Source organism: Mobula hypostoma, chromosome 13 (assembly GCF_963921235.1).
Source record: "Mobula hypostoma chromosome 13, sMobHyp1.1, whole genome shotgun sequence".
NCBI lineage: Eukaryota > Metazoa > Chordata > Chondrichthyes > Myliobatiformes > Myliobatidae > Mobula > Mobula hypostoma.
This window is the reverse complement of record NC_086109.1, coordinates 91,991,409-92,135,587: the sequence shown is the minus strand read 5'-3', so window position 1 is coordinate 92,135,587 and position 144,179 is coordinate 91,991,409. Positions and strand designations below refer to the sequence as shown.

At 44.9% G+C, this 144,179-nt stretch overlaps 1 long non-coding RNA gene across 3 annotated transcripts; it reads left to right on the top strand.

The window, feature by feature from the left end:
* The first annotated feature begins 33,537 nt into the window (after positions 1-33,537).
* On the top strand, positions 33,538-139,549 carry LOC134355781 (uncharacterized). 3 transcript variants are annotated; one of them, XR_010020187.1, is made up of 4 exons: positions 33,538-33,706; positions 52,926-53,113; positions 135,816-135,921; positions 139,106-139,549. It is a non-coding gene; the product is annotated as an uncharacterized LOC134355781 (long non-coding RNA). The 3 variants fall into 3 exon arrangements; XR_010020188.1 differs by lacking the exons at positions 135,816-135,921; positions 139,106-139,549 and adding an exon at positions 110,378-111,458; XR_010020186.1 differs by lacking the exons at positions 135,816-135,921; positions 139,106-139,549 and adding an exon at positions 75,118-75,644.
* The last annotated feature ends 4,630 nt before the right edge of the window (positions 139,550-144,179 follow it).

Here is a 144,179-nt window from a genome sequence, read left to right as displayed (position 1 = left end):
GAAAAAAGTCTTCATAGACTGTTCAGAAATCTTGTGTGCACCATACAAAATACATTGGAATAGAAGCCACAGGTGTCGCAGACTTCACTGGAAAAGGCACACAGCTACTCTAATAAGTTCTAAATAAATTTATCATCAACTTACATCAACGTCACCATATACAACCCTGAGATTCATTTCTTTGTGGGCATATTCAATAAATCCAATAACCATAATAGAATCAATGAAAGACTCTACCAACTTGAGTGTTCAACCATTTAGCAAAAAGACAACAAACAGTGCAAATACAAGAAGAGAGAATAAATAATGATAAATAAATAATCAATAAATATCGAGAACATGTGACGAAGAGTCTTTGAAAGTGAGTTCATAAGAACATTCCAGTGATGGGACAAGTGATGTTGAGTGACGTTATCCCCTCTGGTTCAAGAGCCTGATGGTTGAGGGGTAGAAACTGTTCCTGAACCTGGTGGTGAGGGTCCTGAGGCTCCTGTACCTCCTTCCTGATAGCAGCAGCAAGAAGAGAGCATGGTACTGCGTTGGAACAGAAGATACAGGCACTGGAAACACTGTAAGTGAAGAGAATCCCCATGCACTGGACACTGCAATGAAGCTGAGCTCACAGCCCAGCACACAGTGCACTGCAGAAGATCGCACTGGCACTGGCACTGGCACTGGCCACACTTTCCCGGGGCAGAGGACACAGCACGAGAAAGGAGCACGCCGACACTGGCTGCAATGCACTGGGATGGAGCACACGAGCACTGGCCACATTGCATTGGGACAGAGAACACTAGCTATGGCCGTGTTAAAGATAAGATAAAGATTATATTTATTTTTCAGATGTACATCGAAACATCGAAACCTACAGTGAAATGCCTTGCTCTCCTCAACGACCAACACAGTCTGGGGAAGTACCTGCAAATATTGCCACACTACTGGCAGCAACACAGCACACTCATAATTTACTAATCCTGACACGTCCATCCTTGGAATGTGGGAGGAAACCAAGGCGGCCACAGGGAGAAGGTATAAGCCCCTTACAGGCAGCAGCGGGAAATGGACCTGGATCACGATCAAGTGTTAGGCTAATTGTTCTGCCCTGTTTAGCACAGAGAGGAAGCTCGGCCTGTTTATTCTGTTCTTTTATCTGTAAGACAGTAATATCCGACTTTCTTCCTTTGCAGGCAGGCCGGCAGAGCTCGACAATCCTTCCACACGACATCCCTGCACTGGAGTTCTGGAAGGACTGGGATGCAGTAGCAGCCGTTGGGAATATTGTTGCTGCTTACACGATGCTGTTTGTAATAATCAATCTGAACCTACGCTCGATGTTTAGAAACAGCTGCCTCCCAGCCTACACATTGCTAACTGCACCACTGTGAGCCCTGTCATCATCTGTTTCCTGCTCTGGGGCAGGCGTCTATTATTTACTGTCGTTCTCCAACATGATGCAGCTCCTTAACTCTGTTAGGAATCCGTGTAATCTCAGCTGTAAGCGGAGCCTCCCTCGCTATAATCACACATACTATATACACTCTGTGGCCACTTTATTAGCTACCTCCTGTATTTAGTACAGTGGCCACTGAGTGAATGTTCATGGTCTTCTGCTGCTGTAGCCCATCCACTTCAAGATTTGACGTGTTGTGCATTCAGAGATGCTTTTCTGCTGTAACGTGTGGCTATTTGAGTTACTGTCGCCTTCCTGTCAGCTTCAACCAGTCCGGCCATTCCCCTCTGACCTCTCTCATTAGCAACACGTTCTCACCCTCAGAACTGCAGCTCGCTAGATTTTTTTTTTTGCACCATTCTCTATAAACTCTTGAGACCATTGTGCATGAATATCCCAGGAGATCAGAAGTTTCTGAAATACTCACACCACCCCATCTGGCACCAGCAATCATTCCATGATCAAAGTCACTTAGATCATACCTCTTCCTCATTCTGGTGTTTGTTCTGAACAATAATTGAACCTCTTGACCATGTCTGCATATTTTTTATGCATTGAGTTGCTGTTACATGATCGTCTGATTAGATATTTGCATTAACAAGCCGGTGTACAGTTGTACCTAATAAAGAGGCCACTGAGTATATTCCTGATAAGGTGTGCTTGCCCCGACCCACTTGAAGGTTCCCTTCTTGGATTCTGTTCTCAGTCAAGACAAAGGTTGTTGAAATTGGAAAAACAATCTTACATTCAACGTCGTTAAGACCAAGGAATAGGTTGTGGACTTCAGGAAGGGGAAGTTAAGGGAACACTCACCAGTCCTTATCAAAGGGTCAGCACTGGAAAGGGTGAGCAGATTCCAGCTCCTGTGTGTTACCATCTCTGGGGATCTATCCTAGGCCCAACAAATTGATACAATTATGAAGAGGGCAGACAAGAGGCTACATTCATTCAGAGCTCGAAGAGGTTTGGTCTATCACCGAAGACTCTAGCGACTTTCTACAGATGTACAGTGGAGAGCATTATGACTGTTGCATTGCCATCTGGTATGGAGGAGCTACTACATGGAATTGGAAAAATCTGCAGAGAGTTGTCAACTCAGCCAGCTCCAGAGCACTAGCCTCCTCACCGTCGAGGACACTTTAAAAAGGCAGTTCCTCAAGAAGCTGCCATCCATCATGAAGGATTCTCAATGTCCACTTCCCACAGCTACCACCAGGGAGGAAATTTTTCCCCCTCTGCCATCAGGTTTTTGAATGGACAATGAGCCCATGGACACAACATTCGGTTCTAATTTTGCACTATTTATTTCTTATTGTAACTGATAATATATTTTCTGTATTGCTCTGTACTGCTGTCATGAAACAACAAATTTCATGACATACAGTTCTGTGCAAAAGTCTTGGGCACCCTAGATTCTTTATATGGTTTCAGATGGTGTGTCCTCCACAGAGCCCTGATCTCAACATCATCGAGGCTCTCTGGGATTTCCTGGAGCGACAGAGACAAGTGAGGCAGCCAAAGTCTGCAGAAGAACGGCGGCAAGTTCTCCAAGATGCTTGGAACAACTTACCAGCCGATTTTCTTATAAAACTGCACCACAGTGTATCGAAGAGAATCGATGTGGCTTTAAAAGGCAAAGGGTGGTCATACCAAAACTTGATTTGATTTAATTTTTTTTTACTGCTTACTGCTCTTTGTATTAATTTTTTGATCATTAGAAACTTTTAATTTCATTATTTTTGAAAGCGTCTTTGCTTTACAGATTTTTTTTAAAATGCCTAAGACTTTTGCACAGTTCCGTCTGTCAGTGAGAGTAAACCTGATTCTGATTCTGATGCAGTGAGTGTTCCTGTTCGGTCTGCACTCATGGGGGTGCTATGGCACCAGCAGACCTAGTGAACGGTCTAGTGTTCAACAACCAAGGAAAGGCTAAAGTTTTTCTCTCTCTCTCTCTCTCTCTGCGTGGATGGACAAATAGTTTGTCCTTTGCTGTTCATTTCATTTTTTTATTTAGAGATACAGTGGAGAGCAGGCCCTTCTGGTCCTCTGAGCTGCACTGCCCAGCAACTTATCTATTTAACACCAGCCCAATCCCAGGACAATTTATAATGACTTATTAACCTACTAACCCAGACCTCTTTGGTCTGTGGGAGGAAACTGGAGCACACAGAAGAAGCCCTCATGCACACGGGTAGAACGTAGGAACTTCCTTGCAGAGTACGTTGGAATTTGACTCTGAACTTTGACGCCCCTAGCTGTAAAAGGGCCGTGCTAACCGCTATGTTGGCCTGGCACCCCTCTCAAAGCTTAACTCAGCGACTGGCTGACTGGCAGCAAAACTGTCGATCAGCTGCCAGGACTTGGAAATAGTCAAATGCAGGCGGCACGGTGGCGTACTGGTTGGGGCGAACACTTTGCAACGTCTGCAATCACCAATCGGGGTTTGAATCCCACCAGTGTATGAAAGGAGATTGTATGTTGTCCCCAGTACTGTGTCGGTTCCTTCCAGGTGCTCCAGCATCCTTGCACATTGCAAGATCTTACAGGTTAGTGTTGGTAAGTTGAGAGCATGGGACTTCGGTGCCAGAAACGTGATGACACTTGCGGACTGCCGGCTCCCCAAACCCCACCCCCCCAGCACAATGCTTGCTGACTTATTTCACTGTATGTTTCAATAAAGTTAATCTTATAATCATTTTTATCTTATCTCACCAAAGTACAGTTTGTAGTGAGTCACAGGTGCCCACTGTTTTTTCTTGAGTAGAGGGCCTTTCAGGCTCTGGCATTTTACGTGTGTGTGCATGTGTGTGTGTGTGTGTGTCTGTGTGTCCACATATATTTGTGCATATGCTTTTGTGTATGCATATACGTGTGCATTGGAAGCTGTGCATCATGCGCATATGTAAAGGTGTGTGTGTTTACATGTCTGCATGAGTGTGCACACACATTTGTGTGTTTGTGTCTGCAAGAGTATGCACGTGTGTGTTTGTATCTACATGTGTGTGCACATACGTGTGTGTTTATGTGCCTGGAGGAGTGTGCGCAAGTGTGTGTGTTTATGAATCTGCACGAGCGTGCACATGTGTGTGTTTATGTGTTTGCATGAGTGTGCACATGTGTGTGTTTATGTGTTTGCATGAATGTGCAGACATGTGTGTGTGTGCTTATGTGGCTTCATGAGTGTGCACATGTGTGATTGTGCTTAGGTGTCTGCATGGTTGTGAAACGTGTGTGTGTTTATGTGTCTGCATGAGTGTGCACACATGTATGTATTTATATGTTTGCATGAATGTGTGCAGGTGTGTCTTTATGAGTCTGCACGAGTGTGCACACGTGCATGTGTTTTTGTGTCTACATCAGCGTGCACACATATGTGGCCCGGGCTCCACCTGAACTCTGCCTGGCTTCATTCCGCCACATTGAATTGCCTCCAAGTCCACTCCAGCAATGGCCTTACGTTGGCTCATGCCAATTTCCACTGCCTTCCCTCACTGTAACACTCCCTCTGGTTCAGAGTTCAATCCAGCATCCTCCGTAAGGAGAATCCCTGTGAAATGCGATGCAGACATACTGGGTAGGTTAATTGGTCATTGTACATTGTCCTGTGATTAGGTTAGGGTTAAATCAGGGCTGTGGTGAGGTGCTGGGCAGTGCAGCTCGAAGGGCCAGAAGGGCCTACTCCACACTGTATCTCCAAATAAATTAAACATCTGATACATCTTCTTTCAAAGAACAGGGTTTTCCTTCTGGCATCATCGATGCTGCGCTCAACCTCATCTCCTCCATTTCCTGCACGTCCTGCCCTTATACCAGTGTCATGACATCGAAACAGGGGTGGAGTTCCTCTTGGCCTTACCTACCACCCCACAAGCCTTCATATCCAGCATATCATTCTCCACAATATCCTCCATTTTCTACAGGACCCTAACGGTAAGCATATCTTTCCCGAGTCGGTAGGAGATTGCTTACTCCCTCGTTCGCTCATCCCTCCCCACTGATCTCCCACCCGATGCAGACTGGGGATTGCTTCTACAAGCACCTTTGCTCTGCCTGCTGCAGAAGACAGGATCTCCCGGATCTACCCATGTAAATTCGATTTCAAACTCTCATTCTGACATGTCCGTCCATGGCCTCCTCTACCAACGCAATGAGGCCAAACACAGATTGGAGGAGCAACACCTCATATTTTGCCTGAGTAGCCTCCAATGTGGTGGCATGAACATCAATTTCTCTAACTTTCACTAATGACCTCTTCACCTCCCTCCTCTCTCTTTCCATTCCCCATTCTGGTCACGCTCTCAGCCTTTCACTTCTCTTCACCAGCCCATTGCCTCCCTCCGGTTCCCCTCCTCCTTCCCTTTCTTCCATGGTCCACTGACCTCTCCTCTCAGATTCCTTCTTCAATGTTTTGCCTCCTCCACCTATCATCTCCCAGCTTCTTACTTCTTCCCTCACCAACCATCTACTTTCCCTCTCACCTGGTCTCACCTGTCACTTGCCATCTTGTACTCTTTCCCCCCTCCCTCCCCCCGCAACTTTCTTAGTCCGACTCCTTCCCCTTTCCTTTCCAGTCCTGCAGAAGGATCTCGGCCCGAAACGTCACCTGTTTTGTTTTCTCCATAGATGCTGCCTGACCTGCTGAGTTCCTCTGGCATTTTTTCTGTGGTGCTCCAGAGTTCCAGCACTTTAAGAATCTCTGGTGTTTATAATGAAATGATCTGTATGGATGTAAAACAACAAAAATAAGACAATTGCCGATTTAAATCATCAATCTCTACCTCATTAAGATCCTTTTAAACCTGCCCCTTTGACCTAGCCTTTTATCACCTGCCTTGAAATTTTAAAAGCTCGGTGCCAAATTTTTATTTGATGTACTGTACATTTTTTAGATAACACTGCTGTGAAAGATAAATAATTTAGTTACACAAATTACATGCAACATTATCTTGGCACAATTTTTTTATTCTGGGGGCGGGGAGATGTTTGAGATAGAGAGTAGAAGGCGACTGGAGCGAGCTGCCAGGGATGGCAGGGGAGACAGATATAAAAGTCAAAGTCATAGTAAAATTTATTATCAAACTTTGAGATTAATTTTCGTGTGGGCATTGACAGGAAAATAAAGAAATACAAAAGAATTTATGAAAAACTATACAAAACAGAGACTCACAAATAGCCATTGTGCAAAAGAGGACAAACTGAGCAAATAAAAAAAGTAATACTGAGTACATTAGTTGTAAGGGGCCCTCGAAAGTGAGTCTGTAGGTCATAGAAACACACATAAAAGTTGCTGGTGAATGCAGCAGGCCAGGCAGCATCTCTAGGAAGAGGTACAGTTGACATTTCGGGCCAGGACCCTTCGTCAGGACTACCTGAAAGAAGAGCTAGTAAGAGATTTGAAAGTGGGAGGGGGAGGGGGAGATCCAAAATGATAGGAGAAGACAGGAGCGGGAGGGATGGAGCCAAGAGCTGGACAGGTGACTGGAAAAAGGGATATGAGAGGATCATGGGACAGGAGGCCCAGGGAGAAGGAAAAGGGGGAGGGGGGAAAACCCAGAGGATGGGCAAGGGGTATAGTCAGAGGGACAGAGGGAGAAAAAGGAGAGAGAGAAAAAGAATGTGTTTATATAAATAAATAACGGATGGGGTACGAGGGGGAGGTGGGGCATTAGCGGAAGTTTGAGAAGTCAATATTCATGCCATTGGGTTGGAGGCTACCCAGACGGAATATAAGGTGTTGTTTCTCCAACCTGAGAATGCCTGCTGCGTTCACCAACAACTTTTATGTGTCCCATGATCCTCTCATATCCACTTTGCCAATCACCTGTCCAGCTCTTGGCTCCATCCCTCCCCCTCCTGTCTTCTCCTATCATTTCAGATCTCCCCCTCCCCCTCCCACTTTTAAATCTCTTACTAGCTCTTCTTTCAGTTAGTCCTGACGAAGGGTCTCGGCCTGAAACGTCGACTGTACCTCTTCCTAGAGATGCTGCCTGGCCTGCTGCGTTCACCAGCAACTTTGATGTGTGTTGCTTGAATTTCCAGCATCTGCAGAATTCCTGTTGTTTGCGTTTTTAAATTCACGACTGCGAAGCCTCTTCCGGTGATGCCTACACCGAAGAAGTTTAGATCCTCTCTTCGACGGGAGTTCAGTGAAACCATCTCTCACTGCTCCCCATCTGTAATTTCTTCGGCTCTTCAACTTTTCGACCACACTTGACTCAGACTCGCTATCACAGCCATGTATCCTTTCTTGGAACGTGCCTCCGTCGCCAACTTACTCCAGTTGGCTTTAGGATTCGTCTCCGAGCCTCTCATTTTGGACCTTCTGAGGATCCCAGGTACTCACATTTTATTGACTCTGCCTCTCGCCGCTTCTCCCGTCAAGCTCTGAAGGCGACTCTCTCTGCCATGAGGAGGTATTTGGTGTCCCTATCCCAGACCCTTCCACACCTTCGGGACACTTTCTTCGCCGTCTGTAATGGTCCTACCCGTTATTTCATCCTCCGTCGGATCCACGCCTGCAATCGCCATTTTTTTGACTTTGTCATGTTAGGCAAAGATCGCAAGATCCTACATCTACGGACTCCAGAGCCTGCTGGCCAGGAAACTAGCAGGCATGAACTTCAGATTGCCTCTGCCATTGATCTCGCCGGCTCCAACACCTCAGGACATATTCAAAACCCGGACTCCAGCAACGACCATGGACACATTCGAAATGATTACGCAACCACCAACTGCGACTCCAGCCTTGAACTCCAGGCCGGGTCTTTATGTGCTGCTGTTGCGACTCCCGTCTCCCCTTCCCCCACCACCACTCTGCAACCCCGTCTTCCTCAGATCCCACTGTCAACTCCTGGGTCCTCAGAGGCTCCATCTTCCTCTCACCCCAACCCTCCCCTCTCCATTGACACCCCCAGCCTCCCCCCTCCCCCCTCTGATCCCAGCTCTCATCCGTGCCGGGTCTTTACCATCCCCTCCGACCTTCAACTGTCGGAGGCAGAACGCTCTGTTCTCAGTAAGGGCCTCACCTTTGTCCCCCTTCGCCCACACCTCAGCGAGTTCCGTGTTCGCCATGATGCGGAACTTTTCTTCCACCGTCTCCATCTCCGAGCTTACTTCTTCGGCAAGGACTCTTCCACCCCCACCGATGACCCCTTCTCCCGTCTTCATCCCTCCTCTTCTTCATGGACACCCCGCTCTTGTCTTCTGCCTGCTCTGGATCTCTTTATTGCCAACTGCCGACGGGACATCAACCGTCTCGACTTCACCGCACCTTGTCCCCATTCCAACCTCACTCCTTCGGAACACTCTGCTCTCCACTCCCTCCGCACTAATCCTAACATTATTATTAAACCCACTGATAAGGGGGGTGCTGTTGTAGTCTGGCGTACTGACCTCTACCTTGCCGAGGCACAGCGACAACTCGCGGATGCCTCCTCTTATTTACCCCTCGATTGTGACCCCACTAAGGAGCACCAGGCCATTGTCTCCCACACCATCACCGACTTTATCCACTCAGGGGATCTCCCATCCACTGCTACCAACCTTATAGTTCCCACACCCTGGACTTCCCGTTTCTACCTCCTACCCAAGATCCACAAACCTGCCTGTCCTGGCAGACCTATTGTCTCAGCTTGCTCCTGCCCCACCGAACTCGTTTCTGCATACCTCAACACGGTTTTATCCCCCCTTGTTCAATCCCTTCCTACCTATGTTCGTGACACTTCTCACACTCTTAAACTTTTCGATGATTTTAAGTTCCCTGGCCCCCACCGCTTTATTTTCACCATGGAGGTCCAGTCCCTATATACTTCCATCCCCCATCAGGAAGGTCTCAAAGCTCTACGCTTCTTTTTGGATTCCAGACCTAATCAGTTCCCCTCTACCACCACTTTGCTCCGTCTAGCGGAATTAGTCCTTACTCTTAATAATTTCTCCTTTGGCTCCTCCCACTTCCTTCAAACTAAAGGTGTAGCTATGGGCACCCGTATGGGTCCTAGCTATGCCTGCCTTTTTGTTGGCTTTGTGGAACAATCTATGTTCCGTGCCTATTCTGGTATCTGTCCCCCACTTTTCCTTCGTTACAACGACAACTGCATTGGCGCTGCTTCCTACACGCATGCAGAACTCGTTGACTTTATTAACTTTGCCTCCAACTTTCACCCTGCCCTCAAGTTTACCTGGTCCATTTCCGACACCTCCCTCCCCTTTCTAGATCTTTCTGTCTCTGTCTCTGGAGACAGCTTATCCACTGATGTCTACTATAAGCCTACTGACTCTCATAGCTATCTGGACTATTCCTCTTCTCATCCTGTCTCTTGCAAAAACGCCATCCCCTTCTCGCAATTCCTCCGTCTCCGCCACATCTGCTCTCAGGATGAGGCTTTTCATTCTAGGACGAGGGAGATGTCTTCTTTTTTTAAAGAAAGGGGCTTCCCTTCCTCCACTATCAACTCTGCTCTCAAATGCATCTCCCCCATTTCACGTACATCTGCTCTCACTCCATCCTCCCGCCACCCCACTAGGAATAGGGTTCCCCTGGTCCTCACCTACCACCTCACCAGCCTCCGGGTCCAACATATTATTCTCCGTAACTTCCGCCACCTCCAACGGGATCCCGCCACTAAGCCCATCCTTCCCTCCCCCCCTCTCTCTGCATTCCGCAGGGATCGCTCCCTACGCAACTCCCTTGCCCATTCGTCCCCCCCATCCCTCCCCACTGATCTCCCTGCTGGCACTTATCCGTGTAAGCGGAACAAGTGCTACACATGCCCTTACACTTCCTTCCTTACCACCATTCAGGGCCCCAAACAGTCCTTCCAGGTGAGGCAACACTTCACCTGTGAGTCGGCTGGGGTGATATACTGCGTCCGGTGCTCCCGATGTGGCCTTTTATATATTGGCGAGACCCGACGCAGACTGGGAGACTGCTTTGCTGAACACCTACGCTCTGTCCACCAGAGAAAGCAGGATCTCCCAGTGGCCACACATTTTAATTCCACATCCCATTCCCATTCTGACATGTCTATCCACGGCGTCCTCTACTGTAAAGATGAAGTCACACTCAGGTTGGAGGAACAACACCTTATATTCCGTCTGGGTAGCCTCCAACCTGATGGCATGAACATCGACTTCTCTAACTTCCGCTAATGCCCCACCTCCCCCTCGTACCCCATCTATTACTTATTTTTATACACACATTCTTTCTCTCACTCTCCTTTTTCTCCCTCTGTCCCTCTGAATATACCCCTTGCCCATCCTCTGGGTCCCCCCCCGCTTGTCTTTCTTCCCGGACCTCCTGTCCCATGATCCTCTCGTATCCCTTTTGCCAATCACCTGTCCAGCTCTTGGCTCCATCTCTCCCCCTCCTGTCTTCTCCTATCATTTTGCATCTCCCCCTCCCCCTCCAACTTTCAAATCTCTTACTCACTCTTCCTTCAGTTAGTCCTGACGAAGGGTCTCGGCCTGAAACATCGACTGTACCTCTTCCTAGAGATGCTGCCTGGCCTGCTGTGTTCACCAGCAACTTTGATGTGTGTTGCTTGAAATCCCAGCATCTGCAGATTTCCTCGTGTTTGCTGTAGGTCATAGAATCAGCTCAGAGTTGAAGTGAGTGAAGTAAGCCTGTGAGTAGTTTGTACGTTCTCCCAATGACCGGGTGAATTTCCTCCCACAGTCCAAAGATGTACCGGTTGGTAGGTTAATTGGTCATTGTAAATTGTCCCGTGATGAGGCTGGGGTTAAATAGGTGGGATGCTGGGCAGCGTGACTCAAAGGGCTGGAAGGGTCTGTTCTACACTGAATCTCAATAAATAAATAAGTTATCCACCCTGGTTCAGGAGCCTGATTGTCGTAGGGTAATAACTGTTCCTGAAGCTGGTAGCACAGGACGTTTAAGATGCTGTTGGATAGACACATAAATATGCAGAGAAAAGAAAGCTATGGGCCATGTACAGAGAGAAAGGATTAGGTTAATTAGGCATCGTTAGCTTCTTTAGTTCAGCACAACATCGTACGCCTAAGGAATTGTTCCTCTGCTGTTCTGTTCTATGTTCCATGTCTCAGATTCAGATTCATTTATTTATGAAATGGATTGCTTGCTTTAACAGCCAACACACCCAAGGTTGTGCTGGGGGCAGTCTGTAAGTGTCGTCACACTTTCCGGCACCCACTACACAATACACAACACAGAACAACTCAAGACAAAAACAACAGAGTAAAACTAAATAACAACAGCAAAACGAGCCCCTTTCCCACTCTCCCACCCAGTCCGTCACACACACAGGCCTCCAACACCCCCCCAACCCGAGACAGGTCACCTTTGGGCCTCCAGTCCTTGGTCCCAGACACTCAGACTTGCAGACACTGGACCTCCAATTTCTAATTTCTGGCCCAGACTCCTGGACTTGCAAACATCGGGCTTCCAACCCCCAGTCTCTGGCCCAGACTCCTGGAGTCTCACACATCAGGCCTCCAACCCCCAGTCTCTGGCGCAGACTCCTGGACTCACACACATCAGGCCTCCAACCTCCTGTTTCTGGCCCAGACCACCCCCTACCTCCGGACTTGCTGAATTTGGTCTTCTACCTCTCGGGCTTTCTACATACAGACTCACGGAGCTCTGGGCTTCAAACTCTGGCTTTGCCCTCTTGACTTCTGGGTATCGACCGCAGGACACGCCAGTTATGGGTTTGACCTCTGCCCTCCTCAGGACTCGCCAATCACCGACATCGCAGCTTGGCGCCATCTTGACTGCAATTGAACCAGGCTGTTTACAAGCTTGGTTTCACAGTTAACCCTCAATAACCTTCAATATGTGGCATTTTCCGGAACTTCTATTTCTGACACTGCAACTTTCCCCTGCCTGGGCTCTGCCAGACCCACCTATTCTAACACACTCCCTTATTCTCTCTCTAAACCTGAGACTTCCAAGTGTCTGCTCCTTGCTCTGAGGCCAGTGCTGAATCTCCATCGTTGTCAGCGCTGCTGATATCCATGACAGTCCAGAACACACAACATCACCACAGGCAGCATCGTAAACACTTCAATTCAAAGCCAGACATTCCCCAGGGCAAACAGCAATAATAAAAACCATCACAATAACTCGTTCCTGATCAAAGCAAGCTGGATTCATTTCTTGAAAAAGAAATGGATTTAGTGCTTTGAATGAAATAATTGAGTGAAAGCCACACTAACTCACAGTTCCCTCCCCTTTCAAGTACCTCACACTCACCCGCCAATCGTTGTTGGAAGTCAGAAAGCTGATTTCAAAAATGCTCATCTTCCGGAGCCTTCTGCATTCTGCCTCTTTCCTGCTGGTAAAACCTTCTCAAGCCCCACAAGCTACTTGCCAGCTTCTCTTCTCTCTGGTTCCCCTCCTCTTTCCCTCTCTACCATGGTTCACTGTTCTCTCCTTTCAGATCCCTTCTTCTTCAGGCCTTTACCTCTTTCACCCAACACCTCCCAGCTTCTTACTTCATACACCCTCCCCCACATACCTTCACTCCCACCTGATCTCACCTAACACCAGCCAGCTTGTACTCCTCTCCCTCCCTCTTCCTTCTAATTCCGGCTCCTTCCTTTCCAATCCCGGTGTAAGGTCTCAGCTCAAAACATTGACTAGTTATTCCCCGACATAGATGCTGCCCGGCCTGCTGAATTCCTCCAGCATTTTGGGTGTGTTGCTCAAGATTTCCAGCATCTCCAGATTTTCTTGCCATAAAGCTTAGGTGGGCATCTTGGTTGGTATGGACTAGTTGGGTTTAAGACCCTGCTTTCATGCTGTATAACTCTGTGAGTCTATGGGATACTTGATTTCAGCAAGAACTCATTGGGCCGAATGGTTGCATGATGCTGTTCATAAGAGGGTGGCAGTCCAAATGTCTGAACAGACTTCAAGTGCTTAAATGAATCTGGTAGTGGTCAGTATATTGACTGGCTGTCTCGCAGCCTGGTATGGAAACACCAATAACCTTGAATGGAAAATCCTACAATAAGTAGTGGATACAGCCCAGTCTGTCATGACCAAAGCCCTCCCCACCATTGAGCATATCTACACAAAGCGTTGCCTCAGGAAGGCAACATCCATTATCGGGGACTCTCACCAGCCAGGTCATGCTCCCTTCTCACTGCTGCCATCAGGAAGAAGGTACAGGAGACTCAGGACTCACACCACCAGGTTCAGGATCAGTTATTACCCCTCAACCGTCAGAGTATTGCCCGAAAGTGGTAACTTCACTCGCCCCATCATTGAAATGTACCCACAACCAATGGATTCACTTTCAAGGACGCTTCATCTCACGTTCTCAATCTTTATGACATATTTATTTATAATAATATTATTATTATTATATCATTTACACAGCTTGTTGTCTTTGGACACTGGTTGAATACTGAGTTGGAGCAGTTTTTCATTGATGCTATAATGGCTATTTTTCTATGATGGATTTATTGAGTATGCCTGCAAGAAAATGAATCTCAGGATTGTATATAGTGACATGTATGTACTTTGATAATAAATTTACATTGCACTTTGAACTTTGATTAGATTCAGATTCATTTGACGCACGCACAAGAAAACGTACTGTGAAATGTGTCGTTTGTGTTAACAAGCAACACAACCCAAACGGGGGCAGCCTACAAGTGTCGCCACTCTGGTGCTAACACAGCGCGCCCACAATGTTCAGCAGAACAAGACAAGCACCAACAACAAGAGTAAAGATAAAAATATTATCATCAAGAATGGCATCCTGACTATCATCACAAATGAAACTACCGATGCTTTGCCAAGTATGAAAGTCTGCCATCCCAGACTTTGTGTGACTCCAGACTTGTCAGTTCCCGTTGAAATACACTCAGTGGCCACTTTATTAGCTGCAGGGGTACCTAATAAATTGGCCACGGAGTATACGTTCATGGTCTTCTGCTGCTGTAGCCCTTCCTCTTCAAGGTTTGACGTGTTGAACGTTCAGAGATAGTCTTCTGCACACCACTGTTGTAACGTGTGGTTATTTGAGTTACTGTCACTTCCTCGTCAGCTTGAATTAGTCTGGCCAACTCCTCTGACCTCTCTCATTAACAAAGCTTTTTCACCCACAGAACTGCTGCTCACTGGATTTTTTTGTTTTTTGCTTTTTTGCATCATTCTCTGTAAACTCTGGAGACTGCTGTGTGTGAAAATCCTAGGAGATGAATTTTTGAGGTACTCAAACCACCCTGTCTGGCACCAAAATCGTTCTGCAGTTAAAGTCACTTAGATCACATTTCCTCCTCATTTTGATGTTTAGTCTGCACAACAACCGAACCTCTTGACCATGTGTGCATGCTTTTATGCATTGAATTGCTGCCACATAATTAGTAGACAATTGCTTTTACGAGCAGGTAATAGTTGTGTCTAATAAAGTGGCACTGAGTGTTGATTAACAAGATAAGGGCTATTCGTGATGGGTAAGATAGGATGGCTTGTCCAGTGACATCTCATTGGAACAAATGGGACAAGTCAGCTCAGGGAGATTAGTTTGTGCTTTCAGCCCTCAATACTGTGGTTAAAATGTGACAAAGGACGAGGCAAGGAATCTGGACAACTGTGACTGCTCCCAGTTTTCATATGCCTAGCAAAGTCCTGTTGGTAACCAAGAAAAATCACAGTAACCAACACTGAACCAAGTAGAACGTCGCCAGGAATTCTTAGGGCTACCCTTGGCCAATTCACTGATTACAAGGATATTGTTAAGAATACTCCAAAGTCACGTCGCACACTCCTTGCATTGAAAACCCCTGGAAGTACGTGATATTTTTTTTGAATTGTTAAAAATGAAGATTAATTCATATTGTTCTCCATCCTTAAGGAGAATTTCCGTACATACTTCATGTTAGTGGCCTCGTATCCGTACTATTTCTGTCAGCTCCCACTGGTGTCCTCATGTTGAACCTGGGCATTTATAAACATTACTAGCCACAATAAATCACACAACCATGATTGAAAAACAATACACAAACAGGAAAATAACACTCCACAATATGCTACAGTACGAAATGAATGGAAGGAGACTAAATGTGTGCCAAATATATAAATATGGACACAATGGGTGAATTTAAGCATAAAAGTTTCAAGATACAGACTTCTGTGCCTAAGTTATTTTTCTTCTCATGAGGGTGAATCAGCGAGTTTACCACACTTATAACTGGATTAGTATTTGTGGTTTCTGTGGCACTGGGCTACCTTAATGAGTAACATTATTTCCCCTGAGAATGAACAGAATGGCTTCAGGTTTCCCCACAGATCCCAACAGAACAAACACAAAATGCTGGAGGAACTCAGCAGCTCAGGCAGCATCAATGGAAAGGAATAAAGAGTTAACGTTTTGGGTCAAGACCCTTCATCAGGACTCGGTCTTGGCCCAAAACGTTAACTCTTTATTCCTCTCCAGAGATGCTGTCTGACCTGCTGAGTTCCTCCAGGGTTTTGCGTATGTTACTCCGAATTTTCAGCATCTGCAGAATCCATAGTGTTTAAGATCTCAATGGAAACCAACAGAAACCTGGACTTTATCTAGGGTGTAAAACTGACACCTTGTCTGCTCTGTCAGGTGAAACATAGAACATAGAACACGGAGGAGTACAGCATAGGAACAGGCCATTCGGTCCAAAATGTTGTGCTGAACCAGCTAAAAAGCAAATCAAAAACACCCAACATCTACACAATGTCCATATCCCTCCATCTTCCTTACATTCATGTGCATATCTAAACATGTCTTTAAAAATCTCTGATGTATTTGTCTCTACCACCATACCAGGCAGCATATTGCAGGCATCCACCACTCTCTGAGTAAGAAACTTGCCCCTCACATCCCCCTTGAACCTACCCTCTCTCACCTTTAATGCATGCCCTCTGGTGTTAGACATTTCAACCCTGGGAAACAGATACTCCCTGTGTACTCTATTTCTGCTTTCAAATACTTGTAAACCTCTATCTGATCTTCCCCCAGCCTCCACCGCTCCAGAGAAAACAAACTGTTTACCCAACCTCTCGTGATATCACATGCCCTCTAAACCAGGCAGCATCATGGTAAACCTCCTCTGCACCCTCTCGGAAGCCTCAACATCCTTCCTATAGCGGGGCGAACAGAACTGTGTGCACTACTCCAGATGAAGCCTAATCAGAGTTCTATAAAGTAGTAACATAACTTCTTGACCCTCGTAAAGACAAGCATTCCGTAAGCCTTCTGAACCACCTCATCGACCTGTGTAGCGTCTTTCAAGGAGCTATGAACTTGGATCCCAAGATCTCTCTGCTCAGCAACATTGTTGAGGACCTTGCCCTTAACAATGTACTGTCTCCTTGCATTTGCCCTACCGAGGTGCAACACCTCTCGTTTATCTGGGTTAAACTCCATCTGCCATTTCTCTGCCCATATCAGCAACTGAACTATATCGTGCAGATCCAATTCACCATTTTAATGAAGTGCGGTTGAATTAGTGTTTTGGCTCATCCTTAAATCAACATTATTGAAGAGATTAAGCAGATAAGTTTTTTTTTGTCACATGTACATTGCAACAACCAGCGAAATGCCTCATTTGACACAACAGCCAACACAGTCTGAGGATGTGCCGGGGCAGCCCGTAAGTGTCGCTGCGCTTCTGGCGCCAACATACATGCACAGCTCACTATTCCTGGCCGGTATGTCCTTGGAATGTGGGAGAAAACCAGAGCACCTGGAGGAAAAGCACATGGTCATGGTGAGAACATACCGACTCCATGCAGACAGCGGCAGGAATTGAACATCAGTCGCTGGTGGTTGGAGCATTACACTAACCACTACGCTACCGTGCCATCCTAGTGGAAACTAAAGCTCCACAGGCAATATCTCAAAGCAAGATAGGAGAATTATTTTAGACATCCTTGTCAATATTTAACTTTTACTCTTCATAGAGTTACCCAGCATGGAAATGTCCCATCACACCTCTGATTTTTTAAAATTTTCTTCCTGTTTAGAAAATAGTCCTCACCTTTATACCTTCTGCCCAAAGTGCATAATCAGACACTTCCCTACACTGTGTTCCATCTGCCACTTCTTTGCCCATTCTCTGAACCTGTCCAAGTCCTTCTGGAGAGTCCAGGCTTCCTCAACACCACCTGCCCCTCCACCTATCTTTGTGTCATCTGCAAAACTGGCCACAAAGCCATCAACTCCTTCTTCCGAATCATCGACATAAAACGTGAAAAGAAGTGGTCCCAACACTGACCCCTGCGGAACACATCACCGGCAGCCAACCAGAAAAGGCCCCCTTTATTCCCACTATTGCCTCCAATCTTCTATCCATGCTAGTATATTTCCTGTAATTCCATGGGATCTATCTTGTTAAGCTGTCTTACATGCAGCACCTTGTGAAAGGCCTTCTGAAAATCCAATTAAAAAATCCATTGTTTATTGTTTACATCCTGCCTGTTATTTCCTCAAAGAATTCTAACAGATTTGTCAGGCCTTAAGTAAACCATGCTGGCTTTGGCCTATTTTGTCATGTGCTTCAAAGTACCCTGAAACCTCATCCTTAATAATGGTGCCACTGCAGGTAGGTTTTCCAGTAAATCTGTGCATATGTGAAACTGGCAGCATCCATCATTAAGGGCCCCCACCACTTGGGTTGCCAACTTTCTCACTCCCAAATAAGGGAGAAAAATAGCAGTCAAATACGGGACACTTGTGTTTACCCCGAGAAAGACTACCACGACCATGAAGCCTTGCGCGGGCACCTATGTGCGCACCTGTGTACGTGCCGATTTTTTTCTACAAATCGGTTTTGGCTTAATCTTCCCGATTCTGCTTTTACTATATGTTAGTGTTATTTTAGGTTTTATGTGCTATTTGGTATGATTTGGTAGGTTATTTTTTGGGTCTGGGAACGCCCAAAATTTTTTCCCATATAAATTAATGGTAATTGCTTTTTCACTTTACGCCATTTCGGCTTACGAACGGTTTCATAGGAATGCTCTACCTTAGCGGGGGAAATATGGGACAAGGGCGATCCCGTATGGGACAAACCAATTTAGCCCAATATACGGGATGTCCGGCTAATATGGGACAGTTGGCAACCCTACCCACCACCCAGATATGCCCTCTTCTCATTGCTAGAATCAGAGAGGAGATGCAGGAGCCTGAAGACACACACACTCAATGTTTTAGGAACCACTTCTTCCCCTCCACCATCAGACTTCTGAACAGAAAATGAACCCATGAACAATTTTGCTCTCTTTTTGCGCGATGTATTTAATTTTACAACTCCGCCATGGACTGTCCCAAGGAGGGTTGGGCATGGGGCCAGCATCCCCATCCTGTAAAAAAAAGCAGAGCTACAGAAACTACAAAAACCTGGGAGAGGAAGAATCTTCAAAGCTGGCTACACTTGGGGACGATTTGAAAGACTAGCCCAGGATAGAGGACTCTGGTGAGCTTCTGTCCCAATAGGGGTGATGTGCTTAAGAAGAAGAATTGAATTATATATATTATTCTTATTATAATTTATAACATATTTCATGTATTGCACTGATTCCTTGAAGTTGTTATACCGGGTGGGGGGATAAGTTGCCGCTCACTATTAAATGCTCCCAATGCTGTGCGTCTCAAAGTGTCTCTGGCAACCAAGTCCTACACATATGGCTTATCTATTAGTCTGGCCAATCTATTTCTACTGGCAGGAGAAGGAGGCAGAGGCGGGTTACTGGCCTCTTAAAACCAGTCACTTTGGGAAGATAGGGGCTCGTCATCCATGCTTGGTAGCTCATCTAGAAGAAGGAAGACTCTGATCTCAAACCTCCGCTGCCTTGCAGCTGTACCCACTCATGGGGAAGGCTCAGGGAGTAAACCCTGAGGGAAAATCTGGAGCTGGAGTCACTAAGGCAGCCCTTTGTTGAGGTCAACACTGACTGGCAACCCCTACGTCTCTGCTGGTGCCAGCTGTATTGGTCCCTGCCGTTCCTTTGTATTTATCAGCTGTGTGGAGAGGGGGAGCCTGCAACACGGGCAGCAACTTGCTCTCCATATCGCACTGTCTTGGCTTGCGTATCCTGTAGATAGCTAGGATGCAACGTCCATAGTTGACCCCGACCACCAGAAGGGCGATGTATTGCACAGTACTGCAGTCACAAAACAATAACTTACACGACATACAGTATGTCACTGATAATAAACCAAATATGAAAAGCAATATAAAAGATTATAACAACAAGGATGTAATGCTGAGGTCTTGGTGAGGCCTCACAGAGTACTGTGAGCAGTTTTGGGCCCCTTATCTAAGAAAGGATGTGCTGACATTGGAGAGAGTTCAAAAGATGTTCACGAGAATGATTTCGGGAAAGAAAGGCTTATTGTATGAGAAGCGATTGATGGCTCTGGGTCTGTACTTGTCACAATTTAGAAGAAAGGGAGGGGCAGAAACTCATTGAAGCCTATATAATGTTGAAAGGCCTCGACAGAGTGGATGTGGAGAGGATGCATACTATGGTGGGGGGATCTAGGGCCAGAGGGCACAGCCTCAGAATAGGGGGACATCCATTTAGAATGGAGAATAGGTGGAAGTTCTTTAGCCAGTGGATGGCAAATCCGTGGAATTTGTGGAAGCCAAGTCTTTGGGTATATTTAAGGCAGAAGCTGATAGTTTCCTGATTAGTCAGGACGTGAAAGATCATGGGGTGAAGGCAGGAGACTGTGGAAGAGAGGGAAATGGATCTGCCTGTATCTTATGGTCTAAAATGTAGGAGCTGATAATATTCCATGTGGCTCCTGTGAAGAACTCCACAGATTTAGTTTTAGTTGATAATTCTGCCAGTAAATTGCCCAGAGTGTGTAGGTGAGTGGTGGAACTGATGAGAGGTGAAATGGAATTAGTGTAGAGTTGGTGTACATTTGATGGGTGGTGTGCCAGCTGAATACAGAACCCCAAACTCCGGGCTAGACTTCTGAGTGCACCATCTGACCAGCCCTCGTGCCTCCTCATGCCTCCTGCTCGCATGGACATTTGCCGACTTGGGACAGGGGGACATCCACAGATGTCCTTTGTCCCCATGTCTACATCGCTAGCCTTTCGAGCATGAAGTGGAGATGTAGACTCCAAGTGTCCTTTGTCCCCATGTCTACATTGCTGCCCTTTGGGTACCAAGTGGATGTCTGGAATAGATAGATAGATAGATAGATAGATAGATAGATATGCTTTATTGATCCTGAGGGAAATTGGGTTTTGTTACAGCTGCACCAACCAAGAATAGAGCATAAATATAGCAATACAAAAACCATAAACAATCAAACAACAATATGCAAACTACGCCAGATGGAAATAAGTCCAGGACCAGCCTATTGGCTCAGGGTATCTGACCCTCTGTGGGAGGAGCTGCAAAGTTCGATGGCCACAGGCAGGCACAACCTCCCATTACGTTCAGTGTTGTATCTCGGTGGAATATGGCCGGAGTCCAACAGCAAAAAGTTCAATATCCGGTCTACAAACACGTTCCTCGATCTGTTGTTAACCAGAATGTCCTTCATCCCAATGTCTACTACGTTGGCCTTTCCAGTGTGGAGCATGAACCTCGAGTGTGGATACCCATTACCACAAATCTACACCACTGGCCTTTGAACACAGAGCTACAGAGGTATATAAACTGCGTCAAAGAGGAATGGCAAAGTGGTGTTCACGATTTTATGGAAATCTGATGATGGTGGGGAAGAAGCTGTTCCAAAAAAACTGGCAACTTTTTTCTAACTGCACCATCATTGTGGCTGGTCCATTTGAGTCTTTGGTCAATGGTGTTGCAGCAACGGTAAAGCCGTGAGTAAGTGGTTAGATTCTTCCTTGTTGGAGACTGGAATTGTTTACCACTTCAGTGGCATCAGCATTACCTGACATATTCTCTACATATGCAGACAAGGTCTGCCTCATATGCCAAGGAGCTACAAATGAGGTTGAATAGAGAAGATGGGGCAGCATGGTAGTGTATTAGTTAGCACAATGCTTTACAGTATCAGCGACCCAGGTTCATTTCCCACTGCAAGGAGCTTGTACATTCTCTCCGTGACCGCGTGTGTTTCCTCCGGGAGCTCCAGTTTCCTCCCACAGTCCAAAGACATACTGGTTTGTAGGTTAATTGGTCTTTGTTGAGGCAAGGGTTAAATTGGGGATTGCTGGCAGTGTAGCTCAAAGGACTGGAAGGGCCTATTCCACACTAAATCTCAATAAATAAATAAATAAACCTGGAGGTAATGTTGCAGCTCTATAAAACCTTGGTTGGACAATACTTCAACCCGGAAAAGTGTGAAATGATACACTTTAGAAGGTCAAACGCCAAGGCACGAGTACAGGATTAAGGGCAGGATTCTTCGCAGCGTGGAGAAACAGAGGGATCTTGGGGTTCATGTCCATTGATCCCTCAAAGTTGCCACACAAGTTAATAGAGTGGTTAAGGGCTATGGTGTTTTGGCCTTGATTAGTTGGGGATTGAGTTTGAGAACCACAAGGTAATATTGAAGTTCTACAAAATGCAGGTTAGACCACAGTTGGAGTATTGTGATCAGTTCTGGTTGCCTCATTATGGGAAAGATGTGGAAGCTTTAGAGAGAGTGCAAAGGAAATTTACCAGGATGCTGCCTCAAATAGGGAGTATGTCTTATCAAGAAGGTTAAGCGAGCTCGGACTTTTCTCTTTAGAGCAAAGGACGATCAAAGCTGACTTGATAGTGGTGAGCAAGATGATAGAGGCATGGATAGAGAAGTCAGTCAGAGACTTTTTTCCAGGACAGAAGCAGATAATATAATTTTAAAGTGATTGGAGGGATGAGGGTAGCTGGAGGCCTCATACTCTGGTGAGATAGAGACATGCCTGCCCCAGTAAGAGAAGGTAGCTCCGGTGGACTGGGTGGATGAGACCTGCAGTGAAATCCAATGACCAGGAAGATGGTACTGCAAGGCTCCGTGGAGAGGGAAGGGCATGACGAGGCACAGAAGATGTCGTGCTCATCCACTACAACCAAGGAAGACCCCAGTATACGACGCTTGTTTATGCCACTGGACCCAGATTTCTGAGGTCAAGAGAGTGGATCTGCTCCAGTGAAATGGTTTTTACACTTTAAAAGCTCACCCGCACAGATGCTCTATCTTCATCAGACATGATGGACAACCACCGTAGAGGGATGTCTCTTTTTATACAGAGAGATGTGTTCCTGGAAGGCTCTCCCAAGGTTGGTCGTAGAGGCAGGTACATTAGGGACATTTAAGATAGGCATGTGGATGCTAGAAAATTGGAGGGTTTGCGGGTGGGAAAGGCTAGATTGTTCTTAGAGGTGATCTTAATGTTGGCACAGCAACGTGGGCCAAAAGGCCTGTACTGTTCTGTAATTCTCTGTGTTCTGTGACTTTCTACTTCAAGACCAACAGGTGTCACAAGTGCGGAGCACGGGCGGATCCAAATGCAGGACACAAGCACGTTTTGTAGTGTTAACAAGAATAGAGTTTATTAATCGTTACTAGGAAAGCAGAGAAGCAAGGATTGTTCAGAGGGAGATCAAGGAGTGAGCAAAACTGAAGTGGAAATAAGCGTGGCTAGACTCGGACTTGGACTTGGAACTTGGAACTCGGAACTTGGGACCCAGGCTTGGAACGCGGGACCCAGACTTGGAAATCAGAACATCAGAGCCTGGACTTGGAACTTGGAGCATCAGAAATCTGGAATTGGAACTCAGATCATCAGAAACCTGGACTTGGAACTCGGAACATCGGAGCCTGGACTTGGAACTAGGAACATCAGAAATCTGGACTTGGAACTCGGAACATCAGAAATCTGGACTTGGAACTCAGAACATCAGAAACCTGGACTTGGAACTCGGAACATCAGAGCCTGGACTTGGAACTCAGAACATCAGAGCCTGGACTTGGAACTTGGAACATCAGAAATCTGGACTTGGAACTCGGAACATCAGAAACCTGGACTTGTAATTCAGAACATCAGAGCCTGGACTTGGAACTTGAAACATCGAAGCCTGGTCCTTTCTTAGACACAGGACATGGAACACTGAGCCGGGACTCCTCCTTGGACACAAGACATAGAGCCGGGACTCATCTTTTAGACACAGGATGCGGAACCCTGAGAGACAGGATTCTCCAACTCAGAGTAGCAGCAAACAGCCGGACCTACTCAGTGGAGACGAGAACACGAAGAGACAGTTCTCCACTCCGGGTAGTGGCAAATGGCTGGACCTACCCAGCGGAGACGAGGACACAAACAGAAGGTACTACACAACGATAGACAGTTCATACCTAGATGCGAAATGGCTCCAAGTAGTGGCAAGCCCTTGACGCGGCCCAGGAACTACAGACAGCGGTTCTAGTCTTACTCCAGTGGGTTAACTTGACGGACCCACTCCGGCGAGGTAGCGCAGTGGCTCGATCAGGCAAGGTAACTTAACAGGCTGGCTCTGGTGTGGAGAGACGACTTACCGGCACTCGCTTCGGGGAGAAGACTTGAGTAGCTCCGGCGATGTAACTTGGCTCGTTCCGGCAGGGTGATTTGCTCACACTTGCTTCGGTGACGTCCGATGACGATCTCGCGCCAAGTAGCAATAAGCCCGACACTAAATACTGCTCGTTCAGCAAAGACTCAAGTGCCTTTAATTACAGCGCCCAAAAAACACGGGGAAACAATGAATTAAGGAAAACAAGGAGTCAGCGGTCCTGATCGTGGCACAAAGTAAATTTAAAGGGACCCAGGGAATAACCTATCAGGACCGTGACAACAGGAGCTTTACAGTTCTAATATCCCTTGAAGAAGTTGAGCACGTGCTAAGGAATCACATTACGTTATTCAATGTAGAGCAGGAAGTTTTTCCATAGTTCAAGCAAATACATCTTTCTTCCTCAGCCAGTATGGCAGAAATGAGAAGCCCACGCCCCCAACCATTCACACCATTGTCATAGGGTTCAAAAGGAAGCCATGCATTTATACACCTTTCAGAACATCCCATACTGTTTTAGAGACAATGGAGTACAGGGACTTTAGCCTCATGATCTACTGATGTACTGTAGTTTGATGGAGTGGTACAGTATTGAAAAAGTTATGAAGCCTTCCACTGGATGGGGTTGGCCATAGATACTGCATGCTAGCTGTCTGCATGATACACAAGCCAGGGCAGTACAATATGGAGAGCAAGTTGTTGCCCACACAGCAGGCTGCCCCTCTCCACGCGGCTGGTGAATCCGAAGGGACGGCCAACGCCAATACAATTTGTCACCGGCAACGTCACAGGAATTGCCAGTCAACATAGGACTGCCTTAGGAACTCCATCTCCGGATTTTTCTTCGGGGTTTACTCCCAAAGCCTCTCCCATGAGTGGGCATAGCTGCAGGGCAGCGGAGTTTTGAGATCAGAGCTTTCCTTCTCCCAGATGAGCTGCCAACCATGGCTGACAAACCATATTTGCCCAAAGCAACTGGTTTTAACGTGCAAATCACCCGCCTTTGCCCCTTCCCTGTCTGTAGAAACGGTTCCATCAGGCTTAGCCGGCTAAGCCACAGGTGAAGGCCAGGAGTTGGACTTGGTTAACAGAGGCTACTTGAGACATACGTCATTAGGAGCATTTAATATGTAGTGGGAGCTTATCCTCACTACCTCCCCTGGCTATGATAACCTTAGGAAAAAGACACCATGAGAACTCTTTGAAATAATGTTACTCCAGTTTGACACCACTTGGATCTAACTCAGCTGACAACCCCATCGACACAGCTACCTAGTGGGAGGAGACACAGGCGACCTAGAGCCTGGATTTCCAGACTTAAGAAGAGAATAACCATTGTGATCAGACTTCTGAACTAATCACCTCTTTCCCAGTGCTGCTGCCATGTTCTCGGACTGTTTACTCTTCCTCTGCTCTTTGCTAGAAGGAATAAAGACATGGATTATTTTCTGAAAAGGGACTGAATTCAGAAATCAGAGGTGCAAAAAGGGACTAGCAGGTTGAATCGGTGCTAAGGAAGACAAATACAATGTTAGTATTCATTTCGAGAGGGCTAGTTGACCACTATAGCATAGTGGTCAGCACAACGTTAGAACAGCTCACGGCCTCAGAGCTCAATCCCGTTGTCCTCCGTAATGAGTTTACACATTCTCCCCATGGAATGCGTGGGTTTTCTCCGGGCTCTCTGGTTTGCTCTCACAGTATTGGTTAGTAAGTTAATTGGTCATCGTAAGTTGTCCCTCGATTAGGTTAGAGTTATACCAGGGGTTGTGAGGGATGCTGGGAGGCACAGCTCGAAGTGCTGGATGGACCTATTCTGTACTGTCTCTAAACAAAACAAAACAAAAGCAAGGATGCAGTGCTGATGCTCTGTAAGGCATTAGTCACACCACATTTGGAGTATTGGAATATATTGACCAGTTGCATAACAAAAAGCTTCTGGAATAACCAGATTCAGGAAGCATGGCACCTGCCTCAAAGAAAATTTAAAAGCTTCAAGAAGAATTCAGAATCAGCTATACCACAGTTGAGAAAATTCACTGAACAATGTCACGTACTTTGGGGATTATATTAAATGCCAGGTAGAAGCAAGCGTAGGAAACATTTCCATTAATGGAGCCTGATGTAGACGGCACCGGATTCTGGAACGACGCACATCCATGCATTTGTTTGTCAACAGTTTGCGTCAAGGTCGGAGAAGCAGCTGGCTTTCTCTGAAACACTCCCAGAGAAAAAAAACATCTCTAGCTTGGAAACATGAGAACAAATTAGTGTTTGTTTTGTTACAAATGAGTTGCCCGAGTCGAGTTTATTTCTTGTGTGCATAGGAGAGTGATACGCTGGGAGGGGAATGTTATTTCAGTGAGATAACCATTGACCACCCACAGTGCTGAGCAGTCATGGCCATCTTCAGCCTGATCAGTGGCACAGATTGTTTCTACTTTTTGTGTTTTTGAAAGATATGCCACCCTTCCCATTAGGCCTAGGCTTGTGGTTAAGCATACTTTAAGCCATCTACACAAAGTTCTTCCCTTCCCTTTCTTCTTGCTAGGCTGGTTAGTTATCTATCTATTTATTGACATACACTACGGAATAGGCCCCTCCAGTCCTTCGAGCCATGCTGCCCAGCAATACCCCGATTTAACCTTACCCTAATCAGGGGACAATTTACAATGACCAATTAACCTACCAACTGGTATGTCTTTGGACTGTGGGAGGAAACCAGAGCACTTGGAGGAAACCCACGTGATCACAAGGGGAACAAACTCCTTCCCGGTAGCAGTGAGAATGGTGCCACAATTGATGTGTATTTAATATTTCAATTATATTTGAGTAACCTTGTATATATATATTTTTGATTAAGTATCTGTATATACTTTGATTAAGTATTCTTGTTTGTTTAAATAATTAATTACAGATTATATGTAAAAATACATTAATTGCACTTCTCATCACGCTACCACTTAATCACTTAAAATGAACTAGAAATAAGACCCACGTTCCCAGATTCCCAAGTCTTCCTTTGAATTAATTTACTGTTTGAAGATACAAAATGTCTGTGCTGGTGGTGTAGTGACACCCACATTGTACTTCGGGCCGAGAGGTCCCGGATTCGAATCCAGCCAGCTCCTTTCACAAGTCCCACCGATGGTGGCTTGAGCATCGAGCTAGAAACTCGTCCCTGTAAAAGAGGCAACCGATAAGGAAGCGGCAAAGGTGCCGTCTGATGCACCAAGTGAGGTGCGGGAGGGATAAAATAAAAGATATAAAGCATTAGAACACGGGGAGGCTGAGAGATAGAAAGTTACTGAAGTCAGATAGTTTCTGTGAACCCAAACCGGACAGTTTTATTCACTGGTGATTTATGGCAGGTCCAACCGAGCCTTAACTTGGACGTTCTAATAATGGGACATTATTTCCAGGGAGATTACAAAATAAACAGACTCTCACATTGATTAATCATTCGATAGTTTCCCTTTGAACTGAGATGGAGTGAGACCTATTTCTTTACCAGCCATCCGTGATATTAAGCTGTATAGTTCCGGTCAAACCTACCCAAGAGGTCAAAGTTTGGGAAGATTCAAAGAAAGAAACTATAAAGACACTTAATTGTTGTACTCTTAACCTCGGTGTGAGAAGTGCTCACTTTTGCCTCCACAGCTGCCTGTGGTGAAGAATTCCACAGATCCACTACCCACTGGCTAAAGAAATTCCTCCTCAGTTTTGATGCAAAGAGGAAATTATGGCATTTACCACTTCCATTGTTCAGTACCACAAGTTCAACGGATCCTAGGATCAAAACTAGATTCATCCTAACTAACATGGTGAGGGAAAAAAGCATTGCAATTATTTTCAAGTCTTGACACAGTAGTGCAGTGGTTAGCTTAATGCATTGCAGTATCAGGTATCAGGGTTCAGTTCCTGCCTCTGTATGTAAGGAGTTTGTACGTTCTCCCTGTGACTGTGTGGCTTTCTTCCAGGTGCTCTGGTCTCCTCCCACATTCTAAATGTAAGGGTTAGGGTTAGTAAGCTGCAGGCATGCTATGCACCTGAGCTGATGAAACGTCTCAGCCTGAAACATCGACTGTTGACTCTTTTCCATAGCTGCTGCCTGGCCTGCTGTGTTCCATAAGACCATAAGATACAGGAGCAGAATTAGGCCATTTGGCCCATTGAGCCTGCTCCACCATTTCATCATGGCTGATCCAACTTTCCTCTCAGCCCCAATCTCCTGTCTTCTCCCCATATCCCCTCATGCCCTGACCAAACAAGAGTCTATCAACCTCTGCCTTAAATGTGTGGCACGTGGCCACTTGGTTAAGGCGTTGGACTAGCATATCTGAAGGTCGTGAGTTCGAGCCCCAGCCGAGGCAGCGTGTTGCGTCCTTGAGCAAGACACTTAACCACACACTGCTCCAGTCCACCCAGCTGAAAATGGGTACCGGCAAAACGCTGGGGGTTAATCTTACGATAGACTGGCCCCCTATCTGGGGGTGGGGGGGGAGTCTTGTACTCTCAGTCGCTTCACGCCACGGAAACCGGAATAAGCACCGGCCTGATGAGACTATAAGGCTCGGGACAGACTTTAATTTAAAATTTAATCTGCCTTAAATATACATAAAGACTTGGCCTCCACAGCTGCCTGTGGCAAAGAATTCCGCAGATCCACTACCCACTGGCTAAAGAAATTCCTCCTCAGTTCCTCCTGCATTTTGTGTGTATTACTTTGATTTCCGGCATCTGCAGATTTTCTCCTGTTTGTGTAGGCATGCTATGTTGGGCCAGAAGTGCGGCAATGCAAGTGACACTGATGTTATTTATTTATTATTATGTTTTTGTATTTGCGTTCGGATTCTTAAGGCAGTCAGGGGCGAGGTAGTAGGGACAAGCTTCCCCTAGCTATTGTGCAGAACGGGAGGCTAGGACTGCATGGGTAGCCTCCCATTGTGCAGGAGACCTTGTAGCATCCACCGGACTGAAAACGTTTACTTTCCCCAAGCAGTAAGGCATATCTATACCTCCACCCACTAACCCACCCCTCACCACCACTACTTTATCATTTCCTGTCAGAGTCACCTTACGTACAGACACTCCTGTATCGAGCGTCACTTCATGGACAAACAATCAGTCTATGTATATAAATACCTTATGTATGTATATTTATTGTGGTTTTTAAAATTATTGTGTTTTTTTGGTTCTGCATCAGATCCGGAGTAACAATTATTTTGTTCTCCTTTGCTCTTCTGTACTTGAAATTACATTAAACAATCCTGGATCTTGAATCTTGAATGAAGTGACTAAGAAAGTTTTCTTTTTCAAACCAATGAGACTTGATAAACTGAAAAAAGGTGGTTGGCGGGATATTGAATGACAAAGAGCTGTTTCTTCAACTGAAAGACCAAAGTTCAAAGTTGTATGTGTTATTATGAAAGTACATACCACCCTGAGATTCATTTTCTTGCAGGCGTTTACAGGAAAATAAAGGAATACAATAAAATTGAAAAACTATAAATAAAAGAAGACTGGCAAACAACGAATGCTTAGAGCAAGACAAATCATGCAAATAATAAAATTATAAATAATAGTGAGAACATGAGTTGTAGAGTCCCTGTGAATGAGTCTGAATATAGTGGAATCCGTTCAGAATAATGGTGAGTGAAGTTATCCACGTCGGTTCAGGAGCCTGATGTTTACGGATTAAAACTGCTGCTGAACCATGTGTTATGGGACCTGAGGCTCCTGTAAGTCCTGCCCAGTGGTAGCAGCGAGAAGAGAACATGGAATCGATGGGAGTCATGGATGATGGATTCCATCATCATGGTCCCCTACCACCCAGGGCAAGGTCTTTTCTCGCTGCTGCCATCAGGAAGAAGGTACAAGAGCCTCTGGTCTTGCATCACCAGCTTCAGGAATGGTTATTACCCCCTCAACCATCAGGCTCTTGAACAAAAGGGGATAGCTTCACTCAATTTCACTTGCCACATCTTTCAAATGTTCCCATAACCTATGGACTCACTTTCAAGGACTCTTCATCTCATGTTCTCAATATTTATTGTTTATTTATTTATTTATTTATTTATTTATTATTGCTTCTTTTTTTCTATTTGTTGTCTTTTGCACTCTGGTGACTACCCCAATTGGACAGTCTTTCACTGATTCTGTTATAGATATTTTTCTATAGATTTTATGCCCACTAGAAAATGAATCTCAGATTTGTATATGGTGACATACTATATATGTACTTTTGGTGCTTTCCTGCGACAGCACTCCTTGTAAATGTGCTCAGTGCTGGGGAGATACTTGGTGAGGTGGTAATCACACGTGAGGTACAAATAGTTGAAATAGCAAAAGCATGCATTAAAAACTCTTATAATTGGTAACTTTCACATAAGGAAGTTACAGTACATACATAAAACAGGTTTATTAGAGACCGATAGTCTGCCAAGAGGTAATTATAGGATAGTAAGGTATAAACACTCAGAGACTTCATGCACGGTTTGGAGACGAACATTACAAATGGATCAATTTGTAAACCGGCTGGCTTTTCATCAGATCTAGGGGTCTGAGCTGATAAAGTGGAGAATGTTACAAATAACACTGGCACCAACTTTAGATTTTCCATAAGCTACACTTTGTGGGAATGCTTAAGGTTGTTTTTAGATGCTTAACACGACTGCCGACATCTGTAAGGAGTTTGTACGTTCTCTCTGTGACTGCGTGGGTTTCCTCCGGGTGCTCTGGTTTCCTCCCACAGTCCAAACAACATTCGGGTTAGTAAGTTGTGGGCATTCTATGTCGGCCCCGGAGGCCTGGTGGCAATTTGTGCTGTCCCCAGCACGTCATCACACTGTGTTTAGTTATTTATTTAGAGATACGGTGCAGAATAGGCCACTCGGTCCTTCGAGTCACACCGCCCAGCTACCCCAGACAACCCCCGATTTAGGGGAGGGAACGTTGACTCAGACCATGAGAGGCCTGCGTCGGGCATTTTCATGCCTTACAAGGTGCAGATTGGAAGTCTGTGTGGGACGCCACTCCTCGCACAGACACTAGGGCAATGTGTGATTAAGTGCCTTGCTCAAGGGTACAAACACACTGCCACAGCTGAGGCTCGAACTAGTGACCTTGAGATTACTGGACGAATGCCTTAACCACTTGGCCACGTGCCCAACACAACTTGATTTAACTCTAGCCTAGTCACAGGACAAGTGAAAATGACCGATTAACCTACCCGATAGACATACCCAGTATGTCTTTGGATTGTGGGAGAAAACCCACATACTCCACGGGGAGGACATACAGACTCCTTACAGGGTTAAAAGGTTCATTTATTATCAACTCTGAAATTCTTCTTCTCCAGGTAGTCAGGAAACCAAAAAGAAAGAGTGGCAGAACAATCATGAACTACCCCCACCCCGACCAAATCCCTCCTCCCCGCAATAGGCACATCGACCCCAAAAATCCCTCTCTCCCGCACACAAAAAAAATGAGAAGGATTGGATGAAAACACAGAACATAAAAACCTATAAGAGTGAAAAAAGTCTATAGTCCAAGTCCATATCCAAAACACAGAAAACCTGAGTAACCGTCTCTGGGCACAACGGCAGGTATTTGCCTCTGCGGCAGCAGAGCGATCCCACCAGTGATCAAAAGGCAGCCTCCCCTCCCCGTAGCAGAGTGATCCCACCAGCGATCCAGAGCAGGCGGCCAGCGCTCACCTTCCACATTTGCCTCGAAGTTTCAGTTGAGGGGACGCCAGGCTCCACATTCCAACGCCCCAAGCTCCAATAGTGTTGCACTAGCCGCTGCACTACAGTGGTGTCAGTTGACGCAGCAACACACTTCACTGAATGCTTTGATGTTTCAACGTACATGTGACAACTAAAAGATTAAAGCTAATCTTTTCTTTACCTTTTTACCTCCAAATGGGAAGCCCACCTCGGCATTACAATGGAACACCTTCCAAGCCTTTTATGATTTATTCTCTGGAGTGGGACGTGAAGGCAAAGCTCCTGCCTCTGCCGAGGGGGCTGTCCATTAGTTTACAATTGATCAGCACTACTGAGCTCTAAGGCTAGACTCAGGCCCAGCCTTTGCAATTCCCATTTCCCTACACGATGCATATACTTTTTTCATTTTACAAACAGGACCCCTTGGTCAGCTACTCTGGGGGTTCAACAGCAAAGACTGAAGCACAAAGGTTGCTCTGAAGTCTAGACACTGGACACTGGATGCCTGTCCTGGAGTTGGAGATCTGGCCGCTTGTGTGTGGGTGGGAGGGAGCAAAGGGGCTCGTTCTGCTGTTGGCAATTTGTTGCTCATTGTGTTCTGTTTCATTGTATTCTCTGTGGCTCCGCCAAGCATTGTGGCCGAGCTATGTCGAGACCAGAGCGCGTGACAACACTTACGGGCTGCCCACAACACATCCCTGGGTGTGTGGGTTGTTAACGCAAGCGGCACATTTCGCTGCGTGTTTTGAAGTACACACGATAAATAACCCTGGATCTTCAATCTTAAATTTCTTAGCAGGCGCGGGGACATGATTTAATTCTAAATGTGAAAGTGAGCCAGGTTCAGATTTACTTATCACACGTAGATCGAAGCAGACAGTGGAATGTGTCGTTTGCGTTAACAACCAACACACCCAAGGGTGTGCTGGGGGCAGCCCGCAAACGTTGCCATACGCTCCAACACCAACATGGCATGCCCGCAATGCTCAGCAGAACAACACAGAGCAGAACGCAAGCAACAAAACAACAACAGCAAAATAAGCCCCATTCCTCCCTCCTACACACACATATTCTTGGTTCCCTTTTGCATTACTTAGATACTTCATATTGTGATTTATAGTTCTTTTAATGTATTGCACCATACTGTTGCTGCAAAACAACAAACTTCAACGACATATGCCAGTAATATTAAACCTGATTCTGATTCTGTCTTCCCACGTGCACGGTCCTTCAACGGCAAAGCAGGACGTCTTCTGCAGCAGACTCACACTCAGACTCAGGCTTGCAGACACCGGGCTTCTAAACGAACTGACCCTACCCATGTCCACTTTTAAGAGGGACTCCCCTCCCCTTGGACAACGGAAACTTGTAACCCATCACTCCGGCCTGGTTTTGATTAAACACACAGGGTAATACATACCAGCGTGTAACTCCAGCCCCACCCACTCCCATAGGAGCTTCCTTTCTGAGCTAAATCAATGCAGCCAAATCTCCAGCATCATTTGGAAATGTCAAACTGTAAGGTCATATTCTGAAGATCATTATTCGTAGATCCTTCCTTATGTTTATAATTTCTCTGACAAGTAAAGCCATTGTTAATCTCATTTTGTTGCCAGCAATTTAGGCCCAACATATTTTGGAGGAGAACCAAGAACTTGAAACTCAATATTCCAAGCATTAAATATAAAGGAATTTGGCAGTACATTGTTGAAGCGAGTCCAAGATAGTATGGATGAATTTCAAAACAGTTGCATCTCCACATAGCTATTTACGGTACTCCTATTCCGCACCCCACCCCCTTCAAATGGCTGCAATAATGTTTATTGGACTTGGCATGGTAACGTTGCACTGTGGAATGTCTTTTCTTCTAATATGTACCATTTTACTGTTGTCAGAAAGTTTCTTGTTTTAAGCTGTGCCATTGTGACTATGTTTCTATTTCTTTCCTTTCCCACCCCTCTGCTTGTCCTTGGCTCGCCACTTCTCCGCTCTCAGTCCTGATGGAGGGCCTTGACCACAACAGTATCATTCACCCAGGTATTTATTTATTCGTTTGTTTATTGATTTGCTTGTCTATCTATTGAAATAGATTTATCTATGTCAGTATATTTGGGTGTCGTGGCATTCCGCAGTTCGGAGTTCATTTCCAACGCCTTCTGTAAGGAGTCTCTGTACGTCCTCCCCATGGAATGTGAGCGTTTCCCCAGATGCAACACACATCGAAGTTGCTGGTGAACACAGCAAGCCAGGCATCATCTCTAGGAAGAGGTACAGTCGATGTTTCAGGCCGAGATCCTTCGTCAGGACTAACTGAAGGAACAGATAGTAAGAGATTTGAAAGTGGGAGGGGGAGGAGGAGATCCAAAATGATAGGAGAAGACAGGAGGGGGAGGGATGGAGCCAAGAGCTGGACAGGTGATTGGCAAAGGGGATATGAGAGGATCATGGGACAGGAGGCCCAGGGAGAAGGAAAAGGGGGAGGGGGGGAAACCCAGAGGACGGGCAAGCGGTATAGTGAGAGGGACAGAGGGAGAAAATGGAGAGAGACAGAAAGAATGTGTGTATATAAATAAATAACGGTTGGGGTACGAGGGGGAGGTGGCACATTAGCGGAAGTTAGAGAAGTCAATGTTCATCATGTTTGCGTTTCCCTAGATGCTTCAGTTTCCTCCCACAGTCCTAATCCCCTAATCCATGCTGGGTAGGTTAATTGCTCATTGCAATATGTCCCGTGATTAGGATTGGCTTAAAACTGGGGTTGTTGGGTGTCGCTGGCCAGTGCAGCTGGAAGGGCCTGAAGGGCCGATTCCACGATGTAAGTCTAAATTAGAAAAAATAAATGTCTATCTGTCTATCTATCTATGTAGACAATAAATTTCACAACATATACTGGCGATATTAAACCTAATTCTGAGTCTGATACTGATTCCAACTTATTTACTTATTTATTATTATTCCTATTTTTCCTCACCTCAGACTGAGCTACGGGCATAGCCAAGCACACTCATTTCTCAATTGCTAGGAACGTTCGGACTATTCCAGTGGTGTTTAGTATTCTGGCTTTTTGGAGATTTACATAGATATTGTTGTGTAGGCCTATTTGTTTAAAGCTATTGTGTAGTGACTTTGGGATGATACCAGTTGTAGATATTACTATTGGGACAATGTATACCATGTTCATGTTCTGCAGTCTTTAAATTTTCTCTTTTAATTCAACATATTTCTGGTGTTTTTCACTTACTGATTTCTGTGTTTAATGTGTGTTGGAATGGCTGTATCTATTAAGTAGGTTGTTTTTGCTTGTTTATCATGTAATATTATATTCGGACAGTTATTATGGAATGCCCTATCCATAATAGTGGATCACACATAATATAATTTGTAGGAGTCTGACTCTACAATTGGATCAGGCTTGTATTTAGTGTTAGGTATGGTGTCTTTTATGAGTTTGTGCTTTAAAGCAAGATTTTGGTGAATGACGTTTGCCACTTGATTGTGCCTGTGAAAGTAATGAGATTGAGTTAAACTGCTGCAGGATCCTGTAATGTGTTGGATTGTTTCTGGTTTCTTTTGGAATCACCTGCATTTATGATCTTGAATTTGTTGGTCTTTTATTTATGTATTTTTGATCATTTTTTGTGTTAACCACCTGGTCCTATATTGCCACAAGGAACCCCTCTGTTTCTGGGGAGAGGTCTCCAACTCTGAGCCAGGTGTTTGAGGCTTCCTTGTCAACATCTAGTCTGCTGCGATTGTGAGGATGTCTTCCATGGAGGTTCATGATCTTCCATTAGTTAACTTTTTCTTCAATTGTGATAATGTCCTCATTTTCCTGGGTTGGGCTTTCATTTAGGTTTAGTGGTGTGTACTTCTTATCAGAATTGCATATGCTCACATGGAGTGCTCAATACTGTTTTCGTTGATGAAAATATATCCTTAGAGGTTTTATCTGACTGTTGTGTAATTTATTTTATGTCTGTGAATTCCTCTTCCTCCTTCTGTTCTAGGTAGGGTTAATCTAAGACTGTTGAGTGAATATAATGCATTCTGAAATTTGTCATTTTGGTTTTTCATTTTCTTTGTAAGTTTTCCAGATCAGTTTTGGAACAAGGTATTTTGCCAAAAGAATACGTTAATATGGATATAGCAAAAGTGTTTATTGCCTTTGTTATATTTTTACTACTGAGATCTGTTAGTCAGATTTTCTCAAGCCAATGTTTGGGCACCCCTGGTCAAAATTTCTGTCACTGTGAATAGCTAAGCGAGTAAAAGATGACCTGATTTCCAAAAGGCATAAGGTTAAAGATGACACATTTCTTTAATACTTTAAGCAGGATTACTTTTTTATTTCCATCTTTTACAGTTCCAAAATAACAAAAAAGGAAAAGGGCCCGAAACAAAAGTTTGGGCACCCTGCATGGTCAGTACTTAGTAACATCCCCTTTGGCAAGTATCACAGCTTGTAAATGCTTTCTGTAGCCAGCTAAGAATCTTTGCATTCTCTTGTTTGGGGGATTTTTGCCCATTCTTCCTTGCAAAAGGCTTCTAGTTCTGTGAGATTCTTGGGCCGTCTTGCACGCACTACTCTTTTGAGGTCTATCCACAGATTTTCGATGATGTTTAGGTCGGGGGGTTGTGAGGGTCATGGCAAAACCTTCAGCTTGCACCTCTTGAGGTAGTCCATTGTGGATTTTCAGGTGTGTTTAGGATCACTAACCTGTTGTAGAAGCCATCCTCTTTTCATCTTCAGCTTTTTTACAGACGGTGTGATGTTTGCTTCCAGAATTTGCTGATACTGTATTTAATTGAATTCATTCTTCCCTCTACCAGTAACTGTTCATCGTGCCACCGGCTGCAACACAAGCCCGAAGCATGATCGATCCACCCCCGTGCTTAACAGTTGGAGAGGGATTCTTTTCATGAAATTCTACACCCTTTTTTCTCCAAACATACCTTTGCTCATTGCAGCCAAAATGTTTTATTTTAACTTCATCAGTCCACAGGACTTGTTTTCAAAATGCATCAGGTTTGCTTAGATGTTCCTTTGCAAACTTCTGAAGCTGAATTTTGTGGTGAGGATGCAGGAAAGGTTTTCTTCTGATGACTCTTCCACGAAGGTCATATTTGTGCAGGTGTCGCTGCACAGTAGGACAGTGCACCACCACCAGAGTCTGCTAAATCTTCCTGAAGGTCTTTTGCAGTCAAATGGGGGTTTTGATTTACCTTTCTAGCAATTCCTACAAGCAGTTCTCTCGGAAAGTCTTCTTGGTCTTCCAGACCTCAACTTGACCTCCACTGTTCCTGTTACCTGCCATTTCTTAATTACATTACAAACTGAGGAAAGGGCTACCTGAAAACACTTTGCTATCTTCTTATAGCCTTCTCCTGCTTTATGGGCATCATTTGTTTTAATTTTCAGAGTGCTAAGCAGCTGGTTGCTGTTGTTGGGACCAGGTTTGAGGAGTCAGGGTATTTATAAAGCTTTGAAATTTGCATCACTTGTTCTTTCCTAATGATGACTGTGGACAAGCCATAGCCCTAACAAGCTAATTAAGGTCTGAGACCTTGGTAAAAGTTATTTGTGGGCTCAAATCTCTTGGGGTGCCCAAACTTTTGCATAGTGCTCCTTTCCTTTTTTTCACTCTAAGATTGTACAAAACAAAAATAATCTTGCTTAAAATGTCGAAAAGAATGTTTCATCTTTAACTTTATGACTTTTGGAGATCAGTTCATCTTCTACTCACTTAACTATTCACAGTAACAGAAATTTTGACTGGGGTGTCCAAACTTTTGCATGCCACTGTATATGTTTCATAGTCATCCATCGATTGTATTGTATCCTGCTTCTCTGTTTTCTATTCTGTTGGCTGTATTGCACCTTTCTTTATGTTTAATGTTCTGCATTTATCTAGTCATTATTGTTATTATTAGTTTCTTTTGCACAATTTGTTTACTTTTGGGTATTGTCAGTCTTGTCAAGTCGTCAAGTCATTTTTTATTGTCATTTCGACCATAAACGGCTGGTACAGTACACAGTAAAAACGAAACAATGTTCCCCCAGGACCATGGTGGTACATGATACAACATAAAACTATGTTAGACTAAGTGAGACAACACAAAACTACACTAGACTACAGACCTACACAGGACTACATAAAGTGCACAAAACAGTGCAGGGCTGTACAATAAATAATAAACAAGACAATAGGCACAGTAGAGCACAAATTGCAATATAATAATAAATGATGTAGATGTCAGTCTAGACTCTGAGTATTAAGGAGTCTGATGGCTTGGGGAAGAAACTGTTTCACAGTCTGGTCGTGAGAGCCTGAATGCTTCGGTACCTTTTGCCGGATGGCAGGAGGGAGAAGAGTTTGTATGAGAGGTACGTAGGGTCCTTCGCAATGCTGTTGGCTTTAAGGGTGCAACATGTGGTGTAATTGTCTTTAATGGCGGGAAGAGAGACTACTGTGATTGTCTGATAGAAAATGGACCTCAGGGTAGTTTATGGTGACATATAGTTACTTTGATAATAACTTTACTTTGAACTTTGAACATTGAACCACTTGCTGCTCAACTCGCTGAGTTCCACCCACAGGTTGGTTGTAGCTCCAGACTCCAGTGGCTTGTGTTTTCCTTTATCCATGTCTGGGATGTGAGTGTCACTGGCAAAACCAGTGTTTGTTTGCTGATCTACAGTATAATTGCCCTAGTGCTGGCAATATGCCTCCCTGAATTGCTAAAGCCCTTCCAGTGAGTTTCCTCCCACAGTGCCGTTTTTAATGTTTTATTACTTAGAGATACAGCTGGGTCCAATGTACCCACACCACACAACTGAAAATGAAATTTGAAGGGAAATACAAACTCCTTACACGCACTGGCAGGAATTGAACCTCATTCGGTTATCACTGGCACTGTGAAGCGAAGTGTTAACCACTACGTTATTGTGTCATCCCGTAGAAGATGAGCTTTTTTTGTTACGCGTACATTGAAGAATCGAAACATACAGTGAATTGCGGCTTTAGTGTCTACAGCCAACAGAGTGCGAGAGGGCAGCCTGCAAGTGTCGCCATGCTTCCACCTACACAGCATGCCCACGACCGACTAATCCTAACCCCTATGCTTTTAGAACTTGGGAGGGAACCAGAGCACCCGGAGGTAACTCGTGCGCTCATGATTAGAATGCACAAACTCCTTACAAATGGCACCGGAATTGAACCACAGGTCGCTAGCACAATCATAGCATTACACTAACCGCTATGCTGGCGTGCCCTCCCCTCCCATTCCAGGATTTCAGCAATATTGGAGAGATTGTGGGATGGTGTGCTCACCTGATCTCTGTCCTACTTGGTGTTTGGGAATTTGAATGACCCAGGCATGGAACCAGTGCATTTTGTGGATGGAGACTTTTGACATTTAGATAGACACATGAATGTGAGGAAAATGGAAGGATATAGACATTGTGCAGGCAGAAGAGATTAGTTTAGTTGGCCATTTGCTTACTAATTTAATTGATTCAGCATAACACTGTGGGCCAAGGGGCCTGTTCCTGTGTTGTACTGTTCTGTGTTGATTTTTACATTAATAGCCTTTAATCCCAGAGAAATTTACCGTAGCATTTTGATGGTGTGTCAGACAGATTAATCGGATTATAATTATCCCTGAGCTGCCTTGACATTGTTCACATTCCACTCAATGACATTCGACCCTACTTTTAATGGAAAAGAAAATGGTCCCCACCCATGTGTTTGCAAAGGGTCTCACTGCCAAACTTTGGGCCAACCAATTCTTGACTGAGATCAATGCAGAACTGACAGTTTCAATCCTGGCCTGATATATGCATGTGATTATAACCATAACAAAATCTTCCATTTACATAGCTCTCTTCATGTCAAAACATATCCGCAGGAGTTTTACAGGAGGATTGTCAAAGAAAAACGGATGCCAAGACACTTAAGTTTTAGCCACCAGTCATCATCAAAGAATAAACAACACAAAAGACTCTGCTGATGCTGGAAATCCAGAGCAACACTCACAAAATAATGGAAGAAATCAGTAGGTCAGGCAGCATAAGACCATAAGACATAGGAGCAGAATTAGGCCATTCAGCCCATCGAGTCTGCTCCACCATTCCATCATGGCTGATCCCGGACCCCAGTCAACCCCATACACCTGCCTTCTCGCCATATCCTTTGATGCCCTGACTGATCAGGAAACTATCAACTTTCGCCTTAAATATACCCACAGACTTGGCCTCCACCGCAGTCTGTGACAGAGCATTCTACGGATTCACTACTCTCTGGCTAAAAAAATTTCCTCCTTACCTCCGTTCTAAAAGGTCACCCCTCTGTTTTGAGGCTGTGCCCCCTAGTTCTGGATACGCCCACCTTAGGAAAAATCCTCTCCACATCCACCCCTATCTAGTCATTTCGACATTTGGTAGATTTCAATGAGATCCCGTCTCCACCACCCCCACATTCTTCTAAATTCCAGTGAGTACAGGCCCAAAGCTGCCAAGCCCTTCTCATATGTTAACCCCTTCATTCCCAGAATCATCCTCGTCCTCCTCTCGACTCACTCCAATGACAACACGTCCTTTCTGACATATGGGGTCTAAAACTGGTGACAATACTCCAAGTGTGGCCTGACTAGTGTCTTAGAGAGCCTCAGCATCGTCTCCTTTTATCAGCATCTATGGAAATGAATAAACAGTCGACATGTCAGGCCGACACACTTCATTAAGACTAAAAAGGATGGACGGAGAAGAAGGTGGGGGTAGGGGAAGGAGCAGAAGCTGGCAGGTGATAGGTGAAGCCAGGTGAGGGGGAGGGTGGGTGGGTGGGGGAGAGGAATGATGTGAAAAGCTGGGAGGTGAGAGGTGGAAGAGGTAAAGAGCTGAAGAAGGAGGAATCTGACAGGACAGGACAATGGACCATGGGAGAAAGGAAAGGATGAGAGGTACCAGAGGGGGGTGAAGTAGGTTTTAAATAGACCCTGAAAGTAGAGAGTGAGAGAGCAAGATTTTCAAGTATAGTTTAATTAGTCAAGTGAACACAGCATTTAACGGGCAGCCCTTGTTTGATTACCTGCTAGAATTCCTTGGAGAAATTACAGACCCAATAAGGCCTAAACATTGTGATAGATGTGGGCTTTTAAACAAGCATTAAATAAGGTGCCTACTCTGAATATTACAGCTCATATTAAGTCATAGCTGTACAGAAAGAAACCATTCACTGGGTCCAACAGAGAAGAGATTAGCTTTACTTATCACATGTACATCGAGGCATACAGTCAATGCGTCAATGACCAAGCCAGCCAGAGATGTACTGGGTACAGCCCGCAAGTTTTGCCATGGTTCCCGGCACTAACGTAACACGCCCTCAAATTACTAGCCCTAATCCACACGTCTTTGGAATGTGGGAGGAAACCAGAGCACTTGGAGGAAGTCCACATGGTCACGGGAAGAGCATACTAACTCCTCATAGGCAGTGACGGGAATCGAACTGGAAACGTGTCTCTGAATTGTTAGTCTGTTTCTTATCTTATGATAAAGAGCACAGCTGGAGATACGGGAGATCATCAGCAGACGGGATATCTTGTCTATCTATATAACGTTACATCCTATGATGCAAATTGATCTGGTTCAGTTACTTCTTGTACAAATAAGTTTTGCATTTCTTATAATTCCTCCTGGGTGGCAGGGTGAAGATATGTCTCTACCAAAGGAGAGACCTGCTAGCCTGCAGGTCACCCTCGGGCAAGGTGTAGCACCTGCTTATCCCCCGATCAGGGTGATGCGAAGCCATGGGAGCAGGTGGTGGATGGTTGTATGAGCAGCCGGTGCAGATCACAGGTCCTGCTCCTGGTTGTGTGACCAGACAGACAATTTCTGAGGAGTAAAGATAGATTGGTGAATTTGCTTTTAACTTGGAACTTCAATGGCTGGGGTCAGCCGTCTTGTAAGGACGCTGCCCAGAAAAAGGGAACTGTAAACCATTTCGGTAGAAAAATTTGCCAAGAACAGTCATGTCATACAGATGGAAGGCACATAATGACGATGATGTTAATACCTCAAATCATTCTATCGTCAATTAAGTAAGTCATTTGGTAACATAAGGCAGCTGTCCCCAACCACTGGGCTGTGGACAGGTACCGGGCCGTAAAGCATGTGCTACCAGGCCGCGATGAAACAATATGTGTCAGCTGCACTTTTCCTCATTCCCTGTCACGCATTGTTGAAATTGAACATAGGGTTGCTAACTGTCCTGTATCTGCCGGGACATCCCATAGATCGGGCTAAATTGGTTTGTGCCATATGGGATCGCCCTTGTCCGTAATTCCCCTGCTAAGGTAGAGCGTTCCTATGAAACCTTTCGCGCCGAAATGGCGTAAAGCGCAGAAGCAATTACCATTAATTTATATGGGAAAAATTTTTAAGCATTCCCAGACCCAAAAAATAACCTACCAAATCATGCCAAATAACACATAAAACCTAAAATAACACTAACATATAGGAAAAGCAGGAATGATATGATAAATACAAAGCCTATATAAAGTAGAAATAATATACGTACAGTATAGTCAGGAAGATTAAGCCAAAACAGATTTGTGAAAAAAATCGGCACGTACGCACACAGGTGCCCGCGTAAGGCTTCATGGTCATGGTAGTCTTTCTCGGGGTAAACACAAGTGTCCCGGGATTTGACTGCTACTTTTGTCCCTTATTTGGGAGTGAGAAAGTTGCAACCCTAACTGTAAAAGACATGTTGAGGTGAGTTTAACCCTACTTGAACACCCCCCCCACCGGTCGGCGGGTCCGCAAGAATATTGTCAATATTAAACCGGTCCACGGTGCAAAAAAGGTTGGGGACCCCTGATATAAGGAACATAGCAATCTGTTTAAGCACAGTAAACTCCCACAAACTTCAATGTGATAAAGTCCACAAAATCCATTTTAGAGATATTGGCTGTAGGATCAGGATCTGCCCCAGGATTCTCATTATCATAGATCACTACAGCAAAGAAGCAAGCCCTTCAGCCCCTCTAGTCCATGCCAAACTGTTACTCTGCCTAGTCCCATTGACCTGCACCTGGACCATAGCCTTCCTTACCCCCGGTCCATGCCATCATCATTATTGTGTGCAATGTCATATGATGAGGGCGATCATGGTCTATCCATGACTATGATTACTCTTGGAAAATTGCAGTGTCTTTACAAGATGGGTGACCGTAGCCATTATCAATGCTCTTCAGAGATTGTCCACCTGGCGTCAGTGTCACAGAACCAGGATTTTGAGCCCGGAGCCTTTTGATTCAAAGGGGAAGCTCTATCCGCAGAACTACAGCTGATGCTCCACACTATTTGCTGTGACAGTTATTGAAAATGTTTTAAGGAGGTGGGACCTCTATGTAGGTCGGTCAGGGTAAAATGGCCAAGACCCTGAATGCTGTCACTCATCAGCCATTGACACAAGAGGTTCTGCAGATGCTGGAAAACCAGAGCACACGCTCAAAAGTGCTGGAGGAACTCAGCAGGTCAGGCAGCATCTATGGAGAGGAATAAACAGTCAACGTTTCAGGCCGAGACCCTTCATCAGGATTAGGAAGGAAGTGGGAAGAAGTCGGAATAAGAAGTGGGAGAGGGGGTGGAGGAGTACAAGATTGCAGGTGATAGTTGATACCAGCTGTGCGGGAAGGTTGCTAAGTGGAGGAGGCGAGGATGATGTAAGAAGCTGGGAGGTGATAGGTGGAAAAGGTACAGTACTGAGCAAAAGTATTAGGCACATATATGTGTGTATACACACACACACACACACATATATATATACACACACACACACACACACACACACACACATATATATATATATATATACACACACACACACACACACACATATATATATATATATATATACACACACACACGCGCGCACACACACACATACACACACACACACTTGGGGTGCCTAGGACATTTGCACAGTACTGTATTTGTCAACATGGAGTGGAGAACGAGTTTGCAAATCTAGCGGGAGCAAAGGGTTTTGGGAATTTTGTTAGCAGCAGCAGTACAGTGCAATACATAAAATTACGACAGTACTGTGTAAAAGTCTTAGGCACCCTGGCTATATATGTGCCGAAGTCTTTTTCACTGCACAGTACTGTATAGGGCTGAAGAAAGAAGGAAGCGATAGGAGAGGAGAGTGGACCCTGAGACAAAGGGAAGGTGATGAGAAGAGATAAGAGAATTGATCGGGCGTTGATAGCTATTGTATTACAGCAGCCAAACTCAATACAGAATGCACAGAGCCTATCGAGATATATTATTACCTGCTGCATCAGATTCAATATACTATTTCTTCTCTGACTCAATGCAGCCAAGTAAACAAAGGCTAGGATCCAAACTTTCAACCTTCTTAACTTTAAATGGGAGAAGGATATCAAATGTGTTTTCTTACTCACCAAAAGGTAGCTTTCCAGAGTAAGATTACTATTAACCTCATCTTCATTTACTGTTGCAATTTATTGAAACAATAGTTTACAGTAATATTAAGGTGAATGCATCACCCACCTGCCATTAACACATACAAAATGTTGTAGGAACTCAGCAGGTCAGGCAGCATCTATGGAATGGAATAAAGAATCGAATTTTTGGGACGAATTCATTAGGAATCGATTCTAAAGATGTACTGTGGAGAGCATTCTGACAGGCTGCATGTATGCGGAGGTGGAGGCTACTGCACAGGACCAAAAGAAGCTGCAGAGGGTTGTAAATTTAGTCGGTTCCATCTTGGGTACTAGCCTACAAAGTACCCAGGACATCTTCAAGGAGCGGTGTCTCAGAAAGACAGCGTCCATTATTAAGGACCCCCAGCACCCAGGACATGTCCTTTTCTCACTGTTACCATCAGGAAGGAGGTACAGCAGCCTGAAGGCACACACTCAGCGATTCAGGAACAGCTTCTTCCCCTCTGCCATCCGATTCCTGAATGGACATTGAACCTGTGAACACTACCTCACTTTTTTTTAGTATATATTATTTCTATTTTTGCACAATTGTTAATCTATTCAATATACATATACTGTAATTGATTGATTGATTGATTGATTTATCTATTTATTTTTCTTCTATATTATGTATTGCATTGAACTGCTGCTGCTAAGTTAACAAATTTCATGACACATGTCGGTGATTGTAAACCTAATCCTGATTCTGATCAAGGAGTTGACGTTTTGGGCCGAGACCCTTCATCAGGATCTGTGTTTTCCTAACTCTGAGTTACTGGAATTTTTAATCTGAGTTAAATATCTCCATGGCAACTAGAGTGGTGAAGAACTTTACAACCTATAAGCTCTCTGTAACCAGAACCCTCTGTACTCCTAATCCGCACATTAATTAGACTGTACATACACCTTACAGCCAGGCATTACAATGTGTGTATAACTGCTATATATGTTTCCAATTCATTAAGGGTTTAGGATTGCCCAATTAACTATTCATTGGACCTCATCAAACACCATCCTTACAGATGTTCACACACAAAATGGTAGAGGAACTCAGCAGGTCAAGCAACATCTAAAGAGTTAACGTTTTGGGTTGACTGTTTATTCATTTCCATAGATGCTGCCTGACCTACTGAGTTCCTCCAACATTTTGTGTGTGTTGCTCCGGGTTTCTAGAGGCCACATGCTAAAAGGGCTCTAGAAATGCATTTTCCAGGTGGATTTCTGGAGACCCATCTCTAAAAATGGACTCTTGATCCATTAGATTGCTGAGCAGAGAAATAAACACTTTTGCCCCAACTGTTTAATCCTCTCCATAGATGCTGTCTGAACTGCTGAGGTTTTCCGGTATTTTGGGCGTGTTACACTGGATTTCCAGCATGTGCATCCATGGCCTCTTGTGCCACAACGAGGCCTCCCTCAGAGTGGAGAAGCAACACTTTATTTTCTGTCTGTGTAGCCTCCAACCTGATGTCATGAATATCGATGTCTCTTTCCGGCAAGCACATTTTCCCCAACCCCTCTTCCTCTATTCCCCACTCTGACCTTTTACCTGGGTCCCCTCGTCCTTATCTTTTCTCCTGTGGTCCACTCTGTTCTCCGATCAGATTTCTTCTTCTCCAGCCCTTGACCTTTCCCACACACCTGGCTTCACCTATCACCTTCCAGCTAACTTCCATCCCTTCCCCTCACCTTTTTATTCTGGCATCTCCCCGCCCCCCCCCCACTTCATTCTCAGTCCCGATAAAGGAACTGGGCCCAAAACTTTAACTGTCTTTTCATTTCCTTAGATGCCGCCTGGCCTGCTGAGTTCCTCCAGCATCTTGTGTGCGTTGCTTTGGATTTCCAGCATCTGCAGATTTTCTCATGTTTGTGATCTGCAGAATCTCCTGGGATTACCACCTGTTATTAACCCTGTACCCTTTAACAGAGACAAGTGTGTGGGAAGGTTTTGAGCGTGCAAGGAGGACAGGTGTTTACTGGGGGTTAATGTAATTGGCTGAAGCTCTTCAAGAACACGATATTAGGTACCATCGAGATTGAAGTCTTGAAAATCCATGCTTCCAGGCACCAGGCATGGACAGGGCTGGACAGAGCCGAGTATCCACAGACTCCCACCACCTTTAGAATGAACCAGGGACATCAGGGTGAAATACCAAGCTCCCTGTCACAAGGCAGTACAGACAGGGGACAGCAGGAGTTCATGTTACGTGGAGCCGATTGTTTAATGAAGAGTTCACTGCCTGTCATAATGTCAGCGATTACAGACCTTCCGAATCAGCTTGGGGAGTTTCCTAAACATAGGATGTCAAAAGGCACCCAGATCAAAGTGTGTGCTGATACTTTAATTAAACAACACATGCCATTAAACTAATTTTCCACACTATAATTTTTTTAATAGCTGCAACACAAGCTTCAGAATTTGAATGCATTCCAACGGTGGCGCCAGATTAAAATTTCTCATTACATCTTTGTGCCTTGGTTTAGTCAACACGTTACTTAAAGAGAAGTCTAGGAATTAATGTCACTCTTGGACGCTGTCCAAGCTTGGATTGTGAACGCCGGTATCAGATGATATGAGCAATGATTAAGTCCATTGCTTTTGCAGTTTATGTTCAAGATTCAAGATTCAAGTTGTCACGTGTACATTGAATCGTACAATAAAATGCATCATTTGTGTTAACAACCAACACAGTCTAAGGTAACCTATCGCCCCCTCCTGGGTTCCCTCCTCCTTCCGTTTTCAATCTGTCACTGCTACAGTCGGAAGCTCCCACCTGCACATACCCAGTCCTTTAACCCCGGGCCAGGCCTTCAGCTGCCAAGCAGCACACCTGACCAGCAGAAGCACAGAAATTCTCTTGCCAACAGGTCTCAACCTCCAGACTTCTAATTTGTCAGTGTCAATCCTGGGACCCACCAATCACTGAACACTAGGCCTTGAATTCTGGACTCACCAGGCATCGGACTCAGGTCTCACCGATTCGCAACTCATTCCTCCTGCCCACGTGGAACTATGACTCCGGAACCCACCAACAACTCACTGACCTGCGGGAGGGGTGGGGGGGTGGGTTGCGCAAGAGGCCCTCGTCCACTGTCTCCGACATCTGATATCCAACCGTGAATGTCCACATCTGGGTCACTGTTCTCCGGCAGGGCTGAGCTACAGAATGCGTTCTTATAGCTACAAATCTTTGTCCTGCTTTCTCAGTCAGGAAGTAGTTAAATGTCTCAGGTGATGTCGGCCTACTCAGCAGAGTCCAGACTGCTTCATTTCCTAACTGGTTCATCTCAGCTGGACTAATTTTGTGAGGCCTACAAGCTGGGGTTCCCAACAATGTTCCCTCTAATTTTTAGCAGTCACTGTGCGCAAAAATCTTATGTTGTGCAATTTTTTTTCCTGTAACAAAAGTATGTGCGCACTGAACATACACATGGCACAGTTTATGTAGGTTTACAAAATATTTGACATAAAACTGCACAGAATAACAATAAAATAACATACATATTTAAGTCACTCAGTTATTTTTTCTCTCTCCTGTCTTTGGCATTTACCTATTCTTTGTAAACTCTATCTAGACTAATAGAATTTCCATCCAATTGAGAGCTTTTGATTCTCATTAACATATCCAAATAGTCATAGTCACACTTTATTGATCCCGGGGGAAATTGGTTTTCGTTACAATTGCACCATAAATAATTAAATAGTAATAAAACCATAAATAGTTAAATAGTAATATGTAATTTATGCCAGGAAATAAGTCCAGGACCAGCCTATTGGCTCAAGGTGTCTGACCCTCCAAGGGAGGAGTTGTAAAGTTTGATGGCCACAGGCAGGAATGACTTCCTATGACGCTCTGTGTTGCATCTCGGTGGAATGAGTCTCTGGCTGAATGTACTCCTGTGCCCAACCAGTACATTATGTAGTGGATGGGAGACATTGTCCAAGATGGCATGCAACTTGACATTCACCTAAATGGTTTTTCAGCTTGTTTTTGAGATGATTCATTAGGCTAAAACCTCGCTCACAGTCCGAACTAGGTGCAAGAAAGGTTCTTCCAATGTCCATCAACTGTGCAAGGTCACAAAACTGTTCATTTTGAAGTACAAATGCCACCATTTGTACGAAGTTTGAAATCAGTTTGGATTTAATTTTTTTCTTGCATGGAAAATTTGAAATCATTAAACTGTCTAACTATGACAGTATTTTCAGCTAGAAAATCATATTTTAGACATAAGGCATTAATTTGTTCATCGCCAAATGTGAAGTCACAATCTGTAATCATGGAGAAATCAAAAGCTGACCATTCTTGTACCTCATCTTCAGGAAACCTTTCTTCTAAATGAACACAAAGACTATTTATAAAAGTCAACAGCAAACTTGTATCTACTGTGACGTTTTCTGCACGTTGTTGGCTTAGCAAAACTTTAACTTTGTCACTCCACGAAACATTGTCTCCCAGATCCCGGAAAAGGAAAGGTGAGGTGACGTAAATTAGTGACGTGCATTGTGGTATTTGAAAAGCTGACTAACTAGTTAACAGGAACATTTAGATAAAAGATTATTTTCAATAAGTATGATTATAAATTACTAAATTATTTTAGGTAACTAACCCTTTGTGCACACATTAATTTCCTTTGTGCGCTGGTTGAAAAACGTGTGTGCACGTCCACACACGCACAGCTTAGAGGGATCATAGGTTCCCCACCTGGTGTCTACGGACCCTTTGGTTAATGGGCAATAGAAAAGTCACTGTTGCAAGAAACAGTGAGCAACATTATCATTATTTTTGACCCCTATTAGGCAGAGGTACACTTTAGTGTAGTCTGGGGTGACATACGTTTTAACACTCTGCCATGGCACACCCTCTCTCTCTCTCTGACTGTCTTGTGCTCGCGCTCGTTCTCGCGCTGTCTCTCGCGCTCGTTCTCGCGCTGTCTCTCACGCTTGCTCTCGCTCGCTGTCAAAAACATCAATTTCCGGGGTATTGTATATAATTTGCAGGCATCAAGGAGCCACTATCAATATGCGGGAGACTCCCGGAACTTCCGGGAGAGGTGGGATGTCTGGGATAGAGAACACCTGCCCTAAAGGATTGAGGTGATCCTGGACCATGCAGTGGGTAAAGATCTTGTCCAGAGACTTGCTCCTGATCACTATCACTGTACAGTGAGAAGTATAGAAGTTCAAAGTACAAAGTTCAAAGTAAATTTTTTATCAAAGTACATATATGTCACCATATACAACACTGAGATACATTTTCTTCTGAGCATTCAGGGTAAATATAAAAAACACAAGTGAAGACTGTGCCCAGCAGGATGGACAAACAATCAATATGCAAAACCAGTGTAATTGAAGAACACCCCCTGGGACATTGTCTCTGTTCCCCTCTCCCAACAGGCAGAAGATACAAAAGCCTGAAAGCACATATCACATCTTCTGTCCCACTGATATCAGACTCTTGACAGATCTCTTGTACAATAAGATAGACTCTTAGACTCGTAATCTAACTCATTATAATCTTGCACTTCATCGCTCACCTGTACGGCATTCTCTCGGTAGCTTTACACTTTATTCTGCATTGTTATTGTTTTACCATGTTCTACCTCAATGCACTGTCTAATGATCAGATCTGTATGAACAGTCTGCAAGACAAGCTTTTCACTGTATCTTGGTACGTGTGACAATAATAAACCAATTCCAATACCAATATCCAGTGACTGCTGACAGGAAATGCATTTCAATGCTAGTTGGCACAAACAAAATAGTCGGAGGATTGAGTTCAAGAGCCAAGGGGTCATGTCAAAGTTTAAAGTTCAAAGCTCAAAACAAGTGTATTATCAAAGTATGCATGTATCACCATATACAACCTTGAGATTCATTTTCTTGCAGGCATTCACAGTAGAACAGAGAAATAAATAAAATGTTGCAGCTCTATAAAGTTCTAGTTAGACAGCTCTAGGGCTATTGTTTTCAATTCCAGACACTTCATTACAGGAAGGATGTGGAAGCTTTAGAGAGAGTGCAGGGGAGATTTAGTCATACTCATAGTCATACTTCATTGATCCCGAGGGAAGTTGGTTACCAGGATGCTGCCGGGATTAGAGAGCATGCCTTATGAGGTTAGGTTGAGTGAGCTAGGGCTTTTCTCTTTGGAGTGAAGGAGATTGAGAGGTGACTTGATATAAGTGTCAAGATGATAAGAGGCATAGATCGATTGGACAGCCAAAGACCTTTTCCCCAGGGCAGAAGTGGCTACTATGAGAGAGCATAAACTTAAGGTGATTGGAGGAAAGTAGAGGCGGGGGGTGCTGTGTATTTAATATTTCAATAATATTTGAGTAATCTTATATATATATTATTTGATTGATTAAGCATTCTTGTTTGTTTAAATAATTCATTACAGGTTTTATATATATATAAATACTACACATGAATCGCATATGTTATCACGTGAAGCGTGCGGACCTTAATAAAAAGTAAACATGAAGTTAGACCCACATTTCCGGACTCCCGTGTCTTCCGTTGAATTAGGTTAATCTTTTAAAGTTACAAAACATAACAGGGGGATGTCAGAAGCAGGCTTTTTAACACAGAGAATGGTGGGTGAGTGAAAGGTGTTGCCAGAGGCGGTGATGGATAGAGATCTATTAGGAACAGATAGACAGTTAGACAGGATATTTAAAAGTACAGTGGACTTCTGTCTCTATTGCTTCGGTCTGAGTGTCGGGGTCAGGACAGTGTTCGGCTCGCTGGCCTGCAAGGTCTACGCAGAATGTGACCTGCAACTAACGGGCTCCTGCATCAGCTGCAGTGATGACTGTCTTCATAGCTGTGGACTCACGTTCGTGAACTTCAGTTCAGAATTCTATTTGCCTACTTTTATTGTTCCCATAATTTGTTTTCTTTCCCCTCTGCAATGGGTGTCATTGACAGTCTTTTGTTTCCACGCGTTCTTGGGATTTTTGTTTGCGGCTGCTTCTGAAAAGACCAATCTCAAGGTTGTATAAAGTATACGTACTTCGAACATGGATGATAGAGAAGGGCTGGTTTGATCTTAGAGTAGGTTAGAGTAGGCCTGCACTGTGCTGTACTGTTCTACGTTCTATGTTCCAAATAAAGTTATGAAACTTTGAGCTACGACGGAATGAGAGGACCTTCTCCGGAGTGGTAATAAATCCATCTCATTGGGTTCTGGTAGGAGTCAGCACCTTCCCTGATCTTAGCTCCCTCTTTAACCCATCTCTTTTCACTTTACACCCCACCCTTCATTTTCCTCTCCTAATATCATTGAGGTTTCGCTTAATTTCCCCAGACTGTGTTCAGGGCCAAGTGGAAACAGAAGCCCGCTCCACATTTAAATGCTAACTGCATTTGCAGTAACCTTCAAAGCTAATGGCCAGGAGCAGGAAAGTGGGAATAATCCCATGGTTGTTTAGACTGGCATTTGGTTTCTGCCATTCAATCACGGCTCAACTCCACTCTCCTGCTTTCCCCTATAACCTTTGACACCTTCACTAATTAACTGCCTGTCAACCTCTGCTTTAAATATAAGACCATAAGATACAGGAGCAGAATTATGCCATTCGGCCCATTGAGTCTGCTCCACTATTCCACCAGGGCTCATTTATTTTTCCTCTCAACCCCTTTCTCAGGACTTCTCCTTGTAACCTTTGACATCTTTACTAATCAAGAACCTATCAATCTCTGCTTTAAATATACCCAATGACTTGGCCTCCACAGCCGTCTGTGGCAATGAATTCCACAGATTCACCACCTTCTGGCTAAAGAAATTTCTCCTCAGCTGTGCTCTAAAGGGATATCCTTCTATTCTGAGGCTGTGCCCTCGGTCCCTAGGCTCCTCCACTACAGGAAACAGCCTCTCCACATCCACTCTATCTTGGCCTTTCAATATTAATTTGGTTTCAATGAGATCCCTTCCCTGACCGTATTCTTCTAAACTCCACATATTGCTGCTGGCATTTAGGGCAGCAATGAAGATCTTCCATTCACGGTTTCCGTTATCGTATCAGTAGCTTCCTCTCAGTCCACTGTCAGTCATTTAAGTCCCGGCTGGAGACTCCGAAATACTGTTGCACATGGATGTTGAAGGACGTTTCATTGCTGTTTCTATAACAGTTTTGTTTGATTAGTCAGGGTTGTTAGCCTTAAGCTGAACCCCCGAACATGAAGGATTTGTGGACCACTGTTATTCTGACCTCTACCCTTTGACCTGTCTGGCATGGGTGACCCTACCAAGAGGCAAAGCATAAAGCCCAGACTCCAGCCAACACAGTTCTCCAGGCCACTGAGGCATGCAGGCCTCCAAACCATGACAAGGTTGTGGTCCTCACGGTGGCTGGCGCTTAATGTCCATTGCTAATTGCCCTTGAATTCAGAGTCAACTGCATTGAAGGGTTTGGAGTCACAGCATAGGCTAGAGCGGGTAAGGATGGCAGGTCTCCTTCTCTGAGGGACATTGGTGAACAGATTGGGTGCTATAACAATCTGGCTGTTTCATACTTATTGTTACTCAGAATAGATTTCTCTTTAAATTCCAGATTTATTTAATGATTTAAATCTAAATTCCCCAGCTGCATAGTGGCATTCAAGTTCATAGATTAACTGCCCCAGATTTTAGCTGCTAATTCAGAACGTTACTGGACAAAATAAACCACATAAAGTTCAAATTTATTATCAAAGTACTATATATTACCATAAATTATTTTGAGATTCATTTTATTGCAGGCACTGACAGGAAATATAAAGAAATACAATGGCATTTATGAAAAACTCTACATAAACAGAGACTGACAAACAACCAATATACAAAGGAAGACAAACTCAGCAAATCAAAAACAAAGCTACAGAGGACATGAGTTGCAAAGAGTCCTTGAAAGTGAATCTGTAGGTTGTGGAATCAGTTCAGTGTCGAGGTAAGTGAAGTTATCCACGCTGGTTCAGGATCCTGATGGTTGAGGGGTAATAACTGTTCCTGAACCTGGTGGTGTGGGACCTGATGGTTGAGGGGTAATAACTGTTCCTGAACCTGGTGGTGTGGGACCTGATGGTTGAGGGGTAATAACTGTTCCTGAACCTGGTGGTGTGGGACCTGATGGTTGAGGGTAATAACTGTTCCTGAACCTGGTGGTGTGGGACCTGATGGTTGAGGGGTAATAACTGTTCCTGAACCTGGTGGTGTGGGACCTGATGGTTGAGGGGTAATAACTGTTCCTGAACCTGGTGGTGTGGGACCTGATGGTTAAGGGGTAATAACTGTTCCTGAACCTGGTGGTGTGGGACCTAAGGCTCCTTGTACCTTCTATCGGATGGTAGTAGTGAGAAGAGAGCGTGGCCTCGATGGTGGCAACGGCCCGTGCAAGTGAGCTCAATGATGGGGAGGGCTTTGCCTACGATGAGGTCCTGTCCACCACCTTCTGTCAACGTTTCTGTTCTTGGGCATTGGTGTTTCCATGATGCAAACAGTCAGGATGCTCTCCACTGTGCATCTGTAGAAGTTCGTCAAAGTTTGTCTTTTTCACACAGAGGGTTGTGGTTCTGTGGAATGCTCTGCCTCAGAAGGCAGTGGAGGCCAATTCTCTGGACCCTTTCAAAAAAGTGTTAGATAGAGCTCTTAAAGATAGCGGAGTGAAGGGATATGGAGATAAGGCAGGAACTGGATACTGATTGTGGATGATCAGCCATGATCACAGTGAATGGCGGTGCTGGCTCGAAGGGCTGAATGGCCTACTCCTGCACCTATTGTCTATTGTCTATTGAAGGTAACATGTGAGGAGAGAGCCTGGCCTTGGATGGTGGGGGTTGCTTGATAATGGATGCTGCTTCCTTGTGGCAGGGCTCCTTGTAAATGTGCTCATTGGTGGGATTCTTTGTGACATGAATTCTGATGTTTCCATAATACTGCTTCTGCTATTTGTGAATTGATTTCCTGTTTCCTCGTAGGATGGCATGGTAACATAAAGGTTAACGCTGCACTTTACATCACTAGCGGGGTTAAGGCTACGGTTAACGAGTTGTGGGCATGCTATATTGATGTCAGAAGCACAGTGACACTTGTGGACTGCCGTTAACACAATTATAGAACCACAGAAACCCACAGGCCCTTCGGCACACAATGTTGAGCCAATCATGCAACCTACTCTAGAAACTGCCTTGAATTTCCCTGGCGCATAGCCCTCTATTCTTCTAAGCTCCATGTACCTAAGAGGATCTTAAAAGACCCTATTGTGTCTGCTTCCACCTCCGCTGTTGGCAGTGAATCCCACACATCCACCACTCTGTGTGAAAAACTTACCCCTGACATCCCCTCGGTACCTATTTCTAAGCACCTTAAAACCATGCTCCCTTGTGTTAGCCATTTCAGCCCTGGGAAAAAGCCTCTGGCTATCCACACGATCAATGCCTCTCATCATCTTGTACACCTCTATCAGGTCACCTCTCATCCTCCGTCGCTCCAAGGAGAAAATGCCGAGTTCACTCAACCTATTCTCATAAAGTACACTCTCCAATCAAAACAACATCCTTGTAAATCTCCCCTTGCATTCTCTCTATAGTATCCACATCCTTCCTGTAGTGAGGTGACCAGAGCTGAGCAATCATCAGGCTGTGTTGGTTGTTAAATCAAAACAACATATTTCACAGTGTGCTTCGATGTAGATGTGGCAAATAAAACTAATCTAATCTAAAACAATCTAGTGTGTCACAGCCTCACACCTTTTGTCTGCCAGCACTGCACTTTCTTTGTAGCTTTACTTATTCTGCATTCAAAGTTCAAAGTAAAGTAAATTTATTATCAAAGTACGTACAAACAACACTGAGGTTCATTCCTTTGCAGGTATTCAACATAAGACTATAAGATATAGGAGCAGAATTAGGCCATTCGGCCCATTGAGTCTGCTCTTCCATTTCATCAGGGCTGATCCATTTTCCCTCTCAGCCCTAATTCTTGGACGGCGTGCAAGACCAAGTTTTTCACCGTCTCTCAGTACATGCTAGTGATAATAGGCCAATTTACCAAGTTAACTGTGAAGGATTCACTCCACAAATAGCTTCCACAAAAACAGAGTGAGCACAAACACTCCAGGCCAAATGGCACCGGCAGCCAAGCCCAGAAAAAGGAACATTAAATAAAGCTTTGACATGCTTTCCAGGTTACCTAGCTGTAACATTTCTCAGGCACAAAAGGAAAATATTGATGCATATGAAAATTTAACTAAGTGTCCGCACAGACAAAACAACCTTCTCAGATCTCACACACAGGATATGACAATTGCACATTGAGGATTCTTTTTGAATTGAAGACAGACTTGAATTCTTATAGCTTTTTTCCCAACATAACAGAGTGCTCTACAGTCAATAAAATACATTTAATCGCCATTGGAAGGCAGGAAGGGAGGCATACTAATCTCCTATAAACCTTAATGTATGCCAAGTAGAAAAGAAATAAAATAACTGAAAATATTAATCGTCTCCAAGCTCTGTATGGATTTTATCTAGCCCACTAATGTTTACAGCAATGTAAGTACGCTCAGCGGTCACTCTATTGGGTATACCTGCACACCAGCTCTAATCAGCCCATCATGTGCGGAAAAACATGGTTAAGGGGCTCAGTTGTTGTTCAGACCAAACATCAGAATGGGGAAGAAATATGATCTGAGTGACTTGGACCGTGGAATGATTGTTAGTTCCAGACGGAGTGGTTCGAGTATCTCAAAAGCTGCTGATCTCCTGGGACTTTCATGCACAACAGTCTCTCTAGAGTTTACTGAGAATGGTGCGAAAAATAAAAACATATCCAGTGACTGGCAGGTCTGTGAGCAAAAACGCCTTGATGATGAGAGAGGTCAGAGGAGGATAGCCAGACTGGGTCAAACTGACAGGAACTCAGTAAATAAATAATACTGAGAACGTGAGTCCTTGAATGTGAGTCCACAAGTTCAAGTTCAAGTTAAGGCTATTATCATTCAACCATACACATGTATACCACCAAGCAAAACGGCATTCCCCTGGACCAAGTTTCAGAACCATCTTTTTCGGTCTTGTCCACAAGGAGACTCAGATTGCTGTGCTTACACCATTTCACCAGCCGCTCCGTATGCCGTCACCTCGTCGCTGTTGATGAGCCCAACTGCTGTTGTGTCATCAGCGAGCTTGGTGATTCGGTTTGAACTGGATCGAGCAGCGCAGTCATATGTCCGCAGCGTGAACAGCAGCGGGCTGATCACACACACAAAGCCCTGGGGAGCACCGGTGCCCAATGTAATGGAGCAAGAGATGATTCTGCCAACTCGGCCTGACCGTGGCCTTTTTGTCAAGAAGTCCAGGATCCATTTATAGAGGCCTAATGAGAACCGTTTATCCATCACGAATCAAGTTGTATTAAACATTGAGCTGAAGTCAATACACAGCATCCTGGTGTCTGACGCACCATTTTCCAGGTGGGACAGGACAGAGTGGAGTGCAGAGGCTAAAGCTTCATCAGTGGACCTATTTGAGCAATAAGCAAACTGGAAAGGGTCCAATGTAGCAGGACAATGGGATTTAATGCCATCCATAACCAACCGCCCATCTTGGGTAATTGGTGGCCATCTTGAAGCCTGAGAGGACAGTGGGCTTTTCCAGAGAGATGTGGAGGATGTCTGTTAGAACCTCGGTTTACTGGGCTGCATAGTCCCTCAGAAACCGACCAGGTACATTATCAGGCCCCACAGCTTTACGTGGGTTCAGTCCGCTGTGGTCTTTCTCACATCAGCTGCAGCCAGACAGAGTGCCTGCTTCTCAGGGGAAGGGAGACCTTCCCCTCCAGCTGTGGAATCAGTTCAGTGTTGAGGTGAGCAAAATTGTCCACACTCGTATAGGAGCCTGATGGTTGAAGGGTAATAACTGTTCATGAACCAGGTGACGTTGGACCCAAGGTTCCTATACCTTCTTCCCAATGGCAGCAGCAAGAAAAGAGCATGGCCTGAATAGTGGGGTTCCTTGATGATGGATGCCGCTTTCTTGTGGCAGTGCTCCTTGTAGATGTGCTCAGTGTTTAAACACAGAACACAGAACATAGAATAGTACAGCACAGTACAGGCCCTTCAGCCCACAATGTTGTGCCGACCCTCAAACCCTGCCTCCCATATAAGACCCCACCTTAGATTCCTCCATATACCTGTCTAGTAGTCTCTTAAACTTCACTAGTGTATCTGCCTCCACCACTGACTCAGGCAGTGCATTCCACGCACCAACCACTCTCTGAGTAAAAAACCTTCCTCTGATATCCCCCTTGAACTTCCCACCCCTTATCTTAAAGCCATGTCCTCTTGTATTGAGCAGTGGTGCCCTGGGGAAGAGGCGCTGGCTATCCACTCTATCTATTCCTCTTATTATCTTGTACACCTCTATCATGTCTCTTCTCATCCTCCTTCTCTCCAAAGAGTAAAGCCCTAGCTCCCTTAATCTCTGATCATAATGCATACTTTCTAAACCAGGCAGCATCCTGGTAAATCTCCTCTGTACCCTCTCCAATGCTTCCACATCCTTCCTATAGTGAGGTGACCAGAACTGGACACAGTACTCCAAGTGTGGCCTAACCAGAGTTTTATAGAGCTGCATCATTACATCACGACTCTTAAACTCTATCCCTCGACTTATGAAAGCTAACACCCCATAAGCTTTCTTAACTACCCTATCCACCTGTGAGGCAACTTTCAGGGATCTGTGGACATGTACCCCCAGATCCCTCTGCTCCTCCACACTACCAAGTATCCTGCCATTTACTTTGTACTCTGCCTTGGAGTTTGTCCTTCCAAAGTGTACCACCTCACACTTCTCTGGGTTGAACTCCATCTGCCACTTCTCAGCCCACTTCTGCATCCTATCAATGTCTCTCTGCAATCTTTGACAATCCTCTACACTATCCACAACACCACCAACCTCTGTGTCGTCTGCAAACTTGCCAACCCACTCTTCTACCCCCACATCCAGGTCATTAATAAAAATCACGAAAAGTAGAGGTCCCAAAACAGATCCTTGTGGGACACCACTAGTCACAATCCTCCAATATGAATGTACTCCCTCCACCACCACCCTCTGCCTTCTGCAGGCAAGCCAATTCTGAATCCACCTGGCCAAACTTCTAACTTTCTGAATAAGCCTACCGTGTGGAACCTTGTCAAATGCCTTACTAAAATCCATATAGATCACATCCACTGCACTACCCTCATCTATATGCCTGGTCACCTCCTCAAAGAACTTTATCAGGTTTGTTAGACACGATCTGCCCTTCACAAAGCCATGCTGTCTGTCCCTGATCAGACCATGATTCTCTGAATGCCCATAGATCCTATCTCTAAGAACCTTTTCCAACAGCTTTCCCACCACAGACGTAAGGGATTTTCCTGTGATGGACTGGGCTGTATCCACCACTCTTTGTAGGGCTTTCCATTTGAGGGCATTGATGTTTCCTTACCGAGCCGTGATACAGCTGGTCAGGATACTCTCCACTGAGCATCTTTAGAAGTTCGAAAATGTTTTAGGTGACAAACCAAATCTGCACCAACTTCTAAATAGTAGAGGTGCCACCCTGCCTATTTTGTCATGGCATTTACGTGCTGGCCCAGGACAGATTCTCATGAAATGGTAACGCTGATGAATTTAAAGTTTCTGACCTTCTCCACCTCTGATCGGCAATTTCTGAATGGACCATGAAGTCATGAACACTGCCTTTCTATTTTGCTCTCTTTCTGCATGACTTATTTAAATTTTTATGGAAGCAAATGTTGGACAACATCAAAGAAAAATCAGGGGAACCTCAAAACTGCAGATGTGTTTTCTTTTTACAAGAATGATGAAAATGTCGTGGAAGGACAGAGTAACAAAAGAGAAAGCGTTGCAAAAAAACTGGAATGAGAAGAGAGCTGATATTATTAATCAGGAACTGGCAGCTGGAATTTAGATTAGATTATGAGAACACTCAGTCCTCTTTTATTGTCATTTAGAAATGCATACATGCATTAAGAAATGATACAATGTTTCTCCGGAGTGATATCACAGAAAACAAGACAGACCAAAGACTAACACTGACAGAACCACATAATTATAATATATAGTTACAGCAGTGCAAAACAATACCATAATTTGATAAAGAATGGACCATGGGCACAGTAAAAAAAAAGTCTCAAATTTCCGAGTCGATCGACTCGCGAGTCCCTGATAGCAGGTGGCAAAAGGGAGAAACTCCCTGCCATAAACCTCCAGGCACCGTCAACTTGCCCATACCTTGGAAGCAGCTTACACTGAGTCCATCTATCCGAAAACTCCAAGCTTCCAACTAGCCTCTCCGATACAGCCTCCCAAGCGCCATCCTCTGCCGAGTGCCTTCGACCTCTCCCCGGCCGCTGAAGCACGCAAAGTCGAGGATTTTGGGGCCTTCAGCTCCGGAGATTCCGATTACCACACAGTAGCAGCAGCAGCAAAGCGGGCATTTCAGAAGTTTTCCAGATGTTCCGCTGTGCTCTCACGTCTGTCTCCATCAAACCAGAATTGTGCACCGTCCCCTACTTGACAGATAACAGATGTCATCACCGAAGTGGCTGCGTGCGCTGTCGTTGTGCCGCCATCTTCTCCCCCTCCCGAGAGGATTTTCTGGGACATGTACTGAGGAAAGAGAAGTTTGAAGAAGGGTTTCTGCCCAAAACATCAACTGTTTACTCTTTTCCATAGATGTTGCCTGACCTGTTGAGTTCCTCAAGCATTTTGCGTGATTTCCAGCATCTGCAGACTTTCCTGAGCTTGAACATCTTGCAGTGACAGGAAAAATTGATGGAAGAACATGTCACGGTCAACAGCACATGACATTCATGAGTTACATCAAGGAATGGACAGGCAAAAGTTTTGAAGAACTTAATAGAACTAGACAGAAGGAAGACCATGATCATCCATGTCATACGACACATCACACAATAATGAGGATGTTTTATATTTTAATATTCCTTATTGTAACTTGTAGTACTTTTTATGGATTGTACTAAACTACTGCTGTAAAAGAGCAAATTTTATGACAGTGATAAAAAAGCGGATTCCGATTCAGATTTTTCTCAGGCAGTTCTTGATGATGGGGGATGACTACCCTCCATTCTGGTTGTGTGAGTTCTAAGGTGACCGATGAGGCAGGAGGTTTCTGATGGGATGTGAACTGTATTGAATTAATTGTGCCTCCTACGCACAGTCTCTTTTTTTTTTGCATGGGCTTTTGAGTGAGCATGTTTTCACCTTGGAGGGCCCAATTTGTCACTCTCATACTGTAAGCTGCCCAGCATGTACCATTACTAACATAACTCAATAACAACATTTACTCACCCTACTCTGCTGTCGCTCTTGTTCCTTGCATACGTAAAAGGATGGATAAGAGGGCAGTTCGCAGTGTGACGTACTCCTACTTACTGTTCACTCCTCCTTCTCTGTGCCATGCATTTTGAGCCATCAGTTAGATAGCTAGGTAGATATACTTTATTAATCCCAAGGGAAATTGGGTTTGTTACAGCTGCACCAACCAAGAATAGAGCATAAATATAGCAATACAAAAACCACAAACAATCAGACAACAAAATGCAAACTATGCCAGATGGAAAATAAGTCCAGGACCAGTCTATTGGCTCAGGGTGTCTGACCCTCCATGGGAGGAGCTGCAAGTTCGATGGCCACAGACAGGAACGACCTCCCGTGCTGCCCAGTGTTGTATCTCGGTGGAATATGGCCGAAGTCCGACAGTAAAAAGTTCAATATCCGGTCTACAAACACGTTCCTCAATCGTAATATGACCCGGATTGCACCATCCGTTTTAACCAGAACAGTAAGCACCCAACTCCTTCACACTTACCGCTCTCAGTGCACTTCCGGTCAGCCCGAACGGTCTGGAAGCTGTCCATGGAAAAGTTTTGATCGGATATGTCCTCATGCAGCCCTGTTCCAGTGAAACACATAAGACTGCACTCCCGAAATGTTCTCTGATGCCTGGCTAGCACCGTGAACTCGTCCATTTTATTACCCGCCGAACTCCTCTTCTCCATAAGTCTCTGCTGTCTCGACCTGGTCCTCTTTCCTCGACTTTGTGATCCCCCTCTGCATCCTCTGTGTGTTTTCCTCCAGATTTCAGCAGGGGTGTCCGCCGCTCTGCTCTCTAAACCAGCCAGCATAAGCGCAAGCAGCTGGTCCCTGGAATAAACAATGCGACCATGCTTCTGTCCCGCTAATGAGACGTGTCAGAATGCAACTATTTCCAGCGCTAAAAACCCAATTAAAACTCTCTCCACCAGCATGTTAGAGAGGGTGCAGCTTCTACGTGTTACTGTGAAAAAAAATACAAAACATACATAAGTTAAAAAATAAGAAGAAAAAAGTAAGAATACTGATCGGAATGGCTGTAACAGGCTGCATGCACGACCGGCGGTTGCTAGGGTTCTTGTTAACAAATGGGGAGCAGTATTTTGTCAAGGACACTTTACTTCGGTGAAGACCAGTGATGAAAAGGCTGTGTCTTTACCCGAATACATTCTCACCGAACTGCTATAGTATATGAGCAATGAATAGACCCAGCCACTGACCACGGCCACCGTTTACTCTTGACCACACTGCACCAGGATATGTCAATCCTGGATCGACCTCTACAGCCACATGACCATCCAACAATAGGAGAAAATTGTACTTGACTCAAATGATCACATCGATACTGTACAATACTGGCAACCAGTTTTGAATAGTGAGACCATGAAAGTCAAGTTTTTTCTTCCCTTTAGCTACTTCTCAAAACACAGAAAATCACTTCAGGTCAGGGGGCATCTATGGAAATGAATAAACAGTTGACATTTCAGGCCGAGACCCTTCATCAGGACCGGAAAGAAAGGTGGGGGGGGGGAATAAAATAAGAAGCTGGGTGGTGATAGGTGGAAATGATCAAGCACTGGAAGTGGGGAATTGAAGAAGAGAGAAGGGGCAAGGGGAGAAAACGCTGGAAGTTGGAGAAGTCGATGTTCACGTTATCAGGCTGGAAGCTACCTGTCACGGTGTGCGCTGACATACAACTGAAGCCAGGTGCAGAGGGATGTAGAGACAGAAACCAGAGTTTCTTCATAGGAAGTCCTACAGAACAGCAGTCGCTTGACTGAACAACACGGCAAGATGGATCTTTCTCAAAACACAAAATCCCCATGATCATAATTGGGAGCCTGCTTTAAATAATCACAGTATGCTGAAAACCTATGCCAGTCAACATAAACTTGACAAGGTTGAACAGAAAACACAAAGGCTTACTGACTCTAGGTAAGAGAACAATGAACAAATACAGGCACCAGGCTGTTATGGCTCATGACAGTACGTCCTTCCCTCAGGCCAGCACCTGACAGGGCTGGTAAATTCAAGACAGGGCTGTAAATTTGAGACAGACCTGATGCTCTCGAGCCAAGGCTGGAAAACTTGGGAACTTTGCATATAACTCTGGAACATTGCGTATAACCCAGAAACATAGAATTGTCCTCGGAAATCTGGAGGGCCATGGAAGACCCAAGAAACCTTGACAGCCTTGAACATAGACTAGAGAAGCTTGGAACGTGGACTCGAGAAACTCAGAAAGTAGCCTTGAGACCCTTGGAACACAGCCTTGGGTCAAGCACCTAGAATAGAAGGCACCCTCACCTCCAGCCAACCAATGTCCAAGCCGCTGTACAAACTCCATTGGGTCCATAATGGTGTGGGGCCCTTCTGTCACAGTGTGAGCTGACAGATGACTGAACCCAGGTGCGGAGGAATGACAGACTCACATGTAAAGACAGATGTAAGAGTTTATAGATAGAAATTCCAACAGAACATCGGTAGCTTGACTGAGTGACACTGCAAGACAAATCAGTCTCAAAACAAAGACCCCGCAATAAGCACTAATCGGGAGTCCATTTTAAATCATCACAGTACACGGAAAGCCTGTGTCAGTCAAAAAAAACTTGACAAGATTAAACAGAAAGCACAAGGGCTTAATGACTCTGCTCATATCGCTACCCAGATGGAGAGTTTCTCCTCCAACCTGACAGTGGCATCATCATGGTAGTAGAGGCATTGTAGTTCTTCAATCCCCCAACCTGGCTCCCTTCTTACCACTTTTCCTCACCTCCCCTCAATGCCCTTCTCCTTTCTCTTTCTCCCATGGTCCAATCTCCTATTCTATCAAGATTTCTTCTTCTCCAAATCTTTACCTTCACCTCTACCACCTTCCAGCTTTTCCCTTCATCTCCCCTTCCCCTTCCAGCTGGCTTCATCTATCATCTTCCAGCTTGTACGCCCTCCTCTTCCCCCACATTCTTATCCCCCCTTCCTTTCCAGTAGTCATGAAGGGTCTTGGCCTGAAACATTGACTGTTTATACCTCTCAAAAGATGTTGCCTAACTTGCTGAGTTCCTCTGGCATTTTGTGCCTGTGTGTGTGTGTGTGTGTGTGTGTGTGTGTGTGTGTGTGTGACTTTGCATTTCTAGCATCTGCAGAATCTCTTGTGTTTAAAACACCTCAGGCATTTTTGCTTGGAGGACGGAGGTCCCCTGTCCCTTTAAGAGAAAAGCCTGTGTTCGAGCCTTCAAAGCTGTAACATATACTTCATAGGAGGAATGTCTAGGGGGTGGGGTGGGGGGGGGGCTGCAGGGGAACACAAGATCTGCTTGTTGCCCTTGCGACCAGAAAATCAGTCGAATGCTTATTCTCTTCCAGTGCGATTGGCTGACTCTATCTCTGTGAGTTTGTAACAAGCCAGATTACAGCACAGACTTTATTACAGTGAGGAGTGATATGATGACCACTGTCTGGTATTGTGTGTCACAGATTAGTTTCCGATGGTTCGTCTCCTCTATATTCCTCCTATCTCTGTTCCCCCTCTCACAAACCCCCCCCCCAACCACCACAAACTAAGTTCCTCCCTTTGGCCCTCTCCCTCTTAACTTTCAAGTTCACCCCCTCTTCCTTCACACTCTCACTCTATCTCTCACCTCTCTATCCCTCTTTACAGTTCCTGTTTCTCCATTTCCCTTTGGCTCCCTTCTTCATCTCTCTCAAACAAGAGAAATCTGCAGATGCTTCATTTCTCTCACACTTCTTTCTCCTCATTTCTCTCTTTCTCTCTCCTCTTTTCTCTCTTTCTCTCTCCTCTCTCTTTCTCCCTCCCCTCTCTTTCTCTCCTCCCCTCTTTTTTCTTTCTCTCCTCCTTTTATCTCTCTTTCTCTGTCCTTTCTCTTCCTCACTCATCCTCTTTCTCTCTCCTACTCTCTCCCCTCACTCCCTCTCTCTCCTCTGTCTCTCTTCCTCTCTCACCTCTCCTTCGCTCTCTCCTCTTTCTCCTTCACTCCCCTTTCTTTCTCTCTCTTCGCCTCTCCTCCTTTTTTCTTTCTCCTCTCTCTCACTGCACACTCTCTAATTATCTCCACTTTCTTCCTCTCTGCCTTCCGACACCCCTCCCACCCCTCCCTGACGGTTTAAACACTTCCTTCCCCCGTTCCCTGTCCCCCTCCCTGCCCGTCTTTTCCTTGCGCTGATTATCTAGAACAAGCCACCCAAGTTGCTGCTGATATGCAGTCCTCCAGCTTGTGGATCTCATTAGGATAATGTTAATGTGTAAAGGCACCATTCAGTGTATTGCAATGCACGGCAAACAAACAGCCACTTCCCAATGCAACAAGAGCCGGTTACTATAGTTACAGCACTCCCTTCTTGGCCCCCTTGCCCACATTTCATCTGTTGTTATCATACTTTGCACATTCCTCCACATCTCCAGACACACGTAAAGGCTCCACCACCCTCTGTCTGTTTGTTTGCAAGGGCTCTTTCATAGACCTCTCTCAAACAACCCCCACCCTTCTCCCACACAGAGACTGCCCCTGCAGTCCCAGGAAGATATTTTAATTAAACTCTGGAGAGGGTGGTAAACTGCAGGCACACAGCAAGCCGCTGGCAGGCTCTCTTTATTACAGAAGCCCTCTGAGGGCAATAACTTGGAGTTTGCTGTCATTTTAGACACGCCCTTTGTTGAAAGGAGAGGTCGCAGGGCGCGGGAAGTACATTAGAAGGAAAAGCTGCAGCTTTCAGAACCCAAGGACCCTGCCTGTAATGTTGTCACATGAGGAAAATGGTCAGGTAAGGGCTTTGGGAATGGCCCCAGTTCATGGTCAGCCAATTGGTCCCATTTCATCCCTCCCCCGCCCCACCCTGCCAGGTAAGCACATGCCATTCAGAAACAGAAACCTGAAGTCTGAAATGACCAAAATCTCAGTAACTTCCATGAATTGATAAAGGCGTCGGATCAAATTAGGAGCTATGAGGATAACTGAGGGCAGCCAGGCTCAAAGTTCTTGCTCCCTATCCACTGTAAAATATGACAAAATACAATTTAAAAAAATTATTTTTACTTTGATGGAGTAACATCATCCATTAACTTAGCCAATACCGTGGATAACTTCACTCACATCAACACTGAACTGATTCTACAACCTACAGACTCACTTTCAAGGACTCTACAACTCCTGTTCTCACTATAATTTATTTATTTGTATCTTTGTATAATTAATTAATCAACCAATTAATTAATTAATTTGTAATTACACAGTTTATCTTCTGTTGCACATTGGTTGTTTGTCAGTCCTTGTAGTTTTTCATTGATTTATTGTATTTCTCTGTTCTATTGTGAATGCCTGCAAGAAAATGAATCTCAGGGTAGTATATGGTGACATATACAATACGTGCTTTTGATAATAAATTTACTCTGAACTTTAACTTTCCATAAGATCACCCTAAGAATCGCAGGATGAAGGGAAAGGAGGAAGGGGGAGGGGAGGGAAGGGGAAGCACCAGAGAGACATTCTGTAATGATCAAAAAACTGATTGTTCGGAATCAAATGACTTTGCCTGGTGTCTCAGGGCTGGGTGTGTTTGTACCCGCGTCACCCGCCACCCTGGCACTCCTTCTCTGCCACCTGTCCCACACCCCTCCACGGCGCTCCACCCTCACCATTCCCAACATCCTTTGCTCCCAACACATTTACAAACTTGCTCTCCGTCAATGTTGACAATTACAGCACTGTGCAAAGGTCATAGCACCCCAGCTATAAGGTATCACACATAAAAGTACCTAAAACTTTTGTACAGTACGTGTACATAAATGTAATACAGATTGGAAAACAGGTTGGCATCCCAGACGATAATCTACATTGTGTAGCTACCCTTCATTGTCTGCACTTTTTTGGAAAAACAATCCTCCTTAATCAGGAGACTCTGCTGGAGTTCAGATTGAAATTCTGATTCAGATTCAGGTCTATTTATCACATGTACATTGGAACATACAGTGAAATTTGTCGTTTGCGTTAATAACCGACACAACCTACGGATGTGCTGGGGGCAGCCCACAAGAGTCACCACGCATTCCAGTGCCAGCCTGACTTTTTCTTTAATCTCAAAAATAAAATTAATTTATAAAATACAGTACTGTGCAAACGTTGTGGGCATATATATGGCATACCCACACAGAACACCACAAGCAACAAAACAATCAGAATCAAAATCAGATTCAATTTCACCAGCACATGTTATGGAATTTGTTTACAGCAGCAGTACAAGGAAATACATGATAAATAAATATATAGAAAAAAGTGAGTTATATTATGTACATATATATGTCTATCAAATAGTTAGGTTAATAAGTTGTGCAGCAAAACAGAAATAAAGAAGTAGTGAGCTAGTGTTCATGGGTTCAATGTCCATTTAGAAATCGGATGGCAGAGGGGAAGAAGCTGTTCCTGAATCACTGAGTGTGTTGCATCAGGCTTCTGTACCTCCTACCTGATGGTAACAGTGTAAAGAGGGCATGTCCTGGGTGATGGGGGTCCTTAATGACAGACACCACCTTCCTAAGGCCCCACTCCTTGAAGATGTGTTGGTTACTAAGGAGGCTGGTACCCATGATAGAGCCCCATTCCTCCCTCCCACCCACACATGCACGTGGATAGTCCTCCAACTACCGGCCTCCAGGGTTCAGCCGCCAAGCTTCAACTTCCAAACTTTGATCTTTGGTATCGACTCCTGGACTGACAGAATTCTAAGTTCCAAATGAACCCCAGTCTCGAACTTTGGCTGCACTTCGTGCACGCATGTTCTTCGTGAATGTCTTTTGTCACCTGTCCATGTCACTGGCCTTTGAGCATAGAGCGGAGGCCTAGGCTGTAGCTGTCTTATGTCACTGATCTACCTTCATGGACTTCGAACACAGAAGGTGAAACATGAAGCAGGGAATGAAGGCCTGATCTACAACTCCTCCTCATCCCTAAATCCTAATATGACATCTGACATCCTCACATTACTGTCCCTGAACCCTAACCTGACCTTTAACTCCCCTCTCTATCCCTAAAACCATCCTTACGAACTTAAAAGGCCACAAACTCGATGCAGAACACATCTTGTCTCAATCTTAAAAAAGACATGAACTCTCACAGCTACCTGGACGATACCTTGTCTCATCCTGTTACTTGTAAGATCACCATCCCCTTCTCTCAATTCCTCTATCTCTGCCACATCTGCTCTCAGGATGAGGCTTTTCATTCTAGAATGAAGATGTCCTCCTTTTTCAAAGAGAGGGGCTTCCCTTCCTCCACCATCAATGCTGTCCTCAACTGCATCTCTTCAATTTCATGCATGTCTGCTCTTATCTCATCCTCCCACCACCCTACCAGGGACAGAGTTCCTCTTGTCCTCACCTACCACCCTACCAGCCTTCGCGCCCAGCACATAATTCTCCGGAACTTCCGCCACCTCCAACTGGATCCCTCCACCAAACACATCTTTCCTTCCACCCGCCCCCCCCACTTCCTGCTTTCCATAAGGATCTCTCCCTACACGACTCCCTTGTCTATTCATCCCTCCCCACCGATCTCCCTCCTGGCACTTATCCTTGCAGGTGGAACAGGTGCTACACCTGTCCCTACACGTCCTCCCTCACTACCAATCAGGGCCCCAAACAGTCCTTCCGGGTGAGTCGACACTTCACCTGTGAGTCTGTAAGGGGTCATATACTGTGTTTAGTGTTCCCAGTGTGGCCTCCTGTATATCGGTAGGACCCGATGTAGATTGGAAGACCACTTCGCCGAGCATCTATGCTCCATCCACCAGATCAAGCAGGATCTCCCAGTGCCCACCCATTTTAATTCCACTTCCCATTCCCATTCCGAGATGTCCATCCATGGCCTCCTCCACTGTCGTAAGGCCACACTTTGATTGGAGGAACAACACCTTATATTCCATTTCGGTAGCTTCCAACCTGATGGTACGACCATCGATTTGCCACACTTCCAGTAATGCCTCCCCCACTTCATCATTTCCCCCCCTCTTCCTTCTTTCCTCCATGGCCTTCTGTCTCTTTCACCAATCTACTTCCTCGCTCTTTGCTTCATCCCTCCCCCTCCAAGTTTCTCATCTGATGTTTCTCTCTCCCCTCCCTCCACCTTTCAAATCTACTCCTCAGCTTTTTTCCTCCGGTCCTGCTGAAGGGTTTTGGCTGAAAACGATGACTGTGCTTTTTTCCATAGATGCTGCCTGGCCAGCTGAGTTCCTCCGGCATTTTGTGCATTGCTCCAGATTCCAGTATCGGCATTCCCTTCTGTCTCTGTTTCTTTTCTTTCCACAACCGGAACTTCCTGGTGGCCAAACATTTTAATTCTGATTCCCATTCCCGTTCCAACACGTCAGTCCATCGCCTCCTCTTGTGCCAAGATTAGGCCACTCTCAGGGTGGAGGAGTAACACCTTATGTTTCATTTTGGTTGCCTCCAACCTGATGGCATGAATATCGATTTCATTCTGGTAAATATATTCAAGCATATTCAAGAGTCCTGCCAAAGGGTTTCAGCCCGAAACGTCAACTGTAATATTTTTCCATAGATGCTGCCTGACCTGCTGAGTTCCTCCAGCATTTTGTGTGTGTTGCTTGGACTTCCAGCATCTGCAGGTTTTCTCTTGTTTGCCAGTATATATATTCACCCCATCCCTTCCTTTATTCCCCACTCTGACCTTTTACTTCTTCTCGCCTGCCTATTACTTAACCCTGGGTCCTATCCTCGTTCCCTTTCTCCTCTGGTCCACTCCCCTCTCCTACCAGATTCCTTCCTCTCCAGCCCTTTAACTTTCCCACTTACCTCGCTTCACCCATCACTTTCTAGCCATCTTCCCTCCCATTCCCCCCAGCTTTTTATTCTGGCATCTTCCCCCTTCCTTTCCAGTCCCGAAGAAGGGTCTCGGCCTGAAACATCAACTGTTTATTCATCTCCATAGATGCTGCCCAACCTGCTGAGTTCCTCCAGCGTTTTGTGTGTGTTGCTTTCTTTTCTGTTGCCTGCTGAATTTGACAATGTTGATTCTATTTCCCGGGCCGGTATGCACGTAATAAAATTGCTTGGAGCACTCTGGATGTTTTATAGACTCGTTGTTGTTTATTGAGCTGCAATCACCTTCGTGGTAATTCTTCACTCTGTCAGATGTTAATGTCCTCTGGGATTACATACGTCGGTTCAGTTGCCAGTAACTTTCTTGGTCTGAAGGTGTGAGATATTCATAGTCTTGGAATGTGAACAAGAACCGCCCTAACAATGGCGACCACTGAAGGTTGACTTTCTGAACGGAGTGGGCCACCTTCAGTAAGTGTTCCTGAGGAACAGGAATTTAGCACAGATTACCGTGCACAAAATGCAGGAGGAATTCAGCAGGTCAGGCAGCATCTATAGAAATGAATAAACAGTCCATGTTTTGGACCGAGACTCTTCGTCATGACTGGAAAGGAAGGGGGAAGAAGCCAGATTAAGGAGGTGGAGGGGAGGGGAAGGAGTACAAGCTGCAAGGTGATTGGTGAAGCCCGGTGGGAGGGGGAGGAAGGATGAAGTAAGAAGCTGGGAGGCTGGAAGCTAGGTGGAAAAGATGATGGGTTGAAGAAAAAAGAATGTGATAGGAGAGGAGAGTGGGAAGGAGGAGGGGCACCAGGGGCAGGTGATAGGCAGGTGAGCAGAAGGAAGCGGTAAAAGGGGAGCCAGAGTGGGTAATTAGTGCGCATGCGCCGGTCGTGCATGCAGCCTGGCACAGCCGTTCTGATCTATTCTTACTTTCTTCTTCTTACTTTTTAATTTACGTTTTTTTTGTATTTTTCTTCTCATGGTAACAAGTCGAAGCTGCACCCTCTCTAACATGCTGGTAGAGAGAGTTTTATTTGGGTTTTCTTTAGCGCTGGAAATGGTTACATCCCGACACGCGGGACAGAAGCAAGGTCGCATTGTGTATTCCACGGACCAGCAAACACCGGCCGGTTTAGTGAGCAGAGCGGCGAACGCCCCTGCTGAAATCCGGAGGAAAACACACAGAGGGGGATCACAAAGCCGAGGAAAGAGGACCGGGTCGAGACAACAGAGACTTTTGGAAAAGAGGAGTTCGGTGGGTAATACTGTTCCGGCTGACCGGAAGTGCACGGAGAGCCGTAAGCGTAAAGGAGTTGGGTGCTTACTGATCTGGTTAACAACGGATGGTGCAATCCGGGGCATATTACGATCGAGGAACATGTTTGCAGACTGGATATTGAACTTTTTACTGTTGGACTTTGGCCACATTCCACTGAGATACAACACTTGGCGGCACGGGAGGTCGTTCCTGCCTGTGGCCATCGAACGTGCAGCTCCTCCCGTGGAGGGTCAGACACCCTGAGCCAATAGACTGGTCCTGGACTTATTTTCCATCTGGCATAGTTTGCATTTTGTTGTTTGATTGTTGGGGGTTTTTGTATTGCTATATTTATGCTCTATTCTTGGTTGGTGCAGCTGTAACGAAACCAAATTTCCCTCGGGATTAATAAAGTATATCTATCTATCTATCTAATTAGAATTGAGAGAAGAGGGGAGGAGAAAAAGCACAGAACACTGTGCCTTACAACTACTATTGAAGATAGAAAAATCCAGTGAACATTCAGAAACGTCTTGACATCAGGTTAATATTATTTGTCACATACATTGAAACATATAGTGAAATACGTCGGTTTAATCAATGGTCTGAGATGTACGGGGGGCAGCCTGCAACAGTTGCCACGCACACAATGCCAATATCTCATGGACACAACTCCTCAACCCTAATCTGTCGTCTTTGGAATGTGCGAGGAAACCAGACTGGAGCACCCAGAGAAACCCCATGTGGTCACTGGGAGAACGTACAAACTCCTTACAGAAACAGCGGGAATCGAATCCCGATCGGTGATTATTGGCACTGTAAAGCGATTGTGCTAACCGCTATGCTATGGTATCACCTTAGGGTTCTGTGTACAGTTGTGGTCACCCTGCTTCAGAAAAGATGTGTTTAAACTGGACAGAGTGCAGAAAAGATTTACAAGGATGTTACCAGGAATAGAGTGCCTGGGATAAAGAGTACAGTGGACCAGGCTGGGTCTTTGCTCCTTGGACAATGAGGGATGACTTTATAGACCTTATAATTGTGGCAACAATTCACCTACAAATCTGCAGGGGTCGTCTATTGTGTCTGGTGCTCCTGTTGAGGCCTCCTCTACATTGGTGAGACCCGTCATAAATTGGGGGACCGCTTCGTCGAGCACCTCTGCTCCATTTGCCACAAGCAGGACTTCCTGGTGGCCAAACATTTTAATTCAGATTCCCATTCCCTTTCCAATGTGTTGGTCCATGGCCTCCTTTTGTGCCAAGATGAAGCCACCCACAGGATGGAAGAGAAACACCTTATATTCTGTTTGGGTAGCCTACAACCTGGTGGCATGAGTGTTAATCGTTCCTTTCACTAAACATATCCCGGCCCCCATTCCCCACTCTGCCCTTTTACCTTTACTCACCTGCCTCTCACTTCTCCCTGGATCACCCTGTCCCTTTCTACTATGGTCCTCTCTCCTCTCCTATCAGATGCCTTTTTCTCCAGCCCTTGACCTTTCCTACCCACCTGGCTTCACCTATCACCTTCTAGCCATCCTCCTTCCCTGCCCCCCACCTTCTTATTTTGGCGTCTCCCCCTTCCTTCTCAGTCCTGAAGAAGGATCTCGGCCAGATACGTCAACTGTTTACTCACTTCTATAGGTGCTGCCTGACCTGCTGAGTTCCTCCAGCATTTTGTGTGTGTTGTTTCGACCTTATGAAAATGTGAAAAATTATGAGAGACATAGATAAAGTGAACAGTGAAAAACAAAATCAGAATCAGGTTTAATATCACTGGTATATGTGGTTTCTGTCAGCTTTAGTCTTGGTCTGTCCTGTGTTTCAGTGATATCATACTGGAGGAACATTGTATCATTTCTTAATGCATGCATTACTAAATGACAATAAACGAGGACTGAGTGTCCTCATAATCTAATCTAATCTATAATTTGTTGTTATGCAGCAGCAGTATATAAATTACAGTGAATAGAATGTTAAATAAGTAGAGCAAAAAGAGAAAAAAGTATTGAGCTAGTGTCCATGAGTTCACTGTCCATTCAGGAATTTTATGCAGAGGGGAAGAAGCTGTTCCTGAATTGTTGAGTGTGTGCTTTCAGATTTCTTCAGATGTACAGTGGAGAGCATTCTAAAGGGCTGCACCACCATTTGATAAGGGGGTGGGGGTTGGGGGCTCCTGCACAGGACTGAAGTAAGCTGCAGAAATTTGTAAACTTAGTCATCTCCATCGTGGGCACTAGGCTCTGTAGTATCCAGGACACCTTCAAGGAGCAGTGCCTCAAAACAGCGGCCTCCATCGTTAAGGACCCCCAGCAATAAAGACGTGCCCTCTTCTCATTGCTACAATCTGGAAGGAGGTACAGGAGCCTGAAGGCACACACTCAATGATTCAGGAACAGTTTCTTCCCCTCTGCCATCCGATTTCTGAATGGACATTGAATTCATGAATTCTGCCTTACTACTTTTTTGTAATTCTATTTTTTGCACTGTTTATTTAATTTAACTATCGACTGTATAATTCACAGCTTTTTTCTCTATTATTATGCATTGCATTGTACTGCTGCCACGAAGTTAACAAATCTCACGACATGTGCCTGCGATATTACACCAGATTCTGCTTCTGATCCCTCTCCAACGGTAGCAACGAGGAGGGGGCAAGTCCTGGGTGATGGGGGCCCTTAACAATGAATGCCACCTTTTTGAGGTATCGCTCCTTGAACGTGTCCTGGAGTGTGGTAGGGGAGAAAAAACCACTGTTTTGAGCAAAGCTTCGAGGTGATATAGGAAAGATTTAAAAGTGAGATAAGGGGCAGCTTCTTCACAGAGAGGGTGGTGGGTATATGGAAGAAGCTGCCAGAGGAAATGGTTGAGGCAGGTACAATAAGGGAGGAGAAGATGATGGCATGATGCAGCTCCCAGCGGCCACTCTGGTGGTGATGTCTGTTATTTGTCAAGTAGGGTGCCGTGCACAATCCTGATTTGATGGAGACGGACGTGAGATCACGGAGGAACATCTGGTGAAACTTCTGAAATGCCTGCTTCGCTGCTGCTGCTACTGTGTGGTCCAGAATCTCTGGAGGAGAAGGCCCCGAGTCCTCGGTTTTGCTTGTTGCTCGGCGGCTGGGGCGGGGTCAAAGTGCTCAGCAGAGGATGGTGCTCAGAGAGGCTGTGTAGGAGGGGTTGGTCGGAGGCTCGAAGTTTTCGGACGGACTCAGAGTCCGCTGCGGTCGGGTGCTTCCAATGGTGCTGCATCGGCAAGTTTGTGGCGCTTGGAGGTTCGTGGCAGGGAGAGTTTCTTCCTTCTACCATCTGTGTGAGATGATGAGGCTATCGGGACTTTGAGACTTTTTTTTTGCCGTGCCCATGGTCTGCTCTTTATCAAATTACGGTATTGCTTTGCACTGTTGTAACTATATGTTATAATTATGTGGTTTTGTCAGTTTTAGTCTTGGTTTGGCCTGTGTTTCTTGTGATATCATTCTGGAGGAACGTAATATCATTTTTTAATGCATGCATTCCTAAATGACAATAAACGAGGACTGAGTGTCCTCATAATCTAAAAATAGTGTTATTTAAACTTAGTTAAGTACATGGAGAAGGAGGCATTAGAAGGAACTAGGTCAAACTCAGGCAATTGACTAGCTGAGTGAGTACTGTAGTTGGCATGAACTATTCAGGCCGAAGGGTCTGTATCTGTGCTGTATTGCTCTATGATTCTATGACTGTCAATCAGCCATCAGGACAAACCAGGTTGGGCCATTCCATCAAAAAAAAATTATCACCAGGAAAGATTCTGCAGATGCAGGAAATCTTGAGCAACGCACACAATGTGCTGGAGGAACTCAGCAGGCCAGGCAACATCTATAAATGGTAATAAACAGCCAAGATTAATTTTTTTCTGAGCAACACACACAAAATGCCGGAGGAACTCAGTAGGCCAGGCAGCACCTATGGCAAAGAGTAGAGTCAATGTTCCAGGCTGAAACACTTCAGCTGGACTGGCAGGACCCTTCAGCCGGAAACGTAAACTGTAATCTTTTCCATAGATGTTGCCTGGCCTGCTGAGTAACTCCAGCATTTAACTTTTCCCTTAGGTGTTTTTCCTCCTCAGTTTGATCAGTTTTTGATTCCTTTCCCAAATGGCTATTTCTCACAAGTGGTTAGACATCAGAACACTTTCCATTTGGAATATCCTGGATTGGAGAGCATGTTTTATGGGGACTAGGCTAGGACTTTTCTCTTTGGAGGGAAGGAGGATGAGAGGTGACTTGATAAAGGTGTACAGGATGATAAGAGGCATAGAGTGAGTGAACAGCCAGAGAATTTTTCCCAGAGCAGAAATGGCTAATAGAAGGGGACATAATTTTAAGGAGGGAGGAGAAGATGGCAGCGTGACGCAGTGCGCGCGGCTGTTCCGAATGATGTCGATTATGTGTTAACTAGGGGGCTGTGCACAATCCTGATTTGATGGAGACAGACGTGAGAAGCACGGAGGAACACCTGGAGAAACTTCTGAAATGCCCGCTTCGCTGCCGCTGCTACTGTGCGATCGAGAATCTCCGGAGGGGAAGGCCCCAAATCCTTGGCTTTTCCTATTGCCTGTTGCCGGGGCTGGGGTCGAAGTGCTTGACAGAGATAGTGCTCGGTGCTCGGTGTCGGAGAGCTGGTCGGAGGCTCGGAGTTTTCTGACGGACTCGGAGTCCGACTGTGGTCAGATGCTTCCGCGATGTTGCACCGGCAAGTTGGCGGCGCTGGAGGTTTACCGTCTGCGTGAGATGATGGGACTTCCAAGAGACTTTGAGACTTTTACCGTGCCATGGTCTGTTCTTATCAAATTACGGTATTGTTCCGCACTGTTGTAACTATATGCTATAATAATGTGGTTTTTGTTAGTTTTTAAGTCGTTTTGTCATGTGTTTCTGTGATATCATTCTGGAAAAACATTGTATCATTTCTTAATGCATGCATTACTAAGTGACAATAAAAGAGGACTGTGTGTCCTCATAATCTAAAAAAAAGTATGGGGGGATGTCAGAGATAAGTTTATTTCACACAGGGAGTGGTGGGTGTGTGGTAACAGGCGAGGTGGTAGAGGCAGATAAATTAGGGAGATTTTAAAAACTCTTAGGCACATGGATGATAGAAAGATTGAGGGCTATGAAGGAGGGAAGAGTTAGATTGATTTTGGAGTAGGCTAAAAGGTCAGCACAACATTGTGGGCTGAAGGGCCTGTATTGTGTTGTAATGTTCTATGTTCTAGCCCTTGCTGAACTACCAGTGGTGAGAAAACAACTCCGTCTACATGTCTCCAGTTCCCCATTTCTCACTGTTAAAAAAAAAGTCCACAGCTTCTTGTGAAATTTTGCTAAATGCACAAACATCACACACTGCAGTTCAAGATGTGAAGGATTTTTCTCGTTCAAGCACGTACCCCAATTCAAGGTCTATTTTTTTTTAAAAAGGCAGTGACTAAAGTACAGAAATTATCCTAGGTTTCAATTTTAAATCACTAAACGGCATGAAGCATATTCTAAAGAAGTTAGTTTAATAACAAGACCTTGCTTCAATACATTTAATCATTCACCAAATACTTCATATAAATACTTGTAGCACTGAGTTTCAATGCTTTGAGGAAATTGTTTTGCAAGCCAGTATTTACTGGTGTCAAATGATATTTGCAAGACAAGATTTATATTGTCTGTATACAGTTTAAGTTGAAATAATTTAAGCCCTCAGGAAAACTGATCGCAAGTCCCAGTCTACCTTTGGTAATCTGTGAAGAGACTGGGGATCTTTTATACGTTCAGAAATCTAGGTGAAGGGCCAAGGGTCATAGAGCAAGACCCCAGCAGGCTCGACAAACAATCCAAGCAGGGGCTGGAAACTTAAGAAGGTAATAACCAGTGACACCACACTTGAGCTTTCAAAGCCTGCACTTTGTGGGAGGAAGATTGACGGAATGGAGGAACTGCAAAGCTTTGAGTCGGAGGGAAGTAATAATTAGTTAAAATAATTAGGGGGAGGTTTGGGGTACTGTGCGGGGAAGGCAGAGGAGAGTGAAACAGAGCTAACATTCTGGGCAGCAACCTTGTCAACACTAGAAGAGTTTAAACAAAATCAAGATAAAGGATAAAGATAAAGATTAGCTTTATTTGTCACATGTACATTGAAACATCAAAGTGAGGATGTGATGGGTGCAGCCCACACGTGTTCTTATGCTCCCGGTGTCAACGTAGCATAACTTCAATTTACAAACGCTAACCCACATGTCTTTGGAACGTGGGAGGAAACCAGAGGATGTGGAAGAATCCTAAGCAGTCACCAGTAGACCATACAATCTCCTTACAGGCAGAGGCTGGAATTGAACCCAGTGGATGGCACGGTAGTGTAATGGTTAGCACGGCGCTTTACCGTACAGGCAACCCGGGTTCAATTCCCGCCGCTTCCTGTAAGGAGTTTGTACGTTCTCCCCGTGACTGCGTGGGTTTCCTCCCCCAGTCCAAAAATGTTGGTAAGTTAATTGGTCATTGTAAATTGTCCCATGATTAGGCTCGGATTAAATCAGGGGCTTGCTGGGCACCACAACTCAAAGGGCCGGAAAGGACTGTTTCACGCTGTATCTGAATAAGTAAGTAATGCTCTCCATTGTACTGTACGTCCATAGAAATCTGCAAGAGTCTTTGTTATCATACTGAATATTCGCAAGTAGAGTCACTGGTGTGTCTTCTGCATGATTACATCAATGTTTTTAGCCCAGAGTAGATCCACTGAGATGCTGACGCCCAGGAATTTGAAGCTGCTCGCCCTTCCTACTACTGACCCTCAAATGAGTGTTCTCCCAACATCTCCGCCCTGAAGTCCGTAGTCAATTCCTTAGCCTTGCTGACTTTGGCTGAGAGGTTGTTGCGACACCACTCAATCAAATATCTATCTCACTCCTGTACGCCTCCTCGTCACTGTCTGAGATCCGACCAACCATAAATAATTAAAATTAAAATTAAAATTGCTGAGGCTGTAAAGTGTTGCTCTAGCAGGTTCACCACCATGCTATCCACAACATAGAACACTACTGAAGCACATGAAAAGTCAAAAAAATAAACAGTAACATCTGTGATATCTGTAAAAGGGTGATTTCTTTTTAAATTCTTTCATGACGTGCGGATATTGATGGGAACGCCAACAATTATTGTTCATTCCTAATTGGCTCTTGAGTTGAGTTCATCAGTCTGCTGAGTCAGGAGTCACAGAGACATCAGAGTAGGTAAGGACAGCCAATATCTTTCCCTGAAAAGCATTAGTAAACCAGATGGGCATTTTAAAACAATTCAGTAGTTTCACAGTTACCTTTACAGACCTACTTACTGATTTAATTAATCCCATTACCCCTGCTGGGGCATAGGCTGCCTAAAGCACAGGCAGAGTAGACAGACAGCAACCTTTTCCCAAGGTTGAAATGTCTAATACCAGTGGGCATGCATTTAAGGTGAGAAGGGGTAATTTTAAAGGCAATTTTAGGGGCAAGTTTTTTACACAGAGAGTGGTGAGTGCCTGGAATGTGCCGCCTGGGGGGGTGGTGAAAATAAATCTCAGGGTTGTATATGGTGTCGTATGTGTACTATGATAATTAATTTACTTTGAACTTTGGTAGAAAGAGATACCTTAGGAAATTTTAAGAAAAGTTTAGATAGGCACGCCAAGTTGAGGAAAATGGAAAGATATGAATGGACATTGTGTAGGCAGAAGAGATTAGCTTAATTGGCCATTTGATTACTAATTTATCATTGTGGGCTGAAGAGCCTGTTGTACTGTTCTGTGTTCTATGCTCTGTGACAGTAGCTCTCTGTCCTGGGCCAGTCTTTCCAGTTGTCACGAGGTGTAGTCCATTCTAGGGAAGGTCCTTCCTCTCTCAGGGGTGAGGTCGTTGGAGCTTCTGTTGGCCTTTCTGCATCCCTGGGTTTTTATGGGATGGAGTCGCTATCCCATTGCCCGGCCCTGCTCCTTTCGCAGCCAGGCTTGGGACCGTCCATGATGGAGTTCATTATAAACCTGGTGAATATAAATTCTCCAGTTAATATGAAGATTTGACATGTCCTCTTTTCATTACTACCACCAGGGAGAAGGTACAGGATTCTGAAAACCCACACTCAAAATTTTAGGAATGGCTTTTTCCCCCTCCACCACCTGATTTCTGACTAGTCCATGAACCCACGAACACTACCTCACTATTATTACTCTAGTTTCGGATTACTTGTTGATTGGGTGGTTACAAGGAGCTTTGGAGTTATCCATCCTGGACACTAGCCTCCCTGGCATTGAGAACATCTTCAAAAGGCAATGCCTCAAGAAGGAGGCACCGATCAATGAACGATCCTCACCATCCAGGACATGCCCTCTTCTCATTACTACCATCAGGGAGAAGGTACAGGAGCCTGAAGGAATCAACAATTCAGCCTCTTCCTCTCCAGCAACAGATTTCTGAACAATCTTGTAAAGAACAAACTTGTAAAGACACTGCCCAGATGAAGGCAATGGAAAACCACTTCTGTAGAAAAATTTTCCAAGAACAATCATGTTCAAAGACCATGATCGCACATGTCATACAACATGGCACATAACAATGACGAGTGAGCAAAAGTCTTAGACACCCTAGCTATAAATATATGCAGAAGACTTTGTCGGAGTACTGTACGCTAGTGATAATTAACCTGATTCTGATTCTAAAAGCAAGCGTACCAAATGGCATTCTCACTACCCAACTGGCAGGGAGCTATGGACTTGTATCCGGGGTTTCTCGATATATCAACACTCCTATGGTCCCTGCAAATTTACTCCACTTACCATTGCACTGCCCAACTTTCCAACCAACTGATCTACAGTACTTTCCTTTTTATCTTTAAACAACCTTCTTCATTTCCTCTGATGCTAACAATTTTCCTGTCGAATCCGCAGAGTTACAACTCATAGCTGCGTGTTGTCTGTGGATAATTTATTAACCATACTCACAGAAGTACAGACTTCCTCATCATGGTCGTCGATAAAAATGGTGCATTTCACTGCATGTGGCAACATAAAGCTAACCTTTAATCTTTAGCAGCACATTAGACCATAAGATATAGGAGCAGAATTAGGCCATTTGGCCCATCGAGTCTGCTCTGCAATTTCATCATGGCTGATCCATTTTTCCTCTCAGCCCCAATCTCTTGCCTTCTCCCTGTATCCCTTAATGCCCTAACCAGTCAAGAATCTATCAAACTCTGTCTTAAATATATGTAAAGACTTGGCTCCACGGCCGCCTGTGGCAATGAACTCCACAGATGCACCATTTTTTGGTTAAAGAAATTCCTCCTCATCTCCATTCTAAATGGATGTCCCTCTATTCTGAGGCTGTGTCCTCTGGTCCTAGAGTCTCCCACCATAGGAAGCATCCTCTCCACATCCACTCTATCAAGCCCTTCCCACATTCGATAGATTTCAATTAGGTTACCCCTCATTCTTCTGAATTCCAGTGAAAACAGGCCTAGAGCCATCAAACGCTCTTCATACGATATGCCGTTGAATCCTGGAATCAACATAAACAAAATGCTGGAAGAACGTAACAGTGAGGCAGCATCTATGGAGAGGAATAAACCATCGATATTTTGAGCCGAGACCCTTCATCAGGTCAACAAAGGAAGGGGATAGAAGTCAGGATAAGGGTGAGGAGAAGGAGTACAAGCTGGCAAGTGATAGGTGAGAAGGAAGGTGGCTGAGTAGGAGGGGAGGGGGATGAAGTTAGAAGCTAGGAAGTGATAGGTGGGAGACATAAAGGGTTGAAGAAGAGGGATTCTGATAGGAGAGGAGTGAGTCTGGGTGAGCACATGGTGAACCATGTGAGGGGGAAGGTGGTTTAACCTATCACCTGCCAGCTTTAATGCTTTCCCCTCCCCTCAGCTTCGGGCTTCTTCCCCTTTTGTTTCTGGGCCTGATGAAGGGTCTTGGCCTGAAACTTCAACTGTTTATTCCCTTCCATAGATACTGCTTGACTTGCTGAGTTCCTCCAACATTTTGGGTGTGTTGCTAAAGAATTCCAGCAACTGCAGGGATCTTTCATCTTTATCTTTACAAAGGACAGATGACACAGCACCAGTCCGTGCTGTACACAACTGGCTGCAGATTTTCAGTCAGAACTCCATCTGCCACTACCCTCTGTGTCACATCACCCTGACAGTGTTAGACCCAGTTCATGTACTCATCTTGGATTAGTGTTGTATTGAATGGTGGAGTAGGCTTCAAAGTTCAAAGTAAAGTTATTATCAAAGTAAATCCATTCCCAAAGTAGATATATGTCACCATATATAACCCTGAGATTAATTTTCTTGCATGCATTCACAGTAGAAATACAATAGAATCAATGAAAATCTACACACAACCAACCAATGTGTAAAAGACAACCTGTGCAAATACAATAAAAACAAATAATAATAATAATGATAATAAATATGTGTAGCCCCCCTGGCCACCCTCAGGGTCTCTCGGCTCGCTGTCGTCCAGGGAAACAGCCCTCAGCCCCGCCAAACTGGGTAACTAGTTTGTGTGGATGCTGTGTAATGTACCCCACCCCGCCAAATAACAGACAACACACCAGATATGATTAAATGATTTACAGTTTATAGATATTACTGGAACTATATAATTAATAGAGAATAAAATATAAGAGGAAAATAAAAGGCGCCACACTTATCAAAGTTCAATCTGTTCGTGCACAAAAAGTTGGAGCTCAGGACCCACAGGTCACCCTGTGACCCCTCGGACCACCTTGACCGGCTGCCTGGGACCAACAATGGTGGTCGACCAGACGCTCCACACGAGTCTGTCTCCGTCTCCTCCCCTTGCCGAACGCCCTCCTCGGCGTACGACCCCGTAGCAAACATCACAGCACCTGGTCCATCCTCTGTCTCCCTCTCCCACCTTCTGCCCCAAAACCCCGCGCATACAGTATCTTCAAATACACCAAAAACATAACAACTATCCCAATTGGTTCGTAATATATTCTTATCACACTCTAAACAAAAACAAGTTACTAACGCAAAAACTTTCTCAGCATTTAACATAACAAAGAAGCCATTTTAATGAGCCTATGCAGTAACATAAGAGACGAAACCCCCTTACATATGTAAATAAGTGATACCAAGAACATGAGAAAGTGAGCCCACAGGTGTGTTCAGTGACTAGTTCAGCGCTGTTGTGAGTGAAGTTTCCACACCCGTTTATTCAAGTTTATTGTTATTTAACTACATACATTAATACCATCAAACAAGACGTTTCTCCGAACCAGGGTGTACACATAACACAAAATAATTTACATAAATCTACAGATGAATTACACATAAATAAACAAAGAGAAGTGCATAATTTAAGTATTGTCAGGCACAGAACAGGTTAACCAGTGGCACTTCGAATGCAACAGGGATATCAGAAGCCCAATGGCCCGTTTCTCACCCTGACATTTCTTGTCTTTATGCATCAGGAGTCTCCTGCCTGATAGTAGAATGGCAAAGAGGATGCTGGATGGATGGGTGGGATCCTTGATAATAACAGGGGCCCTGCGTACTCAGCGCTCCTGATAAATGTCCCTGATGGATGGTAGGGAGACCCCTATGATCCTCTGAATCATTTGCAGGGACCCCCAGTCCAATGGCCAGCTGCTGCCGGATCGAGCCTGATGGTTGAGTGGTAATAACTGTTCTCGAACCTGATGGTGTGGCGCCTGAGCCTCCTGTCCCTCCCTCCTGAAGGCAGCAGTGAGAAGAGAGTGTGGCCTGGGCGGTGGGGTCCTGGATGATGGGTGCTGCTTTCTCGGGGCAGCGCTCTTTGTAGATGTGCTCAATGGTGGGGAAGGCTTAAACATAGAACAGTACAGCACAGTACAGGCCCTTCGGCCCACAATGTTGTGCCGACCCTCAAACCCTGCCTCCCATATAAGACCCCACCTTAGATTCCTCCATATACCTGTCTAGTAGTCTCTTAAACTTCACTAGTGTATCTGCCTCCACCACTGACTCAGGCAGTGCATTCCACACACCAACCACTCTCTGAGTAAAAAACCTTCCTCTAATATCCCCCTTGAACTTCCCACCCCTTACCTTAAAGCCATGTCCTTTTGTATTGAGCAGTGGTGCCCTGGGGAAGGGGCGCTGGCTATCCACTCTATCTATTCCTCTTATTATCTTGTACACCTCTATTATGTCTCCTCTCATCCTCCTTCTCTCCAAAGAGTAAAGCCCTAGCTTCCTTAATCTCTGATCATAATGCATACTCTCTAAACCAGGCAGTATCCTGGTAAATCTCCTCTGTACCCTTTCCAATGCTTCCACATCCTTCCTATAGTGAGGCGACCAGAACTGGACAGAGTACTCCAAGTGTGGGGCTGAATAGCCTATTCCTGCTCCAATCTTTAATGTTTCTAACATGGCCAGTCAGAAGCCCGCAATGCATAGTAACCTTCCCAAGCTGTCCACGAGTGAACAAGAAACAAATAAAATATGGAGCAGTCCGGAGATTCTGAAACCATAGCGGGACCATTTATGTGATTTACTGAAAAATGATGCTGCTGAGGGAGAGCTAAAGACAGGAGCAACAAATATGTTTCTTCAAAGGAATAAGTGTTCTCCCTGTGACTGCGTGGGTTTCCTCCGGGTGCTCTGGTTTCCTCCCACATTCCAAAGACCTTCTGGTTAGTAGGTGCAGCTTTCACACGGGTGTAATTGGGTGGTCTGGGCTCAGGCCAAAAGGATCTGTTACTCTGCTATATATCTGAATAAAGTAAAACAGAAGATAAAATATGTCGATTGAGGGGAAAAAAAAGCAATTTCTTTCCAAACTGCACCTGGCCCATCCCCCACAGCACCTCCCATTCCCTGCAAGGAATGACCTCACCACAGGCGTATTTTCCTGTAATGAATAGAGTCTGTGTAAAGTCATGGAATAGATACTAATCCTTCTCTGGAACGGATCAGCTAAGATTTACGTGCTCTTTTAATGCAGATTTCACATACAGTGGATTTGAGAATGACAGACAAGCTGCTGAATCTTTCAGAGAGGTTGACTAGTCTGAGTCATGTAACAGATTTCAGCGTCTCCACGTCAGAATCAGAATCAGGTTTAATGTCACTGGCATATGTCGTGAAATTTGTTGTTTTGCAGCAGGAGTACATCTTAATACACAATAATAAAAGCTATAAATTACAATAAGTAAAAATAAAAACTAAATTAAATAAGCAGTTCAAAAATAGAGGGGAAAGTACACTGAGGAAGTGTTTGTCAGTTCATTGTCCAATCAGAAATCAGATGGCAGAGGGGAAGAATCTGTTCCTGAATCACTGAGTGTGTGCCTTCAGACTCCTGTACCTCCTTCTTGATGGTAGCCATGAGAAGAGGACAAGTCCTGGGTGATGGGGGTCCTTAATGATGGACATCACCTTTTTGAGGCATCACTCCCTGAACATGTAAGAACATAAGAACATAAGAAATAGGAGCAGGAGTCGGCCATCCGGTCCATCGAGCCTGCCCCGCCATTCAATAAGATCATGGCTGATCTGTCCGTAAACAGATGTCCCGGAGTGTGGTAGGGAAGAAAAGAACTGTTTGGGGCAAAGATTCAAGGTGATAGGGGAAAGATTTAAAAGTGACTTAAGGGGCAGCTTCTCCATGGAGACATCGGTAGAAATTTGCGCAACGCACACAGAATGCTGGAGGAACTCAGCAGGCCGGGCTGCATCTATGGAAAAGAGGACAGATGATGTTTCGGGCCGAGACCCTTCAGCAGGACTGGAGAGAAAAAAGATGAGGGGTACAGTCCTGCTGAAGGATCTCGGCCCGAAATGTCGACTGTTTACTCTTTTCCATAGATGCTTCTTGGCCTGCTGAGTTCCTCCAACATTTTCTGCCTGTTGCTTGGATTTCCAGCATCTGCAGGTTTTCTCTTGTTTGTGAGTAACTTTGGTGACATACCAGATCTCCTCAAACTCCTAATGAAATATAGCCACTGTTATACCTTCATTGTAACTCTATCAATATGTTGGGCCCAGGATAGATCCTCAGAGATGTTGACACCCAAGAACTTGAAACTGCTCATCCTTTCCACTCCTGATCCCTCAATGAAGATTGGTGTGTGCTCCCTTGACTAAACTTTCCTGAAGTTCACAGTTGATATCTTGCTCTTACTGATGTTGAGTGTGAGGTTATTGCTACATCTTAGCAAGAACCTCACCCTCTACAGCTTGTGGAAGTGCTGATGGTTTCCTTGTTCTGTTTCTCCCCTCTCTCCCCATGCAACATGAGGCAGACACATACTCCTTCTTTCCATGGCAGGCCAGAGGCCTTTCTGTTCTGGGTGCCAGGGTCTCTGGAATACTCCCTTCCAGACCAGCCATACGCAAGTTGTAAGAATGACAAGGTTTGAATGCTACAGAAAGACTGAGGCAGGGACCTTCCCTCCTGTCTGCCTTTGCAATTAACACATCTTTAGTGTTAAGGGGAATGGTGAGGTAAATTAGATTGGGGTTGGTTGCAGTCTCTACTTCAGAACGTGATTGACTACAGTCTGCCAGAGTTGTACACTCAGAGGCCACTTTATAAGATGCACATGCACACCAGCTCATTAATGCAATAATCTCATCAGCCGATCATATTTTCAGCAATTCAATGCATAAAAGCATGCAGACATGGTCAAGAGGTTCATTTGCTGTTCAGGCCAAACATCAGAATGGGAAAGAATTGTGTTCTAAGTGACTTTGACCTATTGGTGCCAGATAGGGTGGTTTGAGTATTTCAGAAACTGCTGATCTCCTTGGATTTTCACACACGAGTGTCTCTCGTATTTACAGAGAATGGTACGAAGAACAAAGAAAAGAATCCGGCGAGCAGCAGTTCTGTGGGTGACGATATATTGTGAATGAGAGAGGTCAGAGGAGAATGGTCAGACTGGTTCAAGCTGACAGGAAGTTGACAGTAACTGAAATAACCACACGTTACAACAGCGGAGTGCAGAAAAGCACCTCTGAATGTACAACATGTCGAAGCTTGAACTGGATGGGCTACAGCAGCAGAAGACCACAAACATACATTCCCTCAGAGGCTACTTAATCGGGTGCAGGAGGTCTCTTCTAAAGCGACCATGGAGAATATTCAGCGTTCAGAATGGCGAGTAAATTTGGCAGGGGCTAGTGGCAATCTGTACCACGGAAGGAGATTGCCTCCAGTCCGCTGAAGGTTATATATTACCTGAACCAGCCTGTGTATAGCTTCCTTTATAGGCTACCATGGATGACTGCCATGTCCTATATATCAAGATGTCTTTAATACCGAACATAACTTTGAAGTTTTTGCTCACACTGAGTTCTTTACTGAGTGTGAGGCAAGACTCGGGAGAGAACTGTTTACTAACTATGTCAGCAGTGTGTGAAGGGAAGGCTGTGGTCTTATTTTATTGCCTCCTTGATGGCCGGTCATGCTGTAAGTATTTACATAACTCCCAAATCCCCACTGATGTGGACTCCCTGGGCATAGAGTGCAGAAGCACTCTTTAATTCCCTTGCCCGCTCCATGGTGCCAGACGCAGCCCCAGCTTGCCTGTGACAGGGCAGTTCAGATGCAGAAAGCTCCCCCATCTCTCCTTCAAAGGCGGCTAATTCAGAAAGCGGCACCTTCTCCAGCGGGAGCTACTTTTCCTCCTGACGTCAGGCAGTTCCCAGCCATGCTGAGAACTTTCCTTTTCACTTTTGTTCCCTGAGTGTCTCCTGTTTAATGGAACAAGGGGCAAGGAGAGTTGGAGGACTTGCTGAAGGAGATCAACCTTAAAGGAGAAGCTGGTGGCGATTTGTGGGGGAAATCTCTCTCCCTCTCTCCCTCTCTTTCTGTCTCCCTCTCTCTCCCTCTCTCTCTCTCTTTCTCTGTCTCTCTCTGTCTCTCTGTCTCTCTCTCACTCTCTCTTCTCTCGTTCTTTTCTCTTTCTCTTCTCTCTCTCACTCACTCTTCCTCTTCCCTCCAACCCTCCTCATTCACTCAGCTCTCCCTACAACACCCTAATCTATGGCATCACCCATCCTGTTTCAGTCAAGAACAAATGGAGGCAGATGCTTACTGGACAAGTTGACCTGGACAAAGCTGAGAGGTAGGGTAGGGCCTGCTGTTTGTACTGACAAGAGCATTGTAGCTCATTCTCCACTGAAAACCAATGCGGAGAAGAGAGGAAAAATGGAAAAAGATGGCTCATTAACAATCCTCTTCTGACAATCGACACTAGACAAGGAGATTGCACCAAGTTCTGGCTGTCGATCTTTGACTATCATTCGTGAAAGATTTTTAAAGATTACTTTTGTTTGTCACATCGAAACAAACAATGAAATATAGTGTTAATCTTTAATCTTTATATATAATAAGTAGCCAGAAGAAGTGGTTAAGGCAAATACAATATCAGCTTTGAAAAGACAGTTGGACAGGTAGTTGGATAGGAAGGGTTTAGAAGGTTATGGGACAAATGAGGGACAATCGGATTTGCCTGGATGAGCACCGCGGTTAGCAGGGACCAGTTGGGCTGAAGGGCCCGTTTCTTTGTCTCTATTACCAATGACTCCCTCATCCAGCATCATCTGGTGAGTGACTGACGGGACTGCTGGTGGAGTGACAGGCTAATGAGCTAAGTGCAAGTTCAACTTCAAACATTCAGCTAACTAAGTCCCCACATACATGAGTGCAAGAGCAGGTAACAGGCGCCAGCCAAGAACATGTTATCTCTTGGCATTTACTAATGCTATCACTGGCTCCTTTACTGATTGGAATTAGGTAATGAAATGATTATTGCCATGACGATCCAAAGATTAATATCACAGTATTGTCACTGTAGAAAGACAATCCTGTGATGAAGCAATTTAATATTTCTCTGTATTTCAATAGGGTAAAGTTATTACATGGGTGGCAGGGTGAAGTTACGTCTCTACCAAAGGAGGTAAAAGTTACTCCTTCCCTCCGCTAGCCTGCAGATCGTTACACGGAGCGACTGGAGCGACTGGAGGCAGACCCAAGTGCAGGACACAAGCACGGAGACAGACTTGGACTTGACTATAAACTCGGAACCAGGACTTGACTCAGTCTCAGAACTTGGAACTTGACTCGGGCTCGAACTCGGAACTTTGAATTTGGGATTTGATTCGGACTCGGAGCCTTGGGACTTGGACTCGGGACTCGGACACAAAGCCTGGACTTGGACTTGGACTTGGACTTGGGCTTGGACTCGGAACAACAAAACAACGACAGTCCATTCGAGTAGCGGCAAACGGCCTGCCTACTCAGCTGGATACATGACGACAAAACAACAACAGTCCATTCGAATCTTGGCTCGGAGAAGCAGCCACCCGCCAGCAAATCTCAGCTGGCCATGGAAACGGCAGAATTCGTACCTTTGGCTCGGAGTGGCGGCAAATGGCCGGCAACTCAGATGGACACGAAAGTGACCGAATCCGCAAAGCAACCCCGGGCACCAGAGCCACTTGGAGTCCACAATGAACGGGACCCGAATCGGGCACAACTGCACTTGCTCAGGTGATGGTCCAGCACCGAGTAGCTGTAATCCGGAGCTTTTATGCTGCCGGCTCGGATGGGAAACAGGTGCCTTAATCAAAGCACCCGATGGACCACGGGGAAAAGGAAATAACCGGAATGAGGAGTCAACGGACCAGACCCTTGGGCAATGTGTAGCACCTGCTTATCCCCCCGATAGGGTCACATGAATCCATGGGAGCAGGTGGTGGATGGTCGTATGAGCAGCTGGTGCACATCACAAGTCCTGGCTATGCGACCACTGACGCCAGGCAGACAATCTCTGAAAGGCATTGATAAATGGGTGGGGTCGCCCACCTTGTAAAGACACTGCCCAGAAGAAGGCAATGGCAAGCTTCTATTGAAAAATTTGCCAGGAACAATCATATTCAAAAACCGTGACCAGATATGTTATACAACAACAGCAGGTAACGAATAAACGAATGCTATTACAACAGCAGTAACCACCGATTGGGGTTGATTCCCATCGCTGTTAGTAGGGAGTTTGTACGATCTCCCCGTGACTGCGTGGTTTTCCTCTGGGTGCTCTGGTTTCCTCCACATTCCAAAGACGCATACAGGTTAGTGATAGCGACTTGTGGGCACACTATGATGCCACTGGAAGCACGGCGCCACTTGTGGGCAGATCCTCACTGACTTGACTCAACGCAAACAGGACCGTTCTGACAAAGGGTCTCGGCCCGAAACATCGGCTGTTTGCTCCTCTCCATAGACGCTGCCCGAGCTGATGAGCTCCTCCAGCATTTTGTGTGTCTGTGTTGCTCTGGATCTCCAGCACCTGAAGACTCTCTCTCTTGTGCTTGTGATCTTATTAAATGAAACAGTATCGGAGCCCTCCTACATTTTATGTTCGCCTGTCTGCAACCACGGCTGTAATGATGCTAAAACACAAAGCGTTCAATGAATAAATGTGGTACAGGCCTCTCCATAATTCCATGGATCACAAACACATGGAGCTGTTCAGCTGGGGGTGGGGAATAGGTTTAATAAAAGAAACCTTGTGAGGCGATCTGCTTTCAGTTGCAAACGTTTCAACTCATCATTATGCTGTGGTAGAAAACTGCTCTGAGAAAAATGTTTCCATACAGGCTCTGAACTGTGTCTCTGACCTACAGTAGTTTGAACTGATCTCAGATCCAAGGCTAGGAACTGGCGCTCCCAGCCAACAGGATATCCAGCGAGGGTTCCTGCCCCTGATTGCTCTTACCGGCATTGACTGCAACCTTGCACTCAATGTCAGTAAGACCAAGGAATTGACTGTGGACGACAGGAAGGAGAAGTCGAGGGAGCGCATACCAGTCCTCATCGAGGGATCAGTAATGGAAAGGGTGAGCAGATTCAAGTTCCAGCGTGTCAGCATCTCTGAGGATCTATCCTGGGCCCAACATATTTATGCAATTACAAAGAAGGTGTGACAGTGCCTATATTTCATTAGGAGTTTAAAGAGAATTGATATATTACTAAAGACACTTCGCGAATTTCCACAGATGCACCGTTTAGTATGCAGGGACCATTGCCCAGGATCGGACAAACCCACAGGAAGTTGTAAACTCGGCCAGCCCTGGCACTCACCTCCCCAGCATCGAGGATATCTTCAAAAGGCGAGGCCTCAAAAAGGAGGCATCCATCATTAAGGGCCTCCATCGCCTGGGACTTGCTCTCTTCTCATTGCTACCATTAAGGAGGAGGTACAGGAGCCTGAAAGCACACACAGAACATTTCAGGAACAGCTTCTCCGCCTCTGCCATCAGATTTCTGAATGGATAATGAACTCACGAACACCACCTCACTATTTTTCCCTCTCTTTCTGCGCTACCTTTTTAATTTAATTTTTTTGTATACTGTATATACTTATCATTTATAGATGTCATTATTATGTATTGCAATGTACTGCTGCCACAAAACAAAAAATTTCACGACGTACAGGTATGTCAGTGATATTAAACTTGATTCTGTAATCCCCGCTGAAAACCCTGAGGGTATCTGATAGGGAATAGTTTTGGTTATGATATAGACAATGGTGGAATATTTATTCACCTCAGTCTTGTACATTAAGAATGAGTTAAGAGCAGATGACGCAGAGAAGGCAACTAAAAAAGGGCAGCACATACAAAATATTTACAGTATACTTATAGTTATTTTATATTTATATTTCAGGTGGCAGAGTGGAGATACGTCTCCAGCAGAGGAGATGTAAGGCACCCTTCCCCTCCGCTAGCCTGCAGGTCACCCTTGGGCAAGGTGTAGCACCTGCTTCACCCCCTGATCAGGGTCACGTGAAGCCATGGGAGCCGGTGGTGGATGGTCGTACGAGCAGCCAGTGCATTTCACAAGTCCCGGTTATGTGACCACTGATGCCAGGCAGACAATCTCTGGAGAGTATTGATAATGGCTGTGGTCACCCGTCTTACATAAAAAACATAAGAAATAGGAGCAAGAGTAGGCCATTTGGCCCACCGAGCCTGCTCCACCATTCAATCAGATTATAGCCGATCCGTCCGTAAACTCAGCTCCATCTACCTGCCTTTTCTCCATAACCCTTAATTCCCCTACTATGTAAAAATCTATCTAACTGTAGCTTAAATATATTTAGTGAAGAAGCCTCAACTGCTTCCCTGGGCAGAGAATTCCACAGATTCACCACTCTCTGGGAAAAACAGTTTCTCCTCATCTCCGTCCTAAATCTTCTCCCCTGAATCTTGAGGCAATGTCCCCTAGTTCTAGTCTCATCTACCAATGGAAGTAACTTTCCTACTTCTAACTTATCTATCTCTTTCAAAATTTTGTATGTTTCTATAAGATCCCCTCCTACTGAATTCGAGAAAGTAAGTCCCAGGCGACTCAATCTCTCCTCATAGTTTAACCCTTTCACTCTGGAATCAACCAGGTGAACCTCCTCTGCACTGCCCCCAAAGCCAGTATATCCTTCCTCAAGTATGGAGACCAGAGATGCACACAGTACTCCAGGTGCGGCCTCACCAGTACCCTATATAGTTGCAACATGACCTCCCTGCTCTTGAATTCAATCCCTCTAGCAATGTAGGCCAATATTCCGTTTGCCTTCTTAATAAACTGTTGTACCTGCAAGCCAACTTTTTGCGATTCATGAACAAGTACTCCCAAGTCCCTCTGCACAACAGCATGCTGCAATCTTTCACCATTTAAATAATAATCTGCTTTTCTATTATTCCTTCCAAAGTGGATGATCTTGCATTTACCAACGTTGTACTTCATCTGCCAGACCTTGACCCACTCACTTTACCTATCTACATCCCTCTGCAGACTCTCCACATCCTCTGTACAATTTGCTTTTCCACTCAGTTTAGTGTCATCAGCAAATTTTGCTACGCTACACTCAGTCCCCTCTTCCAAATCATCAATGTAAATGGTAAACAGCTGCGGGCCCAGCACCGACCCCTGTGGCACCCCACTCACCACAGACTGCCAACCGGAGAAACACCCATTTATCCAACACTCTGCCTTCTATTGGTTAACCAATCCACTATCCATGCCAATACACTTCCTCTGACTCCATGCATCCATATCTTATTTATAAGTCTCTTGTGCAGCATCTTATCGAACGCCTTCTGGAAATCCAAGTACACGACATCCACCTGTTCCCCTCTATCCATTGCACTCATTATGGCTTCAAAGAACTCCAGTAAGTTTGTCAAACAGGACCTGCCCTTTCTGAATCCATGCTGCGTCTGTCTAATGGAACCACTCTTTTCTAAATGTTTCGCTCTTTCTTCTTAATGACAGCTTCAAGCATTTTCCTGACTACAGATGTTAAGCTAACTGGCCTATAGTTGCCCGTCTTTTGCCTACATCCTTTTTTAATAAGTGGCGTGACATTTGCTGTCTTCCAATCCGCCAGGACCTGCCCAGAGTCTAGAGAACTTTGATAAATGATTATCAACGCGTCTACTGTAACCTCCGCCAATTCCTTCAGCACCCTGGGATGCATCCCATCAGGATCAGGGGACTTATCTATCTTCAGGCCCTCGGGTTTGTTCATCACTATCTCTTTAGTGACAGTGATTTTATCAAAGTCCTCACCTCCCATTTCATCCGTAACATCATTCTTTGGCATATTAGACATGTCCTCCACCGTCTTGTAAAGACACTGCCCAGAAGAAGCCAGTGACAAACCACCTCTGTAAAAAAATTTGCCAAGAACACCTATGGTCCTGGAAAGACATGTTCGTCCACGCATGCAACACGGCACCTAAGAAACAAACAAATTTATATTTATTGTTTTTCGTGTTTTTATTGTGTTCTTTATGCTTATTGTGTGTTTTTAATCTGATTGGATCCAGAGTAACAATTATTTCTGTCTCCTTTATACTGGTGTTCTGAAGAATGACAATAAGCCATCTTGAATCTTGGATCTTGAAATGCTGGAGGAACTCAGCAGGTCAGGCAGCATCTATGGAGGTGAATAAACGGTCAACATTTCACGCCAAGACCCTTCATTGGATCCCTTCGTTCATTTATTGCTCCCGATGAAGTGTTTCAGCCCAAAGCGTCAACTGTTTCTTCCCCTCCATGGATGCTGCCTGACCTGCTGAGTTCCTCCAACATTTTGTGTGTGTTGCTCTGGATTTCCAGCATCTGCAGAATCTCGTGTGTTCGTGATTTGCAGCTGATACAGAGTTGTAAATCACAAGGTACTGTCCATGAGACAACATCTACATGGGAGCTGGAATGTGCAGTGCAGATCGGAAAAGGACTCATTTTAAAACTTGAAGTGATGAAACACTTGTCTGGACAATTGCTGCCCTGACAACAGGACTTTTAAATCTCTAACCTCTGATCTTAAACCCATGCCCTCTTGTTTTTCGTGCCCCACCATGGGAAAAACACCGTGAGCTTTCACCCTGCCTATGCCCCGCATGTTCCCATATTGCTCTGTTGGCTGACTTCAAATTCCAGGGATTAAAATCCTAAAATACGCAACCTCTCCTTGTAATTCAGGGTCCTGAGCGCAGGCAACACCCAGGTAAACGTATTCTGCAATCTTTCCGGTTTAATAACACCTTTCCTACAACAGGAGGATCAAAACTGCACAAAAACTCCAGGTGTGGAGAGGGGTTTGTTTAGCTGCTCAAACAAGAGAAAGTCTGAAGATGCTGGAAATCCAAGCATCACACACATAAAATGCTGGAGGAACTCAGCAAGCCAGGCAGATGAAGGGTCTCGGCCCGAAACGTCAGCTGATTACTCTTTTCCATAGATGCTGCCTGGCCTGCTAAGTTCCTCCAGCATTTTGTGTGTGTTGCTTGTTTAGTTGCTTGTTGTGTTCTGTGTTGTTCTGTGTTGTACACTATGTTGGCGCCACCAGATGGGTGGTGACATTTGCCGGTTGCCTCCAGCACATCCCCAAATGTGTTGGTTGTTAATGCAAATAGCACACTTCACTGTGTGTTTTAACGTCCACGTGATAAATAAATCTGAGTATGTATCTGAATTCTAAGGAAGCTTGATGTCACCCAGGACAAAGCAGTCAGTTTTGATCAGCATCCCATCCACCTCCTTTATTGATCATTGATAACACTGCTGCATACAAAATTTACAACAGGGCCATAAGACTATGAGACGTTAAAGCAGAATTAGGCCATTTGGCCCAACAAGTCTGCTCTGGTTGATTTATTATCCCTCTCAACCTCATTCTCCTGCCTTCTTCCCTTAATGTTTGCCTAATCAAGAACCTATCAACCTCACCCAATGAGTTGGCCTCCACAGCCTTCTCTGATAATGATTTCCACAGATTCACCACCCTCTGGCTAAAGAAATTCCTCCTCATCTCTGTTCTAGAGGGACATCCCTGTATTCTGAGGCTGTGCCCTCTGGTCTAAGACTCCCCTTCCATTGGAAACATCCTCTCTGTCTAGGCCTTTCAATATTTAAACGCAAACAACAGGAATTCTGCAGATGCTGGAAATTCAAGCAACATACATCAAAGACTAGTCCTGACGAAGGGTCTCGGCCTGAAACGTCGACTGCACCTCTTCCTATAGATGCTGCTTGGCCTGCTGCGTTCACCAGCAACTTTGATGTATGTTCCATTCAATATTTGTTTGGTTTCAATAAGATCCCCCTCGTTCTTCTAAAATCCAGTGAATACAGGCCCAGAGCTCTCAAATGTTAATTCTTTCATCCCTGGGACTATTCTCATCAGCCTCCTCTCGTCCCTCTCCAATGCCAGCACATCCTTTCTTAGTTAAGGGCCCAGAACTGCTCACAATACTGCAAGTTCAGCCTGAGCAATGCCTTATAAAGCCTCAGCATTACATCCTTGCTTTTCAATTCATAAGAAATTTTGCAGATATTCCCACCCATCTGGCTTCACCTATCAACTTCTAGCTATCCTCCTTTCCCTCTCCACCTCCCTCACCTTTTTATTCTGGTGTCTTCTTCCTACCTTTCCAGTCCTGATGAAGGACCTCGGCCTGAAACATTGACTGTTTGCTTATTTCCACAGATGCTGCCTGACCTGTTGAGTTCCTCCCGTGCTTCATGTCTCTTGCTTTTAGATTGTTGAGTAACATTGATAAAACACACTACAGTTGTACTTGTCAAGTCTAATCTGACACTATTTCCCAGACATGTGCATTCCACCGCCAAGAAGAACAAGGGTGGATGGCACCTGGGGAACACCATTGCCTTCAGGTTCCCCACCCTGCCACGTTTCATCCTGATGAGGAATGTACCGCCATTCACTCACCTCTGCTGGGTCCAAATCCTGGAAGTCTTTCTCTATCCCTACTGCTGGAGAACCTTCAGCAACAGGTCCACAGGCCTTTCCCCCTCAGGCTGGGTGAGACTCGAGAGGAAAAATTAAATAACTGAATGGTGGAGTAGACTTAATGAATGACCGGCCTAATTCTGTTCCTGTGTCTTCTGGTCTTATGCTGGTCGGCATAGACACGCTTGGCCATGGAAGCACAGGTTGAAGAACTATGATGATGATTTATGATTATGAGGACACGCAGTCCCCTTTTATTGTCATTTAGTAATGCACGCATTAAGAAATGATACAATGTATTTCTAGAATGATATCACAAAAACACATGACAAACCAACTTAAAAACTAACAAAAACCACATAATTATAGCATATAGTTACAACAGTGCAAAGCAATACCGTAATTTGATAAGAACAGACCATGGCACAGTAAAAATCTCAGTCTCTCGAAAGTCCCATCATCTCATGCAGACGGTGAACCTCCAGCACCGCAAACTTGCCGATGCAGCATCCGGAAGCATCTGACCACAGTCCGACTCCGAGTCCGTCCGAAAACTCCGAGCCTCCGACCAGCTCTCCGACACCGAGCACCGAGCACCATCTCTGCCGAGCGCTTTGACCCCGGCCCCGGCAACAGGCAATAGGCAAAGCCGAGGATTTGGGGCCTTCGTCTCCAGAGATTCTCGGTCGCACAGTAGCAGTGGCAGCGAAGCGGGCATTTCAGAAGTTAATCCAGATGTTCCTCCGTGCTTCTCATGTCTGTCCCCATCAAATCAGGATTGTGCACAGGTTCTCATCTAGAAAGGCTTTATCACATCTGCAACTCTGAGAGCTGATGCACATTGGGCAAAGATTTCAGAAAACATGTCTGACATTGTATGGTCATTAGTACTCCACATGGTAGCCGCAGCAACTACAGCTGAGGACCTGATTGAAAGGGAAAGTTTGAATAGGTTAAGACTTCCTCCCCTGGAGTGTTGGTGAATGAGGGGTGATCTTATAGAGGTATACAAAATTATGAGGGATATAGATAGGGTAAATACAAGCAGGCTTTTCCCCTTCAGATTGAATCAGACTAGAACTATAGGTCGTAGGTTAAAAAGGTGAAAGGGGAACCTGAGGGAGATCTTCTTCACTCAGAGGGTGGTGTGAGGGTGAAATGAGTTGCCAGTGGAAGTGGTGGATGCAGGTTCGACTGCGGCATTTGAGAGAAGTACATGGAAGAGAGGAGTGTGGAGTGCTATGGTCCGGGTGCAGGTAGATTGGACTAGGTAGACCAAGCCAATATTGGGCTAATTGGGCCATATTCTGTCCCATAGCTCTCTATAAGCAGAATGAGAAGCAACTTGATTGAAATCTACCAAATATTGAAAGGCCCCGATAGAGTGACTGAGGAGAGGATGCTCCCAATAGTAGGGGAGTTGAGCACCAAAGGGCACAGCCTCAGAATACAAGGACATGCCTTAGAACAGAGATGAGGAGGAATTTCTTTAGCCAGAGGGTAGTAAATCTGTGGAATTCATTGTCATAGCCAAGTCGTTGGGTATATTTAAAGCGGAGTTTGATAGGTACTTAATTAGTAAGGGTATCAAAGGTTATGGAGAGAAGGCAGGACAACAAGGTTGAGGGGGAAAGTAAATCAGCCATAATCAAGTGGTAGAGCAGACTTGATAGTCTGAATGGTCTAATTCTATTCCTATGTCTTATGGTCTCATGGCCTAATGACTCTGTTACTGGGCTACATCAAAATGGTGGCTCCTCATCATCTGCTCAAGACCAATTTGAGAGACCATCTTCAAGAAGCGGAGCCTCGAGAAGGCAGCATCTCTCATTAAGGACCTTCGTAAATCTACTTCCCATTACTAGTTTCGGGGAAAAGGTACAGGAGCCTGAAGATGCCCCCCCGCCCCACTCATCAATCAGAAACAGCTTCTTTCTCTCTGCCATCAGATTTCTGAGCAGTCTATGAACCCATGAACATTTGTTCATTCATTGTGTGCCGTGTTGTATGACATGAGCGATCATGGTCTTTCCATGACCCATGATTGTTCTTGGCATATTTTTTTACAGAAGTGGTCTGCCATTGCCTTCTTCTGGGCAGTGACTTTTCAAGATGGGTGACCCCCAGCCATTATCAATACTCTTCAGAGATTGTCCACCTGGCGTCAATGGTCACATAACCAGGACTTGTGATGTGCACCGGCTGCTCAAATGACCAACCACCACTTGCTCCCATGGCTTCACATGACCCTGATCAGGGGTGGGGGGGGGCGGGCTAAGCAGGTGCTACACCTTGCCCGAGGGTGACCTGCAGGCTAGCGGAGGGAAAGAGAGCCTTACACCTCCTTTGGTCGAGACATGTCTCCACCCCGCCATCTATAAAGACATGAACACTACTTCATTGTTCCTTGTGTTTTTGCCACTATTTTTTTTTAATTTTGTAATTCATAGTAATTGTAGACATCTTTACACTGTACTGCTGCAACACAACAAATTTCACGTCATACAGACCGCGATAACAAGCCTGTTTCTGGTAATCTAATTCTAAAAATTGGGTTCACTGGTGACACCCACACCTTTTTCGTTATCAATGATTGTTTAATTGTGTAATTTTTCCATACCACAGAATATGATTGATGCAATCATAGCCTTAAATAAACACTATTTTATTTCTTAGATAGATATTCCAGGGATCCTATATTATCAATAAATACTTTGTTGTTTGCAAGCAGGCTCTCACAGGCAGTGGGGGGAAGATTAATACTGCTCACTATCATGTTACAGGTCTGCTGGAGGATATTACCAAGGGCTCAGAAATGCTGTTTCATCTCATTTGAGGCTGCAATAAAAAGGGGAAAAATGCTGAAATTGTGCAGGATACGGGCTGGGTTAGAGTTAAGAGCTGCACTGTACCCTGGGACAATGTCACATTTTTATATGACATTCCTGAGCCAATTGGAAGAGGATATAAAAATTAATAGTTTTCTTTTAAAAGTTTGACGTATGAGGTAATGTCGAAAGGTTACAAAGAGGGATTTATCCCCGTGTTTGCACTTAGAGCTGGTAACATTTCATCAGCTAATGAATAGGTAGAAATGGATGTAGTGTAGACATACACAACATACACTCACTACAAACTCATACACACACTCTCTCTCTCTCTCTCACACACACTCACACGCACTCTCACATACATACACACACATACACTCTCACATAGACACACACATATACATACACACACATACAGACATACACACACAAACACACATGCACGTGCACACACACACACACACGCACACTCACACACATTCTCACACACACACACACATGCACGCACACACTCTCATACACACACACTCTCATACACATACACTCTCACATACACACACACTCTCATACACACACACACACACTCACACACACACATACACACATGCACACACACACGCACACACAAAACCACACACTCACACTTATGTATATACATATCTGACTTACCCCAGGCATTCCTTAAATTATCTCTCACACACACACTCATCAAATTCTCTCTCACTCACATACACATCCTCAAATTTTCACTCTCTCACTCACACTCTGCAAATTCTCTCTCACTCTCTCTCCAACACACATATAATATACACATCCATATCTGGTTCTCAGACACATTTATCAGACTCTCTCTCTGTCACACACACACACACACACACACACACACACACACACACACACACACACACCTTAAATTCTCTCTCACACAAATACATACTCCTCAAATTCTCTCTCTTTCTCTCTCTCGTGCACACACACACACACACACACACACACACACACACACACATATACACTCCTCAAATTCTCTCTCACTTACACACACTGCGAATTCTCTCTCACTCTCTCCAACACCCATATCAGGTTCTCAAACCCGCTTATTGGACTCTGCCTCGAAACCACGCACCCCCACACAAACGTTCATCTGTTACTATTGTAACATGTAAAAGATGATTATCAGCCAGTTAATCGTGTGAAAATGTATTATATATCAAGTCAAGCAACTCTCTTTGGAAGTTTTATCAAACTTAAAAGCTGAAATGGGCAAAACTTTTCCAAATGTTCTTTTTGTAATGACTTGCTCTTTTCCTCACTCTGACTTTCACCTCCTTTCCCCTCGTACACGGTGTATTCCATCATCGACCTTACTGGAACCTATTGAGTATTGATAGGTCTGAACAGAGCGGACATGGAGAGGATGTTTCCTATACTGGGGGAGTCTAGGACCAGACAGCATAGTCTCAGAATAGGACGTCCCTTTGGAAAACAAATGAGAAGGAGGAATTTCTTTAGCCAGAGGGTGGTGAATCTGTGAAATTCACTGCCACAGACGCCCGTGAAGGCCAAGTCATTGGGTATCTTTAAAGCTGAGGTTGATAGAGTCTTGGTTAGTCAAAGGTTATGGAGAGAAGGCAAGAGAATGGGGTTCAAAGGGATAATAAATCAGCCATGATGAAATTGCAGAGCAGACTCGCTAGGTTGAATGGCCTTATACTGCTCCCATGTCTTTTGGTCCTAAGGCCTTCTGGTTAAAAGTCTGTGTCTATTCGACCTTGTGGGTCCTCACAGTATCTACTGAAGCACCAGACCCGGGAAATTCCAGTAGGTGATGTCATTGGACGATGAACTGAAATGGCAGAGATTCTTCCTTCCACCCTGGGGAACTGGCTTCTCCGATGAATTTGTTTTGCAGTTGGTTTTTTTGTTGCTTGTTGTCTTCTGCGTTGATCTGCCCAGCATCGTGGGCCTGCTACGTTGGAACTGGAACGTGTGGCGATACACGCCGGCTGCCTCAGGCAAACCTTGGGTGTGCTTGTTGTTTCAATGTACATGTGATAAATCCGAATCTGAAAGCGAGAACTGAACTTGGAACTTAGTCTTTGATTTATTTATTGAGATGAAGAGTGGAATGGGCCCTTGCAGTCCTTCGAGCCTCACTGTCCAGTAGTCCCCCTGATTTAGTCTATTTTACAATGACCAATTAACCCACCAACCAGTACATCTTTGAACTGTAGGAGGAAACCAGAGTACCCAGAGGAAACTCCCATGGACACAGGAAGAACGTACAAACTCCTGACAGGCAGTGGTGGGAATTGGAACCCGGGGCGCTGGTACTGTGAAGCGTTGTGCTAACCACTACACTACTGTGCCATTGTAAAACTTTCCTTTCCCTCTACTTCAATGGCTTAATCTCTTCCTCAACAAATGAAAGCACTTTACACTCAGAACTGTTCTTTATCCCCTAACTGAGAAGAAATTTTATCTTCAGGAGTCTGTAAAAACTCATATGTCACATTATATCGTGAGCAGGACTGTTCTGTTGGACTGGAAACCCTATCCGAGAGCTGAAAGATTTGTGCAGAGAGTTAGAATCGTTTCTTCAAAGGGAAAGTCCGAGTCCCTGAAATCACATTCGGTAACTATATTTTCCCCGTACTTCAAGGAATTCATTTAAGACTTCCCAAGGTTTGGAAGCATCCACAGCTCTGTTCATTTCCAACGCTCCATGGTGATTTATTGTTTATGACATGTGCTAATGGCCTGTAGCTCTCTACAGCGTTGTCAGAGCGTGAGCACACTAGGGCCTCGGCGTAGAGTTTCTTGTGTAATTTGCCAGAAATTCCCAAAGCACAACGCTTTGCGGTACTCTCTTAATTTAATAGCCTTGGACAGTGGCAGGGAACGTACATTGAATGATTGAAACAAGGAGGCTGGGGTAACAGTCCTCAATACAAAACGGGCGTGGTAGATTCATCTTGTAATGAATAGGGAGCCATTATCAGAGATGTAACATAGGGGTGTGAATTATTTCCACGGTCTGGATAGCCTCCAACCTGACGGCATGAAAATTAATTTCTCTAACCTCTCTTGGTTATTCCCTCTCCTCTTCACTCTTTTCCCATTCCCATTCTGTCTCCCCTCTTAACCCTTCTCTTCGCCTCACCTATCCATCATCTCCCTCTGGTGCCCCTCCTCCTTCCCTTTCTCCCAAGGTCCACTCTCCTCTCCTATCAGATTCCTTCTTCAGCCTTCTACCTTTTCCACTTATCACCTCCCAGTTTCTCACTTCATTCCCCCCTCCTCGCCCATGTGACTTCACCTATCACCTTCCAGCCTGTACGCCTTTCCTTTCCCCCAACCTTCTGGTTCTGGCTTCTTCCCCTTTCCTTTCCAGTCCTGATGAAGGGTCTTGGCCCAAAATGTTGACTGTCTATTCCTATCCATAGATGTTGCCTGATCTGCTGAGTTCCTCCAGCACTTTGTGCACATCACTCTGGATTTCCAGCATCTGCAGAATCTCTTGCATTTATTATTTTCACAAGGGACGAGTTTAGTAGTATGTTTCGGATTAGAAGTATGAAGTGGGATAATAAGGTCTGGTGAATATTCTTAATATGAGTTTAACAACAGTTCTAAAGTGGAGCAGAAGAAATCCTGTTCCCAGGGTTAATATTCAGAGTGGGTGGGAAAGTATTAAGCATGTAAAAATTTAAAGCAATGCTTTAAAGTCTGCACTTGGAAGTTGTTTTCGGAAATCAGAATCGGTTTTATTATCACTAGCATATGTTGTGAAATTTGTTGTTTTGCAGTACAGTGCAAGACATAAAAAATACTAACAATTATAATAAAAAACATATATAAATGAAATAAGTAGCGAAAAAAGAGAGCAAAGAATCGTAAGAATAGTGAGGTAGTGTTCATGAGTTCATTGTCCATTCAGAAATCTGACGGTGGAGGGGAAGAAGCTGTCCCTCGTTCATCGTGCGTGTGTCTTCAGGCTCCTGTACCTCCTCTCTGATGGGAGCAATGAGAAGACGATTTTCCTTAGGTGTTGGGGTCCTTGATGATGGACGCTGCCTTTTTGAGGCATTGCCTTTTGAAGGTGTCCTCGATGCTGCGGAGGCTAGTGTCCTTAACAAAGCTGGCTGTTTACAACCCTCTGCAACTCTTCCCGATCTCGTGCAGTGGCCCCTCCGTAGCAACATAGGGCAATGGAATGAAAAAATCCAAGATGAGAATCAGGTTTAAACATCACTGGCATTGTTCGTGGAACTTATTGTTTTGTGGCAGGAGAACAGTGCAATAAATTAAAAATACTATGAATTACAATAAGAAACATTAAAAATGTAATTAAATAAGTAGTGTAAAGATAATGAGGTTGTGGTCACGGGTTGATTCATTGTCCGTTCAGAAATCTGATGGCAAAAGGGAAGAAGACGCTAGTCATGGAGTCTCCAGGGACATCCACAGGTAACAGCAGGCTTGAGCTCCTATCTACCCACTTTTGTGGAATTAGAAGACACCCTGCCACTATTTCTAACACAACAGACCAATTTTGCTAAGACATCCCTCAGCCAGCACCTAAAGTCGGATGATCTAATCCTGTAAGCCCAATTTGCTGCTGTGTTTCCTGCCCTGAAACAGTGACCATGTTTCAAGGGAACTTTATTGGCAACAAAGCACAAGAAATCCTAAACTATGAAAGGCATGGTAAGTCTTACTCATCTACCAAGAGCTTGTGTATGCAAGTGGGAAGAGCCACTCTCTAGGAAAAAGGTATCAGAATATTACCAATAATAAACACGAGACATTCTGCAGTTTTTGGAAATCTTGAGCACCACACACACACACACACGCACGCACACACACACAAACAAACACACACACACTCACACTCTCACACACACACACATACAAACATACACACAAACACACACACACAGAAACAAACACACACACATACACACACACACTCACACAAACACACACACACACACACACACACTCACACTCTCATACACACACACAAACACACGCACTCACACACACACAAAGACACACACACAGACATACACACACACTCACACACACAAACACACACACACACACTCACACACACACACACAAACACACACACACTCTCACACAGACACACACACACAAACACACACACACACGCACTCACACACACACAAAGACTCACACACAGACATACACACACACTCACACACACACACACACACACAAACACACACACACAAACACACACACACTCACACACACACAAACACACACACACTCTCACACAGACACACACACACACACACACACACACACACACACACACACACACACACACACACACACACACACACACACATGAAATGTTGGAGGAACTCAGTATACTAGACAGCATCTACAGAGAGGAATAAAGAGTCGATGTTTCATCGAGAGACCCTTTACCAGGACTGGAACGGAAGGGGGAAGAAGCCCGAATAGGAAGGTGGGGTGAGGGGGAGGACTACAGGTGAGAAGGTGATAGGTGTAGTCAGGTGAGGGGGAAGGAGAGTAGGTGGAGGAGGGGGGTGATGCAGGCAGAAGCTGGGATGTGACAGGTGGAAAAGGTCAAGGGTTGAAGAAGAAAGAATCTGATAGGCGAGGAGCGTGGAGCTTGCGAGAAAGGGAGGCAGAGACGCACCACAGGGAGTTGATGGACAGGTGAGGAGAAGGGAAGGGGTAATATGGGAGCCAGAATGGCGAATGGAATGTCAGCTGTTTATTCCCTCCACAGATGCTGCCAGACCTGCTGAGTTCCTCTGGCGTTTTGTGTGTGTTGCTCTGAATACAACTGCAAAACCTTGTTTCTCTTTGAAGATATTTTAGGAATAAGGAACTAATTGTCAGGAGATGTTATGGGAACTTCATGTAGAAAGAAGGACCTGAATAGGTCTTTGACCTGTCCCCTTAATAATTTTCTTTTGCTGCTGCTTTCCGTACACCACAAGGAAGTAAACCTCCATGCAGGAGTATAGAGCTCCTTCAGAAGGTTGCCTTTCAGTACATCGTTGTCTATTGTCAATAATATTGGAGGGAGGAGAAGATGGCGGCGCGACGCAGCGCACACGGCCGTACCGAATGATATCGATGTGTTAACTAGGGGCCCGTGCCTAATCCTGAGTTGATGGAGACAGCCGTGAGAAGCACAGAGGAACACCTGGAGAAACTTCTGAAATGCCCGCTTCGCTGCCGCTGCTACTGTGCCATCGAGAATCTTTGGAGGGGAAGGCCCCAAATCCCCAGCTTTGCCTATTGCCCGTTGCCGGGGCCGAGGTTGAAGCGCTCGGCAGAGATGGTGCTCAGTGCTTGACGTCGGAGAGCTGGTCGGAGGCTCGGAGTTTTCATACGGACTTGGAGTCGGACTGTGGTCGGATGCTTCCAGGATGCTGCATCGGCAAGTTGGCGGCGCTGGAGGTTCACCGTCTGGGTGAGATGATGGGACTTTCAAGAGACTTTGAGACTTTTACCGTGCCCAAGGTCTGTTCTTATCAAATTACGGTATTGCTTTGCACTGTTGTAACTATATGTTATAATTATGTGGTTTTTGTCAGTTTTTCAGTCGGTTTGTCATGTGTTTCTGTGATATCATTCTGGAAAAACATTGTATCATTTCTTAATGCATGCATTACTAAATGACAATAAAAGGGGGCTGCGTGTCCTCATAATCTGATCTAATCTAATTGTCCTATCTCCGGACAACTGCCCCTTTAGGTGACTACCTTCACATGAACATCTGGTGAGAGGAAAGGCTGTAAACATGAGGAATTCTGCAGATTCTGGAAATTCAAGCAACACACATCAAAGTTGCTGGTGAACGCAGCAGGCCAGGCAGCATCTCTAGGAAGAGGTACAGTCGACGTTTTGGGCCGAGACCCTTCGTCAGGACTGAAAGGCTGACTGCTTTATATGACAATAAGACCACAAGACATATGAACAGTATTATGTCATTCGGCCCATCGAGTCTGCTTCCATTATGGCTGATTTATTATCCCCCTCGACCCATTCTCTGGTCTTCTCCCTGTAACCCTTTGACACCCTGACTAATCAAGAACCTATCAACCTCCGCTTTAGATGACTTGGCCTCCACAGCCACCTGTGGTAATGAATTCCACAGATTCACCACCCTCTGGCTAAAGAGAGCTCTCGATCAGCATAATGTCTTGTTCAAGAAGCAAGCTGCAACAGCCACTCGGAATGGTTCCGAAAGGGATGGGACCCATTCTGCAGAAACATGTCTATTCAGTTTCTCCATCGCTGGTTTTGTAGAGCCGTACGAGGGACCACCCTATCAAGTTGCACTTCACCAAGCAGCAAGAATTAACTTTGCTTCCTAAATACAGTGGACTCCAGTTAATTGGGCCATTGGTTAATTGGGGCAGTGGTTTAATTGGGTCAAAGTGTACTGGTCCCAATGTGTCCCAATTAACCAGAATCCACTGTACTAGGAATTTACAGATATTAGGAATTTGCCATGGCATGTTGGTGCAACATGCAACAACATTTAGCGATTATAAAGAATAAAGGATGATATAAAAATAACAAACACGAGGAAATCTACAGATGCTGGAAATCCGAGCAACACACACACAAAATGCTGGAGGAACTCAGCAGGCCAGGCAGCATCTATGGAAAAGAGTAAACAGTCGACGTTTCGGGCCGAGACCTTCCATCAGGGCTCCTGAAGTTAAAGTACAGATATGGAATAAAATGTGCATAGACTTTGAGTATAAAGAATTTGATAAAGAGTTCAGATTCAGACTTATTTATCACATGGACCTCGAAACATACAGAGAAATGCACCGTTTGCACTTATGACCTCGGGGTGTACTGGGGACAGCCCGCAAATGTCACACATTCCGGCGCCAACATAGCACAAGCACAAACAATAACAGCAACAGACAAACAGAACAATAAGAGCAAAACAAGTCCCTTTCCTCCCTCTCACCCACCCACACATACAGACAGCCCACCACAGGACAGCATGCCTCTGCCCTCAGTCTCCAGTCCCTAGCCCAGACTCACCAACAGTTCACTTCAGTCACCTCGAAGGGAATGGCATTCAGGACGAATGGAACACATTGAACATAGAAATCCACAGCACAGTACGTGCCCTTCAGCCCACAATGCTGTGCTGAACCAATTAAATTAGCAATCAAATAGCTAACATGTGCATAGACCTTGAGAATAAGTGGTTTGATGAAGGTCTCTGATTCAGTTTTATTCATCACCCGTTCATCGAAACACAGGGTGAAATTGGCCTTTTGCGTTATCAACCCAAGGATGTGCTGGGGGCAGCCCACAAGTGTGGCCACACTTTCCAGCACTGACAGAGCATGCCCTCCACGTCCAGCAGAGTACCTCAAACAGCAGCAGCAACAACAACCCCACGACAACGGCAGCAAGAAAACAGAACAACAGCAAAACAAGCCCCTTTCTTCCCTTCCACCCACCCACTCACACAAACGCAGAGAGGCATCCAAGCACAGGGCAGGCCGCTTCCTGGCTCCCAGTCTCCAGTTCCTGGCCCGGACTTGCAAACGCTTCACCTCTTTCACTTCAGAGGGAATAACGTTCAGGAGCAAAGGAACACATAGAACCTAGAACATGACAGCACAGCACAGGCCCTTCGGCCCATAATGTCGTGCCGACCTTATAATCTACTCCAAAATCAATCTAACCCTTCCATCCTGCTTAGAACTCTAGTTTTTCTATCATCCATGTGCCTACCTAAGAATTTCTTAAATGCCCTTAATGTATCTGCCTCTACCATCACCTTGACCGGGCGTTCCACACACCCACAACACTCTGTAAAAAAACTACCTCTGACATCCACCACCCTCCCCCACCATACTTTCCTCCAATCACCTCAAAATTATTCCCTCTGGTATTAGCCATTTCTGCCCTGGGAAAAAGATTTTGGCATCCACTCTATCAACGTCTCTTACAAACGTGTACACCGCTATCAAGTCACCTATCAGAGGTGACTGAATCTGAGCTGTCCCTATTTGGAGGGTCACTAAGTCTTGTTCGTCATCCTGTCTCCAGATCTCTTTCCCACTCTGTTAACTGCATCATTTACAAAAGCCTTTTCTTTCTCTTTTATCCAATATCTTATCTAATCCTGCATCCTGGATTTCCAGGGATCTTTAGTTGTGTTGCAAACTTTTCACATGAGAGACCCCGTCTGGAGTCTATATAAACTTCCTCCCAGGAAGTTGCATTGTAAATTTGTAATATCCTCAGTAAAATCAAAGAGGCTTGTCAGGAACGCAAGAGATCCTGCAGATGCTGGAAATCTAGAGCAACAAACACAAAATACTGGAGGAGCTCAGCAGGTCAGGCACCATCTACGGAGAGGAATAAATGGTTGAGATTTTGGGCCAAGACGCTTCAATTAATCCCTTTCTCCTGCTTTCACCCAAGCCCAACAATTTTTAAATTCACCATTGCAAGTTAGAGTCATAGAGAGGTACAGCACAGAAACAGGCCTTTTTGTCCATCTAGTCTGTGCAGAGTTATTTAAGCTGCCCACTCCCATAAATTTGCACCAGGACCATAGCCCTCCATACCCCTACCATCCAGGTACCCATCCAAACTTCTCTTAAACGTTGAAATCAAGCTCACAAGCGCCACTTGTATTGGCAGCTCGTTCCACACTCTCTCCTTAAACTTCTCACCTTTCACCCTTCACCCACGACCTCTGATTGTAGTTCCACCCAACCTCAGTGGAAAAAGCCTGCTTGCATTTACCCCGTCTCTACCCCTCATAATTTTGTATATACTTCTATCGATCTATGTATATCGATCACATGCTGGTAATAATAAACCTGATTCTGATATAGGTTGATTCTTGTTTGTTCTACTGAATACAGACCTAACTTATTCAATCTTTCATAGAAACATAGAAAACCTACAGCACAATACAGGCCCTTCAGCCCACAATGCTGTACCGAACATGTACTTACTTTAGAAATTACTAGGGTTACCCATAGTCCTCTATTTTTCTAAGCTCCATGTACTTATCCAGGAGCCTCTTAAAAGACCCTATTGTATCCACCACCACCACAGCCGCTGGCAGCCCATTCACTACTCTCTGCGTAAAAAGCTTACCCCGACTTCTCCTCTGTACTTACTTCCAAGCACCTTACAACTGTGTCCTCTCGTGCTAGCCATTTCAGCCCCGGGAAAAAGCCTCTGACTGTCCACACGGTCAATGCCTCTCATCAACTTATACACTTCTATCAGGTCACCTCTCATCCTCCATCGCTCCAAGGAGAAAAGGCCGAGTTCACTCAACCTGTTCCCATAAGGCAGATGTTTTCTTTATAACTCAGTTCCTTCAGACCCAGCAACATCCTTTCAAATTTTCTCTGCACTCTTCCAACTTCGTTTACATCTTTCCTGTAGGTAGGTGACCAACATTGCACACTAGGCCTCACCAATGTCTTATACTGTAACTTCAACATAACATCCCAGCTTCTGTACTCAGTACTTTGATTTATGAAGGCCAATGTGCCTAACACTTTCTTTACAACCCTATTGACTTGTGATACCACTTTCAACGAATTATGTATCTGTATTCTCAAATCCCTTTGATCTACCACACACCTCAGTGCCCTACTGTTCAGCATGTAAGACCTACTCTGGTTGGTCCTAACGACGTGCAAAACTTCACACTTGTCTGCATTAAATTCCACCTGCCATTTATCTGCCCAGTTCCTGTTGAGTCTTCCCCCACCTTCTTATTCTGGCTTCTTCCCCCTTCCTTTCCGGTCCTGATGAAGAGTCTGTGCCTGAAGTGTTGACTGTTTATTCCTCCCCACTTGTGAAAATAATATCTATCAACCTATCTATATACCATCTATTCATCAAGGTAGGTAGATAGATAAATGAGCATGTTGTAGAGTCCTTAAAAGTGAATCTGTAGGTTATGGAATCAGTTCAGTGTTGAGGTGAATGAAGTTATCCACACTGGTTTAGGAACCTGATGGTTGAGGGGTAAAAACTGTTCCTGAACCTGGTCATATGGGACCTGAGGCTCCTGTGCATCCTTCCCAATGGTAGCAGAGAGAAGAGGGCATGTTGGGAGTCTTTGATAAGGGATGTTGCTCGCTTGGGGCAGCGTTCCATGTAAACGTGCTCCAAGGTGAGATCCAAATTGATGTCTCAGGATCAACAGTTCATCATTCTGGGTGTTGAGTCAAATAATTTAGCCATTGTGCTTCTTTGTGTGTTGCTTCATTCTTACTGTGTAGGCTAGGCTATTGGAAAGGGTCGCCATGGTAATGGAAGTTGTGCTTAGGGGTCTCGTGCATCTCTTCTTCCAGGTAGATGGAGTTTCACTTTACTATCTCATCAGGCTTTGATTAGTAAGTGCATCAAAGGTTACAGGGAGAAGGCAGGAGAGTGAGGTTGAGAGGGGAAACAAGTCTGCCATGCTTGAATAACAGAGCAGATTTGATGGGCTGAATGACATAATTCTGCTTCTATGTCTTATGGCCTTTCTATCGTTCGTTTGTTGTGTGTCATGTCACATGACGTGGGCGATCATGATCTTTCCATGACCATGACCGCCCTTGGCAAAATTTTCTGCCATTGCATTCGTCTGGCCAGTGACTTTACAAGATGGGTGACCCCAGCCACTATCAATACTCTTCAGAGATTGTCTGCCTGGCAACAGTGGCCGCAAAACCCAGACTTGTGCTATGTGCCAGCTGCTCAAACAAACGTCCACTACCTGCTCTCATGGCTTCGCATGACCCTGATCGGTGGGGTGGGGGGCTACTCCTTGCCCAAGGGTAAGCTGCAGGCTAGCAGAGGGAAGGAGCACCCAACACCTCCTTTGTGTAGAGACGCATCTTCACCCGCCACACAAAGTCTTACTATACCCTCTTCAAAGTTGCACTGAGCTTTTTTTATATTTACAGTATGTGCTGGGAAGTATTCAGGAAGCGTTAGCACTCATTACCATTGAGAGTACTTGACGTGTCTGGCACGTATACATTGAAAGGGTGATTCATTTAATTAGTTGAGGGAGAAAGGATTAGAAGGGGTGAGCAGAATAGGGATAGGAGGAGGCTCTTGTATACGACAAATCCCAACGTGGACCTTTTAAGCTGAGTGCCCCATCTCTGAACTCTGACTCTTGGAAGATTTATGTAATCCATTCCACAGCAACTGCAGTTAATTAAAAGTTCACTGTTTTTCTCTGTGAGAGGGAGAAGATCTTAAATGGCAGTTAGTTCCAGGCAAAGCAAAACAATTCATGGTCTTCCTGTCTTTTCTGGGCTGAGATTTGAAACTATTACTCGAGGATGATTTGATTTGCTAAACCAGAACTATTTTTCGAATTATCATGTTGCACAATTCCCGTCTTCTTCCTTAACGACCATGATTAACTAAGAGAAGGAACTATCTATTACCGGGCACAGCAAGCAGACATCACCTTGTTATGTTTTTGTCTCTTCATTAGGCTACGGTCCAAAGTCATCGCCCTGCCAACTGACTAGAATGGAAGGCGTCTGAAGAGTTTGACAAGGTTTGGTTGTCCTGAACTCTCGCCCAGCAGCACCCACATCTACTGTGATAAAGTACTTTGAGAAATTGCTGTGGCTAGAATCAACTCCTTCCTAAGCAAGGACCTGGACCCGCAGCAATTTGCCTATCACGGCAATAGGCCTAAAGCAGGTGCGATCTCACTAGCTCTCCACTTGGCTGTGGGTCACCTGGACAAAAGCAATACCTACATCAGGATGCTGTTTATGGACTGCAGCTCAGTGTTCAATGCAATCATATCCCCGGTTCTAATCAGCAAGCTTCAAAACCTGGGTCTCTGTGCTTCCTTCTGCAAGTGGATCCCTGACTTCCTCACCGGAAGACCATGGTCTGTGTGGATCTAAAAAGACACCACTGCGGCTATATTTCATTAGGAGTTTGAAGAGACTTTGTATGTCACCAACGACACTCGCAAGTGTACCACGGAGAGCATTCTAGGTGATTGCATCACCATCTGGTACGGAGGGGCCACTGCGCAGGATCAAAAAGAGCTGCGGAGGCTTGTGAACTCAGCCAGTTCCATCACGGTCAATAGCCTCCACACTATTGAGGACACCTCCAAAAGGCGATGCCTCAAAAAGGAGCCATCCATCACTAAGGGCCCCCAACACCCAGGACAAGCCCTCTCCTCATTGCTGTCATCAAGGAAGAGGTATAGAAGCCTGAAGGCACACACTCAATGATTCAGAAATAGCTTCTTCCCCTCTGTTATCAGGTTTCTGAATGGACAATAAACCCATGAACATCACCTCTGTATTTTTCCCCTGTCTTTTTCCAGTACTTACTTCATTGAACTGTCATTTTTTTACATATACAGTTCTTGTTTTTGTAAATTACTGAGTACGTTATTATGTATTGCACTGTACTGCTGCTGCAAAACAAGAAATTTCACGACATATGGTGTATGGAGACTGGTAATGTGATGCTAGGTGATGTGTACGTAGCGGTGGTGAGTGGGCTAATGGGTGGAGGTGTTGATCAGCCTTACTGCTTGGGGAAAGAACTGGTTTTGAGTCTGGTGGTCTTGCCGTGGATGCCACGTAGCCTCCTCCCTGATGGGAGTGGGACAAGCAGTCCATGAGCAGGGTGGGTGGGATCCTTCATGATAGTGCTGGACTTTTTCTGGCAGCTTTATATATTTATCCTTGATGATGGGTAGGCTGTTGCCAACGAAGCATTAGGCAGTTTTAACTTCATGTTGTAGAGCCCTGCTGTCTGCCCTGGCCTATATGATTCTATAGCTTGACTCTGTAGATACCGTAGACTGTGTTTACTGAAAATCTCAGGAAATTATGGAGAACAAATCCAACATATTTTATACTTTATACTTCATTGTCGCCAAACAATTGATACTAAAACATACAATCATCATAGCGATATTTGATTCTGTGCTTCCCGCTCCCTGGAGTACAAATCGATAGCAAATATTAAAAATTTAGATTATAAATGATAAATAGAAAATATAAAATGGAAAGTAAGGTAGTGCAAAAAAAACCGAGAGGCAGGTCCGGATATTTGGAGGGTACGGCCCAGATCCCGGTCGGGATCCGTTCAGCAGTCTTATCACAGTTGGAAAGAAGCTGTTCCCAAATCTGGCCACATGAATCTTCAAGCTCCTGAGCCTTCTTCTGGAGGGAAGAGGGATGAAAAGTGTGTTGGCTGGGTGGGTCGTGTCCTTGATCACCTCCAATCTAAACTGTCTTCGTTACTCAGACCAGAAAAATGATATCATTATTGATAAGAAATATCTGCAAGATCAGTAAGTCAGATTCAGATTCAGATGGAGATTCGGACTGAGAGTTAAAGTACAAAGTTCGAAGTGCATTTATTGTCAAAGTTATACAACCTGGAGACTTGTCTCCAACAGGCAGCCAGAGAACAAAGGCACCCAAAAAAAACCCCATATAACAAAGAGAAGACTGTCGATCACCTATCGTGCAGAGAGAGAAAAAAATGCCTCACGCCCACCATAAAAAGAACCCTTGAAAAATAAAAGAACTCATATAAAAAAAGACCATCAAACACAGGGCGTACAGAGAAAAAAACAACTGCAAGCCAAAAGTGTTCCACCAGAGAGTCCCATAGTTCAGCATAGCTCAGCGCGGGGCCGAGCAAACCTCACGGAGCAGTGATCTGAACGGACCCATCCCTCGCCTCGGACCCCTGAGATTGAGGTGGAGATTGGGATTCAGGTTCAGGTTCAGAGTCAGGTTCGGGTCCAGATTCAGAATCAGATTCAGATTCGGATTCGGATTCAGATTTGGATTCTGTTTCAGATTCAGATTTATAGCTCACATGTACATCGAAACATACAGTGAAACGTGTCACTTGCATTGGCACGTAAAGACGTGCTGTGGGCAGGCCGCAAATGTCGCCACACATTCCGGCCCAGAGTGCTCGGCAAAACAACGCAGAATACAACAAAACCGAACACAACAAGCAGCAAAACAAAACACCACCACCAAAACAAGACCCTTTTCTCCTCTCCCACTCTGCCACCCACCCACACACACACACACACGCACGCACACCAACTCCAGTTCAAACCTCTGGGCCTTGAGCTTGAATTTATCAGGACATCCTCATTAAAGTGCAGGCTGAAACTGAGTTAAGATCTAAAGCTGCCTGACACACATTGCAACAAGAGAAGCACATAATCAATAGTATTTTGTCTGAGTGCACTCTGTTCATTCTCCATTTGCTATGACATCTATGTAGAGCCTAAGCTAAATATTGTAACTATTTTCACTAGTGCCATGTCTGCTGTAACACATGTCTGTAATCAAGCACATGCGTTCTGGCATAATATTTCACCATGCACCTTTAATGAAGCGAGGATTTTCGGTCACCCTCTATGCTCTCGCATGACAGGAGACTGAGTTTATCTCGATTTGTTTCAGAAATCACTAATACAAACATTTCAGGAGTTTTGAAAGACAGTTTAATCTCCACCAACTGTCCCCACTTACGTACTTCTTGCAAGCAATGGAAACTTTTTCCTTCTAGAGCCAATTTATATTGCAAGTGTTTTATTGTCAATTAAATGCTCGTAAAGCGTGCTGTTGTCATTGGATTGTGGGAAGTGGGGTAGTCAAAATTTGCATAGCAAGATCCCACAAACAAACCAATGGAAAGGAATGCTTGTGGCACGAACAAAATGCTGAAGGAACTCAGGCGCGGTAGCGTAGTGATTAGTGTAACATTACTAAAGTGAGTTTGTACCCTATGTGTTTCCTCCAGGTCCTCCAGTTTCCTCCAACATTCCAAAGACATTCGAGTTCAACCCAGATAAGTGTGAGGTGGTTCATTTTGGTAGGTCAAATATGATGGCAGAATATAGTATTAATGGTCAGACTCTTGGCAAGTGTGGAGGATCAGAGGGATCTTGGGGTCCGACTCCATAGGACACTCAAAGCTGCTACACAGGTTGACTCTGTGGTTAAGAAGGCATACGGTGCATTGGCCTTCATCAATCATGGGATTGAGTTTAAGAGCCAAAAGGTAATGTTGCTGCTGTATAGGACCCTGGTCAGACCCCACTTGGAGTACTGCACTCAGTTCTGGCTGCCTCACTACAGGAAGGATGTGGAAACCATAGAAAGGGTGCAGAAGAGATTTACAAGGATGTTGCCTGGATTGGGGAGCATGCCTTATGAGAACAGGTTGAGTGAACTTGGCCTTTTCTCCTTGGAGCGATGGAGGGTGAGAGGTGACCTGATAGAGGTGTATAAGATGATGAGAGGCATTGATCGTGTGGTAGTCAGAGGCTTTTTCCCAAGGCTGAAATGGCTAGCATGAGAGGGCGCAGTTTTAAGGTGCTTGGAAGTAGGTACAGAGGAGATGTCAGGGGTAGTGCATAGAATGATCAGCCGGCGATGGTGGTGGAGGCGGATACAATAGGGTCTTTTAAGAGAATTCTGGATAGGTACATGGAGCTTAGAAAAATAGAGGGCTATGGGTAATCCAAGGTAATTTCTAAGGTAAGGACATGTTTGGCACAGCATTGTGTTGGCCTGTATTGTGCTGTAGGTTTTCTATGTTTCTATGATTTAGTAGGCTAATTAGTCACATGGTTGGCATGTGGCCAAGCGGTTAAGGCGTCGGTCTAGTGGTCTGAAGGTTGCTAGTTCGAGCCTTGGCTGAGGCAGCGTGTGTGTCCTTGAGCAAGGCACTTAACCACACATCGCTCTGCGACGACACCGGTGCCAAGCTGTATGGGTTCTAATGCCCTTCCCATGGACAACATTGGTGGTGTGGAGAGGGGAGACTTGCAGCATGGGCAACTGCTGGTCTTCCATACAACCTTGCCCAGGCCTGCGCCCTGGAAACCTTCCAAGGCGCAAATCCATGGTCTCACGAGACTAACGGATGCCTATATAGTCACATGGGAGAAATTGGGCAGAGTAGGCTTGTAGGACCAGGAAGTCCTGTTACTGTGCTGCATCAATAGCTCAATAGTTCCATTTAATATCAGAGAAATGTATACAATATATATCCTTCACAGATATCCACGAAAACATAAAAGTACCCCAAAAGAATGAGTGACAGTTAAAATGTTAGGACCTCAATGTCCCCATCCCACTCTCCACTCCCACACACAAGCAGCAGCAAAACAATGACACTCCCCCACTCCCACCCACTTCCACAAAACAAGCGTCAGCGACCTCCACCCACCAAGCAGGCAATAGCAAAGCCCCCAATAAAGACCATGACTTGCAGCTCAACAACTAATCACTCACCCGGCAATTCGACTTGCCACAGGCTCTCTCTCCCCCTAATAAAGGGAAAAAGAGGTGTCCCCTTACACAGCGAGGGGGGAGACGTAACAAAACAACTCGTTGACTGACCGTGTTAAAAGTCTGTCGTGCCACGTCTTTTTCCTAGATCTGTGACCCGAGAATCAGCAACAATTCCTCAGCCACCAACGAGAAAGAGAGAGAGAGAACCCAGTTCACTGAGTACAGGACCTCTGACAGCTGACCCACTGCTGCCGATGTCCCATTCTCTTCCGCAATGCTCCAGTGGGTGGCACCAGCCTAGAATCAGCCCGTCCACTGGGCCGCGAAACCTCAGAACCCCGAAGGCACACTTGTCTTCTAGGCTGAGTCCCTGGGGTGTCAGAAAGCAGCCAGCCACGAGTCTCCGGGAGAGGGTCCCACCACCCCGAAAAGCTGAGTCTGAGGGTAACCCCAGGTCAGGGTCTTCAACAGCCCCCACCCACCCTGAAAAGGAAAAGGAGAGACATCTCGGGTAGAAATTAAGCTGTTTTCCATAGATGAACACGAAGGAGCCGCAATTTAGTGCCATCATAACTCTGCCTCCACCTACGTCCTCTACGTATCTCTAAGTAAATAAAATAAAACCCAGCAGGTCAGGCAGCATCTAAAATGGAATAAACAGTCAATGTTTCAGGCTGAGACCATTCATCTGGGCAGGAAAGGAAGGTGAGGCCATACTCCACATACAAGTCTGTCGTGGTCACCTGTGATTCCAGAGCTCCTGGTGCAGCCTCCACCACATCGGTGCGATCCAACATAGATCGGGGAACCATTTTGTCGAGCACCTTTGCTCCGCCCGCCACAGAAGGCAGGTTTTCCTGATGGCCTCCCAATTCAGTTTAACTTCCCATTCCCATTCTGACGTGTCCGTCCATGGCCTTCTCTACTGTCACGACGAGGCCAAACTCCGGTTGGAGGAGCAAATCCACTTCAGCAGCCTCCAACCTGGCGGCATGAACATTGATTGCTCCAACTTCTCGTAATTTCTCCCCCCTTCCTCCTTCTCGCTTTTACCATTCCCTGTTCAGATTATGTTCTTACTGCTTCTCTTCTAATCTCCTCTCCTAAAAAGGGTTTAGACAGATTAGGAGAATGGGCAAAGAAGTGGCGGAAGGAATAGTGTTGGGAAGTGTATGGTCATGCACTTTGGTAGAAGGAATAAAGACAAAGACTCTTTTCTAAATGGAGAAGATTCAAAAATCTGAGGTTCTAAGGACTTTCGAGTCCTCATGCAGGGTTCCCTGAAGGTTTAATTTGAAGGTTGAGTCGGTGGTAAGAGAGGCAGATGCAATGTTAGCACTCATTTTGAGAGGACTAGAATATAGCAGCAAAATGTAATGCTGAGGCTTTATAAGGCATTAGTAAGGCCTCACATAGAGTATTGTGAGCAGTTTTAGGCCCCTTATCAAAGAAAGGGTGTGATGACATTAGGGATATTTCAGAGGAGGTTTACGAGAATGATTCTGGGATTGAAGGGTTATCGTATGAGAAGCATTTTTTGGCTCTGGACGTGTACTTGCTGGAAGTTAGAAGAATGAGGGGGTGATCTCATTAAAACATATCAAATGTTGAAAGGCCTGGATAGAGTGGATGTGGAGAGGATGTTTCCTATAGTGGGGGTGTCCAAGACCAGAAGACAGAGCCTTAAATAGAGGCATGTCCATTTAGAACAGAGATGAGGAGGAATTTCTTTAGCCAGTGGTGGTGAATCTGTGGAATTCATTGCCACAGGTGGCTGTGGAGGCCAAGTCATTGGGTGTCTTTAGGGGAGAGATTGATATGCCTCCTGTACCTAATAAAGTGGACACTGAGCATAAGTTTCTTAAGACAGTTTGATGTTGAGGCATTGAGAGGTAGATTGCCTTGACCAGAAATAGCAGTCATGGTACAAAGGCTCAACGGTTCAGATGATCTTAGGATAAGGGAATAAAGGGATACCAATCAAAGTAATTCTCACACCAGAAGACTCCAGATGCTCAGAGCGAACCAATATTTCAGGTGTTATTCTAGCGAAGAAGTCAGGAGGTGCTGCACTAGTGAAGCTGTTGCCTTTGCCTGAGATGTTAAACCAAGCCCCGTTTTACTCCCATTGGATGCGATGCCCTGTTGTCGAATAAGTGACGTGTTAGTGCGGCAGTTAGCGTAACACTTGACAGCGCCAGCAATCAAGGTTCAATTCCCGCTACTGTCTTTAAGGAGCTTGTACTTTGCCGCACGGGTTTCCTGCAGATGCTCAGGTTTTCTCACACATTTCAAGGACATACGGATGAGTAAGAGGAACCAGAATAGGGAATAGTAAAAGAGAGAAGGCGGAGGGGAGGGAAATTACTGGAAGTTTGGGAAATCGATGCTCAAGCTTTCGGGTTTGAGGCTACCCAGACTGAACTCCTTCTGTCTAAGAATCAGGTTACTCGCGTTATTATTTGTATAACTGAGAAATAATCAGACAGATTTCTGCAAATTTCATTCTTCATATGATTTGCTGCATCAAGCCAGTGGAAGGGTGTTTTTGAACTGAATCATATAATCCAGTAAATTATAGACTGCAAGATTTGGCAGTGGATGGGATGTCTTTGTTTTAATGATAGCTCTCCTCTTGCCAAGTTGCTAGCAGCGGGAGTGGATGTGTCTGTGAGCTTAAACATAAAGTTTATAAATGGCCTGCATTCTTTTCTCAAAGATATATCATTTCGAGGTGGTTTTAGAAAATAACGCTCAGGAGCAGACAGTCAGAGTCTTTCTGTAATTCACAAATCTAGTTATCTGGTGAAAATTGCCAGCTACTAACAGTGGAATGCACCCATTACCTAAACAAAGAGACAAAGAATGCACCCTTCAATGCGTTTATAACTGTTTGGAACTGCTAAATCCGCGGAATAGTCGACTGCCTGTGCGTGGCCCCGTCAGCCCTGGATTTATGTTTTATATCTTTACTCGTGGGTTCTGCTTTGTTTGATTTGAGCTCCTGGCATGGAGCTCTGCGTGCCAGGAATGTGCGTCAAGAGTCTCAGAGTGCAGGGCACTGTGCTCTGCTTTGTGAGGATGGGCTGGTTCACGTAGGGCATGCTAACCTCTGGACCTAACGCACACAAAATGCTGGAGGAACTCAGTAGGCCGGGCAGCATCAATGGAGTGGGATAAACAGTTGATGTTTCAGGCTGTGACCCTTCACGCCTTTCCAAGGTCTTGGCCCAAAACATCACGGTCTATTCCTCTTCATGGATGCTGCCTGTGCTGCTGAGTTCCTCCAACATTTTGTGTGTGCCCCTTCAGATTTCCGGTGTTTACAGAATCTCCCGCGTTGAGAACCTCCGGACCTGCACACAGTAATACATATAGCGGTTCCCAAATCGACTCAGAGTTCCTCCCATCAAAGGACTGGCTCTTCCAGCTTCACTGTCCCAATGGTTTTCTGAGGGAACACACCCAAAGCACTGGAGGAGCTCGGCAGATCAGGCAGCATCTGTGGAGAGGAATGAACAGTCAATGTTTCGGGCTGAAGACCTTCATCGGGAAAGGAAGGGGGAAGAGACAAGAATAAGAAGGTGGGGGTAGGGGAGGCAGTAAGAAGCTGGCAGGGGATAGGTTGAAGAGGCGAAGGGCTGAAGAAGAAGGAATCTGATGGGAGAGGAGAGCAGCCCATAGAAGAAAGGAGGAGGGGAATCACAGGGAGGAGGTTGGCATAAGACTATAAGACATAGAAGTAGAATTAGGCCATTTGGCCCACTGAGTCTGCTCCACCATTTCATCATGGTGATCCATTTTCCCCAACTCAACCCCATCCTCCTGCCCTCTCCCCATAACCTTTCACACCCTGACTAACCAAGACCCTGTCAACCTCTGTCTTAAAAACACCCAATGACTTGAACTCCACAGCCACATGTAGCAATAACTTCCACAGCCTCACCACCCTCTGGCTGAAGAAATAGCTCCTAATCTCTGTTCGAAATGGGCGTCCCTCTACTTGATGCTGTGCTCTCTGGTCCTGGACACCTCCACTATAGGAAACGTCCTCTCCACATTCACTCTATCTAGGCCTTTCAACATTCAATAGGTATCAATGATAGCAAAGTGGCCAATCGGTGTACGTTTGTGGTCTTCTGCTGCCTATCCACTTCAAGGTTTGACGTGCTTGACGTGTTTGACTGGATGTTCTTCTGAACACCACTGTTGTAACACGTGGTTATTTGAGTTACTGTCACCTTCCTGTTAGCTTGAACCAGCCTGGCCATTCTCCTCTGACCTCTCTCATTAACAAAGCATTGTCACCAACAGAAATGCCATTCACTGGATTTTTTTTTGACATTCTCTGTTGTGTGTGAAAATATCAAAATATCCCGAGATACTCAAACCACCCTGTCTGGACTAACAAGTCAAAGTCACTTAGATCCCATTTCTTCACCATTCTGCTGTTTAGTCTGAACAACAACTGAATCTCATGACCACATCTACATGCTTTTATGCATTGAGTTGCTACCATGTGATTGGCCGATTAGATGTTTGTATTAACGAGCAAGTGTACAGATGTACCTAATAAAGTGGCCACTGGGGGTAATTCCTGTTACTCAGGATCACCTTTCTCGTTGCTTCTTGACTCTGTTGGGAATCCACATCATATCAGTCTGCACAACAGCTGAACCTCTTGACCACATCAGCATGCTTTTTGTACAGTTTCTGCCACGTGATTTGTTAATTAGATACAGTATTTGCATTAATGAGCAAGTATGTACCTACTAAACTGGCCACTGAGTGTATACCTGTCAAACAGATTATCTCCGACTTTTTCAAAACACTTTCAACCTTAATTTTCCAGCCACCATTACTAGTTGGATTTAATCTCATCTCAGGAACTGGATTAACACAAGAGATTCTGTGGATGCTGGAAATCCTGAGCAACACACACACAAAATGCTGGAAGAACTCAGCAGGTCAGGCAGCATCTATGGAGGGGAATAAAGTGTTGTGTTTTGGGTCGAGACCCTTTCCAGAACTAGTGAGATGTCCTCCTTCCTCAAAGAAAGGGGCTTTCCTTCCTCCACCATCAATGCTGCCCTCACCTGCATCTATTCATGTCTTCTCTTACCTTATCCACCCACCACCTCACAAGGAATAGAACTCATCTTGTCCTCACCTACCACCCCACCAGCCTCCACATCCAGCACTAATTCTCTGTAACTTCCACCATCTCCAACAGGATCCCACTACCAAGCTGATCTTTCCCTCCCCCCCCCAACTTCCTGCTTTCTGCAGGGATCATTCCCTCATGACTCCTTTGTCCATATGTCCCTCCCCACTGATCTCCTTCCTGGCACTTATCCTTGCAAGTGGAACAAATGTCACACCTGCCCCTACACTTTCTCCATCACTGTCATTCAGGGCCCCAAATAGTCCTTCCAGGTGAGTCTCACAAACACGAGGAAATCTGCAGATGCTGGAAATTCAAGCAACACACACAAAAAATGCTGGTGAACGCAGCAGGCCAGGCAGCATCTATAGGAAGAGGTACAGTCGACGTTTCGGGCCGAGACCCTTCGTCAGGACTAACTGAAAGAAGAGATAGTAAGAGATCTGTGAGCCTGTTGGGAATTATGCACTAGATCCGGTGCTCCGGGTGTGGCGTCCTGTATATCGGTGAGACCCGACGTAGATTAGGAGGCTGCTTCGCCAATCGCCTGCACTCTGTCTGCCAGAAAAAGCGGGATCTCCTGGGGAAACTACCCAATTCAATTCTACTTCCCATTCCTGTTCTGACATGTCAACCCATGGCCTCCTCCTCTGTTGCGATGAGGCCACACTCAGGTTGGAGGAGCAACACCTTATATTCTGTCTTGGTTGCCTCTAACCTGATGGCATGAATTTCAATTTCTCGATCTTCTGGCAAGTGCCCCCTCCCCTTCACCATACCCCATTCCCATTTCCCTCTCTCACCTTATCTCCTAACCCGCCCATCACCTCCCTTTGGTCCTCCTCCCCCTTCCCTTTCTTCCATGGCCTTCTGTCCTCTCCTATCAGATTCCCCCTTGTCCAGCCCTTTACCTCGCTCACCAATTGACTTCCCAACTCTTTACTTCACCCCACGCCTCTCCCAGTCCAACATATCATCTGCCACCTTGGACTTCTTCCATCCCTCCTCCTACCTTCTTACTCTGACTACTCTTCTCTTTTTCTCTAGCAGACATCCTACCCTGTGAAAACTCATTTCAGGAAGGTAGCACCATCAATTTGCGGGAGATTTCCGTAGAGGTGGGGTGTCTGCAATAGAGTAGCTCCTTAGCAGCCAGCCAGCTAGTTTAAATAACGTTAGCTATGCTAATGAACGAATGACACCTGTTAAACTCACCTCAACATGTCTTTTACAGTCTTAACCCACCATGGGCAATAGAAAAGTCACTGTTGCAAACAGTGCAGTGAACAACTCTGTCATTATTTTGACCCCTATTAGGCAGGGGTACACTTTAGTGTAGTCTGGGGTGACGTACGTTTTATATTTTGTTTGGAACACTCTGCCATGGCGCTCTCTCTCTCGCGCTCTCTCTCTCTCTCGTGGGCACTCGCGCGCTCTCAAGCGCTCTCGCTCGTGCACTCTCGCTTTCGCTCTCGTGCGTGCTCTCTCTCGTGGTCGCTCTCGCGCTCTCTCTTGCTTTTCTCTCGCTCACTCTCAAAAAAATTGATTTCCGTGATATTGTATATAATTTGCAGGCATCAGAGAACCACTATTAATATGTGGGAGACTCCTGGAATTTCCAGGAGAGGTGGGATGTCTGTTCTAGTCCTGATGAAGGGTCTTGGACCGAAACATCAACTGTTTACTCTTTTGCATAGATGCTGCCTGGCCTGCTGATTTCCTCCAGCATTTTGTGTGTATTACTCATGAACTGGATAATTTTGACTTCCAAATCTATGATGTTAGTGTCATATTTGCATATTTAGCAGTGTGATTAAGATATAATCACATAACTGGCTAAAGCAGCCATTCAACAAGGAATAAACACTGGGGGTTCAGCCTAACACACACAAAATGCTGGAGGTACTCACAGGTCAGACAGCATCTATGGAGAGGAATAAACATTCAACATTTCGGCTGAGGCCCTTCATCAGGACTGGAATGAAAGGGGGATTAAGCCAACATAAGAGGATGGGGGAGAGGAGGATTACAAGCTGGCAAGAGACAGGTGAGACCAGTGAGGGGGGAGATGGGTGGGTGGATGAATTATGAAGCTGGGAGGTGATATGTGGAAGATGTAAAGCACTAAGAAGATGGAATCTGATAGGAAAGGAGAGCCGGACATGGAAGAAAAGGAAGGAGAAGGGGCACCATTCTTTGAACAAAGAATTTCAGATTCTTGAAGTAGAGGTTGTCATGAAAGCTTCTCACACCTCGTCCTTCACATATTCTTCCTGATAAACATCTGACTTCTCTGCACTGCTTACTACTGCTTCACATTATATAGTGCACTACCTCTGTATCCACTTCAGTAATCGCAAAACTGTAGTCTCCAAACCATAAGGTGATTGGAGGGCTTGGGATGCCTTTACTCTTGAGAACTAACATTATTCACATATTTAGAATTCCTCAAACAGAATTATAAATGACACATCCAAATTCATCCGTGGTAAGGAGCAGAAATCCAGCTCAGTTGTGTTCCAGACAAGTTGAGGGGTACAAAGTGTAGATGAATCAGAGAGCTGAATTATTTGTAAAAATCTCATAAAGAATTGTCTAGCTATTTGCAGGAGAGATCTATTGAGCAGAATTATGAATAAGAATGAAGAATATCTCCTTAAGAGATTAAAAAGAGAATAGCTTTATTTGTCACATGTACATCAAAACCCAAAGGGCACAACATTAGAATTTAGAGCTGACTATTACATCACTGGTTTTTAGGGTAACAATGAAGGTCCTCCATCTCTGGTGGCATTCTGGGCTTCCTTCATCACGTCAGTAGCTTCTTCACGGTTTTTACTACTGTCAGTCATGCAAGTCCCGGGTGGAGACTAGGGAATACCATCGCACTCAGATGTAGAAGGATTCTTTCTTGCTGTTTCCGCAACAGTTTATTTTATCAGTCAGGGATTTTAACCTGGAGCCGAACCACCGAACCTGGAGGATCGTTAGTCTGACCTCTAACCTTTGACCTGTTTGGCACTGGTGACCCTACCAAGAGCCAAAGCATAACGTCCTGACTCCAACCAACCTAGCTCTCTGGGTCACTGAGGCACGCAAGCCACTAAACCCAATGACACCTTGTGGTCCTCCTGAATGAGGAGGAATTTCTTTAGCCAAAGGGTGGTGAATATGTGGAATTCATTGCCACAGGTGGCTGTGAAGGACAAGTCATTGGATATATTTAAAGAGATGCTTGGTAGGTTCTTGATTAGTGAGGGTGTCAAAGGTTACAGGAGAAAACAAGAGAATAGAGTTGAGAGGAATAATAGATCAGCCATGATCAACTCAATGGGCTGAATGGCCTAATTCTGCCCCTATGTTTCACGATCCTGTGAAACATCAAAAGCATCCATTAGTCTTGCGAGACCATGGATCTGCACCTGGAAAGTCTTCACTCTCCAGGGCGCAGGCCTGGGCAAGGTTGTATGGAAGACCGGCAGTTGCCCATGCTGCAAGTCTCCCCTCTCTATGACACCGATGTTGTCCAAGGGAAGGGCAAGGGTCAATACAGCTTGGCACCAGTGTCGTCGCAGAGCAATGTGTGGTTACGTGCCTTGCTCGAGGACACAGCACGCTGCCTCGGCTGGGGCTCGAACTCACGACCTTCAGGTCGCCAGTCGAATGCCTTAACCACTTGGCCACGTCAAACATCCAAACATACAGTGAAATGCATTGTCTGCGTCAAATCAAATCAGCGAGGATTGTTCCACACATCCAGTGCCTACAAAGCATGGCCACAACTCACTAACCCTGAATGTAGATCTTTGGAATGTGAGAGGAAACCAGAGCACCCGGAGGAAACCCACACAGTCACGGGGAGAACCTACAAACTCTTTAGGGACAGCGGCGAGAATAAAAGCCTGGATGGTGATCACTGGCACTGTGAAGTCATATGCTAACCACTACTCTACTATGCTGCCCTATACTCTACTATCCCACCCTAAGCTGCAGGAGGCGGGTACCCGGGTGACGGTCAGGAGAGGGAGAGGGAATAGGCAGCCAGTGCAGAGTACCCCTGGGGCTGTTCTCCTCAAAAATAAGTATACCGCTGTTTTGGAGACTAATGGGGGGAGGCCGCAGTGACTGGGTCCCTAAGCACTGAGTCTGGCGCTGGGGCCCTGAAGGGAAGAGGGTAGAAGAACAGTGCAGTAGTGATAAGCAATTCCATAATTTAAGGAGCAGAAAGCAGTTTTTGCGGATGTGAGGGATACGCGGAAGGTAGATTGCCTCCCTGGTGCCAGGATCAGGGATGTCTCGGATCGGGTCCATGGCATTCTACAGGGGGAGGGTGAACGGCCAGAAGTCTTGGTATGTACTGATACCACCAATATAGCTAGGAAAAAGGAGGAGGCCCTGAAGAGAGAGTATAGGGAGTTAGAGAGAAAGCCGAAAAACAGGACCATCAGGGTAGTAATCTCTGGACTGCTGCCTGTGCCACGTGCCAGTGAGAGTAGGAATAGGATGATTTGGCAGATGCATGTGTGGCTGAGGCATTAGTGCAGGGGCAGGGTTTCAGATATCTGCATCACTTCAGGGGAAGGTATGACCTGTACAAAAGGGACGGGTTGCACCTGAACCCGAGAGGGACCAATATTCTTGCAGGCAGGTTTGCTGGAACTGCCGAGGAGGGTTTAAACTAATCTGACAGGGAGATTAGAACTGGAGTGATAGGGCTGAGGGTGGGATGGTTGCTATAAAACTAGATGCAGTGTGTAGTGAGACTGTAAGGAAGGGCAGACAGACAATAGGGCAAATTGAATTAGGAGAATGGCAATTCTGGATTGGGTGTTATGTAATTATCCAGATTTGATTAGGGAGCTTAAGGTAAAAGAGCACTTCGAAGAGAATGTTCATAATATGATAGAATTCATCCTGTAGCTTGAGAAGGAGAAACCAAAATCAGATGTATCATTATTACAATGGAGAAAAGGAAATTTCAGAGGCATGAGAGAGGACCTAACATAGAAACATAGAAAACCTACAGCACAATACAGGCCCTTCGGCCCACAATGCTGTGCCGAACATATACTTACTTTAGAAATTACCTAGGGTTACCCATAGCCCTCTATTTTCCTAAGCTCTATGTACCTATCCAGCAGCCTCTTAAAAGACCCTGTTGTATCTGCCTCCACCACTGTTGCTGGCAGCCCATTCCACGCACTCACCACTCTCTGCGTAAAAAACTTACCCCGACATCTCCTCCGTGCCTAGTTCCAAGCACCTTAAAATTGTGCCCTCTCATGTTAGCCATTTCAGCCCTGGGAAAAAGCCTCTGACTATCCACACGATCAATGCCTCTCATTATCTTATACACCTCAATCTGGTCACCTCTCATCCTCCATCACTCCAAGGAGAAAAGGCCAAGTTCACTCAACCTGTCTTCATTAGGCATGCCCCACAATCCAGGCAACGTCTTTGTAAATCTGTACAAAGACCTGGCCAAAGATGATTGGAAGGGGAGACTAGCAGAGATGATGGAAGAACAGAAATAGCTGGTGTTTCTGGGAGCAGCTCGAAGGGTGCGGGAAAGATGCATACCAAAATGAAAAAGTATTCTAAAGGGAGGATGAGGCAACTGTGACTGACAAAAGAAGTCAAAGACAGCATAAAAGCTAAAGAGAGGGGATATAATATAACATAAATTAGTGGGAAGGTAGAGGATTGGGTGCTTTTAAAAATCAACAGAAGGCAACTAAAAAGGCCAGAAAGAGAGAAAAAATTAAATATGAAGTTAGCCAATAATATCAAAGAGGATACAAAACGCTTTTCAGATATATATGAGTGAAATAGAGGCGATACTAGAAATCAGACCACAGGAAAATGATGCTGGAGGGCTTTGTGGGAGGGAAGGGTTAAATTGAGTTTGGAGTAGTTTAAAAGGTTGGAAGAACATTGTGGGCTGAAGGGCCTGGACTGGGCTGTAGTGTTTTCTATTCTATGTTGTATGTTTAGGAGAGAGCATTTATTTTTGGTAATGTAAGCACAGCAATAAGTCTTGGTCAAGCACCCTTCTTTTCTCATCATAGTACTGAGGAACACACATCAAAGTTGCTGGTGAACGCAGCAGGCCAAGCAGCATCTATAGGAAGAGGCGCAGTCGACGTTTCAGGCCAAGACCCTTCGTCAGGACTGAACTGTTTACGCTTACCTGAGAGTCCAATGTCTCATTGCACTGACAGCATCTCTGGCAACCCACTCTAGAGCCGATCTATCCACCTAGATTGTCAGTTCAGTGTTCTGGAATAGGGTTTGAACCCACGGGCACCTAACCGTGGAATGGGCGCTCCCCACCAAGTCAGAGCTGGCATTGCCAGTCCAGAATATTGTGAGCTGATAGCCTCTATAAAATGGTGCATCAATCCTTTAAATAATGGTAGAGCAGTTCCGCTGGTTTTATACTAAAGTACAGAACTGTGCAGAAGTCTTGGGCACATTTATACAACTAGAGTACCTTTCGTAGTAACTTCATGTATTGCACTGTACTGGTGCTGCAAAAAAAAACAGATTTCACGACATATGTGAGTGATGATAAACCTGATTCTGATCTGGGTCTCTGTTGTGGACTGAGAGTGGGAAGGGGACAGGGAGAGGGGAATCATGGTTGGGAAAAAAGAAGGGAGAGGGGAAGGAACAGGAAGCTCCAGAGAGACATTCCGTAATGATCAATAAACTGATTGTTCGGAATTAAATTGCCTTGCCTGGTGTCTCAAGACTGGGTGTGTCTGCACCCACACCACCCCCACCCCGGGACTCCTTGTCTGCCACCTGTCCCACACCCCTCACCGGTGCTCCACCCTCACCATTCCCAATATTCTTTGCTCCCGCCAGATCTACAAACTTGCCCTCCACTCCATGTTGACAAATACAGTACTGTGCAAATGTCTTAAGGTCTCTAGCTATATATATGTTTCTAGGACTTTTGCACTGTACTGTATATGCTTCATCTGCCCTGTGTTACTGCAGTACTTCCCTTCAGTCTGCATGGAATCAACTTGTCAAATCAATTTCATGGTAAATAGTTGCAAAGAACAGGAACTAGCTAGTAACAACATATTAATCATTATCTCCCAACATCATAAGTATGTGGCTTTCAAATGTCACATTGCTGTTACACTTCACACAGTGCAGTCTTCTTTTATCCATCGCCAACTTTCATCCCCTCCTCCGCAGCTCAGTGCTGACATTCCATGAATGCTGGTGCTAGGAATGCAAGAACATTTTGTCCCTCTGGATGAGGTCACTCCTCCAAGAGGACCACAACCTTGTCATTGGATTTGGAGGCTTGCATGCCTTAATGATCTGGAGAGCTACAGTATGTTGGCTGGAGTCAGGGTCTTGTGTTTTGGCTCTAGTTAGGGTCACCCATGCCAAGCAGGTCAAAGGACAGACTGAGTGGTCCATTTCAGCTCAGGGCTAATGACTCTGACTGGTCAAAAAACAATTGTTATGGAAACATCAATGAAGAATCCTTCTATACAGACAGAGATGGAGGACCCTCATTGCTGCCCTAATGGCATACAGCGTTATGGGCAGTAAGTTAGTAATGATGTCACTGCTGATCCAGGCTCCACCTTCCCTTCTGATCCCCGTATCCCTCCATTCCCTTTGTGTCTATAAAACTACTCACCTGAGCAAAACACACAAAATGCTGGAGGAACTCAACAGGTCAGGCAGCATCCATGGAGGGGAATAAACAGTCGATATTTTGGGCGGAGACCCTTCATCAGGACTGGAAAGGAAGGGGGAGGAAGCCAGATTAAGAAGCTAGGTGGTTGGGGAAGTGGGGGGGGTGGATCGAGTACAAAGCTGACAGGGGATGGGCGGAAGTGCTGAAGAAGAAGGAATCTGATAGGAAAATGCAGTCATGGGTGACAGCAAATGAGGAAGGGCACCAGAGGGAGGTGATGGGCAGCTGAAGAGAAGGGATGAGAGGGAAGCCAAAATGAGGAATGGAAAGAGAGGAGAGGGAGAGAAATTGCCAGAAGTTAAAGAAATTGATGTTTATGCCATCAGGTTGGGGGCTACCCAAACAGAATATGAGATGTTGCTTCTCCAACCTGAGAGTGGCCTTATCATGACCACGGAAGAGGCTGTAGACCAAAATGTCAGAATGGGAATGGGTTGTAGAATTAAACTGGGGGGCCACTGGGAAACCTTTAGTCCTGAATATGCTCCACAAATGAGTAAGAATGGCAGCTTCCACTGCTCTGCAACCTTCTAAGTGAAGTAATTTCTGACTGAGTGGAAACATGCCGCACTTTATCCTCCTAGTTCTAGATTCTTGCCGCCTCAGAACCTGCCATATTCCACCAAGGTATCTCACCCAAGTTGTCATCATCCATCTGTATGAATGGCCTGAAGTTCTGGATTGTGTGTTTCGAGTGGAGAGGGTGAGGGGGCATGTCGTAACTGCACAGATCCTTGTCAAGCTCAGAAGTCACTTGGGCTTGGCTCCCAGCATTGTTCACTAGGTAGGCCTCAGAAGCTCTGCTCAGCCTCAGAGAGAGCGAACGTTTGCCTTGAAAGTCATTCCCTATTGGCAGTGTTAAACACATTTATGGCAGAGGCTGAGCACGTACTACTGCTTCATTGAATTAGTACCACAAACCTGGGATGGACAACTTCTGAACAATTGATAAACCCAAGAGATTCTGCAGATGCCGGAAATCCAGATTAAACACACACGTAAGGCTGGAAGAGCTCAGAAGGTCAGGCAACATCTATGGAAAGAAATAAACAGATGATGTTTTAGACTACTCCTGAAGGCTACTGGCTCACCTCTTCTATTCTCCTCATCTGTCTATCACTCTCCCTTTGGTGCCCCTTCTTTTCCCCTTCTCTCCATTGTCCTCTCCTATCACATTCCTTCTTCTTCAGCTCTTCACCTCTTCCACCTATCACCTCCCAGCTTCTTACTTCATCATCCTCCCCCAGAAAAATTTACCAAGAACAATCGTAGTCATGGAAAGACCATGACTGCCCACGTCATGCAACACGACACATAATCAACAAACTAGCCAGAGTGGAGAATGTGTAGCCTCTCTTCAATCCAACTGGACCACACCGATGCAAGTAATGGATTGAGTTTGTTTTCTTACCCTCCACTTTCTCGATTTTTCTAGAGAAATAGATGATAAAATGGAGGGCCAATGTAGGAGGGCAGGGTTAGCTTGATCTTAGAGTGGGTTAAAAGATCAGAACAACATTGTGAGCTGAAGGGACTGTACTGTGCTGGAATGATCCATGTAAATTGTTTTGCTTTCATTAGGAGAACTTTCACCAATTCTGCCCTCTCCATTCTTCAAACCAGTTGTCACTTGGGCTATAATTCTTTGTTTTTCTATGGCTTGTTTGCTGGGAGTCATGCACCCTATGCCACCTCCATCTGACCAATCAGAAGACCATAAGACCATAGGAGCAGAATAAGGCCGTTCATACATTTACAATAGTGGATAAATTTCCCTGAAATTCCTCTGTCTCTTGTTGTTTGCTCCAGTTTTAGAAGAAATCAATATCTCTAATGTTTTTATTAATTCTTCTTTTTTTAAAAACAGTATTTAATTAAAACCAATTAAAGTGACTCATTTTGGTTATATACCAACAAAATTGTTGGCAAAATAACAACCCAATTAAAACCTGCCAGTACACAGCTAGCCAATTAACAGGCCACCTCCTGGCTGATTGTGGTATAAATTTATTTGTACCACATTCGCCCACCTGACAATAATAACTGCATCGCAAAGGGTAATTAAGTTTTATTTCAAATGTCTTGTGTTTTGCACTTTGAAGCCAGCCCTGCTTCCTTTGTCTTTCCTGTATTCCTCTGCCTTCCATGTCAGCAGGGATTTCCCAAGCTTCTGCCAATTCTGTAGGGTTTTCCCTGTTCTGGTGCAGTGCACGGGCAGGTCAGGAGAGACCAGGAACTATCTTAGCTCTTGGTCTTCCCCCTTGTCCCTTGGTGTAATTGGTGCTTCTTATCTCTTCAAAAGGCAGTTCCACCACGAGCCTTGAAAGTCCAACCGGTAACAAGTACCGCTTAGCAACTTATTGTTTCTAAAACACATTCAACTTAGGTAAATTAGTTTGCAATATTAACATTTTACTTAGGGTAGTGCAATGTCTATTGGCCTTAAATGTTTGTTCTTGAGAAAGTGATGCTGAGCCATCTTCTTGAACATCATCTACGGTATTGGGCAAAAGTCTTAGGCATATATATATATAGCCAGGGTAATAAGACTTTTACACAGTCACTGTGGAGCAGAGAGTGAGTTTGTAAATCCGGCAGGAGCAAAGGAAGATAATGTTGAGGGTTGAGTGCCATGGGAGGGGTATGGATCAGATGGCAGAGGAGTGCCAGGGGCAGGGTGAGGGTTGGGTGCAGGCACACCCAGCCTTGAGACACCAGGCATTCGATTCTAAACAACTGGTTTATTGGTCATTACAGAATGTCTCTCTGGTACTTCCCACTCCCTCCCCTTCTCCCTTCCCCTTTTCCCAACCGTGATTCCCCTCTCCCTGCCCCCTTCCCACTCTCAGTCCACAATAGAGACCCAGAGCAGAATCAGGTTTATCATCACTCACGTACGTCATTATATTTGTTTTTGTTTTGCGGCAGCTGTACAGTGCAATATATAAAATTACTGAATTACTACAGTACTCTGCAAATGTTTTAAGCACCCTAGCTACATATACGGTATATATGTGCATAAGTCTTACACACAGTAGTGTATGTTCAAGGGCATCTGCCTGCAAGAACATTCTCAAAGAATATAGACAATTGGCTCATTCAGAAAATCAGGAGACATGCGATCCTTGGCTACATGGATTCAGAACTGACTTGCCCTGAGAAGGCAGAGGGTGGTAGGAGACAGATTGTATTCTGTCTGGAGGTCATTGACAGGTGATGTTCCGCAGGGACCTGTTTGTGGGACCCATGCTCATCGTAAATTTTATAAATGACTTAGATAAGAAAATGGAAGGGTGGGTTAGTGTTTTTGCAGATGAGACAAAGGTTGGTGGTGTTATGGATAGTGTAGAAGGTTGTCATAGGTTACAACTGGACATTGATAGGATGCAGAACTTGGCTGAGAAATGGCAAATGGAGTTGAATTCAGAAAAGTGTGAAGTGATTCACTTGGGTAGGTAAAACTTGAAGGCAAAGTACAGCACTAATGGCAGGATTCTTAATAGTGTGGAAGAACAGAGAGATCTTGGGCTCCAAGTCCATAGATACCTCAAAGTTGCCATGCAATTAATAGGATGGTGAAGAAGGTGTAAGGAGTGTTGGCCTTCACTAATCGGGGGATTGAGTTCAAGAGCCATGAGGTAATGTTGCAGCTCTATAAAACCCTGGTTACAGCACACTTGGATGAGGAAGCTTTAGAGAGGGTGCAGAGGAGATTTGCCTGACTGCTGCTGGGAGTTATCTACAGGCCCCCATACAGTAGCCTGGATATAGGGTGCAAGTTAAATCAAGAGTTAAAATTGGCATGTCACAAAGGTAATACTACGGTTGTTATAGGGGATATCAACATGCGGGTAGACTGGGAAAATCAGGTTGGTACTGGACCCCAAGAAAGGGAGTTTGTGGAGTGCCTCAGAGATGGATTCTTAGAGCAGCTTGTATTAGAGCCTACCAGGGAGAAGGCAATTCTGGATTTAGCGTTGTGTAATGAGCCAGATTTGATAAGGGAACTCGAGGTAAAGGAGCCATTAGGAGGTAGTGACCATAATATGATGTTTTAATCTACAATTTGAGAGGGAGAACGGAAAATCGGAAGTGTCAGTATTACAGTTGAACAAAGGGGACTATGGACCTATGAGGGAGGAGCTGGACAAAGTTGACTGGAAAGATATCCTAGCAGGGATGTCAGTGGAACAACAATGGCAGGTATTTCTGGGAATAATACAGAAGGTGCAGGATCAGTTCATTCCAAAGAGGAAGAAAGATTCTAAGGGGAGTAAGGGGCGATTGTGGATGACAAGGGAAGTCAAGGACAGTATAAAATTAAAAGAGAGGAAGTATAACATAACAAGGATGAACGGGAAGCTAGAGGATTGGGAGACTTTTAAGGAGCAACAGAAGATAACTAAAAAGGCAATACTGGAGGAAAAGATGAGATACGAAGGTAAGCTAGCCAAGAATATAATGGAGGATAGTAAAAGCTTCTTTAGGTATGTGAAGAGGAAAAAATTACTTAAGACCAAAGTTGGGCCCTTGAAGACAGAAACGGGTGAAATTATTATGGGGAATAAGGAAGTGACAGACGGCTGAACAGGTACTTTGGATCTGTCTTCACTAGGGAAGACACAAACAATCTCCCAGGTGTAATAGTGGCCAGAGGACCTAGGGTAACGGAGGAACTGAAGGAAATTTGCATTAGGCAGAAAATGGCGTTGGATAGACTGATGGGACTGAAGGTTGATAAATCCCCAGGGCCTGATGGTCTGCATCCCAGGGTACTTAAGGAGTTGGCTCTAGAAATCGTGGACGCATTGGTAATCATTTTCCAATGTCCTATAGATTCAGGATCAGTTCCTGCGGATTGGAGGGTAGCTAATGTTATCCCACTTTTTAAGAAAGGAGGGAGAGAGAAAACAGGCAATTATAGACCAATTAGTCTGACATCAGTGGTGGTGAAGATGCTCGCATCAACTATAAAAGATGAAATAGCGGCATATTTGGATAGCAGTAGCAGGATAGGTCTGAGTCAGCATGGATTTACGAAGGGGAGATCATGCTTGACTAATCTTCTGGAATTTTTTGAGGATGTAACTATGAAAATGGACATGGGAAAGCCAGTGGATGTCGTGTACCTGGACTTTCAGAAAGCCTTTGATAAGGTCCCACATAGGAGGTTAGTGGAGAAAATTAGAGCACATGGTATTGGGGGTAGGGTACTGACATGGATAGAAAATTGGTTGGCAGACAGGAAACAAAGAGTCGGGATTAAGGGGTCCTTTTCAGAACGGCAGGCAGTGACTAGTGAGGTACCACAAGGCTCGGTGCTGGGACCGCAGCTATTTACAATATACATTAATGATTTAGATGAAGGGATTAAAAGTAACATTAGCAAATTTGCAGATGACACAAAGCTGGGTGACAGTGTGAAATGTGAGGAGGATGTTATGAGAATACAGGGTGACTTGGACTGGTTGGGTGAGTGAGCAGATGCATGGCAAATGAAGTTTAATGTGGATAAATGTGAGGTTACCCACTTTGATAGCAAGAACAGGAAGGCAGATTACTACCTGAATGGTGTCAAGTTAGGAAAAAGGGAAGTACAACGAGATCTGGGTGTCCTTGTTCATCAGTCACTGAAAGTAAGCAAACAGGTACAGCAGGCAGTAAAGAAAGCTAATGGCATGTTGGCCTTCATAACAAGGGGAGTTGAGTATAGGAGCAAAGAGGTCCTTCTGCAGTTGTACAGGGCCCTGGTGAGACCACACCTGGAGTATTGTGTGCAGTTTTGGTCTCCAAATTTGAGGAAGGACATCCTTGCTATGGAGGGAATGCAGCGTAGGTTCACTGGGTTAATTCCAGGGATGGCGGGAATGTCATATGTTGAAAGATTGTAGCGACTGGGCTTGTAAACACTGGAATTTAGAAGGATGAGAGGGGATCTGATTGAAACATATAAGATTATTAAGGGATTGGACACGCTAGAGGCAGGAAACATGTTCCCAATGTTGGTGAAGTTCAGAACTAGAGGCCACAGTTAAAGAATAAGGGGTAGACCATTTAGAACGGAGTTGAGGAAAAACTTTTTCACACAGAGAGTTGTGGATCTGTGGAATGCTCTGCCTCAGAAGGCAGTGGAGGCCAATTCTCTGGATGCCTTCAAGAAAGAGTTAGATAGAGCTCTTAAAGATAGCGGAGTCAATGGGATATGGGGAGAAGGCAGGAACGGGGTACTGATTGTGAATGATCAGCCATGATCACAGTGAATGGTGGTGCTGGCTTGAAGGGCCAAATGGCCTACTCCTGCACCTATTGTCTGTTGCTGTCTGGATTAGAAAGCATGGCTTATTAGGAGAGATTTGTTGAGCTAGGGCTTTTTTCTTTGGACTGAATGAGGATGAGATAGAGATGTATAAGATATTAAGAGGCACATACAAAGCGAACAGCCAGCACCTTTTGCCCAGGACAGCAATGGCCAGTACCAAAGGACATCCTTTTCAGCTGAGTGGAGGAAAGGTTAGGGGAGATGCCAGAAAGAGTGGCATAATTTTAAGGTGATTTGAGGAAAGTGTAGGGGAAGAGGTCAGATGTATGTTTTTCCAGAGAGTGGCGAGTGTGTGGAACTTGCTGCCAGGGATGATGGTAGAGGCAGATACATTAGATAGGCACATGGATGATAGAAAAATCTTCTCTGTGGATTGTCACCTTGTCGTGGTGGAGAAGCTTGTGTGGTCCTGTGATCCCGAGAGCGATGCCATCTGGAGCTATGCTCCTGGTAGGGTCACCCATGGTGGTAAGGTCAAGGGTGAGGTCCCTGACAAAGAACAATCTAACCAAGACCTCAACGGTGGAACAGGCGGACCAAGTTACTTTGAACTCAACGGCTGTGAAGGCGGATGAAGGCTGCAACAAATCCATCAGCTCCAATCGTCGTGGTTTCCATGCCATTGGAATCAGTTGGTTGATTTGTGAAGTATCGTGTGCTTCTTGGAGTGCAACATCAAGTACACGTTAAACAAATACACGCACAGGCATCTTTGCTCTGTGGGCCACTTCTTCAGAACGAAGACCATCATCCTCGACCTCGAGGGATAGCCACGACGACGACGACGATAGAAAAATGGAGGGCTATGCAGATAAAGCATCACATTGATCTTGGATTAGGTTAAAAGGTCAGAAATCTCGAATTTAACACTAAATTCCAACATCTGAAAATTGGTCAAGTTTTGTCTGAACTCTCTTTAAGAGTTAAGGGACGAGACACTTTGAGCTCACAATTTCCATAGAGATGCAGTAGATGTCTGTGGCATTCAGAATTGTGGTGCCTGTCTTTCCTGCCTATCTCCATAAGATTGTGTTTGCTGTTCTGCTTTCACTGTAATACCCTGTCATTAAAGGATACCAGATGTTTGAAAGGGGTTTTTATGGATCTATTTTGCTCTCTCTAACTTTATTCTGAATTTAAGAGCCTGCGATTAACATTCTCGTAACCGTTCAAGTAATAAAAAAACTGATTTTCTAAACAATCTGCTCAGTCTTTCAATTAGCTCACCAAATGTCTCAAGCAATAAAAACTCTGCCCAGCAACCACTCTTATCACAGAAGATTTACAGAAATTTACAGCACAGACAGAGGCCATTTGGGTCATCAGGCCCTTGATAGAAGTTTAGCTCCAGATGAATTTTCTTCTACTTTGCTTCAATCTCACTTTTCATTTTCATGTCCCTAGGTGTCAACATTTCTCTAGACCTATCCTGGGCCCAACATACCGATCCAATTACAAAGAAGGAACATCAACGGCTATTCATATTTCATTAGGAGTTTGAAGAGACTTGGTATGTCATCGAAGACCCTTGCAAATTTCTACAAATATATAGTGGAGAGCATTCTGACTGGTTGCATAACTGTCTGGTATGAAGGTAGCGGTGGTGGGGGGGGGGTCACTGCACAGGACTTGACAAAAAACTGTAGAGGTCTGAAAACTCAGGCAGCTCCATCATGGCCAGTAGACTCCTCAGCACCAAAGACATCTTCAAAAGATGCAGCCTCAAAAACACAACATCAATCACTGGCGCCCCATCACCCAGGACTTTCCCTCTTTTCATTGCTGCCATCAGAGATTAACATAGAAACATAGAAACATAGAAAATAGGTGCAGGAGTAGGCCATTCGGCCCTTCTAGCCTGCACCGCCATTTATTATGATCATGGCTGATCATCCAACTCAGAACCCCGCCCCAGCCTTCCATCCATACCCCCTGATCCCCGTAGCTACAAGGGCCATATCTAACTCCCTCTTAAATATAGCCAATGAACTGGCCTCAACTATTTCCTGTGGCAGAGAATTCCACAGATTCACCACTCTCTGTGTGAAGAAGTTTTTCCTAATCTCGGTCCTAAAAGGCTTCCCCTTTATCCTCAAACTGTGGCCCCTCGTTCTGGACTTCCCCAACATCGGGAACAATCTTCCTGCATCTAGCCTGTCCAATCCCTTTAGGATTTTATACGTTTCAATCAGATCCCCCCTCAATCTTCTAAATTCCAACGAGTACAAACCCAGTTCATCCAGTCTTTCTTCATATGAAAGTCCTGCCATCCCAGGAATCAATCTGGTGAACCTTCTTTGTACTCCCTCTATGGCAAAGATGTCCTTCCTCAGATTAGGGGACCAAAACTGCACGCAATACCCCAGGTGTGGTCTCACCAAGGCCTTGTACAACTGCAGTAGTACCTCCCTGCTCCTGTACTCGAATCCTCTTGCTATAAATGCCAGCATACCATTCGTCTTTTTCACCGCCTGCTGTACCTGCATGCCCACTTTCAATGACTGGTGTATAATGACACCCAGGTCTCGTTGCACCTCCCCTTTTCCTAATCGGCCACCATTCAGATAATAATCTGTTTTCCTATTTTTGCTACCAAAGTGGATAATTTCACATTTATCCACATTAAATTGCATCTGCCATGAATTTGCCCACTCACCCAACCTATCCAAGTCACTCTGCATCCTCTTAGCATCCTCCTCACAGTTAACACTGCCACCCAGCTTCGTGTCATCCGCAAACTTGGAGATGCTGCATTTAATTCCCTCATCCAAGTCATTAATATATATTGTAAACAACTGGGGTCCCAGCACTGAGCCTTGCGGTACCCCACTAGTCACCGCCTGCCATTCTGAAAAGGTCCCGTTTATTCCCACTCTTTGCTTCCTGTCTGCTAACCAATTCTCCACCCACACCAATACCTTACCCCCAATACCGTGTGCTTTAAGTTTGCACACTAATCTCCTGTGTGGGACCTTGTCAAAAGCCTTTTGAAAATCCAAATATACCACATCCACTGGTTCTCCCCTATCCATTCTACCAGTTACATCCTCAAAAAATTCTATGAGATTCGTCAGACATGATTTTCCTTTCACAAATCCATGCTGACTTTGTCCGATCATTTCACTGCTTTCCAAATGTGCTGTTATCACATCTTTGATAACTGACTCCAGCAGTTTCCCCACCACCGACGTTAGGCTAACCGGTCTATAATTCCCCGGTTTCTCTCTCCCTCCTTTTTTAAAAAGTGGGGTTACATTAGCCACCCTCCAATCCTCAGGAACTAGTCCAGAATCTAACGAGTTTTGAAAAATTATCACTAATGCATCCACTATTTCTTGGGCTACTTCCTTAAGCACTCTAGGATGCAGACCATCTGGCCCTGGGGATTTATCTGCCTTCAATCCCTTCAATTTACCTAACACCACTTCCCTACTAACATGTATTTCGCTCAGTTCCTCCATCTCACTGGACCCTCTGTCCCCTACTATTTCTGGAAGATTATTTATGTCCTCCTTAGTGAAGACAGAACCAAAGTAATTATTCAATTGGTCTGCCATGTCCTTGCTCCCCATAATCAATTCACCTGTTTCTGTCTGCAGGGGACCTACATTTGTCTTTACCAGTCTTTTCCTTTTTACATATCTATAAAGCTTTTACAGTCAGTTTTTATGTTCCCCGCCAGTTTTCTCTCATAATCTTTCTTCCCCTTCCTAATTAAGCCCTTTGTCCTCCTCTGCTGAACTCTGAATTTCTCCCAGTCCTCAGGTGAGCCACTTTCTCTGGCTAATTTGTATGCTTCTTCTTTGGAATTGATACTACCCCTAATTTCTCTTGTCAGCCACGGGTGCACTACCTTCCTTGATTTATTCTTTTGCCAAACTGGGATGAACAATTGTTGTAGTTCATCCATGCAACCTTTAAATGCTTGCCATTGCATATCCACCGTTAATCCTTTAAGTGTCATTTGCCAGTCTATCTTAGCTAATTCACGTCTCATACCTTCAAAGTTACCCCTCTTTAAGTTCAGAACCTTTGTTTCTGAATTAACTATGTCACTCTCCATCTTAATGAAGAATTCCACCATATTAAGTACAAGAGCAAGAAGACACACATTCAACATTTTAGGAACAGCTTCTTCCCCTCCGCTATCAGATTTCTGAACGGTCTATTAACCCTTGAACACAATGTTTTCTCTTTTTGTGTACAATTTATTCTATATAAATGTAGTATTTATACAATAGATTTACAGTATACTGTGCCGACCATGTAACCTACACGAGAAACTGCCTAGAATTTCCTAACCACATAGCCCACTATTTTCCTAAGCTCCATGTACCTATCTAAGAATCTCTTATAAGACTCTATTGTATCTGCCTCTACCAGCGTTGCTGGCAGTGTATTCCATGCACCCACCACTCTGTGTATGAAAAACTTACCTCTGACATCCCTGTTGTACCCACTCCCAAGCACCTTAAAACTATGCCCCCTCATGTTAGCCATTTCAGCCTTGGGAAAAAGCCTCTGATTATCCACACAATCAATGCCTTAATGACATTTTCCAGACAGCAAATGAAGGTATCTTTTTTACCTCTTGAACGTCTGTTTTTCACCTTAAGTCTGTTTCTGGGACTGTTAGAGCCAGCAATTTACAGTTTGGAGATCGTTTGAGTGATACAGTGCTTTGCTGTCTTCAGGAAGATTCCGGGAAGCCAGACGGCCTTGAAACTTCAAGACATTCGATTCCATTTTGCCAATTAAACCATCGAGGAAGATTGAAATATTGAGGCAAAAGCAGAAGGTGAGCGAGTGTCAGCACCGACGACCTGCCTTTTGATCGCTGCTGGAGAAGGAGTGAGTGAGCAGCATATTGCTGTGAGGCTCACTGTGGCAGCTGGGTAGGCTCCTCTGCCTCGAATGGAGTCTCTCTCTTTCGATGAATATTGGGGATGTCATAGGATGGCATCATGGTTCTGTGTTTATGGATTGGACTATTGCGTTTATGCGCTGTGGACTTTTTTCAAAGTTTTGGTCTTATATTGTGTGTTTTTTTTATCATCTGCTCTCCCTTTTCCATTTTGTTTTGCGAGGGAAGAGTGCTGGGTGTTGATGTTCTGTTAGTTTTTTGTGCAGGGGAGGGGTTGTTTTTTGGGGGTCAATATTCCTATTCCATTTTGTGCAATGGGGTTGGTTAGGGGTTTGATGATTGGGATGCCGTTCCCGTTTGTATGGGGGGGGGCTGGGTTTGAAGTTTGTCACTGAATGACTTTTGTGTTCTTTCTTTGTTTTGTGGGTATCTGGAGAAGACAAATTTCAGAGTTGTATATGGATATATGCTTTGATAATAAGTATACCTTTGAAACTTTGATATATATATATATATATATGTAGCTGGTGCATATCACAAGGTATATGGAGGAATCTAAGGTGGGGGCTTACATGGGAGGCAGGGTTTGAGGGTCGGCACAACGTTGTGGGCCGAAGGGCCTGTACTGTGCTGTACTATTCTATGTTCTATGTTCTAAGTCTTGGTTATGCGACCGCTGATACCAGGCAGACAATCTCTGAAGAGTATTGATCATGGCTGGGGGTCACCCATCTTGTAAAGACACTGCCCAGAAGAAGGCAATGGCAAACCACTTTTGTAGAAACATTTGCCAAGAACGATCATGGTCAAAGACCATGAATGCTTGATTGACTACATAATACGTCATTGGTGTTGTTCTCTAATGTTGGCAATTTTCATCCAAACGTTTTGCCGCCATGCAAAGAGATATCGTCAGTGCGCTTTTAATTGTGGTGTGTCCTCCAAATGCTTGGCCTTTATATACTTTTCAATCAGTTAATTGGATGTCATTTTGGAAACTCAGTTGCGATGTGGGGAGGAATACTCGTCACTGATTGGCTGTGTGGTGAACTTCATGCATTGAGGTCTGGAATTTTGCTCGTATCAGCTCATAAGATTGAGGTCTACGTGTTTGTTTACAGAATTTCTCAGAAAAACCATGCTTCTAAGAGTTCCCTTGCATGCCACAGGTTTGCTTGCGCCATGACTTTTACTCATGCCCAGTCAAATATGTGCCCCTCTCAATCTTCATTGGTAGAGACTAAGGAGGGTTGGTCATGCCACTTGGAAATGACAGCCCGCCTGCTCCAAGAGCACAGAATTTCAGTTGTGCACAAGCCTACTGCAATGTTGAGGAGAGTACTTTGCAGACCAAAAGAACGAACCAAGCTATTGGACAAGAACAATGTGGTCTACAAAATCCAGTGCGGGATCTGCACCAAATACTACGTCAGCCAAACCGGGAGAAACTATCCACTAGGATCCATGAATTTCAACTGGCTGTAAAGCGGTGTGACCAACTCTTCCTCGTCTCTATCCTTCATCAGAACTTACTGTTTTTGTGATATTAAACCTGATTATGATTAGAATTCTTTGTTAAATGTACAGGTATTTTCATTCACACAATGTGGATATCCTTCGCATTTATTGTTCATCTCTAAGACTCTTCCGAACTGAGCGGAGTTAAGAGACAAAACACTGGCGAGTAGGGACTCACATATTGATCACACCAGGTATAACTGCCTAACTTCCCTTCCGAACCTTCCTGGATTTGAACTCACTCATGGCCCAGATCTCTGAATGTTAATTCAGTGATTTAACCATTATGCCATCATGCCTTTGGATCTTGGAGGGGCTATGATCTTGTTGAAATACACTGGCTTCTATCAGTGAGAAACACTGCAAACTTGTATGATCGATCCTGATGGACATTAGAAGGTAAATTCACCTACACACAAGAGGTTCTGCAGGTTCTGGAAATCCGGAGTAACACACACAAAATGCCAGAGGAACACAGCAGGTCAGGCAGCACCTATGGAGAGAATAAACAGTCGACGTTTCATGTAAAATCCCTTCTTCAGGACTGTAAATTCATCTGCTTGGTGAATGTGGAGCAGTTTCCCCATCATTGACAGTTCCTGAATCACGATCCTCAGTCTGAATTCCAAGGGATAAAGTGACATTATTTCTCCCAGTAGCATGGCCTTTTGATCTCATCCCTTCACAGTCTGAAGTATGTTTTTTATTTAAATATTAATTCATCAAAGAAGAAACATACTATAAAGTTAGTGAGTAGTGATAACTGGGACTGCGGCTCTGACAACAGTAGGATACAGTCCCTTTGATCTGTCTAAATCTGGATAATTTAAACTGACAGTTCCCACTCTTAATACATATCTCTTTTCCTTCTTTAAGATTAAGCACTGATCTTTCAGTAAAGTAATCATCTTTAATTCCAGCATCTCAGCTTAAAGCAAATGGCCATTGATTTTGGAGGCAGGGACACTGTTTATTTCCCTTCCCGTGTTTAGTCTTGAGGTCGGGATAAACGCATTTGGTCCACAATCACCAAAGGGATGTAAAGTGTACGCCCTAGTTTATTAAATCCAGATGCATTACTGCCTCCCCCAACCCGTTCCCTAAGTTGTTTCTGGGCTTGCTTCGGCTTTTGAGGGAGATTGGAAGTAGAATGCATGCGAAGAAGAGGGAGAGAGGGAGACAGAGAGAGAGAAGGATGGAGACAGATAGATAGATAGATAGAGAGAGAAAAAGTGGGGGAGAGAGGATGTGATAGAGAGAGAGGGGAGGGAGGGGAAAGAGGAGGGAGTGAGAGAGAGAGAGAGAAAATGACAGAAACAGAAAGGCATTCTTTGTTGTTTACATAATTCATTATTAGTTATATGTAAGAAGTACATGAATGACCTACATCATTACACCGCCATGTTATATGTGAGCGCCTCGCTGAAGTAAAACTAAGATATTTCTGAGCTCTTGTGTTTTTCTCTTGATTAATTTCTGGAGTTACAAAACATATCATTCTTCCCATGTGCCTGATTGAGCATTCTTTGATGTTTACGTAATTCATTTTGGATTATATGTAAGAAGTACATGAATGACCTACATCATTACACCACCATGTTATATGTGAGCACCTCACTAAGTACCCAAGTTATTCCCGAGCTCCCGTGTTTTTCTTTCTGTTAGTATTTGTAGTTACAAAACATAACAGTGGTGATGATGTAGTTTTAAAATGGACCCGAGATGACGACCTACATGTTGAAGTGCAGCATATTTATTTTTCTTTGCGAGGAGAGAGATAGCCATTTGAATTTTTTTAAAAAAGCTTGCAAGGGGAAAGAAATGCTTGAGTTTTAAAAAAAGACAGAAAGTGACTGAAATTCATGGGGTAATAAACAGTGGTAATAATAATAAATTTTTAAAAAGAAGAAATGGTTGGCTACATCAGAAAGATAGATGTGTTTGATTGCTCAATAGATAACTGGATGATGTATACTGAATAAATTAAGGTGTATTTTGAAATAGCTGATGAAAAGTGCGTGCCAGTGTTACTGAGTGCAATAGGTGGAAAGGCATACAGCTGGTTTGGACATTTAACTGCTCCAACCAAATGAGCCAAAGTGACCTGATATCATGAACGTAATGCAGGAACACTTAGATTCAAAACCATTGTTGATTGCAGAACACTTTAGATTTCATAAATGAAATTAAAAGGAAGAGGATTCAATTTCAGCTTACATGGCCAAACTGAAGAAATCGTCCGAGCACTGTTCAAAGTTCACAGTACATTTATTATCAAAGAATGTATAAATTATACAGCCTTGAGAATTATTTGCTTACAGGTACCCACAAAGGAAGAAACTCGAGAGAATCCATTTGAAAAACAAAAAAAAGAACGACACCCAATGCGCAAGAGAAAGGAAAAAAAAAACAACAATTCATGCGAACAATAGAAGAGAGCAACAAGATTTTAGTGATGGACTTAATGATGCTCTGAGAGATTGTTTAGTTTGTGGAATCTTACAAGAAAGCATTCAAAAATGGCTCCTAACTGAAGTACAACTCACATTTAAAAGGGCGTTTGAAATGACAGTATCAATGGAAACTACAGCCAGAATGGCAGTTAGGAACAAAAGTGAGCGTGAACAAAATTACAACCGCTAAACAGGAACCTGCCTGGCCAAAATAATTGTGTTACCATTGTAGCAAAGGCTCATATGCACCAGACCAATGTAGCTTTAAAGGTGAAACTTGCAGAAAATGTTTCATAGCATACATACAAAGATCATGCTGGGTAGATAAAAATTAATGTACTGCACAAGGAAGAGATAAAAATAAAAAGTCAAGTTGCAGTTTCAGAAAGCGCACTAATCTGCACGCAATTGATGAAAAATCTGATCATGATAAGAGAGATGCAGATCTGAGTGACCTTGAGATTTACAATATGAAAACTAACAATAGACAAGCAAAATGATTTACACTAGAAGTGAACGACAAACTAATTAAAATGGAATTGGATACTGGCTCTGCTGTTTCAGTCATTCTACAAAAAGAGCTTGAATGACATTTTAAAGATACTGAACTGAAGCCTACAGATATCCAGCTAAGAACTTATACTAAGAAAAGATAACTTCTGTGGGAATGAAGGAAGTGTCTGTCAGGATATGCGATGACTTTAAGGTCACCATCAACTCAATACTGAATATAGATCAATACACTCTGCCCAGGATAGAGGAGATCTTTGCAAGCCTTTCTGGAGGGAAACACTTCAGCAAAGTGGACTTAGCTAAGACCTAAGTACAGATGAAGATGGGAAAAAAGCCAAAGTATTTCTCATCATAAACACTCTCAAAGGGCTTTATCGCTAAAACAGGATTTTTGGAGTAGCATCTGTACCTGCACTCTGG